The sequence below is a fragment of the Tachyglossus aculeatus genome, chromosome 6 (genome assembly GCF_015852505.1).
Source record: "Tachyglossus aculeatus isolate mTacAcu1 chromosome 6, mTacAcu1.pri, whole genome shotgun sequence".
Taxonomy (NCBI): Eukaryota; Metazoa; Chordata; class Mammalia; order Monotremata; family Tachyglossidae; genus Tachyglossus; species Tachyglossus aculeatus.
Window position 1 is genome coordinate 46746004 of NC_052071.1, and position 113401 is coordinate 46859404.

At 43.8% G+C, this 113401-nt stretch overlaps 2 protein-coding genes, 1 long non-coding RNA gene and 1 other non-coding gene across 6 annotated transcripts; 3 read left to right on the plus strand and 1 right to left on the minus strand.

The window, feature by feature from the left end:
* The first annotated feature begins 9437 nt into the window (after nt 1-9437).
* On the plus strand, nt 9438-59666 carry LOC119929902 (hepatocyte cell adhesion molecule-like). Of its 3 annotated transcripts, XM_038748251.1 has the most exons (13): nt 9438-9552; nt 14870-14953; nt 17551-17597; nt 27191-27278; nt 42139-42474; nt 45530-45799; nt 49608-49724; nt 54507-54605; nt 55608-55730; nt 55882-55977; nt 57348-57452; nt 57887-57939; nt 58919-59666. In XM_038748251.1, exons 4-13 carry the CDS (start codon nt 27200-27202, stop codon nt 58949-58951), a joined length of 1311 nt encoding a protein of 436 aa, XP_038604179.1. In that variant the 5' UTR covers nt 9438-9552; nt 14870-14953; nt 17551-17597; nt 27191-27199; the 3' UTR covers nt 58952-59666. The 3 variants fall into 3 exon arrangements, with proteins under 3 accessions (XP_038604179.1, XP_038604177.1, XP_038604178.1); XM_038748249.1 differs by lacking the exons at nt 9438-9552; nt 14870-14953; nt 17551-17597 and having other exon boundaries at nt 27072-27278; XM_038748250.1 differs by lacking the exons at nt 9438-9552; nt 14870-14953; nt 17551-17597; nt 45530-45799 and having other exon boundaries at nt 27072-27278.
* A 145-nt stretch (nt 59667-59811) lies between these two features.
* Nucleotides 59812-81966, plus strand: LOC119929904. Its single transcript, XR_005451599.1, has 3 exons — nt 59812-60080; nt 65675-65853; nt 81866-81966. It is a non-coding gene; the product is annotated as an uncharacterized LOC119929904 (long non-coding RNA).
* Nucleotides 81967-88482: 6516 nt separating this feature from the next.
* On the plus strand, nt 88483-102573 carry LOC119929903. The gene is made up of 5 exons (XM_038748253.1): nt 88483-88576; nt 91578-92042; nt 97472-97582; nt 99117-99154; nt 101227-102573. Exons 1-5 carry the CDS (start codon nt 88525-88527, stop codon nt 101362-101364), a joined length of 804 nt encoding a protein of 267 aa, XP_038604181.1. The 5' UTR covers nt 88483-88524; the 3' UTR covers nt 101365-102573.
* Nucleotides 102574-112241: 9668 nt separating this feature from the next.
* On the minus strand, nt 112242-112379 carry LOC119930233. Its single transcript, XR_005451720.1, has one exon. It is a non-coding gene; the product is annotated as a small nucleolar RNA SNORA7 (small nucleolar RNA).
* Between the last annotated feature and the right edge of the window lie 1022 nt (nt 112380-113401).

Consider the following 113401-nt stretch of genomic DNA (forward strand, 5'->3'; position numbering starts at 1 on the left):
GAGGGGGAGACAAACATTCATATAAATAAATACATTACAGATATGTACATACATTTTGTGGGTCTGAGGGTGAGGTGAATACCAAGTGCCCAAATGGTAAAGATCTGAGTCCAAAGATGATGCAGAAGAGAGAAGGAGATGGGGAGCAGAGGGCTTAGTCTGCTTAAAGTAGCTCTTTCTTTCCTTGAAAAATAATGTTTATTATGCCTATTGGGATCTTTTATTATTTTAGATTGTTATGCGGCGAGTCCTGTATGGGACAGGTATGGCGCCTAATTTGATTATTTCATATTGAACCCAGCACTTAGCTCAGTGCTTGGCACACAGTAAGCACTTAATAACTACCACAGCTAGTTAATTTATGGAACGTTATAGTCCTAACTTCATTCTGCTGCCTGGATTATTTCTCTAAATAAATTAAATTCACATCTCTCCACTCCTCAAAAACATTCAATCGTTGACCACCCACAGCCTCATCAAACAGAAACTCCTTACCATCAACTTTAAAGCACTCAGTTTTTCCTCTCCTATCTTACCTTATGAATTTCTTACTTCAACCCAGTCCAAACTCTGTGTTCCTCCAGCACCAAGTTACTCATTGTTTCTCAGTCTCATCTCTCACTATTGATCCCTTGCCCAAATTCATTCATTCATTCATTCATTCAATCGTATTTATTGAGCACTTACTGTGTGCAAAACACTGGACTAAGCATTTGGGAAGGACAAGTCGGCAACATATAGAGACGGTCCCTACCCAACAGTGGGCTCACAATCTAGAAGGGGGAGACAGACAACAAAACTAAACATGTAGACAGGTCTCAAAATCGTAAGAATAAATAGCATTATGGCTATATGCAAATCATTAACAAAATAAATAGAATAGTAAATATGTAATATGTACAAGTAGAATAAGTAGAGTAATAAATCTGTACAAATATATACAATTGCTGTGGGGAGGGGAAGGAGGAGAGGAAAAAAATCCTCCCACTGGCCTGAAACTCCTTCACCCTTCGTATATGACAGACCATGACTCTTGCCACCTTCTCCTGACTCCACCACTTGTCTGCTGTCTGACCTTGGGCAAGTCACTTAACTTATCTGTGCCTCAGTTTCTTCATCTGTAAAATGGGGATCAAGGCTGTGAGCCCAACATGGGACAGGAACTGTGTCCAACCCTATTTGCTTGATTCCATGTCAGCGCTTAGTGCAGTGCCTGGCACGAAGTAAGGACTTAACAAATACTACAATTTTCTTTTCAAAGCCTTATTAAAATCACATCACCTCTAAGAGGCCTTCCCGGACTAAACTTACATTTCCTTTACTCCCTCTCCCTTCTGCCTTACCTGTCCTTGGATCTGTTCTCTTTATGTACATGGACCTCACCCTCAGCCCCACAGCATTTATGTAAATCTCCATAATTTATTTAAATGTCTGTTTCTCCTTCTAGACTGTAAGCTCATAGTGAGCAGGGAATGTGGTCTACCAACTCAGTTGTATTGTACTATCTCAAGAGGTTAGTACAGTGCTCTGCACAGAAAGTCCTCATTAAATGCCATTATTGATTGATGGGGCAGGACTCAACTCTGTTGTATTGGACTTTCCCAAGTGGTTAGTATAGTATTCTGTGCACAGTAAGTGCTCAATAAATATCATTGATTGACTGGTGCAGAGGTCTTCCTAAATATACATCAGGGTGCTAGTTAATTTCCACAGCCCCCTGCTAAGGTGCTGTAATCATTTCACCAGCAGTGTCATTCTGTCAGGGTCCAGACTCTCTGGAACATACCGCCTGCTGATCATTCTATTTCCTTCCCAACAAGGGTCTCCACCCAATCAATCAATCGTATTTATTGAGCACTTACTGTGTGCAGAACACTGTATTAAGCACTTGGAAGAGTACAAGGTAACAATATAACAGACACATTCCCTGCCAATGAGTTTACAGTCTAGAGGCGGAAGTGCTGACATGGAAACTATGAGCAATTTATGGTGGAATATTTTAAGTAAATGAAAAAAAACCCAAATTTCCTCTTTTTTACCATCAATATTTTCCAAAATACAAACATATATTATAATTATTTTATTTTTCATTAATTTTGATTTTTCAATGCTCCATGTATCTCCATGCTACCTCAATCCCAATTTTCCATACATTTCTAACATAGCCTAAACCATTACTGAAGCTTTGAGGCTACCTCAAAACAGAATATGAGAGAACTCATCCTGACAGAAAAACAATTGTTACAGCATAAATATTATAGAGAATGTTAAAACTTTTTGATGTCTTCCATCAGGGAAGACCTCTGTTTTGGGAATTGAAAGTGGAGAACATTGGTTTTTGCTCCTGTTTCTAAAGTGGCCCCTGAAAGCATCCTAGAAAGTATCCAGGGTTTTTTTTTAAATTCTGTTTTTTCAGGCCTTACTATGTACTAGGCAGACACAATCTAATCATGTTGGACACAGTCCATGCTCCACATGGGGTTCACAGCCTTAATCCCCATTTTACAGATGAGATAACTGAGACACAGAAAAGTTAAGTAACTTTCCCAAGGTCATAGAACGGACAAGTGGTGGAGCCAAGATTAGAACCCAGGTCCTCTGTCTCCCAGGCCCATCCACTTTCTACTAGGCATTGCCTAGTGTCAGAGGTAGCTGTTGGATTTTCTCACAAGTTGCTCAGGAAAAAGGGACACAAACAATGTAAGTCCAAAATAAGCAGTCACCAGCAGTAAGTTGTTCAAGGGTCTCTGGTTAGCATTAATTTCCCCTGTAACTTGAACAGGAGGAGTGAATAGCCTTAAACAATAAGGATATATGTAAGAAATATACCTGCATATTGATATATAATTCCTTAATTTATATGTTCCTTCTAATAACATCTACATCCACTCTACTGCCCCTCCCATGGACTATTCCATCTATTTCTAAAAAAAAAAGTAGAGATTGAATTATCAATGTTACATTTTTAAATGAGAAGTATTACCAGGTGTACAATTTGAAGGTTGATGCCTCAGCATACAAACATGCTCAGAAGTACCATTCTCACTTTACAGGCCAGGAGGCCTATGTTAATCTTCATTTAATCATCAGGTACCAGGCTTCTTCTTCTTTTTTTTTTTTGGCTTGTCTGAAGTCTCATTTGATCTTGTACTTCCTCTTTCCATGTTTATATTATTCTCCAAACAAGGTGGCACCTTTGTTGGCTCTCTTTCTGACATGGCTTGTACTGGTGTAGATCCAGTATCTGAAGGGACTCAAGTGACAGTAAAAGGATATAACATCGGGGAGATTAGAGATTATTCTGCGAAGACCTCCTGGAGGTGATGTGACTAGAAGGACTTTGAAGCTGGGTAGAGTTGTGGTCTATCAGTGATTAAGGGGGAAGGAGTTTCAGCCAGGAGGAAGGGTATAGCAAGAGGTCAGGAGAGAGAATTGAAGATGAGGCACTCTGAGTAGGTAAACTTGAGGGAAATGGAGGGTGTGACCTGGGGTGTAGAGGGAGAGGAGAGTGGATAAGTAGGAGAGAAAAAGATGATTAATTGCTTTAATGCCCGTGGTTCCTTAGAACAACATAAACAAGTGACACATTTGCTTCCCACAAGAAGCTCACCTTCTAACAGGAGAGGCAAACATAAAACTATTTACAACTGGAGTATCAATCCATCAATCCGTGATATTGAATAAGTGCTTACTGTAGCAAAATTCCAGAAAATTGGGGTAATTAAAATAAGTATTGAATGCGCAACTGAGTAGAAAGCAACATGGTTAAGTGGATAAGAGGTTGGGCCTGGGAGTCAGAAAATGTGGGTTCTAACCCCGGCTCTGCCACATGTTTGATGTGTGACTTTGGGCAAGTCACTTCACTTCTCTGTGCCTCAGTTACCTCATCTGTAAAATGGGGATCAAGACTGTCAAACTGTAAAATGGTACAGGGACTGTGTACAACCTGATGATCTTATATCTACCCCAGCACTTAGAACAGTGCTTGACACGTGGTAAGCACTTAACAAATACCATCATTACTATTATGTAATAGTAATGCAGCATTGTTCAGTGGAAAGAGCGTGGGTTTGGGAGTCAGAGGTCATGCGTTCGAATCCCGACTCTGCCACTTGTCAGCTGTGTGACCTTGGGCAAGCCACTTAACTTATCTGTGCCTCAGTTCCCTCATCTGTAAAATGGGGATTAACACTGTAAGCCCCACGTGGGACAGCCTGATCACCTTGTATACCCCCAGTGCTTAGAACAGTGCTTTGCACAAAGTAAGTGCTTAACAAATACCATCATTATTATTATTATTATTATTAAACATATATACCAGATATAATAGCATTTTCAATTTAAACATAAAGACTCTTTCGACATTACCATAGACCTAGAGGTGCATGTAATTGGTCTCTCTATTCTGACCCATATTTTTGCCTGGGCACTGCTTCTGAAACAATTATGACCTTTATTAGCATCAAATACTCTAGGGTTGGCATTCTTTAAATCAACAATTTTATTCTGTAAAACTATTTTTGATGATATGTCTCACACCACCACTGCACAGTTTTCTTGGCAAAGATTTTAAGTGTCTGGTCTTTTAAGCCAAATTTGGAATTTACTTTCCAACAAAGTTAAGCATGACTAATATTTTCTTTAACTCATTCTTTGTTTTTTGGAATAGTCATGTTTGTAATCACTGGTATTCTGTTTTCATCTAAGCTTGTCCTTCTAGACTGTAAACTCACTGTGAGCAGAGAATGTGTCTCTTTATTGTTGTATTGCACTCATCCAAGCGCTTAGTATAGTACTGTGCCAACAATAAGTGTTCAGAAAATACGATTGAATTACGGAATCTATTTTTACATGATCTCTGAACAGCTTCCTTCCTGAATAGGTTTCGATCTAAACATACTGCCTACACAATCTGAATCTTTCAGTCATCTAATTGTCCTTTTGTTAACTCTGGAATTTCTAAATCTGCATTAACTTTCAGTCAGTTTCATGCCCACTTTACATATTTTAATCAGGGTCAGTTCAAGTTTTCTATCATATTCTTTTATGCCCTTCTAACCAACATGTCATAAACATATGTTAATGTACTGTCTACTTCCTCAAGTGTTTGTTGCACTTCTTTAAAACTTCCCCAAAGGTAACCTTCTAAAAAAAGACACCTTCCAATTGATATACTGACAGAATCTAACTAGATTTTGTTAATGGTACTTACCACAATGGGAAAAAAAAGTTGCCTCTGTCCATTAGATCAAAACTTTCATCTCTTCTAGTAATAGGAAAAAGTCTCCTTTTAATACACTTATTCAGTTTGGGTGTTTCCAAAACAATTTTAACAATGTATTTTTTTTTGCCATCACTAATAAATGTGCCAATTATGAGTGTAATTTATTATTCTGCATTATTCCTTACATTTTAAGTTTATTATGTTTCTCTTTGATTTTGCCTTTAAAGTTAAGCACATCCTTTAAAGCATATACTACTGAAATGTGCTTTTCCCTAATCTTAAATTTAAATCAGATGATCTTCTACAAGACACACTACCTTCCTGTGACAGCTATTCATTTTTATTTAACCAAAGTGTTAAACCCAACCAAAACCTCAAGTGGTCACACTATTCCCATTGTGCAATTTGTAAAAAAATTGTGCTGCTATATTACAAAAACCAAGAGTGGGAATGTTATCACAGTCAATCAATGTAATTAATCAAACATCTTCTGCAAGTGCAGTACTGTTTTGGAGAGTATAATAGAAGTAAAAGATACAGTCCTTCCTCTCAAGGAACTTAAAATCTAATGGGGAATCTACATATTCCCATAGTCAAATAATTCTGGTTTAATTTCTAATACTGTGAATTTTTGGTTTTCTAGGGTACTTCTGTTCAATAAAAACCCTGGCTTCATTTAGTACAAATTATTTACATTTGCTTTTACTTTACCCATCATGTTGGATTTTATCTTCAATGAATGAATGAGTCAATCAATCAATGGTATTTACTGAGCACTTACTGCATGCAGACCTCTGCACTGACTGCTTGGAAAAGTACAATATAGACATAAAACAGAGTTGGTAGACAAATTCGCTGGCCATTCTGAATCTTTTAATCATCTTATTGTCCTTTTGCTATTCCTGAAATTTCTTTCCAGATTTTGATAGATTAAAACTATTGAATAATTAAACAGCCTCCTTACCTGCTATGTTCAGTAATATTGCAACCTTTAAAATGTTATCTTTCAGAGATATGTAAGTAAAACTGTAAGAAATGGTTCCCAGTCATGAACACATTGACTGTTAATTTTAAACATTCTGTACTTTAAGAAGTGTCTTTCATCAATCAATAATCTGTATTTTCAATTCAATTCACACCTACTACCCAGTACCCACTACCATATTGTCGTCGTTATTTGGGAGGTAATATTGACTTTATATAACTCAGAACTAGTTTATTCATTCATTTAATCATATTTATTGAGCACTTACTGTATGTTCAGTGCTGCACTCAGCGCTTGGGAGAATACAGTACAACAATGAACAGACACATTCCCTGCCCACAACGAGATTACAGTCTGGGGTGGGGGTGGTTATTGATATATGTAGAACCATATATACACTTTAACTACTACTCTCTCTTCTCTGCTTGCTACTCCAGCTCTTCCTGCCTGCTGCTAAAATGATCCAAATCCTTAATAGTGTTCTGTACTTTTCCAACTCTCTTGCCCTCAGCTAGACTGCTGAAGCTAATCATTGTTCCAAATGGATTGCTATAAGTCACGTACAGTGTACAATGAATAGACAGATGAGTTAAAATTCATCCTCAAGGCTGCTCATCATCATCACCTTCCCCTATGGTATTTCTCTGCTGCAGCTCAATTTGAGTTCTTTGTTCTTCTAAAGCAAACCTCCTAGTATACTTCCCACCTCCAATCTCTGGCTAACCCCATTCCCTTTTCCTGAAACTTCTTCCTCCCTCTGCCACACCATGCCCATTCCCTTCATCAGTATCCTGAAAATCCACCTCTTCTGGGAAGCATTCTGATTTAATCCCATATATGTGGTTTGCCCTCCCTCCACACATCCGCCAAGCTAGCTCTCTTCCTTCCTTCAAAGCCCTACTGAGAGCTCACCTCCTCCAAGAGGCCTTCCCAAACTGAGCCCCCTTTTTCTTCTCCTCCTCCCCATCCCCCCCAACCTCCTTCCCCTCCCCACGGCACCTGCATATATGTTTGTACAGATTTATTACTCTGTTTATTTTACTTGTACATATTTAATATTCTATTTATTTTGTTAATGTTGTGCATGTAGCTTTAATTCTGGTTGTTCTGTCGACTTGACACCTGTCCAGATGTTTTGTTTTGTTGTCTGTCTCCCCCTTCTAGACTGTGAGCCCGTTGTTGGGTAGGGACCATCTCTATATATTGCCAACTTGTACTTCCCAAGCGCTTAGTACAGTGCTCTGCACACAGTAAACACTCAATAAATACAATTGGATGAATGAATGAATATATCCCTAGCCATACAACTGTATCAATAACATCATCTATCATACATTTATCTATTCATGATACTGATCAATTTATTCATTTGGGTCTAAAATTTATATGTATCCTCACTTTTCGCTAAGTTATGTTGATCAGTTTCTGTCTAGGTTCTCCCCTTTTAAATGGCAAGTTTCCTGAGGACAACAATCAAATCTTCCCTCTAGACTGGAAGCTCATTATTTGCAGGGAATTTGTCTACCAACTCTGTTATTACAATAAATTTTTACTCACGTAGAGAATGTGAACCATCCTCTGTAACAATGCACCGAATGTGGGATTTGCAGTACTTGAAGCGGGTGGGGACGAGACAAGATTCTGTCCTAACAATAATAATAACAATAATTGTAGTATTTGTTAAGCGCTTCCTATGTGCCAGTCACTGTAGTAAGTGATGGGGTGGATACAAGCATATCAGGTTGGACACAGTCCTTGACCTGTGTGGGCTCACAGTCTTAATCCCCATTTCACAAATGAGGTAACTGAGGCCCAGAGAAATGAAGTGACTTTCCCAAGGCCAAACAACAGAGAGGTGGTGGAGCTGGGATAAGAACCCATGACTTTCTGATTCCCAGGCGCGTGCTATATCCACTGCACCATACTGCTTCCTGCTACTTTTCAGGAGTCCCTAAAGCCATCCCTATCAAGTTTTAGTGGGAGATGAGGGAGAGGGGTTAAATTTGGGTCTATGGCTAAATCATCATACTTCCTTACTTCTCCAGTTGAAATAAACCACCTCAGTTCCTTTTTCCTTCCTTACTTCTCCAGTTGAAATAACCACCTCACTTTGTTTTTTTCTAATGTGAAGAGGTTGGAAGGAATTAAAGGTGTTTTTTTTCTCCTTTGAGTTCAAGAGGGCTCAGAGGAGAAAAAATCCTTTCACCAGGCCTCACTAAGCCATTTTTAAGTACATGAAAGGGAAAACTGGGCCCATTGAGCTCAAAGATGCTGAACCAGATCCATGCCCCACAACCCTGAATCCTGTTTGCCTACACAATTCTATAGCGTTGGTGCACCTCAGATTTGTGCCCTTTGCTCTGAGATTTGTGCAGTCCTGGGCTCAGTGAACTCTGGAAAGAACAGTAGAATTAGGCAACACTGGGAGTTGGTTTCCTCAGTTATACAACCAAAGCAACATTCGCCTTCCAGGCAACCTGTGGGATCTAAACAGTTAGTGTCTTTAAAATGCCTTGGAAATGCAAGGCACAAAACAAGTTATCAGGTCCTTATCAGTCTATATACCCCAAGCTTGTTGTGGTTAGGGACATGTCTACCAACTGTTGTATTGCACTGTCCCAAGAGCTTAATACAGTGTTCTGCACACAATAAGCATTCTATAAATACCACTGATGATGTTAGTGTAGGAGGGAGAACAGTCTGGAAGGAAAGTCAAGTAGAATTTCACCTCTCTAACCTGCTGGAATGCCAGGTTCAACGTAATATTATGCAAATCTTTGGACTCAAACATTTGTGAAATGTGCTGGAACATATAAGGGAAATGAGGATTTGTAAAATTTTGCCACGGGGAGAATGATTCATTCAGTGCACTGTTTCTTTATTGCAGGTTCCTTCCAGGTTTTTTTCATTGAAATCTCTTTGGTTTCGCTCAATGGCACCGTCGGTCAGTCTGTCCATCTGCCCCTTTCTTTAGAACTCAGGAAATTATTTCCTTCTTCTCTGACTATTAAATGGTATTTCAATAGGAATGAAACAGTTGCCTCCTTTACAGTTAAGAACTGTGTGATCAGTAATGCCTTGTGGTTTCCCAACCATTGTGCGAGGACAAATTTTATCAGTGGTCCCAAGTATCAAGGCCGAGTGAACTTTTCCATTGAGAACTCTTCTCTGCTCTTGTGGAACCTGACACTCAACGATAGTGGAATCTACAGTGTCTCAGCCAGTGGAGTGAACAGGACTGGAAAGATCATACTGTCCGTGACTGACTCTGCTTTCTTCAAGGAAAGTGAACCAACATCAGAACCTTCAATCCATACTACCAGTACAGAAATACGGAATACAGGTACGGAATGACTGGGGGGCAGGGGGCATGTTCTGAGGGGTGGAGAAGTCTCCAAAACCCTTAACAAGGGGGAATTTGCAATGTCTATTTGAATCCCGGCAGGGAAAATAGATGTTGTATGCATAGGACAGAACGGGTTCTGTCTTTCTTTGACCAATGCAAGCAATACCCTGCTCCTAAACAAATGTCACAATTATTATTATTTTCCGAAACTCAGTTAATTGGCAATCAATCAATCAATCATTGGTATTTACTGAATTCTTACTGTGTACAGAGCAGTTTCCTAAAAGTTGAACTGCAACTACAACTAGAGGGCCTCACTCAGTGAAACAAACCTCACTGGAAGAATTAGGACCATAGTGTCCAAACCTGTTGTGAACTATAAAAGTTCAGGCACAGTTGTAGGGAGGGAACATTGAGAAGCCTGAGAACTCACTGAGACCATAGAGCCAGGTATACGTGCATTCTAAGTTCATCTCCAGGGTAGTGAACAGTAGAAATAGGGGTTTTCACAAAGTTCAACGTAGACATCTCTTCACTATCAGAAAGCCCCTATTCATTCAATCGTATTTATTGAGCGCTTACTGTGTGCAGAGCACTGTACTAAGCTCTTGGAAAGTACAAGTTGGCAATATATAGAGACGGTCCCTACCCAACAGCGGGCTCACAGTCTAGAAGGGGGAGACAGACAACAAAACAAAACATATTAAAATAAAATAAATAGAATAAATATGTACAAGTAAAATAGAGTAATAAATATGTACAAACATATATACATATATACAGGTGCTGTGGGGAGGGGAAGGAGGTAAGGTGGGATGGTGGGGGGAAGAGGAGGAGAGGAAGTCTGGGAAGGCCTCCTGGAGGAGGTGAGCTCTCAGTAGGGCTTTGAAGGGAGGAAGAGAGCTAACTTGGTGGATGTGCGGAGGGAGGGCATTCCAGGCCAGGGGGAGGACATTGGCCGGGGGCCGTGCCCCTTCTTTCCTCTCCCCCTCCTTCCCCTCTCCATCCCCCTCGCCTTACCTCCTTCCCTTCCCCACAGCACCTGTATATATGTATATATGTTTGTACGTATTTATTACTCCATTTATTTATTTTACTTGTACATATCTATTCTATTTATTTTATTTTGTTAATATGTTTTGTTTTGTTCTCTGTCTCCCCCTTCTAGACTGTGAGCCCACTGTTGGGTAGGGACCGTCTCTATATGTTGCCAACTTGTACTTCCCAAGTGCTTAGTACAGTGCTCTGCACACAGTAAGCGCTCAATAAATATGATTGATTGATTGACTGCGGGACAGTGCCATTTCATTCTGCAGGTGCAGAGTGAGAAGCAGCACGAAAAGCATGAGAAGCAGTATGGCCTAGTGGAAAGAGCATGGGCTTAGGAGTCAAAAGGACCTAGGTTCTAGTCCCGGCACACCACTTTTCTGCTTGTCTGCTGTGTGACCTTAAGTCACTTTACTTCTCTGGGCCTCAGTAACTATTTTTGTAAAATGGGAATTTAAACTGAGTCGTATTTGGGATATGGACTGCGTCCAACCTGATTAGCTTGTATCTACCCTAGCATTTAGTATAGTGCCTGGCACATTGTAAGCACTTAACAAATACTATTTTTTTAAAAAAATGTTGGGATTGGGAATATGAAACAAGAGTTTTGTCCCAGATCATTAAAGAGAATTATGGCCTTAAAAAGCATAATCGTATTTGTTGATCCTTTTTTATATGCCAAGTGCTGAACTAAGCACTAAATACCTATAAGATAATCATGTCAGACACAGTCCCTTTCCCATATGGGGCTCATATTCGCAGGGAGAGTGAGAACAGGCACTTTAATCCCCATTTTGCAGCTGAGGAATTGTGGGAAAGAGAAATTAAGTGACTTGTTCAAGGTCCTACAGCAAGGAAATGGTAGATCTGGGTTTATAACCCAAGTCCTCTGACTATCAGGCCCATCCTGTGGAAAGAGTGGAAAGAGCACAGGCTTTGGAGTCAGAGGTCATGGGTTCAAATCCCGGCTCCACCAACTGTCAGCTGTATGACTTTGGGCAAGTCACTTAACTTCTCTGTGCCTCAGTTACCTCAACTGTAAAATGGGGATTAAAACTGTGAGCCCCCGGTGGGACAACCTGATCACCTTGTAACCTCCCCAGCACTTAGAACAGTGCCTTGCACACAGTAAGTGCTTAACAAATACCATCATTATTATTATTATTATTACCCTCTTTCCACCAGGCCACACTAAGGCATTTTGAAGTCCATGGAAAGAAAATTAACTTTTTTTGTGCGGTGAGAAGGCAGCTTTGTCAATTCTTCTATTCTCTAAATCTCTAAAACAGTGAGCTAGTTCCTAAAGACTAGGTTATTTCTTTGACTTTATTGTCTATTTAAGTTACTGTAACAGCTGCAACTTGCAACTGAAACCTGGTATAATCAGTGTTTCTTTCAACTTTAAATAATGATTACAATATGCTAAGAATTGTGTTGTAATTTTTCAGAGTGTAAAAGGGAAAATAGAGAGCTGCTCAGAGGTGGAAAAAAAGCAGCATGGCCTTAGTGGATAGAGCATGTGCCTGGGAAATCAGAAGGACCTGGGTTCTAATCCCAGCTTCACCACTTGTCTGCTCTGTGACCTTGGGCAAGTCATTTTACTACTCTGTGCCTCATCTGTAAAATGGGGATTAAGACTATGAGCCCCATGTGGCACATGGTCTACATCCAACCTGATTAGCTTGTATCTACCCCAGTGTTTAGTACAGTGCCCAGCACATAGTAAGCACTTAATACCATAAAAAACAACAGAGATAATTAGTCACTCTAGGCAGTTCATTAGTCCCTTTTCCCTTATTTCCAAATGATACAGATGCCTTTTAGACAGTATCAGATCTACCTCTTGAATAAGAGGAATCATCTGAAGTCTTCAATTACCTTAGACCAGGGTTTCCACAACCTTTTTCTGCAGAAGAGAGAAATGAAAAGGAAATTTTGAGCAGTTGTTGCATTAAGAGCCATGGAACTTCTACTACCTCCACATGACATGTGACTCCATCACATCACACTGAGAATGACCAGCATAGCTCAGTGGAAAGAGCATGGACTTTGGAGTCAGAGGTCGTGGGTTCGAATTCTGACTCCACCACATGTCTGCTGTGTGACCTTGGGCAAGTCACTTAACTTCTTGGAGCCACGTTTACCTCATCTGTAAAATGGGGATGATGACTGTGAGCCCCATGTGGGACAACCTGATTAACTTGTATCCCCCCAGTGCTTAGAACAGTGCTTTGCACATAGTAAGCACTTAACAAATGCCATTATTATTATTATTATTATTATTATTAATGACACAATGGGATGGTGTCATTATGCCATGTGGCTGCATTATAGCAACAGCTGTTGCTACTCATGTTAATGGGATAGTGAGGGGGGAAAGGAAGAGGAGAGGAAAAGAAGAGGAGGGGAAGGGAGAAGGGATGGGAAGGAAGAAGAAAGCAGAGAGGAGAAGAAAAGGGACAGGGATGGGAGGAAAGAGAAGAGGAAAGCTACATAGAACAGGGGAGGGGAGAAAAGGTGAGAAAAGAGGAGCAGTGGTAAGGTGAGGGGTCATGTGACAGGCCAGGACTAGTAGAAGCCCTCCCGGGAGGCCTCTTATGGGAAGGCCCAGATCTGTGTCCTTCTGGGAGTCCGTGCCCAACTACCTCACCCGAGAGAGGGCCATGGTTGAGCTGCTCCTGGCTGACTCCTCCTGCCCTCCCTCCATTCTGTGTCCCAGCAGTGATGGGCTAGATGGAGTCATCAGAACAGCCCCTTCTGCCATGGATTTTAGGTAGATAGTCGCTGCTGCTCGTGGTAGCAATACCATGCATTGTAGGAGATCCAGTGGGGGAATCCCTTAGCCTCAGGTCCTGCTTGAGAGCCACATTTAGCCCCAAGAAGAGCCAGATACAGGTCTGGATGCATAGGTTGCAGACCCCTGGCTTGGAATGATCCCACTGCACCCAGTGGAGGAACACTAGTATTCATTCGACCACATTTATTGAGTGCTTACTGTGTGTAGGGCACTGTACTAAGTGCTTGGGAAAGTAAAATACAGCAGTAAAGAGAGACAGTCCCCTCCACAACAAGCTCATTGTCTAGAGGGGAGAAGCAGACATCAATACAAATAAACAGACATTAATATAAATAAAGTAAATTACAGATATATAAATACATGCTGAGAGACAGGGAGGGGGGAAGAGAAAAGGGAGCAAGTCAGGGTGACGCAGAAGGGAGTGAGAGGTGAGGAAAAGTGGGGCTTAGTCTGGGAAGGCCTCTTGGAGGAGAGGTGCCTTCAGTAAGGCTTTTAATCAGGGGAGAGCAATTTTTTGGTAGATTTGAGGAGGGAGGGAATTCCAGGTCAGAGGTAGGATGTGGGCCAGGGTTTGGTAGTGAGAAAGGCAAGATCTAGGCACAGAGAGAAGGTTAGCGGCACCAGAGGAGCCAAGTGTGTGGGCTGGGTTGTAGAAGGAGAGAAGCGAGGTGACGTAGGAGGGGGCGAGGTGATGAAGTGCTTTAAAGCTAACAGTGAGGAGATTTTGTTTGATAGGGAGGTGAACAGGCAAACACTAGTAGCAGCCTCACCTTGTATTCAGAGATTACAGTGCAGGCTGGATGTTGGTTGGGCCAGTTGCCAGGACCATTTGGCTGGTTCAGTGTTTGGTCCTTAAGCAAAGCAACTTGAACGATGGGGAAAGGGAGCTGAAATGTTTGGCTACCATGGGTCCTTGGGGTGGGAGGTCTCCAGATGTTCCACCTACATTTTCTCTCTGAGGTCCCCAAGAGACTCAAAGTTACATCAGTGAAACAAGCCTCACTGCAGGAATTATGGCTAGAGGGTCCAAACATGTTGTAAACTATAAAAGTTAAGGCACAGAGTGTTAGGGAGGGATCACTGAGAACACTGAGCAGTCTCTAAGCCACAAAACCAGGAGCAACTGAATTCTGAGACTGTTCATTCTGGGGGGAAGAGAAATGCTCTCTCACAAATACAACCGTTGCCTTCACATTTTCTTCAGAGGTCTCTAAGGGGCTTAAAGTTGCCTGGCTGATAAGGGCGATGGAGAAGTCTCTGGCAGCTAGTTACAAATTTTTAAGTACAGAAAGTGCTCAATAAATACCATTGATTAAAAGTCATCGATTGATTTTAGGGCAGCTGCTTTGGTCACAGATCAACTACGATGTTTATTGTGAATCAACATCAACTTGTGGGGGGAACATTGGCATTTCTAAAATCAGATGATTTATTTGTAAATCATTCAAAACCTTTTTCTTCCATTTACAGAGCTGATAGTCTATATTTGTGGGAGCTGCTGTGTTTTCATCTTTCTCATCCTGCTCCTGCTTTTCTGTTACAACAGGCAAACGGGTGAGCCAATCTGGACCTTACACTTTTACTTAGAGAGAATGCAGATATTTGTATAGCATTTGACAAATAGGATGACTCGTCTCCAAGCTAAGGGATATTTATCTTGATCCTCCAATTGTATTTGGAAGGGACGAGCAACAGCTTTCTCAAAAGCTTGGATTGAGAGACATCTCTTTTTACTCTCCCTTCTAGGTGTGAGGGGACTATGAAGCAATTCCCTAGAATAAAACAGGAACTGTTGACAACTCCTAAACAGCATAGTTAAGAATTACTTTTCCCTGCCCAAAAAAAGGAATAAAGGAATGCATAGCCTAGTGCAAAGAGCACAGCCCAGGGTTTCAGAAGACCTGAGTTCTAATTCTGGCTCTGCCACGTGTCTGCTGGGTGACCCTTGGGCAAGTCACTTAATTTATCTGTGTTTCAGTTCCCCAGTCGGCAAAAATGGAGTTTCAATACCTGTTCTCTCTCATAATTAGAATGTGAGCCCCAGATAGGACCATATTACCTTGTATCAACCCCAGCACTTAGCATAGTCAGTGCTTAATAAATATTATTATTGTCATCATTATTATCTTATTTTGAGGTTGCTCTGTATCGCTGGGATTTTTTTAATGGTATTTATTAAACACTTTGTGCCAGGCACTGTACTAAGCGCTGGGGTACATACAAGCTGATCAGTTGGATATAATCCATGTCCCACATTGGGCTTGCAGTCCTAATCCCCATTTTACAGATGAAGTCACTGAGGCACAGAGAAGTGAAGTACTTGCCCAAGGTCACACAGTGGACAAGTGGCAGAGCCGTTATTGAGATTCTCAGCCATTCAAGGATGGAGTCAGGCCAGTTGTGGCTTTCTCACCCCATGCTGCAGCATTCTAGACTGTAAACTTCATATAGACAGGGAATGTGTCTGTTTATTATTGTATTGTAATAATAATAATAATGGCATTTGTTAAGCGCTTACTATGTGCAAAGCACTGTTCTAAGTGTTGGGAAGGGATACAAAGTGATCCGGTTGTCCTATGTGGGGCTCACAGTCTTAATCCCCATTTTACAGATGAGGTAACTGAGGTTCAGAGAAGTTAAGTGACTTGCCCAAGGTCACACAGCAGACACGTGGCAGAGCCAGGATTAGAACCCATGACCTCTGACTCCAAAGCCCAGGCTCTTTCCACTGAGCCACGCTGCTTCTCTCAGGCACTTAGTACAATGCTCTGCACACAGTAAGCATTCAATAAATACTATTGAATGAATTGCATGGGCAAGATGTGGATAGAGTGTAGCAGAGACATGGCATTTGTATATGTTTTCAACAACTGATTAGAGAAAAAACCATCCTGACCAATTCATGAGATTTGGTCAGCCTGACCATCTACTAAGCTAAGCAATAAATAAACCAGAGCAAGAGGGCTGTGAAGATTACCTTACCCACAAAAGGCTTATGCAGAGGTGGATACACTTGGCCAAGGTGAGAGCAGTGGAAGGTGCAAGGTGGCCCCATTTATCCTATCATCCTGCATCTGCTCCTCTTGAGAGTTTGTATTATGTATTATGAGGGAAATGGTAAAGAAATAAATTAGACGAGAGCTGGAGTGAGGCTGGGATTGATATTTGGGCCAGGTTGGAAAAGAAATGGCTGGAAAGGGTTGCTGGAATTCTGAAGAACATTCAGAAGTGGCAGGATACAGTTGCTGAACTGGTCAGGTAAATACACACTAGGCACCTAACCTCCATAAAAGGAGGATTTATTCTTTCAATCATATGTATTAAGGACTTACTGTGTGCAGAACTGTGTACTAAGTGCTTGGAAGAGTACAGTACAACAATAGACACATTTTCTGCCCAAAATGAGCTTACAGCTTTGGAGAAGCAGTGTGGTTGAGTGGAAAGAACCCGGGCTTTGGAGTCAGACGTCATGGGTTCAAATTCCGGCTCTGCAATTGTCAGCTGTGTGACTTTGGGCAAGTCACTTAACTTATCTGTGCCTCAGTTACCTCATCTGTAAAATGGGGATGAAGACTGTGAGCCTCGTGTGGGACAACCTGATCACCTTATAACCCCCCCAGCGCTTAGAACAGTGCTTTGCACATAGTAAGTGCTTAATAAATACCATTATTATTATTATTACTACTACAGCCTAGATGAGGGGAGATAGAAACTAATAGAAATAAATAAATTACAGATATGTACATAAATGCTGCGGATCTGGGAGGGGGATGAACTAAGGGAGCAAGTCAGTGTGAAGCAGAAGGGAGTAGAAGAAAAGGAAAGGGGGGATTAGTCAGGGAAGGCCTCTTGGAGGGGATGTGCCTTCAATAAGGCTTTGAAGGTGGGGGAGAGTAATTGTTTATGAGATTTGAGGGGGGAGGGCTTTCCAAGCTAGAGGCAACCATCGACAGTGAGATAGACAAGATCGATGCACAGGGAGAAGGTAATTCTGGGCAGGTGGTGACTTCAAAGTCTTCCCATTTTACCTTCTCTTCCCCATCCCCCTCCTGCCAACCCCACACTCTCCAATCTTTCCCAGAGAAGAGACTTTGTCGTGATCAGCCAAACACTGAACTTTTACAATCTCTTTTCTGTATACATTTACCCAGGATCTGTATTTCAACCTCAGAGGGGAAGAACCAATGAACAAGGAAGGGTAAGACAAAATGATGTTTGGGGCCTGGTATTATGTATCTGAATAAAGAACAAACCATCAGACTGATAGAATATAATAATACCAATAATGATAGTAATGATAATAATGGCATTTGTTAAGCACTTACTATAGATCAAGCACTGTACTAAACACTGGGATAGATCTACAAATTTAAATAGGTTGGATACAGACCCTGTTCCACATGGTGCTCAGAGTCTAAGTAGGAGGGAGCTTAGGTATTAGAAACCCATTTTATAGATGAGGGAACTGAGACACAGAGAAGTTAAGTGACTTGCCCAAGTTCATACAACAAGCAAATGGTAGAATCAGGATCAGAACCCTGGTTTTCTGAATCCTAGGCCTGTGTTCTTTCCACTAGGCAACACTGCTTCTCCTGCTCTTAAACCAGTCTCTCTGCCTTTACTGCTGCAGTTCCCTAGAAAATCAGGGATTAACAAGGAGATGAGGGAACTACCAAATTCCAAATCAATGCTTTTAAATCAATCAATCAATCAATCAATCCCATTTACTGAGCACCTATTGTGTGCATTGTGGCCTAGTGGAAAGAGCACGGGCCTGGGAGTCTGAAAGACTTCATCATCATCATCATCATCAATCGTATTTATTGAGCGCTTACTATGTGCAGAGCACTGTACTAAGCACTTGGGAAGTACAAAGACTCAAGTACTCAAAGACTTGAGTTCTAATCCCAGCTCCACCGCTTGTCTGCTATGTGACCTTGGGCAAGTCACTTAACTTCTCTGTGCCTCAGTTACCTCTTCTGTAAAATGGGGATTAAGACTGTGATCCCTATGTAGCACAGGGACTGTGTTCAACCAGATTAGCCTGTACCTACCCCAGCACTTAGAACAGTACCTGGCACATAGTAAGTGCTTAACAAATATCTCAATTATTATTATTATTATTAAGACAGTATCACAGAGTTAGGAGACATGATCCCTCAAGGAGTTTACAATCCTGCCGGAAGACAGGCACTTACTATTGCTGGGGAAATACAGAATGGAAAATATGTTCCCTGCTCACAAAGATTCATTCATTCATTCAGTTGTATTTATTGAGCACTTACTATATGCAGAGCACTGTACTAAGTGCTTGGGAAGTACAAGGTGGCAACATTTAGAGACAGTCCCTACCCAACAACGGGCTCACAGTCTAGAAGGGGGAGACAGACAACAAAACAAAACATGTAGACAGGTCTCAAAATCATCAGAACAAATAGAATAAATAAATAAATAAAATAAAATAAATAACAGATAAGTTAGGCTCAGTCTCTGTAGTTCAATGCAGCTCTTTAGGGGTTCTGCTGGGAAAGCCTTGACTCTGTGGCTTGAGACACATGCATCTTTTTTTAGCAGAATAGGCATTTGTGATAGCATCTTGCTTTCAAAAATGCCACCATATTCAAAGTATGTGCATATATTTGAACAAGATAGTGGGCCTCTCTGCCACCCACTTAGGGAAATATAGTTAGTCATTAAGGCCATTTTTCAAGAAATTTTGATGAACACTTGATAAAACAGATCCTGCACACATTTCTGTCTGCTTTAATCTGCTTTGTGGTCAAAACAGGAAAAGGCTGCATTGTGTTGCATAAATAAACCTAAAGGTAAGGTTGTGTTGGCCTAGCAGAAATGTTTCCCATGTTGAAAGATCAGAATTGGAAAACAAAGGAAGAATTCTGGATGAACCATCGCCCAAAGAGAGGCGCCTGTGATCTGTCAGCCTGAGTGGATGACATTCTCAGAGGAAGGATTGTCTGCAGCTCTTTCACTTTTAAAATATAATTTGATCACCACGGGAAAAAATTCATCCAAAAGTAATAGTAGTAGTTATAGCAAAATTTACTCATTGCCAGTGGTGTGGTGCACTGAACTAAGAGCTGGGGAAATACAGAATAGAAAATATGTTCCCTGCTCACAAAGATTCATTCATTCATTCAGTCGTATTTATTGAGCACTTACTGTGTGCAGAGCAGTGTACTGAGTGCTTGGGAAGTACAAGTCGGCAACATATAGAGATGGTCCCTACCCAACAATGGGCTCAGAGTCTAGAAGGGGGAGACAGACAACAAAACATGTAGACAGGTGTCAAAATCATCAGAACAAACAGAATTATAGCTATATGCACATTATTAACAAAATAAATAGAATAGTAAATATGTACAAGTAAAATAAATAGAGTAATAAATCTGCACAAATATATACAAGTGCTGTGGGGAGGGGAAGGAGGTAGGGTGGGGTGCGATGGGGAGGAGGAGAGGAAAAGGGCTCAGTCTGGGAAGGCCTACTGGAGGAGGTGAGCTCTCGGTAGGACTTTGAAAGGAGGAAGAGAGGTAGCTTGGCGGATGTGTGGAGGAAGGACATTCCAGGCCAGGGGAAGGACGTGGGCTGGGGGTCAATGGTGGGAAAGGCGAGAACGAGGTATAGTGAGGAGGTGAGCGGCCGAGGAGCGGAGGGTGTGGGCTGGGCTGTAGAAGGAGAGAAGGGAGGTGAGGTGAACACTAATGGCACTTTTTATGTTTTTATTTCCCTTTTACACGGGAGCCAGAGGAGCTTGATTCTCACTTGAATTCTTGTGTTTTAATCTAGGTTCTGAGTGTGGACCAACATAGTGTGGACCAACATAGTACACAAAGTCATCCACAAAGATACCTAGCCATCTATGCAGAAGTTGCAGAAGTAAGGAATAATGGACCATCAATAATAGAGCCCCCAAATACTTTTGCAGTCCTTCAATTGCAGGATGAGCAGGAAGGGCACTATCATTGTTTGGGTCATCCAATTATAACATCCTCACAGCATCTCTAAGAAGGACACAAAGTACTAGAGAGGTTCTTCCTGAATCTTGAATAATAATAATAACTGTGGTATTGGTTAAGCACTTATTATGTGGCCTGCACTGTACTAGGTGATCGGATTGGACACAGTCCCTGTCCCACGCAGGGCTCACAGTCCTCATCCCCATTTTACAGATGAGGTAACTGAGGCACAGAGCAGTGAAGTGACTTACCCAAGGTCACAGAAAAGACAAGTGACAGAGACAGGATTAGAACCCAGGTCCTCCTGACTCCCATGTCTGGGCTCTATCCACTGGGCCATGCCGCTTCAAAATGAGGAAAATGTATTTTATACATTCATACCAATTAATCTGTAAATACAGTCTAGATCATGGTTCCAGCCTCCCATTATTGTGTAAGCCCTTTGTGGGCAGGGATCATGTCACCTCTCTTTTTTGCACATGCCAAGCACTTTGATCAATGCATTGCACTCAGTAGGTAATAAATATGATTACTACTATTACAAGGTAGGGACATGTATCAGATTCTATTGGTAGCTAAATCCACTTCTTGGAGGACTCATTCATCTTCACTGGAGTACTGGATGCCTGCTTCATCCAGCCCAGTTTGGATTCCAAATTCCCATTTCCCCCCTCATTATATCACTGGGTCACAAATTATGGAATAAGGAAAATGATGAGGAATATTACATCACCTAAATAATTGAAGAGATGCAGACTCTACCATGATGCGGCTAATAATAAACAGCTGTATTTTCAAATAATTTCCTTATGTTTCATTTCTGATGGAGCTGCGTTTCCCTTCTCTGGTCTACCACACAAGATGTGGGGGGCTGTTGAATTTTTTTTGGCCGGGGAAGCTAGGGGGTATTTTTGATCTGACTGCTTCATGGTGTGTATTTAGACAAAGAAAATTACAAATAGTTGTCCCTTAAATTTTGATGACTTCTGGAAGTTAGATGGTAATCCATCATGATGTGGCTGTAATAATAATAATGATAACAATGATAATAAAAATTATTATCATTTTTTGTGGTATTTGATAAGAACCTTCCATGTGACAAAAACTATTCTTAAGCACTGGGATAGATACAGGACAACCAGACTGGAAACCTTTCCTGATCCATTAGAGGCTCACAGTCTAAGCAGGAGGGAGAAAAGTAATCTGTAATAACCATTTCACAGATGAGGAAACTGAGGCACAGAGAAGTATGTGACTCATCCAAGATCATAGAGCAGGAAAGTGGAGAAGTTGGGTTGAGAACCCAGGTATCCTGACTGCCAGTCCTGTGCATATTGCATATTGCATATTGGCTGCAAGAAAAGGTAGTACCTTGCCATGCTGTTGTGTTTGTCACTTATAGCTCCTGCCATTGGCTTTCTAGATTACCTCTTGGAATTTGACTCCATAGAGGCCTTTGCTTAAGAAGAGCAGCCTGTCTATTGAATGTTCTACCCCAGGATCGTCTAGGCGCCCCACCAGTCTGCTTTCTTCTCACACTATTTGAATCTAGGCTTGATTATTTTTGTAAAATGAACATCTTCTGCTCTTCTTGCCTTCTACTTCATCACAGAGCAGTTGCTGTACATTCTGTGGCCAACCAGTGAATCAGTCAATGGTATTTATTGGGTGCTTATTGGGTACTGAGTACTTTACTAAGTGTTTGGGAATGTAAAGTATGAGGTTTTTTATGGCATTTGTTAAGTACTTACTAAGTCCTGGGCACTGTACTAAGTGTTAGGGTATTTACAAGCTAATCAGGTTGGACACAGTCCCTGTCCTGCATAGGGGTCACAATTTTAATCCCCATTTTACAGATGAAGTAACTGAGGAACAGTGTCTTGCCCAAGGTTACACAGCAGATATGTGGCAAAGTAGGATTAGAATCCAGGTCCTTCTGACACACAAATTGGTGCTCTATCTGGTAGGCCACACTCTTCTCATAAACTATGAGTTGGTAGACTGTTTCCTACCCACAAGGAGTCTGATTTGTGCTGAACACTGCCTTGATGTTGATAGATGAATACATTCCAAGACTTAATTTTGGTGACCCTTCAGGCGGCTTCAATGGAGGTATGATGAAACAACCCAATAATTTGTGTGTGCTTCTTGAGGAAGATCTAGCACTCCTTTTCATTGTAAATGTTGGATACCACACAATCAATTGATGGTATTTATTGAGTGTTTACTGTACACTTAGTACAGCATTGTACTAAGTGATTAGGATACTATAATACAGTAGGTTTGGTAGATAGAATCCCTGCCCTCAGGGAGCTTACAGTCAACAGAGAGAAACAAACATTAAAATAAATTACTTATAAGGGAAATGACAGAGTGTAAGGCTATGTATATATAGGTGCTGTAGGGTTGAGGGTGCTTATAGGGTGGAGTGACTATCAAGTGTTTAGAGGGGGTGTGTGAATATCAAGTGCTTAGTGGATACAGATGCAAGCGCATATGTTGAGAAAGAAGGGAGAGTGTGAAAGGGAAATGAGACTTTGGTCAGGGAAGACTTCTATGAGAAGATGTAATTTTAGAAGCACTTTAAAAGTGGAAAAGCTTTAATCAATCAATCAATTATGTTTATTGTGCCGAGCACTGTAGTAAGTGGGTGGGAGAGTACAATTGAACAATAAAACAGACACATTCTCTGCCCGCACTGATCTTACAGCCTAGAGGAGACAGAAATTAGTACAAATAAGTAAAATTACAGATACATACATAAGCGCTGTGGAGCTGGGGTGGGGGATGATTATAAGGAGCAAGTCAGGGTGACACAGAAGGGAGTGGGAGAAGTTGGAAAGGAGTTCTTAGTCAAGGAAGGCCTCTAAGGCTTTAGAGGCGGGGAGAGTAATTGTCTGTTGGATGTAAAAAGGGAGAGAGTTCCAGGCCAGAGGCAGGACATGGGCAAGGGGTTGTGGGAGAGAGAGGCAAGATCAAGGTACGATGAGGAGGTTGGTGTTATAAGAGCAAAGTGTCTGGGCTGGGTTGTAGTTGGAGAGTAACTAGGTGAGGTTGGAGGGAGCAAGGTGATTGAGTGCTTTAAAGCTGATGGCAAGGAGACTCTATTTGATGCAGAGATGGATGGGCAAGCATGGGAGACCACCAAGGAGTGGGCAAACATGGAAGATGAGGAGTTCTGTTCTAGATATGTTTAGTTTGAGGCATTGGTGGAACATAGGGATGCCTTGAAGTCAGGAGGAGATGTGAGACTGCAGAGGAGAGAGGTCAGGGCTGGAGAGATAAATTGGGAATCATCTTTGTAGAGATGGTAGTTGAAGCCATGGGAGTAAATGAGTTCTCTAAGGGAGTAAGTGTAGATGGACAGTAAAATGGGACCCAGAACCGAACTTGGAGGAACTGCTACTGTCAGAAGGTGGGAGGCAGAGGAAGAGTCGGCGAGAGACACAGAGAAGGAATTTATGGAGGGCTAACTTTTTGCAGAGTTCATACTTCATGCTGCTGCCCGGATTATCTTTGTCCAGAAACGCTCTGCGCATATTACTCCCCTCCTCAAAAATCTCCAGTGGCTACCAATCAATCTGCGCATCAGGCAGAAACTCCTCACCCTGGGCTTCAAGGCTGTCCATCACCTCGCCCCCTCCTACCTCACCTCCCTTCTCTCCTTCTACTGCCCAGCCCGCAACCTCCGCTCCTCCGCCGCTAATCTCCTCACTGTACCTCGTTCTCGCCTGTCCTGCCGTCGACCCCCGGCCCACGTCATCCCCCGGGCCTGGAATGCCCTCCCTCTGCCCCTCCGCCAAGCTAGCTCTCTTCCTCCCTTCAAGGCCCTGCTGAGAGCTCACCCCCTCCAGGAGGCCTTCCCAGACTGAGCCCCTTCCTTCCTCTCCCCCTCGTCCCCCTCTCCATCCCCCCATCTTACCTCCTTCCCTTCCCCACAGCACCTGTATATATGTATATATGGTTGTACATATTTATTACTCTATTTATTTATTTATTTATTTATTTTACTTGTACATTTCTATCCTATTTATCTTATTTTGTTGGTATGTTTGGTTCTGTTCTCTGTCTCCCCCTTTTAGACTGTGAGCCCACTGTTGGGTAGGGACTGTCTCTATGTGTTGCCAATTTGTACTTCCCAAGCGCTTAGTACAGTGCTCTGCACATAGTAAGTGCTCAATAAATACGATTGATTGATTGATTGATTGCAGAGCACTGTACACAGAGGATGCTCCTTCCATCACCCCATTGCCCCCGTCCCACTCCCCTTACCCCCATCCCCTATTCTTGGTTTGGGGATGGGTGGTACCCCCAGTCTGCCCAGTCTACTCCAGCTTCAGCACTGGCCCGCACCGAGGCTCCATCATAATAACAATTATGGTATATGTTAAGCGCTTATTATATGCCAAGCACTGTTCTAAATGCTGGGGTAAATACAAGGTAATCAGAATATCCCACATGGGGCTCATAGTCTCAATCCCCATTTTACAGATGAGGTAACTGAGGCACAGAGAAGTTAAGTGATTTACCCAAGGTCACACAGCAGACACATAGCAGAACGGGATGAGAATCAATCAATCAATCGAATTTATTGAGCGCTTACTGTGTGCAGAGCACTGTACTAAGCGCTTGGGAAGTACAAGTCGGCAACACATAGAGACAGTCCCTACCCGACAGCGGGCTCACAGTCTAGAAGGGGGAGACAGAGAACAAAACCAAACATACTAACAAAATAAAATAAATAGAATAGATATGTACAAGTAAAATAAATAAATAAATAGAGCAATAAATATGTGCAAACATATATACATATATACAGGTGCTGTGGGGAAGGGAAGGAGGTAAGACGGGGGGTTGGAGAGGGGGACGAGGGGGAGAGGAAGGAAGATGCTCAGTCTGGGAAGGCCTCCTGGAGGAGGTGAGCTCTCAGTAGGGCCTTGAAGAGAGGAAGAGAGCTAGCTTGGCGGATGGGCAGAGGGAGGGCATTCCAGGCCCGGGAGATGACGTGGGCCGGGGGTCGACGGCGGGACAGGCGAGAACGAGGCCTAACGGTGAGGAGATTAGCGGCAGAGGAGCGGAGGGTGCGGGCTGGGCTGGAGAAGGAGAGAAGGGAGGTGAGGTAGGAGGGGGCGAGGGGATGGACAGCCTTGAAGCCGAGGGTGAGGAGTTTCTGCCTGATGTGCAGATTGATTGGTAGGCATTGGAGATTTTTGAGGAGGGGAGTAACATGCCCAGAGCGTTTCTGGACAAAGACAATCCGGGCAGCAGCATGAAGTATGGATTGAAGTGGAGAGAGACACGAGGATGGGAGATCAGAGTCTGGACTACTGCATCAGCAGTAGTCCATACGGGATAGGATGAGAGCTTGAACGAGCAGGGTAGCGGTTTGGATGGAGAGGAAAGGGCGGATCTTGGCAATGTTGCAGAGCTGAGACCGGCAGGTTTTGGCGACGGCTTGGATGTGAGGGGTGAATGAGAGAGCAGAGTCGAAGATGACACCAAGGTTGCGGGCTTGTGAGACGGGAAGGATGGGAGTGCCGTCAACAGAGATGGGAAAGTCAGGGAGAGGGCAGGGTTTGGGAGGGACCTCTGCTCTTGCCACTAGGCCATGCTGCTCCTCTTGGTAGTTATGGTATTCGTTAAGCACTTATTATGTGCCAAGCACTATGCGGTAACTGAGGCACAGGGAAATTAAGGTCACAGGTCACACAGCAGGCAAATCGCGGAGTCGGGATTAGAACCCACGTCCTCTGACTCTCAAGCCCATGCTCTTGCCACTAAACTATGCTGCTGCTGCTTCATCTTTCGGGGGTATTGTTGCCCCCCAGCCCCAGCCCTCCAGCTGCGGGAAGGACCTGCGTCCATCCCTTGCCTCTTTCTGATTCCCCGTCCCTGCAGCCAGAAATATTTTTTCCCGGAGCCCAGGAATAGTTCATTCAGAGGCCCGGAAATATTTAATTTCGGAGCCCAGAGATATTTCATTTCGAAGCTCGGGAATATTTAATTCCGGAGCCCAGGAATAGTTCATTCAGAGGCCCGGAAATATTTAATTCCGGAGCCCAGAGATATTTCATTCCGAAGTTTGAGAATATTTTATTCCGAGCCCAGGAATAGTTCATTCAGGGGACCAGAAATATTTAATTCCGGAGCCCAGAGATATTTCATTCCGAAGCTCGGGAATATTTTATTCCGGAGCCTAGGAATAGTTCATTCAGGGGACCAGAAATATTTAATTTCGGAGCCCAGGATAGTTCATTCGGAGGCCCAGAAATATTTAATTCCGGAGCCCAGCGATCTTTCATCCCGAAGCCAGGGAATATTTTATTCCAGAGCCCAGGAATAGTTCATTCCAGAGCCTAGAAATATTTAATCCCGGCGCCAAGAGATAGTTAATTCTGGAGCAGGAATATTTCCCTCTGACCCAGGAAATATTTCATTCCGGAGGCCGGGAATATTTCCCTGAGGGTCTCTCGCCTCTTTGAGCCTCCCCCATGTCCTAACCCTTCTCCTCTCCAGGAAACCTTCATCCCTAGCCCCTCTCTTTTAGACCCGCCCTAAATATCAACAATTCTATTTATACTGATGCTATTGCCGTCTACTTGTTTTGTTTCGCTGTCCGTCTCCCCCCTTCTAGACTGCGTGCCCGTTGTTGGGCAGGGATTGCCTCTTATTGCCGAACTGTACTTCCCAAGCGCTTAGTACAGTGGTCTGCACACAGTAAGCGCTCAATAAATACGATCGGATGAATGAGTGAATGAACGCATGAATGCCCCTCTTCCAACCCGAGGACATCTTTACGCCGTTTGATTTTCAGCTGCTCAAAATGACGGCCTCCGCCCGCTACCTGTCGCGATTGTCGCCGCTGCTGTTGCTCCTGTTGCAGACGAAGCTGCAGGGAACAGGTAAGGACACGATGCGGGCCCTGCGGGACCCGGAGGTGGAGCCTCTAATTGTCCTTTCCTAGCGCTTAGTACAGTGCTCTGCACGCCGTAAGCGCTCAATAAACACGATTGAATGAGTGAATGAATGCCTGGCTCAGACCGGTCAACCGCTAACCTCTACCACACCCAGGGCTGCCCCGAAAACCGCCCCCCTAAAAAATAATCCCTACTTTTCCCGGCCCTGCGATGATGGGGGGGTGGGCTTGGCAGGGAGGGACCCCTCACCCCCACCCCTTCCCCATCCTGACCTCATCAGTGGCCGAGACTACCCCGCATCCATCAGTGCTATTATTTATTAGGAACTCTCAGTGAGCTCCTACTGAGAGCTCACCTCCTCCAGGAGGCCTTCCCAGACTGAGCCCTCACTTTCCTCTCCCCCTCGTCCCCCTCTCCTTCCCCCCATCTTACCTCCTTCCCTTCCCCACAGCACCTGTATATATGTATATGTGTTTGTCCATATTTATCATTCTATTTATTTATTTTACTTGTACATATCTATTCTATTTATTTAATTTTGTTAGTACGTTTGGTTTTGTTCTCTGTCTCCCCCTTTTAGACTGTGAGCCCACTGTGAGCCCACTGTTGGGTAGGGACTGTCTCTATATGTTTCCAATTTGTACTTCCCAAGCGCTTAGTACAGTGCTCTGCACATAGTAAGCGCTCAATAAATACGATTGATGATGATGATGATGTTGGGTAGGGACTGTCTCTGTATGTTGCCAACTTGTACTTCCCAAGCGCTTAGTACAGTGCTCTGCACACAGTAAGCGCTCAATAAATACGATTGATTGATGGATTGATTTAGCCTCTACGCTGGGCAGAACACTGTACTGAGCGCTTGGCAGATTAAAAGTGCCTGGCATAGAGTAAGCACTTAAGGAATACCATTATTATCATCGTTATTGCTATTATTATTATTGTCACCCGTCACCTTGTTTTGTTGTCCGTCTCCCCCTTCTAGACTGTGAGCTCGTTGTTGGGTAGGGATTGTCTGTATCTGTTGCCGAATTGTACTTTCCAAGCGCTTAGTACAGTGCTCTGCACACAGTCAGCGCTTAATAAATACGATTGAAAGAGTGAATGAATGCTTGGCTCAGACAGGCCAGCCGCTAGCCTCTACCAAACCCACGATTTACCCGAAAACAGCCCCCCTAAAAAATAATCCCTACCTCTCCTGGCCCTGGGAGGATGGGGTGGGTGGGCGTGGCAGGGAGGAGCCCCTCACCCCCACCCTTTCCCCATCCTGACCTCATCAGTGGCCGGGACTAGACCCAATCAAACTGGTTACTTACCCCGCAGCCAGTCGATCCATCAGTGCTATTTATTTAGCCTCTACGCTGGGCAGAACACTGTACTGAGCGCTTGGCAGATTGACAGTGCTTGGCATAGAGTAAGCACTTAACAAATACCATTATTATCATCATTATTACTATTATTATTATTATTGTCACCTGTCAACTTGTTTTGTTTTGCTGTTTGTCTCCCCCTTCTAGACTATGAGCTAGTTGTTGGGTAGGGATTGTCTCTGTTGCCGAATTCTACTTTCCAAGCGCTTAGTACAGTGCTCTGCACACAGTAAGCATTCAATAAATATGATTGATTGAATGAATGTGCAAAGCACTGTACTAATTGCATGGGGAAGCATGATAAAATTGATCGACAAGATCCCTGTCCTCGTGAAATTTACAGGGAGATGGACATAAAAATAAATTTCAGATATGAGGAATTATTATTAATAATAATAATCATAATAACGGTATTTGTTAAGTGTTTACTATGTGCCAGGCACTGTACTAAACACTGGGATGGATACAAGCAAATTGGGTTGGACACAGTCCCTGTCCCCCATGGGGCTCCCAGTCTCAATCCCCATTTTACAGATGAGGCAAATGAGGCACAGAGAAGTGAAGTGACTTACCCAAGGTCACATAAAATTGAAACATTCCTGTGACAAAGATGGACAATTAAGAGCTACTGGAGGTGAGGAATTACATCTATTTGGTGGTCCAGGGGGAAAGAGCACTGCTCTGGGAATCAGGAGAACAGCTCAGGTAGAAGGGTGGGTAAAATGACAGCGCTTAGAACAGTGCTTGGCACATAGTAAGCGCTTAAAAATATAATAATTATTATTATTAGTGTTATAAAAAGAAGAAATAACGTTCTGGGGTGGAGTGGAGTTTGCAGGGCTGTCTATTTCATACATCTTTTTCTACTGATGTGGGCGCTACTCATGATACTTGTCCCTGGAACAAAAATCCTTAGTGTTACCTGTGTCGAATGCCAAAGATAGTATTAATTCATTAACTCTATCTATCCCAGCACATATCACAGGACTTGGTAAAGAGCAAGTACTTAATAATTGCCATAATTACAGTTCTAATCTATAATTATTAGTAGTAAAATTAGTATTAGTAGAATTTGAGCAGCTGCTCTATGCAGAGCTCTGTTCTAGCTGCTTGGGAAAGTACAATGAAAGTAATAATAATAATGATGGCATTTGTTAAGCTCTCACTATGTGCCAAGCACTGTTCTAAGCTCTGAGGCAGTGTGGTTTAGTGGAAAGAGCCCGGGTTTGGGAGTCAGAGGTCGAGGGTTGTAATCCCAGCTCTGCCACTTGTCAGCTCTGTGACCTTGGACAAGTCACTTAATTTCTCTGTGCCTCAGTTACCTCATCTGTAAAATGGGTATGAAGACTGTGAACCCCACGTGGGACAAACTGATTACCTTGTATCTACCCTAGTGCTCAGAACAGTATTTGGCACATAGTAAGCGCTTAACAAATACCAACATTATTATTATTATTATTATGCAAGGTAATTAGGTTGTCCCACGTGGGGCTCATGGTCTTGATCCCCATTTTATGGATGAGGTAACTGAGGCACAAAGAAGTTAAGTGACTTGCCCAAAGTGATAAGTGGCAGAACTGGGGTTTAGAACCCATGACCTCTGACTCACAAGCCTGTGCTCTTTCCTCTGAGCCACACTGTTGTCCTCGAGCAATCAACAGTCCGATAGGGAAGGTTCATTGCTCTATTATCATCTGGGAGGGTCTTTCTGAATCATCAAGATTAGTGCCAAAATATAGACATTGGAGTCAGAGGACATGGATTTTAACTCTGCCTCCACTACTTGCCTGCTGTGTGACCTTGGAAAGGTCACCCAAATTCTCTGTGATTCAATTTCATCATCTGTAAAAAGGGGATTAAATATTCATTTTCCCTCCTATTTACACTGTTCGCACCTCATGGAAAGGGGACTGTGTCTGGTCCTGATTATCTTGTATTTTACCAGTGCTTAGTACAGTGCTTGGCACATAGTAAACACTTAACAAATACAATTTTATTGCTACTGCATTTTCAGGGTGCAGAATGCCATACTAGGTATTTGGAATAAATCTCAATTTATTTCATTCTTTGCTTTTTTATCATTTCAATCTGGCTGCTTGTCTGTAACGTGTCATATATTTGACAATTACTGTCTTCTTATCTCCCTCATTAGATTGTTTATTTCTTGAGGGCAGGGCCCATAGTTTTAGTTTTATTGTATTTTCTCAACTGCCTAGAACTGTTCAGTGCACTTACATGCACATCTTTATCCTTGGTTACTTATGCTCCCTGTAATTTATTTTAATGCCTGCCTCTCCTGCTAGATTTTAAACACCCTGAAAGCTGGGATTGTGTCTACTGACACTATTGTACTCTCTCAAGTGCTTAGCACAATCTGTACAGAGAAGTGATCAATAAATATTATTGCTCTGCATGCAGTAAAAACGATAGATTCATTCATTCAGTCATATTTATTGAGCTCTTACTGTGTGCAGAGTACTGTAATAATCACTTGGGAGGGCACAATATAACAATAAACGGACACTTTCCACAATGTGTTTACAGTCTGCTGTAGACAATGGTTATGATGACTCACAGTGCATCCCACGAGAATTAAATGGAGAAAGGTAAGGAGTAGAAAGTAGAAACCGAGGAGAAAACTTGCTCCTAGAATATGTCCTTGAGGGAGATGCTAAGGAACTAAGGATATTGAAAAGACTGTAATACTGTAAGCTTGCTGTGACCAGGGAACATGTCTACCAACCCTGTTGTATTACACTCTCCCAAGTGCTTAGTACAATGCTCTGCAAACGGTAAGTGCTAAATAAATACGATTGACTGACTGATTGATTGATGAACTGGTTGGGAATTTGTGTTGCTACTTCTGAATTTAACCCTCCCTTCCCTTGAGCAGGGGAGACCATAAAGAAGCTTGTGAGCCCCTTGGGCTTTAGGGTCATATGCCGTGCATCTTGTAGAGAAAAGCCAGCCACTTATACTTTATAGTCACTTTTCACCAAGGCCCTGTGCTGCTTCACCAGCAGTTTCAGTGGCATCAGGCTGCAGTGGGCCGCTGCATCAGTGCTTTTGGTGATGAGTTGCAGTGTAGTCCTGCACCAGCGCTTTTGGCAGCAGGCTACGGTGTGCTGCTACACCAGCACCTTCGGCAGAGAACTTCGTTATGTTGCTGCATTGGTGGCTTTGGTGGCAGGCTGCAGTGTGGGCCTCATTGGAAGCAGTGTGGCTCACTGGAAAGAGCACGGGCTTGGGAGTCAGAGGTCGTGGGTTCTAATCCCGGATCTGCCACATGTCTGCTCTGTGATCTTGGACAAGTCACTTAGCTTCTCTGAGCTTCAGTTGCCTCATCTGTAAAATGGGGATTACGACTGTGAGCCCCACATGGGACAACCTGATCACCTTGTATCCCCCCCAGCGCCTAGAATAGTGCTTTGCACTTAGTTAGAACTTAACAAATGCCATTATTATTAGCGGTTTCGGTGATGGATGCAGGGCGCTGCTGCACCAGTGCTCTTGCTGTGGGGCTGCAGTGTGCCATTTCACCACCGCTTTTGGCAACAGACTGCAGTGTGCCATCGCACCAGTACTTTTGGCTGAAGCAGTGCCCCTGAGCATAGGTTGGGCAGGGATATAGGCCTTTTCCACTGCCCTCTCTGAAAGAGGAAAGGGGTAGGTTAACATTAGGAACTGAGAGTGCAGCAGAATGATTTAAATAGACAGAGCAGTGCGGGGAGGACTAGTAAGAGCAGCCCCACCCCACTTGCAGCCGGCCTCAGTAATTGGAGGAAGCCAGCCGGGCTTAGAGAGCCCTCCCAGGGCAGTGGGACAAGACGTTTCAGAGGTGTCGTTGCTGCCACGGCTACCATCATTTATAATAGTGGTATTTTAAATTGTGATTTACAATTTGTTAAGCATTATGTGCCAAGCACTATACTAAGCACTAGGGTAGATACAAGACAATCAAGTTGGATATGGTTCATTCATTAAGTTGTATTTATTGAGCGCTCACTGTCTGCAGAGCACTGTACTAAGCGTTTGGGAAGTACAAGTCGGCAACATATAGAGACGGTCCCTACCCAAAAACGGGCTCACAGTTTAGAAGGGGGAGACAGAAAACAAAACAAAACAAGTAGACAGGTGTCAAAACCATCAGAATAAATATAATTATAGCTATAGGCACATCATTAATAAAATAGAGTAGTAAATATGTACAAGTAAAATAAAGTAATAAATATGTACAAATATGCACAAGTGCTGTGGGGGGAGGAAGGAGGTAGGGCAGAGGGAGGGACGGGGGCGATGGGGAGGGGAGGACAAGGAGAGGAAAAAGGGGGGGTTCAGTGTGGGAAGGCCTCCTGGAGGAGGTGAGCTCTCAATAGGGCTTTGAAGGGAGGAAGAGAGCTAGCTTGGTGGATGTGAGGAGGGAGGGCATTCCAGGTCAGGGGAAGGACGTGGGCCAGGAGTCGATGGCAAGACAGGCAAGAATGAGGCACAGTGAGGAGGTGAGCGGTGGCAGAGGAGCAGAGGGTGCAGGCTGGGCTGTAGAAAGAGAGAAGGGAGGTGAGGTAGGAGGGGGCAAGGTGATGGAGAGCCTTGAAGCTGAGAGTGAGGAGTTTTTGCTGGATTTGAAGGTTGACAGGTAACCACTGGAGATTTTTGAGGATGGGAGTGACATGCCCAGAGTGCATTTCTGTACAGAGATAATCCGGGCAGCAGAGTGAAGTATAGACTGAAGCGGGAGAGACAGAAGGATGGGAGATCGGTAAAGAAGTACAAGTTCTGCTTGTACGGTTCTGCTCACATGGGGCCCACAGTCTGAGTAGTAGGGAGAATTGGTATTTCACCTCCATTTTACAGTTGAGGAAACTGAGGCACAGAGAAGTCAAGTGACTTGCCTCAGGTCACACAGCAGGCAGGTGGCAGGGCTGGGATTGGAACCCAGGTCCTCTGACTCTCAGGCCTGTGCTGTTTCCTCTAGGCCATGCTGCTTCTTCACTGCCTTTTCTTCATTTCACCGCCCATCTTTTCTGCCTCAGCACTTTGTTTTGAGTGACTTTGCCCGTCCATTAGGGGGGAACAGACCCTCACCCAGGCCTATTTGCCTCTGTGTCCCCTCAACCTCCTGGACAATAGCCTGGGCCCTGGGGAGTAAAAGGGTGATCTAGTGAATAGAGCACAGGCCTGGGAGTCAGAAGGACCTGGGTTCTAATCTCGGCTATGCCACATCTGCTGCATGACCTTGGATAAATCACTTCATTTCTCTCTGTCTCAAATTCCTCATCTGTATGACTGTGAGCCTCATGTGGGACAGGGACTGTGGCCAACCTGATTAGCTTGTATCCACTTTTGCTGGGAGCTGAGGAGGAGGTAGGAGGCTTTGATTTCTGTCCTGAGAAACCTAAGGTTTAATTCTCTGCATGTGGTAAATTATTTTCCCTCTCCAAGTTATACTTGGGAAAAGAAAGGTTAGTGTGGGTTAACTTGATTACTGGTGTCTTTGGTAGATGATTTTAACCTAAACTCAGATTTTCAGGTATGCCTCAAGCAGTTCAGGCCCAATTTCCCTGGAATTAAGGATGGTTTCCAGGTGGGTGGTTTATTGAATCAGTCCTAAAATCCTTCAGGAGTGGCATCTGATTATCTTGTGAATCTTTCCTTCAATATACTATGTTTGTGTGTTCTCTGGCTAGTTTGTAGGGGCAGCTCAGTCAAGGCTTCTGGAATTTATACAGCTGTCTTAATGGGATCTCATGAGGAATTTATAGATCCATACCACCATAGAGAAGGGAATGTACACTCTCTGAGCTCTGCCAACAGTTCTCTCTCCACCACCCCAAATGAGATTTTTTTCCTCACTCTTTTCAGAAAAAATAATATTTCTAAGAACTGTGGTTAACAAAGTGCAGAGTGATTTACTTTCAAGCACACTTCAAGAAGTTGGTGAAAAACAAAACCAATTCAGATCCCACTGGAAATTTCATGAGTCTCAATGCCAACTGAAAAATGGAACACCCTGAGTTTATCAGAACTCTTATCTTTTGATCTGAGCTTTCCCCATAATTAATCATGTCCACTATGGGTTGGATATGACACAAAAACATAAGACAACAACAAGACAACAATTCATTGAGCATTGTCATGTGCAGAGTACTGCATTAAGCGCTTGGGAGAGTACAATACAATAAAGAAGGTAGACACAAAGTTAAGTCAGTTGCCAGAGTTTATCCAGCTGGCACATGGCGGAGCTTAGATTAGAACCCAAGTATCCAGACTCCCAGTATTATGCTCTTTCCACTGGGCCACCCAGATAGTTGGACATTGAAGCATCACTCCCAAGTAACATTTTATCATTAGAAAAGGCTAGTGATATTAGAAAATGCTACAAATCTTTCCCCTTAATGCTGAATGAATTAGGTAAGTCAGGTTAAGGCATCTTTTCTCCTACTTTCATCCTACTTTCATCCTTCTGTGTCACCTTTGCATTTGGATCTGTACCCATTAAGCACTTGATATTGACCCCACAGCACTTACAAACATATCTATAATGCATTCATATATATATATATTTTAAAATCTATCTCCCCCTCTAGACTATGAGATCTCTGTGGGCAGAGAACATGTGACAGGCTGCTACTCCTAAATTGTTTTTTCAGAGAGCCTGTCCTACCTCCCTCACATCCTCCAGTTCACAGCTGTAGCGGCTATGGTGGGGTGATAGATTCTTTCTCTTCCTGTTTTTTTTTCTATGCTGTCTTCTTCCTAAAATAGTCTTTTTTAAATGTAGAGTGTATTCGAAGAGATGAAAAAAAATGAATCCTAGAAAAAAATGTTTATCATTGACACAATTGTAAAGGATTAGACACCAAAACTTCATGTATTACTTGGGTGTAACACACAGGAAACAGCAGCACCCAAACAAAGTCAAGCCCACAGTCGCAGGCACAAGCACATATTTAGAAATCAACAATCCCGTGCAGTGACTAGTATGGACATGCACACTGCACACACACACACACACACACACACACACACACACACACACACACAGACTCACACAACAAATTCCACACATATTCCATTCTGAATATGTCAAGAACAAAGACATCTCTTTTAAGTTTTGCAACATTTCCATTGGTACTGGAAAGGGAGCCAGAAAGGTCCATCAGGCAACCCCTTGAGCTTAATAAAGAAACTTATCTGAAAATAACATTGGGTAGAGGGCCTCTTGTGGAGAAGAGAGGGGAAGTAGAGAACCAAGACAGGGAAGAAGAGGAAGAGAAACAGATGGGAAGAGGAGAGAGAGGAAAATCGAAGTGGAAAAAGGAGAGGGAGGGGGAGAGAGTATTCCCCCTCTGTTACATCATCATCATCATCATAATAATGACAATAATGGCATTTATTAAGTGCTTACTATTTGTAAAGCACTGTTCTAAGCACTGGGGAGGTTAAAAGGCGATCACATTGTCCAACAGGGGGCTCACAGTCTTAATCCCCATTTTACAGATGAGGTAACTGAGGCACAGAGAAGTTAAGTGACTTGCCCAAAGTCACGCAGCTGACAATTGGTGAGGTCAGAATTTGAACCCATGACCTCCGACTCCAAAGCCCGGGCTCTTTCCACTTAGCCATGGCTCTGGTGAGGCAACTCCCACCTTTGCTAAGTGACAGTGGCTGCTTGAGTGGCAGAGGAAGATGACAAAGCTGTGTCCCTGGGAGATTTGAGGCAGCTCCTCTGGCTAGCATCTCAGGAAAGGAGCCCAAGCTGCTCCTTTTTTTTTCTTAGTTCATTCATTCATTCAATCGTATTTATTGAGCGTTTACTGCGTGCAGAGCACTGTACTAAGCGCTTGGGAAGTACAAATCGGCAACATATAGAGATGGTCCCTGCCCAACAACGGGCTTACAGTCTAGAAGGAGGAGACAGACAACAAAACAAAACAAGTAGACTGGTGTTAATACCATCAAAATAAATAGAATTATAGCTATATACACATTATTTATAAAATAGAGTAATACATTTTGCACATAGTAAGCGCTTAATAAATGCCATCATTATTATACATACAAATATACACAAGTGCTGTGGGGAGGGGAAGGAGGTAGGACGAAGGGAGGGGGCGATGGTTAGGGGAGGAGGAGGACAGGAAAAGAGGGGGCTCAGTCTGGGAAGTCCTCCTGGAGGAGGTGAGCTCTCAGTAGGGCTTTGATGGGAGGAAGAGAGCTAGTTTGGCAGATGTGAGGAGGGAGGGCATTCCAGGCCAGAGGTAGGATGTGGGCCAGGGGTGGACAGTGGGACAGGCGAAGACGAGGCACAGTGAGGAGGTTAGCAGCAGATGAGTGGAGTGTGTGGACTGGGCTGATGTGAATTCCCAGTGTCACACAGCAGACAAGTAATTGAGCCAGGATTAGACTTGGGAGGCAGGGTTATTATTCTGTAGTTCTTCAGAGAATTAGGGGGTGTGTATAGGGAGGAGGGGGAGATCCCTGATGCCATGAAGATGGTTCCCCCAAGTCCTGGGCCTCCTGCTGTATATGGGGGCCCGAGACACACAATCCCTGCATCTTCCATGTGATTTGGCCCTGCCTCTGAAGGCACATTCTTGGCCAGAAGCTCAGACCAGCACGAGGCAGGACCAGGCAGGGGAGTTTTCAGGGACCACTGAAAAACTGTTACATAATACTTATAGCATTTATTAAGCTCTTACTGTGTACTAAGCACTGGGGTAGATGCAAAATAATCAGATTGGATAGGATCCCTGTCCCACACAGCGATCATGATTTATCTTAATCCCTTAGTACAGTGCCCAAATGCGTAGTACAGTGCTTTGTACAAAGTAGCGCTCAATAAATATGATTGAATGAATGAATCAGTGGTATTTGTTGAATGCTTACTGTGTGCAGAACCCTGTACTAAATGTTAGACTGTATGTAAGCTCTGTGTGGGCAGGGACTGTGTCTACCAACTCTGTTATATGGTGCTTTACCAAGCACTTAGTACCGTGCTCTGCAAAAGTAAGTGCTCAGTAAATATCATTGAATGATTCGTTGATTGGGAGAGTAGAGTACAGTACACTGAAGTATAGACAAGATCCGTGCCCACAAAGATCTTACAGTCTAGAGGAGGAGGCAGACATTAAGATACATTATGGATAGGGGAAATGGGAAAGTATAAAGATATGGACCTAAGAAACTGAGGCACAGAGCAATTAAAAGACTCATCCAAGATTACACAGCAGGTAGCCAGTGACCACGCGGGGCCTAGAACCCAGATTCATTCATTCAATCATATTTATTGAGCGCTTACTGTGTACTAAGCTTAGTACTTAGTACACTGTACTAAGCGCTTGGGAAGTACAAGTTGGCAACATATAGAGATGGTCCCTACCCAACAGCAGGCTCACAGTCTAGAAGGGGGAGACAGACAACAAAACAAAACATATTAACAAAATAAAATTAATAGAATAAATATGTACAAATAAAATAGAGTAATAAATACGTACAAACATATATACATATATACAGGTGATGTGGGGAGGGGAAGGAAGTAAGGCAGGGGGATGGGGAGGGGAAGAAGGGGGAGAGGAAGGAGGGGCTCAGTCTGGGAAGGCCTCCTGGAGGAGGTGATCTCTCAGTAGGGCCTTGAAGGGAGGAAGAGAGCTAGTTTGGCGGATGTGCGGAGGGAGGGCATTCCAGGCCAGTGGGACGATGTGGGCCGGGGGTCGACGGCGGGACAGGCGAGAACAAGGCACAGTGAGGAGATTAGCGGCAGAGGAGCGGAGGGTGCAGGCTGGGCTGTAGAAGGAGAGAAGGGAGGTGATGTAGGAGGGGGAGAGGGGATGGACAGCCTTGAAGCCGAGGGTGAAGAGTTTTTGCCTGATGCATAGGTTGATTGATAGCCACTGGAGATTCTCCTGATTCCTAGTCAATCAATTAATCAATCAATGGTATTGAAGCAGCATGGTTTAGTAGAAAGAGTACAGGCTTGGGAGTCAGAGGTTGTGGGTTCTAATTCCTGCTCCGCCACTTATCAGCCGTGTGACTTTGGGCAAACCACTTAACATCTCTGTGCCTCAGTTGCGTCTTCTGTAAAATGGGGATAAAGACTGTGAACCCCACGTGGAACAACCTGATCACCTTGTGTCTACCCCAGTGCTTAGAACAGTGCTTGGCACAGAGTAAGCGCTTAACAAATGCCATCATCATCATTATTATTATTATTTGTTCAGCACTTATTGTGTGTAGAACACTGTACTAAGCACTAGAATTAGTAAACAAGTTCTCTACCCACAACGAGTTTCCAGTCCCATGCTCTTCCTACTAGGTCACTCTGAGACATATCTAACCCACAATTGTAATATCACGGTGATAGACTACGGTAAAGATAATGTTAAAGTCATCGAAGTAAACAACAAAAATGAAGTGCAAAAACTCCAATTAAAATCGTAGTGTTTCTTTTACCTGTTGTAGATTCAAATCTGGGGGAGTATGGCCCGAAACCCAATTGGTTTGCTCCATTTCTCAAGCCCGTGATAACGAGGTGGTAAGTCAGCTCCAGTTGGTTGGATCTGGACTGAGAGGGTTGAGAAGAGAAACGTGTGAACAGATGGACAATGAAAATATTTGCTACTTTAAATTGTTAATTTTAATTAATATCCATTATGTACTCTAAAAGGAAATAACAAGTAATACGGCAATGAACTGTGCTTACCGAGGCAACTCAATATGGCATGTAATGTGCTCTTTTTCTCTTTCTTGTCATTATTATTTGCAGCATAAATGGCCTTTGTAGGGGAGGGAATATTTGCTATTTTCTGTTCTCAGTCTTTGCTTGCCTCATGCTGACCTGGCAAAAGATCCCTGTTAACCCAGGGGAAATGAGACAGATAATCAGCTGCTCTGTGTAATCTGCCTGAGACCACCATTCAAAATTCACCCTCTTGCATTGAGAATGAGGTTGCTAGCCTTGTGCCATTAAGAACTTGAGATTTGGGGAATTTGACTTAAATGCTAATTGAGTCTGCCCTTTTCCAGGCGCAGCTGGTGAACCACTGGAAGAGTCAACCCTAAGTTTCCTAAACAATTCAGAGTGACTCACAAAGGAAAATTGCCATGACTTCCACAACACTTGGGTTATCACACTTGGCACATTAGGCTTCCCCAAACCTCCCAAGGGTTCTGTTATCACCCTTCCTGTCTGTCCCACTGCCGTCCTGCTCCACCACCCCCGATGCCCCACACGATTCCTGAACAAAGATTCAAAAACATACAAAGTGGAGGGAGAAAAAGACAGAAGTGGGGAAACACTGCTGGGAGACCCAGACTGAGAGACCCAGAGGCAGAGAAAGAGACAAGCTAAGACTTAAATCTTCTCAGCTCCTTGACCTCATTCTAACTCCCACCCTCCTCCTCAACCTTGGTCCTCCTTCTCCACCTTTACCTCATTCAGTGTTCTTCTTTCTCTTCCCTTGAGGCTGCTGGTTTGCATCCCAGGCAATACTGTAAAGCACTCCGGTGTCCTCATATAAACAGCAGTGAAGGTGGCCATCATGACCATGTTTTCTGGGAAATCTTGCCACTTGGGAAATAATCTCTTTCCATCCAACTGTCCAGAGGAAAAACCCAGGTTGTCTGCTTCAGAGAGTGCTAGCTGGGGTGTTGGAAGTGCGCAAGACACAGTTCTCACTGATACCAGATATAAATGCATATGACATGATTCGTAAGGTACCAATGATGCAAGACACTCAAAGTCTACGTTTTAATAAGTGGATTTAATAGGGAAGCATACTCACACCCTGATCAGTGCAGGAAAAAGCTGACTCAACTGCACAGGAGGATCTTAGGGAGAACAACAGACTGACGTCTTATTAGTCACAATGGCGTCTCAATGGACTAAGTACTGGGGCCTGGTTAAATAGGAATCGTTACAATAGTATGATCCACCGCAGTATGATAGGGCTATAGTTGGAATCAAAGATAGGGATCAGCCAACATATTAGCGGATAGAGCCCTTACACAAATATGGGTAAGTGGAGCCTGATGTTGGTATCCGGAGAGGAGTCTAGTGAACTTCAAATGCACCCTTTGTTCTCTGTAAGTCTATACGTGTCCTGGGGCAGGATGCTTCCATCCCCTCAAGGCTCAGTTCTAGGTCCCCTTCTATTCTCCATCTACAACCACTCCCTTGGAGAACTCATTCACTCCCTGGCTTCAGCTACTTACCTCTTTGCGAATGAAACCCAAATCTACATTTTCAGCCCTGATCTCTCTCCCTCTCTGCAGCCTGGCATTTCTTTATGCCTTCAAGGCATCTCTACTTGGATGTCCTTCTGTCACTTCAAGCTTAACATGCCCAAAACAGAGATTCTTATCTTCCCACCCAAACCCTATCCTCCCCTTGACTTTCCCATCGCCGTAGACGGCACCACCATTCTTCCTGTCTCACAAGCCTGTTACCTTGGCATTATCCTTGATTCGTTTCTCTCATTCAACCTATATATTAAATCCTTCACTAAATCTTGCCAGTTCCACCTTCACAACATCGCTAAAATCCACCTTTTCCTCTCCATCCAAACTGCTACCATGCTAACAGAATCACCTTATCCTGCCTCGATTACTGTATCAACCTCCTTGCTGACCTTCCAGCCTGCTGTCTCTCCCCATTCCAGTTCATACTTCACTCTGCTGCCAGGGTCATTTTTCTACAAAAACATTAGGGTCATGTTTCCTTTCTCCTCAACCTCCAGTGCCCATCCACTTCCACATGAATCAGAAACCCCTCACCATTGGCTTTAAACCACTCAACCTCCTTGCCTCCTCCTATCTCACCTCACTATTCTCCCACTACAACCCAGCCAACACACTTTGCTCCTCCATTGCTAACCTTCTCACTGTACCTCGATTTTGTCTATCTCACTGCCAACCTCTAACGCACATCCTGCTTCTGGCCTGGAATGCCCTCCATCCTCCTATCTGACAGACAATTACTCTCCCCTGACCCACTTCAATGACTTATTGAAAGCACGTCTCCTCCAAGAGGCCTTCCCTGACTAAGCCCCCCTTTCCTCTTTTCCCACTCCCTTCTGTGTCTCCCTGACTTGCTCCCTTTATTCATCCCCCTCCCAGCCCCACAGCACTTATGTACATATCTGTAATATATTTATACTAATGTCTGTCTTCCTCTCTAGACTCTAATCTTATTCTGGGCAGGGAATATGTCTGTTTATTGTTATATTGTACTCTACCAAGCTCTTAGTACAGTGCTCTGCACACAGTAAGTGCTCAATAAATATGATTAAATGAATGATGCTCCCAGGGCTACCTTCCTTACAGGATCAAGGATCTTTGAGGCCAGTCACAGGAGGGAGGGGGCCCCATATACTTCTAAGCCTCCTCATTTAACTCTTCTGTGACCGGTACCTACAGGTCTTACTCTATGGCACAGGGGAGAAGACTTCTTTCATGTTTTTCTTTCTGCTTAGTGTTGTTATCAGGTCCTCAGAAGTCTCTTAATGCAGAAGAAAGAAAAGTTGCAGCCGTGGGCTCCTCTGTGCTCTTTCTTGCCCCAGATATCCCAAGCAGCATAAAAATCATACAGTGGGAGTTTATCAACGATCTCCCTCTTCATGTCATTGTGGAATACAATTCCCAAGATAAAAGCATCACAGTCTACCCACCGTTTAATGACAGAATTCATTTCTCTCCATCCAATGGTTCCCTCCTGCTGAATGATGTGCAGAAAAATGACAGTGGAACTTATAAGGCTATCATCAACTTGGATGAACAGAAAGCCAGAAGAACTAAGCTGGAAGTGTTGGGTAAGTGGTGACTCTGATGGAAATGTAGTGTTTTTGTTCCTGGAACATGTGACCAGCAAGAAGGAAACAGGCAACAGGAGAAATGTGTTCTCCCTGAAATGATACTGCTGCTTTGCCAAAAAGCTGCTTCAGACTTGAATTGCTGAGTCAAATGGGGAGTAAGACTGTGAACCACATGTGAACATGTACTGTGTCCAATCCAATTAGCTTGTAACTACCCCAGCGCTTAGTACCTGGAACACAGTAAGCACTTGACAAATACTATAGCCCCCGCCCACCCCACTCCCCAGAAAACAGCTATAATTAATTTTGGGTGCTGGGGGATTACATGTGCATTATTGAGTGACTGGCTGTAATTACAATAATATTTATTCATTCATTCAATCGTATTTATTGAGCACTTACTGTGTGCAGAGCACTGTACTAAGCACTTGGGAAATACAAGTTGGCAACATATAGCGGTCCCTACCCAACAGCGGGCTCACAGTCTAGAATGGGGGAGACAGACAACGAAACAAAATATATTAACATAATAAAATAAATAGAAGAAATACATACAAGTAAAATAAATAGAGTAATAAATATGTACAAACATATATACATATATGTAGGTGCTGTGGGGAGGGGAAGGAGGTAGGGCGGGGGATATGGGGAGGAGGAGAGGAAAAGGGGGGTTCAGTCTGGGAAGGCTTCTTGGAGGAGGTGAGCTCTCAGTATGGCTGTGAAGGGATGAAGAGAGCTAGCTTGGTGGATGTGTGATGGGAGGGCATTCCAGGCCAGGGGTCCTAAGGTCACTGACCCAAGTGCATAGATGGTGCAGAAGGGAGAGTAATCTGGGGGAAAAGAGGGCTTAACCAGGAATGGCCTCTTGGAGAAGATATTATCTTAATAATGCTTTGAAGTTAGGGAGAATAGTGGTCTGGTGGATACGGAAGGGACAGAGGTCCAGGTTAGGGGGAGGAAACTGAAGAGAAGTCAGCGGTGAAATAGACGAGATCGGGGCCCAGTGAGGGAGCTCGTGCTAGAGGTGCGGAGTGTGCAGACTGGGCTCGAGTGGGAGATCAGTGAGGTGAGGTAGGAGGGGCCCAGCTGATCGAGTGATTCCCTGCCCATTTTGGTCAGGGAACATATCTGTGATATTGTACTCTCCCAAGCTCTTAGTACAGTGCTAAGGACATGATAAGTACCCAATACAACTGATTGATAGGAAGAAAATGAAAAATGATAATAATAATAATGGCGCTTGTTAAGTGCTTACTACTTGCCAAGCACTAAGTGCTGAGAAGCAGCGTGGCTCAGTGGAAAGAGCCCAGGCCTTGGAGTCAGAGGTCAGGGTTTCAAATCCCAGCTCCGCCAATTGTCTACCAACTCTATTATACTGTACTCTCCCAAACGTTTAGTACAGTGCTCAGCATACAGTAAGGACTCAATAAATACAATTTTTTTGACAATAAAAATTATGGCATTTGTTAAGTTCTCATTATGTGCCAACCACTGAACTAAGCACTGGGATAGATGCAATGTAAGCAGATTGGGCACAGTCCCAGCCTGGCTTAGTGGTGAGAGCACAGGTTTGGGAGTCAGAGGATGTGGGTTCTAATCCTGGTTCCTCCACTTGTCTGCCGTGTGACCTTGGGCAAGCCACTAAACTTCTCTGTACCTCATGTAAAATGGGGATTAAGACTGTGAGCCCCACGTGGGACAACTTGATTACCTTAGAACAGTGCTTGGCACATACTAAGTGCTTAACGAACAAATATCATAATTAATTAGGGCTTACAGTGTGAAAATAGAGCTTAGCATAATAAGCAATAAACAAGTATGAAATAGAGCTTAGCACTGTGAACAATAAACTTTGCAGAACAAGAGAGAAGGCCTTTATGTGCGCCTGGTGTGGCTAGTATTGCCAGATTGTTTTCACCTTTATAGCCATGCTGGCAACATTGGGAAAAATTTCACTCTCAATATCATCTTTGAATATGGAGGACTATTTCATCCATATAAATTGCTATAAAGGCAAACAGCTTTATTGCCTGGCCTGCTAGGGAAAGGGGAGAAGCCAATTAGTTAGAAATTATGGTTACTACTAAGACACTGGGCAGGCCAGAATGGAACTTTACGTATTCACACTGAGTAAATTCCCGCTGGAAATTCCAGGATTTTCTGGAAGGAGACAACTTAAAAAACCTAGCTGCAATGTAGGCTGCAAGCTCCTTGTGGACAGAGAACAGGTCTACCATCTCTGCAGTATTGTATTTCTCCAAGTGCTTAGTACAGTGCTCTGTACACTGTAAACACGCAATAAATATCATTGATCACACTGATTTTCAGAAAACTGTTATTCTCTAAGTTAGCTCGTCCTCTAGACTGTAAGCTTGCTGTGAGCAGGGAAAGTATCTGTTAATTGTTGTATAGTACACTCCCAAGCACTTAGCACAGTGTTCTGCACACAGTGAGTGCTCAATAAATACAACTGAATGAACTGAATTAATGAATAGGTTCTAGAAGTGGAGATTATTCCTTAGGGGTCATATTAGACATTTAGGGAGATACTTTAGATTGGACAAAGGAGGATGTTTTTTCTTAATTTTTTCATTATTATTAGGGTAATTGTTAGTATTATGGTATTCGTAAAGCACCTACTATATGTCAAGCACTATTGTAAGCACTGGGGTAGATACAAGCTAATCTGGTTGGACACATACAAGTCCCCCATGGGGCTCCTTGTGAGTCTGTGTTGACTATTTCTTTTAGGCCAGTGTTCTGCAATCTCTGGCTTGAGAGCCATGTCCAACTCTTCTTTTAATCAAATGTGGCTCTTGGGGCTGGGAGCGAAGGATTTAAAACCATTAGCATCAATGAAGAAGCTATATTACTGTGCATTTAAATTATGTGATCGGCACTTTGCATGCCAACTGCTCACAAGTTTCACTTCAGCTCTCCTGCATAAAAAGGCTGCTGACTTCTGCTGTGGGACTAAGAACTTTGTAGTCTTAAAATTTTTATGCTATTTGCCCAGATGATTTTCACTTTATTATTCTTTGTTGCATTTCAGAGCCTGTTTCCCTAATTCAGCTGAGGAGCAGCACAAGAAGGGCTGGTTCAGTCATTGAGTTGTCTTGTGGTGCAAAAGGAGACAGAATTAACAGCTTTGAATGGAAGAAAGATGGGCAGCCCCTCCCAGCAGAGAGATGTTATCAATTGCCAGGGAACCACAGTGTTTTGTTTATAATGGAAGGGAAGAAATTAGATTGTGGGTTTTTTTCTTGCAATGTGAGCAATGAGATCAGCTGGATGGAAAACTCTCTGAGTTTGATTATTGAAGGTAAGCCTTGAGCTAGTCCTTTGAACTTCAGTATGTTGTCAGGAACATCCTCTCCTGGGTTTCCTAGAAACACCTGGCATTGGCTGTGAGCTGCTCACAAACTTCCCCAGCTAGTGTACACACTGATATCAGGCTGTTGGTATTGCAATGATTTGCACTGTGTATTTACCTTTTTCCATCGATACTCATTGCTCTTTTTTCCATCAACACAGCTGAACAAAACTAGATGCTGAGATGTATTTCCCAGTTGGCCTTACAAGACCTAGCCTAGAGGAGATGATTTATTTATTTTTGCATGGTTGTTTGTTTTTGTTTTTTTGGTGTGAGAGACCATGGCAGAAGCCAGTTGGCCAAGTACAAAGAACCTGGGCCTGGAGCCAGGGGGCCTGGGTTCTAATCCTGGCTCTGCCAATTGCTTGTTGTATGACCCTGGGAAAGTCACTTAACTTCTCTAGGCTTCATTTTCCTCAAGTGGAACAGGGACCACATCCAAGCTGATTAATTTGTATCTACCCCAGGGCAAAGAACAGTGCTTGACACATAATAAGCATTTAAATTCAATGATCATAATAATAACAATAATTCATAACAGTAGTCAAAGGAGGAGGGACAGGCAGAAAGCAAACTAAGATTTTGGCCAGTCAGCCTGTTCTCCCTGCCCTCAAGGCTCTGGGGCCTGAGTGGGCAGCACCTTCCTCCTTCCCACACTCACTGGGGAGAAGCCACGCATAAGATGGGCAGAAGCCCCTGTCCACCACTCTTAGAGTTTCAGGAAGGCTGTTGAAGTGGAGAGGAGCCTGAGAACTAATCCCTCCAGCAGGAACGAATGGCTTTTCAAAGCAAACTCATAATACGATAAAATGCTTTTGCAATAAATTCTATAATCAGTTAAAATTAACCACACACACACACACACACACACACACACACAAACCTAAGGCCCCGTGATCGGCTTAGTGTCAGTGGCCAACAAAATGACAAGCCTCGGCTGGCTTGGACGAAGGCAGCGGGGGCACAGGAAGCAATTGGGTGGGCACACCCAAAGAGTGGCAGGATCTTGGTGATGTATGGGGAAGACTAATATTTAAAAGTGTGATCCTGAAATGATTTTTCAAGACTTAGAGGACTGGGGAGAGTTTGGGTGGAAGAGTGAGGAAGGCTCAAAGGGGAGGGCAACCAGAGGGAGGGGCTGACTCAGTGTTCAAGTGATCTGAGTTCCCTTTTCTCTACATCTTCCCTTGGGAATGTGAGTGTTTAGAGTAGAGCTATTTTTTAAAAAAATTCTATTTCCAGCCATTTTATTTCAGTTTTGATTTTACTCCGTCATGAATCTAGACGTCGCTGTGGAGACAACTAATCATTCTAAAAAGACTGCAAAATGTCGAAGGAGAGTCCATATAAGGTTTGGTGGGAAACTGGGATCAATCAATCAATCGTATTTATTGAGCACTTACTATGTGCAGAGCACTGTACTAAGCGCTTGGGAAGTACAAATTGGCAACACATAGAGACAGTCCCTACCCAGCAGTGGGCTCACAGTCTAAAAGGGGGAGACAGAGAACAGAACCAAACATACCAACAAAATAAAATAAATAGGATAGAAATATACAAGTAAAATAAATAAATAAATAAATAAATAGAGTAATAAATATGTACAACCATATATACATATATACAGGTGCTGTGGGGAAGGGAAGGAGGTAAGATGGGGGGATGGAGGGGGGACGAGGGGGAGAGGAAGGAAGGGGCTCAGTCTGGGAAGGCCTCCTGGAGGAGGTGAGCTCTCAGCAGGGCCTTGAAGGGAGGAAGAGAGCTTGCTTGGTGGAGGGGCAGAGGGAGGGCATTCCCGGGGGATGACGTGGGCCGGGGGTCGACGGCGGGACAGGCGAGAACGAGGTACAGTGAGGAGATTAGCGGTGGAGGAGCGGAGGTTGCGGGCTGGGCAGTAGAAGGAGAGAAGGGAGGTGAGGTAGGAGGGGGCGAGGTGATGGACAGCCTTGAAGCCCAGGGTGAGGAGTTTCTGCCTGATGCGCAGATTGATTGGTAGCCACTGGAGATTTTTGAGGAGGGGAGTAATATGCCCAGAGCGTTTCTGGACAAAGATAATCCGGGCAGCAGCATGAAGTATGGATTGAAGTGGAGAGAGACACGAGGATGGGAGATCAGAGAGAAGGCTGGTACAGTAGTCCAGACGGGATAGGATGAGAGCTTGAATGAGCAGGGTAGCAGTTTGGATGGAGAGGAAAGGGCGGATCTTGGCAATGTTGCGGAGCTGAGACTGGCAGGTTTTGGTGACGGCTTGGATGTGAGGGGTGAATGAGAGAGCGGAGTCGAGGATGACACCAAGGTTGCGGGCTTGTGAGACGGGAAGGATGGTAGTGCCGTCAACAGAGATGGGAAAATCAGGGAGAGGACAAGGTTTGGGAGGGAAGACAAGGAGCTCAGTCTTCGACATGTTGAGCTTTAGGTGGTGGGCGGACATCCAGGTGGAGATGTCCTGAAGGCAGGAGGAGATGCGAGCCAGGAGGGAGGGGGAGAGAGCAGGGGCAGAGATGTAGATCTGGGTGTCATCAGCGTAGAGATGATAGTTGAAGCCATGGGAGCGAATGAGGTCACCAAGGGAGTGAGTGTATATTGAGAACAGAAGGGGACCAAGCACTGAACCTTGGGGAACCCCCACAGTAAGAGGATGGGAGGGGGAGGAGGAGCCTGCAAAAGAGACTGAGAAAGAACGACCGGAGAGATAAGAGGAGAACCAGGAGAGGACGGAGTCTGTGAAGCCAAGGTCAGATAACGTGTTGAGGAGAAGGGGGTGGTCCACAGTGTCAAAGGCAGCTGAGAGGTCGAGGAGGATTAGGACAGAATATGAGCCGTTGGATTTGGCAAGCAGGAGGTCATTGGTGACCTTTGAGAGGGCAGTTTCCGTGGAATGAAGGGGACGGAAGCCAGACTGGAGAGGGTCGAGGAGAGAGTTGTTGTTGAGGAATTCTAGGCAGCACGTGTGGTTTCAGATCAGGGTCTGAAACCACCAGTATACATGATTTCTCTCTCAGGGCTGAATTCCGCAACACAAAACTCCTTAAGTCACTTAACTCCTCTGAGTCTCAGTTTCCTCATCTGTAAAATGAGGATAAAGAACCAGTTCTCTTCCTTTTTAGACTGTGAGTCCCACTTGAGACAGAAACTATGCCCAACTTGATTATCTTGTTTCTACCCCAGCCCTTGGTACAGTGTTAGGCATGAATAAAAGAGCTTAACACCACAATTATGATTATTATTATTAGTATTATTAGAGACTTTGTCCAACCTGAATGTCTTGTATCTACCCCAATGCTTAAGTCAGTGCTTGACACACGTAACCACTTAGCAAACTCCACAGTTATTATTATTGTTCTCCCCCTTCAAAAATAGAGAGGCAGCATGGTGTAGTGGATAGAGCATGGGCATGGGAGACAGAAGGTCATGTGTTCTAATTCCAGCTCCCTCTTGTCTGCTGTGTGGCCTTGGGCAAGTCACTTAAATTCTCTGTGCCTCAGTTCCCTCATCTGTAAAATGGGGATTGAGACTGTGAGCCCCATCTGGGATAGGTACTGTGTCCAACCCTATTTGCTTATATCCACCCCAGTGCTCAGTACAGTGCCTGGAACATAGTAAGTAGTTAACAAATACCACAATTATTATTATCATCATTATTATTATTATTATTTCCCTCCCTCTGCATTTCCCATCATAGTGCAGCTTGTCCTCCAGACTCTCCTTTCTGTCCTGTCCTTGGTGATTGGGAATATGTTCTCTGCCCCTGCTTTAGGTATCTCACCTTCATTGCATCTGGTCCAGAACTTGTCTGCTGCCACGTTGATTTTGGTTGTTGTAGTCGGGGCTGGCTTCATTTTCCATCACTACCAAGTCCAAACACACGGAAGTGGTGAGTCAAAGCACTGGGGTCCCTCCCAAGGCAATGCTTAATGGGCTTTCCAGAGAGTCCAAATCTCCTCTCTCTGTGTAGGGCGAGACCTTTGATCCCTATCCACCATTCTAGACTTAGAAAAGACATAGGCGAATGTCAGCGGCCTTCCCAGACTGAGCCCCCTCGTTCCTCTCCCCCTCCTCCCCCTCCTCATCTCCCCCGCCTTACCTCTTTCCCCTCCCCGCAGCACCTCTATATATGTATATATGCTTGTACATATTTATTACTCTATTTTACTTGTACATACTTATTCTATTTATTTTATTTTGTTAATATGTTTTGTTTTGTTGTCTGTCTCCCCCTTCTAGAGTGTGAGCCTGCTGTTGGGTAGGGACCGTCTCTATATGTTGCCAGCTTGTACTTCCCAAGTGCTTAGTACAGTGTTCTGCACACAGTAAGTGCTCAATAAATATGATTGAATGAGTGAATGAATGAAAGAGGGACATCTTTTCCTTGTCTCTGACACTGGCTAGTAGAAGTGTTATATCTCCTTCCCGATCATTATCCCCAACTTACCCTACCTGTTGATAACATCGTTTGCTTTTTACTCTTTTCTCCTTCCTTCCAACCTCCCCAGCTCCTGCCCCACTTACCCTACCTTTCCCAAGACTCTTCTAAGTTTCCATTTCTGCATCTTGTGGTGTTTTTGTGTCTCTTTCAAATGAGTCCTGCCCCAGTTTTAATACTGGCACATATGCAGAGTGAAAACAGATAATAAGAAGGAGATGGGGCAAGAACTGGAGAGTAATGTTGGGTCAAGGAAGGGTTTTTATAGGATAGGAGATACATGGCATGTTTGAAAGCAGTGGGGAAGGAGTCATCGGAGAGTCAGTTGTTGAAGTTGGTGGTCTGGGAGAAAAGAAGGTGGGGGAAAGTGTTTTAATAAGGTGTGAGGGGATGGGGTTGAGCGGTGGGGATGTAGATATTAAGAGGCAGTGGGTGATCTCCTCTTGAGATACTGCTGGGAAAATTGGGAAAGCCAATGAGGGGGCAGGAAGAGGGTGGGACTGGAGAGGTGCGGGGGAAGAATTTTAGGGAGACCATATCTGATGGTTTCAAATTTTTCAATTAAACAGGTTACAAGGTCATTTATGGGCAAGAGATGGGGAGGCGGGAAGGCAGAGGGTTTGAGGAGGGAGTTAAGCAACTGAAACAGCTGGCACAAGCACTGGGAATGGGAGTCAGTAGGAATGGAGAAATAATTTTGCCAGGCAGAGGAGAGGGCATCCTCTCCCCCTCCTCCCCCTCTCCATCCCCCCCCGCCTTACCTCCTTCCCCTCCCCACAGCACCTGTATATATGTATATATGTTTGGATGTATTTATTACTCTATTTATTTATTTTATTTGTACATATTTATTCTATTTATTTTATTTTGTTAATATGTTTTGTTTTGTTCTCTGTCTCCCCCTTCTAGACTGTGAGCCCACTGTTGGGTAGGGACCGTCTCTATATGTTGCCAACTTGTACTTCCCAAGCGCTTAGTACAGTGCTCTGCACACAGTAAGTGCTCAATAAATACGATTGAATGAATGAATGAATGAATAAAGCAGGTGAGGATGGGTTTGAGATGGACAAGGTTGGCCTGATGTTTGGATTTCTAGTAGTAGCACTCCACAGCTCTAGCTCAAGAGGGGAGGAAGAGTGCTGTGGAGGTGATCCAGGGCTGTAGGTTCGTGGAGCAATATTAGAGGAGTGACAGAGGAGTGAGATAGTTGAGTACAATACAGATGTGGAATTAAGGGCATGTTATGGAGGTCCCTTATAATCTGCCCATCTGGGACTGTAAGAATGCCGGGAACAGGACAGGACCAGGGTAGATGGTAGGCCCTACCCCATTCTTCTAGACTGTGAGCCAGCTGTTGGGTAGGGACCGTCTCTATATGTTGCCAACTTGTACTGCTCAAGGGCTTAGTACAGTGCTCTGCACACAGTAAACACTCAATAAATACGATTGAAAATTCTCTTTCCAGCCAGTCCCTGCCACCTGACAGCTTTGGAGACCCTGGGGGCTACAGGCCAACTACATGGCAAGAAGTGGGAAGGGGTGACTGTGACAGGTTAAAGTCCCAAGGGACATGTTTAATTGTGGTGGTTTGTGCCCCCCGGCCCCACCCCGCTTCAAAGCCTTATTAAAGACACATCTCCTCCAAGAGATCTTCCCCAACTAAGCCCCACTTTTCCTCATCTCCCCTGCCCTGCTGTCATGCTAACTTGCTCCCTTACGCTCTTCCACCTCACCTCCCTGCCCCACAGCACTTATGCATATATCTGTAATTTTATTTATTTGTATTGATGTCTGTCTCCCCTGCCAAGACTGTGAGCTTATTGTGGGCAGGGATTGTCACTGTTTATTGTGATATTGATCTTTCCCAAGCGCTTAGTACGGTGCTCTGCACCCAGTAAGTGCTTAATAAATACAACTGAATAAATGAATGAAAGAATCAGGAGATTTAGGGAGGGTTGAGGAAACCAGGAATAGAAGTTATTATTATGGTACTTCTTAAGTTCTTACTATGTGCCAAACATTCTGCTAAGCACTGTGTAGAAACAAGATAATCAGGTTGGACAAAGTTCCTTTCCCGTAACTGGCTCGGAGTCTGTGGAGGAGGGAGAACAGGCATTAAATTCCCATTTTACAGATGAGGAAACTGAGACACAGAGAAGTGATGTGATTTGCTTAAGGTCACCCGGCAGGCAGGCAGCTGGCAGAGGTGGGATTAGAACCCAGGTCCTCTGACCCCCAGGCCCATGCTCTTAACACTAGGCCACACTACTCCATGGAAGGGAGGTTGTGAGAGGAATCGCCAGAATGGAAGGTTAAAATCTCTGGGGGGAGAACAGAGGACAGGGTGTGTAAAGAAAAATAAATTATGTGGTTAAGAAAAGGGATGGGGAAGGGAAAGCTGTTCAAGTGGAATGGCCAAAATGCTTAGCCCTTGTTGCCAGGAAGCAGACGTCAGACAGGCTCAGGGCCACTGGCAAGTCAAAGCCAAGGCTTGAGGGACACCTGCAACACCCTGTGAGTTCTGGTGTAGCTTGTGGGAGAGCTGGCTGCAGCAGGGGAAACAGCTGAGGAGGAAGCTGTTCGGTCCCGGCCCCTTTCTGATTCATTCATTCATTCAGTGGTATTTATTGAGTGCTTACTGTGTGTAGAGCACTGTACCAAGCGCTTGGAAAGTACATTTCGGCGACAGAGACAATCTCTACCCAACAGCGGGCTCACCGTCTAGAAGGGGGAGGCAGACAACAAAACAAGTAGTCAGGGCTCAATACCATCAAAATAGATAAATAGAATTACGGATATATACACAGTGGCTTCTGATGGAGCCACTGCTTCTATTCTCTGGCTTTCCAGAACTTAAGGGGGAGAATTTCCATCTCCAATCCCCCGAGTGCCAGAAACTCCAGAAGGCAGCTGCCCTCATGGGTCCAGGAACCAGCGCCGCCCCTAAGCCTGGAGTGTGCGGGGAGAAACCCACCTCCCCCTGCTCTCCCCTCCCCTTTCTGCTGCAGCTGTTGCTGCTGTTGTCATGGAGAGGAAAATTTTCTCTCAGCATGAGAGGGTGTCTGCCTTTCAGCTGAACCACTCCTCCACTCCACTTCTTCAGCTCCACCACTTGTCTGCTTTGGTAAATTACTTAACTTCTCTGTGCCTCAGCTACCTCACCTGCAAAATGGGAGTTAAGACTGTGATCCCCATGTGGGACAGGGACAATGTCCAACTTGATTAGCTTATATCTACCCCAGCGCTTAGAACAGTGCCTGGCACATAACTGGAGCTTTAAAAATACCATAAAAAACCCACCAAGGGCTGGTAGCCCCTGCTGTGGACTTTCCCCCAAACAACTCAGCCTAATATCATGTACGGCAGAATGGAATGGAGGAGACAAAGTTGGGGAGAGTGTGACATAGGTCAAGGAAAGTCACAGTCTGGACAGATGTCTTATAGTCAAGTTTGCAGAGAATAGTGACTGGGTAAAATGTTTACTGCTTTTAGCAAAATAAGGTCATTTTGTTTGGATTTTGAGAATGTGAGAATTTTTCAATTCTGCTAGGCAGGGCTAATGCCAGAGGAGGGTGTTTGGTTCAAGTGTGGACCCCCCAAGGGGGCTGCACTGTGCCAGGAGACTGGTTCAATGTGAATGTTATGTTTTGAATATTCATATTTGTTATTGACAAGCTAGGAGAGAACTGCCCCAAAGCCTGTGGTGGAGGACCAGCCTTGCCCAGCTTTGGGGCCGAGGCCATTCACTATCGCATAATTATGGCACTATGGATTTAAATCAATCAATCAATGGTGTTTATTGAGCACTTACCGTTTGCAGAGCACTGTATTAAGTGCTTTAAAAAAACATTTGGAAGGCCCAGATCCCTTTGTGGTCAATACAGTATTATTATTCATTTCCTGTCTTCCCCTCAGACTCTGACCTGGTTGCTAAGGCTACTCTTGCCTCTGTGGCTGACTCCTTCTAGGGTACACATGCTAGCTGTGATTTTTTTGTTGAAATAAGAAAATATGCAGGTGACTTTTCAGAGTTGAACAACATATTGGGCCTAGGGAAAAAAAGCACATTGAAAAATGGGTGTTCTTTCCGATGCCCTCCCCAAACTCTACCCCACCCTGCCATCATAACTCTTGAGTGGGTTAAATGAGTCCCTTGACATATAGGATCCCCTGAGGGGTAAGCAGAAGACCATGCACATATATGAGGAAATGACCATGGTTGTGTTTTTCTAGATGGATGGGTGATAAGATATTTCATCAGTATTCATGGGCTCCTAGCTCTCTCCGCCATCCTGCTGTGCTCGGCTGCTGTCAAATGGATGGAAGAAAAAGGTGAATTTTGACTTCCCTCTTTTACAAACTGAACCAAGTGAGATTCAGCATGGCCTACTGGAAAGAGCATGGTACTGGGAATCAGAAGACCTGGGTTTTAATACCAGCTCTGCCACTTGTCTGCTATGTGACCTTGAGTATGTAACTTAACTTCTTTGTGCCTCAGTTATCTCACCTGGGAGTCAGAAGGGTCTGGATTCTAATACCAGCTCCACCACATGTCTGCTTTGTGACCTTGGGCAAATCACATCACTTTTTGTGCCTCAGTTCCATCATCTGTAAAATGGGGATTAAGAATGAGAGCCCTATTGTGGGACAGGGACTGTGCCCAACCCAATTATTGTGTATCTACCCCAGTGCTTAGAACAATGCTTGGCACAGAAGTGCTTAAAAACTACCATTACTATTATTAATGATAACAATTATTAAAATGATAATAATAATAAAATGTGGATTAAAACAGAGGCCAATTTGGGACATGGCCTGTGGTCAACTTGATTATCTTGTATCTACCCCAAAGCTAGGCAAAGTACCTAGCTTTGCACTTAACAAATATAATTTTTTTTAAAAAAATCAACTGTACCAGCATAGACAAGGTTAAGGGAAAGCTCTCAGGGAAAGTGCAGTGTGGATTGCAAGTGGTGGCCACAGACTGTGAACTGTCAAAGGGACTTGTGTTTCCCCTTTGAGGTCAGTGCAGAGTAGTTATTTATTCCTCGTCTTCTGCTCAGACTTTCTTTCTGTTTGGGTTTCCCACCCTTAAAAGTCGATTCCTCTATTTCTCCCTTCATAGCTTCGCAATGCGGAGACTGGGGATTTATTTCCCACAGATGCTCAGTAGTTCTCATCAACTTTTGCATGTCCTTATGGCTCATTGTCCATTACAGGATACAAGGTGCCAGAGTCACAGAGCGTGAACCTGATGTCCAAGGATCCTTGTTACCAGGAATGGGGGAGCTTTCCAGCAGAGTGTCTGAAGCTCTGTTTTCCTGTTTCTCTCAGGTCCTTCAGCAGTGTTCGTATTGCTCACCTTGGCTCTTATTGGTGTGGCGGTGGTAGCATTCACAATGTTCATAGTCGGAGCTTGCCATCCTGAAAAGTTTCCTGAGTTACAAACCAAGAAGTGTAAGTGTTTATTTCCATTTTTCTTCACCTTCATTCAGCTTTTGGCACCTCCCCCGTCCCCGAAGGGCTTTGCCAAGGGGATCCATATGTGTATTTGTGCATTTCATAGAGACTCAAAAATGTGAAATGCTTTTCCTGCTTCTTCTCTTAGCAACCCACATCATCCTGGACTTCATCACTAGGGGTGGCGTGATCCTGCTCCTGGTGTCTGCCTGTTTCCTAATAACGCATATCCAGGAACTCCAAGGTGAGCTCTGGGAAGGCATCTGGCAACTCTCCCAAGCGCTTGGTATAGTGCTCAGCAAACATTCAGCACTCAGTGAATATGACTGATTGGTCTTTTGCCACATGCAACATTGGGAGTGATGCCGCACAAACCACTGCACTATTATCAGTTAATTATAATAATAATAATGATAATAATTGTGGTACTTGTTGAGCACTTACTATGTGCCAAGCACTGTACTAAGTGCTGGGGTGGGTACAAGCAAATTGGGTTGGACATTGTTCCCATTCCATGTGGGGCTCACAGCCTCAATCCCCATTTTACAGATGGGGTAACTGAGGCACAGAAAAGTGGAGTGACTTGCCCAAGGTCACACAGCTGACAAGCAGCATGGTGTAGTGAGAAGCAGCGTGGCATAGTGGATAGAGCACGGGCTTGGGAATCAGAAGGTCATGGGTTCTAATCCCAGCTCTGCCATGTGTCTGCCGTGTGACCTTGGGCATGTCACTTCACCTCTCTGTGCCTCAGTTACCTCATCTGTAAAATGGGGATTGAGACTGTAAGCCCCAAGTGGGACAGGGACTGTGTCCAACCTAGTTTGCTTGTTTCCATCCCAGGGCTTAGTGCAATGCTTGGCACATAGTAAGTGCTTAACAAATACCATTATTATTATTAAGTGGCAGAGCCAGGACTTTCTATCTACGAGGCCCATTCCGTATCCACTGTGCCATGCTACTTCTTCACCCAGAGGGTCCCAAAGTCTTTATAACTGGGCCGTGGTGTCAGACGTCTGGTAGGGAATGCAGAGCGCGAAAAGATCCAGGCCCCACGATGGCTTGGAATATTTGGTGTCTTCCAGAGCAGGCAATGCTTCAGGGACCTGCCAGCCTGCAGGCATCCCTGGAGAATTCTGGGTATTCAAGGGACTTCTCCTTCCCCGGTGGGGGACTCAAACTCAGCAGTGTCCCCCTGAGGACCAGATAATCCTGAGGTGCCTGGATATCCCAAAGTCACCCCAAAGTCATATATCCAATGGAACCTATGTACCAGGGAAAGCCAAGCCAACAGAGGGATCCAGATGCATAGGTCAGGCACTCCCACCAATGCTGGAAGTACAACAAGAATTCTAACTGGGAACATTGGCAGTCCCTGCCATCCAACGTTGGCAGTCCCTGCCATCCAACATTGGCAGTCCCTACCATCCACGTTACTCCTCTGCCCTGGAGGTGAGCAGGTTTTGGGGGTTTGGGTTAGATAAGTACAAAAACCCCATTAGGTTGCAATTACTTTGACTCTATTTTATTTTGAAGGAACTGAAATGGTATTCATGTGGTATTATTTTTATTTACGATGATGAATTCCAAGCATTTTCTATCTGTTTTGCTTTGCAGAGGAAGGCTGTTCCCAGCATGGCAATTTGGCTACAGCTTTTGTAATAACCAGTGTTGTAATGCTGGTTGTAGCATGCCTGGTTCTTGTGATCTGCCTTCAGTGGAGTAAGTATTTTAATGAAGTTATTTTTGTTTCAATTAATCAATCAATGACATTTACAGAGTGCTTAATAATAATAATAATAATAATGATGGCATTTATTAAGCACTTACTGTGTGCAAAGCACTGTTCTAAGTGCTGGGGGTGGGGGGCTACAAGGTGATCAGTTTGTCCCACGTGGGGCTCACAGTCTTAATCCCCATTTTCCAGATGAGGTCACTGAGGCTCAGAGAAGTGAATTGACTTGACCAAGGTCACACACCTAACAAGTGGCAGAACCGGAATTAGAACCCACGACCTCTGACTCCCAAGCCCTTGCTCTTTTCCCCAAGCCACGCTGTTCCTAGTCTGCTCCTTATCTCCCAGCCAGTGTTTCCTACTTCATAATGAATGTGAACTATAATCCAAATTAGGTGACGATTAACATTTACTTTTACAGATCACAGAAAGATCAAGAACCCGAGAAGAGAAAGAAGGAGGGGGAGCCAAAGGGTATGAAGTCTTTAAAAAATTCTCCAGCATTTTTTGAACTGTGTTTGTTCTAAAAACATTTACTGGTCTGTACATTAGAATCGCACAATCGAATGTGAAGTGGGAGAAAGGCTGTTAGCCCTGAGCCTGTGGACTAGAGAAGCAAGCAACTCTGCCAGTAGACATTTTATACTTAGTTGTGTTCTCAATTGAAGGCAAGTGGCTAATTATATCTCTGACTCCCTGGCAGATCTGTGTCATCCTGAGGAAGTGGGTGTCTCTGTCCTGAGAAGTCCAGCAAAGTGGACTACACAGTATCCCTTGGTTACCTGTCCCAGAATTAGTAACCCTCTCTGTGAGGAATCTTTGTTTCATCTAACCTGAATCCCTCCAGCTTCTGCTTTCATTCTGCTCTCAGCCAGGATGGGAGTGGAGAAGTGGAACAGCTCCACTCCGTATCATGGTCCATCGCTGGGGAGCTCTGGGGGTTTGGGTCGTGGCTGGGACAGAGAAGGAAGAAGAAACAAGAGGTAACTCCCTGATAAGGCAGGTGGTCCAGGGCTAGGATGAAGCTGCACAATTGGGATCCCCAGATAATAATAATAATGATAATGGCATTTTATTCAGTGCTTACTATGTGCAAAGCACTGTTCTAAGCACTGGGGAGGATACAAGGTAATCAGGTTGTCCCACGTGGGGCTCACGGTCTTCATCCCCATTTTACAGATGCAGTAACTGAGGCACAGAGAAGTGAAGTGACTTGCCCAAAGTAGCACAGCTGACAATTGGTGGAGCAGGGATTTGAACCCATGACCTCTGACTCCAAAGCCCGTGCTGTTTCCATTGAGCCACGCTGCTTCCCCAGATCTTCAGTGGCAGCTGGAAATGCTGCTTCTCTTGGTCTACTCAATCCTGAATTCCTCATAACAGCCTGGTCCAAGAGACCCCTAGTCATCAAGGGATAATCACGGGCTTATTGTATATGTGTGTTCTGATGCAGGAGGTGGAGGAAGAAGAGGCAACGAGTTCCTGAAGAGTATCCCCTTACGTGGAAGGCCAGATGAAGGATTCTGTATCCTTTTCACCTTCTCTTTCACCTAAAACCTACAGAAATATCACTGAAGAGGACTGTTAAACCTGTTCAGATTGAAAATTATTTATTTTTTTATAGTATTTGTTAAGTGTTTACTATGTGTCAAACACTGCTCTAAGCATTTGGGTGGGTACAAATTAGATAGGACACAGTCCCTGTCCCACATGGGGCTCAAAGTCTAAATAGGATAGAGAACAGGTAATCCCCATTTTACAGTTGAGGAACCTGAGGCACTGACTTGCCCAAGCAAGAAGTTGGCCGAGCAATTGACAGAGCCGGGATTAGAACCTAGGTCCTCTGAGTCCCAGGCCTGTGCTTTTTCCATTAGTCTACACTCCTTCTGATCCATCTTCAGAACCATGCAGTCTGTGTTCAGGCTTAATTTGGGTCATAATCAGGATGTGGCCTAGTGGAAAGAACACTGGTTTGGGAATCAAAGGATCTGACTTCTAATCCCGCTCTGTCACTAGTCTGCTGTTTGACATTGGGCAAGTCACTTAACTTCTCTGTGCCTAAGTTTCCTCACCTGAAAAATGGGGATTCATTATCTGTTCTCCTTTGTACTTAGATGTACAAGGGTCTGTGCCTGACCTGATTACTTTATATCTACCCCTGTGCTTAGAACAGTGCTGGGCACATAGTAAGTGCTTAAAAATACCACAATTATTCCTTACTGTTATAAATGGTCATTCAGCATTTATGTACTTAACTGTAATTTATTTATATTAATGTCTGTCTCCCCACTTACAACTGAAAGCTCTCTGAGGGTAGGGAATGTGTCTGTTACATTGTTGTATTGTACTCTCCCAAGCCCTGCATACAGTGCTCTGCATACAGTAAGTGCTCAGTAAATATGATTGATTGATTGATTCAGGGACAGCAATCTCCAAGGAGCCATGATCCCTCCAGCAGATATCAGATCTTGGAAATGGAATATTTTGATGGAAAGAGGAAGTCTTTGCCTTTGACCTGGTGGAAAATTGAGTTTGAAGAGAGACTCCAAAGAGAAGAGCTGATTTAAGGGATTGAAGAGGAGGCTGGCACCTGGAAGGACTGAGTCAACTTTTCAGTACGTTCTGGGCCCATTATGGGTGTTCTGAACAAGTCACCGTTTATTTGGACCCAGGATGAATCATTCCTAGACACAATTTTCAGTTTCTCCTTTCCCAAGAGAAAATGCATACATATAATATATGTACATATATGAATACATATGTATAATACACATATACGTACATATAATAGCTAGATATTTGTATGTTGTATGTGTAAATGTATTTAAATCTTCCATTTTGCTCACTTTTCATTTTCAATTCGTTTTTAATGAGCATCACATAATTTCTCCCCTAATTTATTTTGAAGTCACATCCATTCACCTCATAAATATATCCAACTATAAAGCTTAGCAGTTTACTCTGTAATAAAGAAGTTTCCATGTAAAATACAGGCTTGTGTATAAGGAACGAAAAGATGGTAATTCACGTGTGTTGCCTAAATATATGTGAATGCATGTACATGTAAATAACTGCAGATCAGCAAATATCTTAGTTTGAGTAGCACATTTCCTGGTGATTTACTGAGCACCACAATAGAATTTTCCATTCTTAAAGGTTTCAAATACAAACTGCAGCATGTATCAAAAGGAAGCTACAAGGCCATAATGAATCTGAGCAAATATAGTCCTTTTCAACTAGTCTGTGTTCACTTATGTGGTGACACAGAATGGAAAGATGATTTACTTTTTTTTAGCAGCTTGGAATTTACCTGGTATGAAATGTAAAAATATGTACCTTAATATCAAGTGTTACATTGAGGGACACATTTTGAGCAAATAGCGTCCATAAAATGCAAAACATTTTAGTGATAACTATCCACATGATATGGAAAAGGAAAATCAGCATTGTTCCCACCTGACTGGTGACTCAGCCATTCAATTTTGGAACTATTTATCCATATCTATTTTCATTTTCTGAGTAGAACTAAATAAATTTTATTTTCAATCATGAAACAGTAAAAAGTTACAAATAGCTAGGAAATGGCCAGAGGTGTCCTTTTGTTAGATATGTAGTATTTATAGATTGTAGTTACAGAACTGTAAAAGCAATCATTCAGTTTCTACTAACTGAAGAAACTTAACTGTCCAGTTACACACAGACATGGAAATAATTCTCATTCTCAGGATCAAACATATTGTTTTCATTACAATGTTCATGAGGAAATTTGATTGATCATCCAGTTAAAGCTGTTAAGCACTTGCTATGTGTCTAGCATTGTGCTAAGTTGCTGGGGTAGATACAATATGGTCAGATTACACACAGTCCTTATCCCACATGGGGCTCCCAGTCTAATGCAGAGGGAGAACAGGAGGAAACACCTGTGAATGGCAGGGGGAGAATGAAAGACTGGCAGAATAGTTCTCACACAGTCATTGTTCTGCATACTATAAATAAAATGCTAACGAGGTCCCCATCTCCTTCTCCAAGTTGACCCGAATGGGGTTTATACTGGTTTTAGAAATAGTATTTATGAAGCATCTACTGTGTGATGGACATGGAGGGCAGGCACTCTATCAGGCCATAATGATGAGGTGAATCCTCTCACCAGCAAATAATAATCACTGTGGCATTTGTCAAGCACTTACTATCTGCTAAGCACTATACTAAGCACTGGGGTAGATACAAGATAATCAGGTCCCACATGGAGCTCACAGTCTAAGCAGGAGAAAGGAGAGGCACTGAATCCCCACTTTGCAGATGAGAGAACCGAGGCCCAGAGAAGTTAAATGACTTTCTGAGGGTCACGCTGCAGGTAAGTGGTGGAGCTGGGTTGAGAACCTAGGTCCTTTGACTCCCGGGCCTGTGCTCTAAGTATTAATTAAATATTTATTAGGGAAACAGTGCAGACTAGTGGGTAGAGCCTGGGCTTGGTGGTCAGAAGGACCTGAGTTCTAATCCTGGCTCTTCCACCTGTCTGCTGTGTGACCTTGGGCAAGTCACTTCACTTCTCTGGACCTGTTACCTCATCTGTAAAATGGGGAATGAGAGTGTGAGCCCCATGTGGGACAGGGACTGTGTCCAACCTGATTTGCTTGTATCCACCCCAATGGTTAGTACAATGCCTGGCACACAGTAAGTGCTTAACAAATACCATATGTTTTAGAAAGGCACTTATTGTGTGCAAAACACTGTACTAAGAGAATACACAGGTGGGAATTAGACATGGTCCCTGTCCCTCAGGGGACTTACACTCTGAAGGGTCACTGGTCCATTTGGGGAGGGACATGTCAGTCAGATTACTCCCTTTGTCCTGCTGAGAACTGGTAGTGAGGATGCTCCCATGGGGAAATCTACTGGTGATGGTAACACTTCTTTAGGTTGATCCATTAGATCCACTTTAGTGCTGCTCAGGTATCAGAAGAGCATCCAAGGGGGTGGGGGAATGGTAAGATTTTCTCTCTTCCAGACCGCCTCTCCATTGGAGCCTTATATTAACCACACTGCACTGATGTTGCTGACATGGCAGGAACATGAACAGCGTCGTGTGTCTTTGTCATGCATCTACCAACTCTGCTGCATTGTACTTTCCCAAGTGCTTAGTTCAGTGCTCTGCATACAGTAAGTGCTCAATAAATGCCACCAATTGATTGACACTGGGAAAGGGAAGTGGAGAATGGAGAGCCAAAGCCAGGTTTGCCTCAGCAGGGGAAATGGAGTAATGAAAAGACAGTTTCATGACTGCTCTTGTGGGATATTCAAAGGGACTTTCAAAGCTTCACTGTTCAAATCAATCAATCAATCAATCGTATTTATTGAGCGCTTACTATGTGCAGAGCACTGTACTAAGCGCTTGGGAAGTACAAATTGGCATCACATAGAGACAGTCCCTACCCAACAGTGGGCTCACAGTCTAAAAGGGGGAGACAGAGAACAGAACCAAACATACCAACAAAATAAAATAAGTAGGATAGAAATGTACAAGTAAAATAAATAAATAAATAGATAAATAGAGTAATAAATATGTAATAAATAATAAAGTAATAAATAAATATTTGAATAAAATTCAAAGCTAATATTCTTTGCAAAACAGTTTCTGGAAATGTATTACAGAGAGGAGCTAATCATTAACTATGAAAATTTGCAATGATTATAATGTTCAAGCAGACATAAAACAAAATAGTAGGTCTGAAAGTTTTCAGAAACATTCCATAATCACAAGAAGCAGCACGTCCTAGCAGAAAGAGCATGGATCTGGGAGTCAGAAGGTCATGTGTTCTAATCCCGACTCCACCACTTGTCTGCTGTGTCACCTTGGGCAAGCCACTTCACTTCTCTGTGCCTCATTTACCTCATCTGTAAAATGGGGATTGAGATTTTGATCCCCACAGGGGACAGGGGCTGTGTCCAGCTCTATATGCTTGTATCCTCCCCAGTGCTTAGTACAGTGCCTGGCACATAGTAAGTGCTTAACAAATACCATTATTATTATTATTAAAACAGAATAAACTCACAGTGACATTTACTGCACTCTTGGAGGAAAGGACTTACAGGTCCATAAACTGACAGAAATAAGGATAATACTGAGCTTGAATGCACAGTGAAAGTTAAAACTACAGCAAATCAGTGTATTTATATTCATAAGGCCTGGACAATGAGAAGACAGAGAGAGAGGGGGCGTTTTAAAGCTCTTTTTGGGCCTGGCCACAGCCAAATAGCTGTTCAGGGTCTTCCAGATCCACTCTTCAATACCCTTATTACTGAGAAACACAACTGTCCCCTTTACCCCTCCATCTCCCACTCTCCTGGCTCTGCTTAGATGTAGAAGTGGGAAAGGTTGAGACTTGTCTTATGGAAACAAGCATACTCATTTTTGAGCCAGTTATTTACTACAGCATTTAACACTGAGGTAGGGAAACAAGGAATAATAATACCAACCTCATTATAGTAGTAATTATAGCATTTGTTAAGCACGTATTATGTGTCAAGCACTGTTCTAAATGCTGGGGTAGAGCCAAGTTAGTTCGGTTGAATGCCATCCCTGTCCCCTATGGGACTCACAGTCTAAGGAGGAAGGAAAACTGGTATTGAATCCCTATTTTACAGAGGAGGAAAATGAGGCCAGAGAAGTGAAATAACTTGCCTAAGGTCACACAGCAGGCAAGTGGTAGAGCTGGGATAAGAACCCAGGTCCTCTAACTCCAAACCTCATGTTTTAGGTGAACTTTTTCAGGAACTCTGCTGCTGAAGCAGTGTAGCCTCGCAGAAAGTGCATAAACCTGAGAGTTAAAAGAGCTGGGTTCTAATCCCAGCTCTCCCACTTGCCTTCTGTGTGACCTTGGGCAAGTCCCTTTGTTGCTTCAGTTTCCCTTCTGTAAAATGGAGATTCAATCCTACTCCCTCCTATGTAGACTGTAAGTCCCATGTGAGACAGGGACTGTGTCCAACTTAATTATTTTATCCTTACCCCACCACTTAGTACAGTGCTTGGCACATAGTAAATGCTTAAGAAAAGCTAATATTATATGTATTATTGCTGAGCTCTGACTATTGAATTGTATTTATTTGGCTTTTACTAGGTCCTCAAATGTGAGGGTTTGAAACAATGATAGAACTTGCATTGTCTTCTCTCTCCCTGGGTCTAGAATTGCTTGAAGAGTCAGATTTCCATTGCAGAGTACTTTCTGCCTTTTGGCTACTTCACTCTAGTGCCCTGCTCTTAATCACTCCACACCTGCACGGCCAGATGAGACAGGAGGCTCCAGCATTGGGCTGCTGGAGAAAGCTGAGTCAGTCATGGACAGTGTGATCTTTTCAGCCTTGTTTGCTCCACTGGCTATTATACTATAAAATACCACTATCATTGTGTATCAGGTTACGCAGGAGTAGAGAAGAGTTCTCTATGGAAAAGTTCACTTGGCCTTGGTACTTGGGACCAGACAAAATTTGTCCTTGCATAATGGTTGAGAAGCCCCAAAGCAGCACAGATCAAACTGTTGTTACCTTTAAAGGAGCCAACTCCTTCACTCACATTGAAATGTCATTTAATAATAAGAGGGGAAGGTAGTGATTGCCCAAATTTTTTAAAAGGGGCAGATGGACTGACTGACCCACGGTTCCATGAAGTAAAATCAAAGAGATTTCCATAAAAAAGCCTGGAAGGAGCCTGAAATGAAGAAATGGAGTTATTGAATGGATCATTCTCCCTATTCATTCATTCATTCAATCATTTATTGAGCGCTTACTGTGTGCAGAGCACTGTACTAACTGCCTGGGAAGTACAAGTTTGCAACATATAGAGATGGTCCCTACAGTGCACAGACTGAACACTTTATACCATTGTTTTTTGAAAAAGAAAAAAGCTTAGAAATAATTTAATGATAAACTTTTAAAATAAATTGTCACAAAGAGGATGATGAGCAGCTTGATTTTCAGAGACAGCAGAGCATGAGGAATCCATTATCATTTGCCTTGTTTATGCTATTTCCAGAAGAAAATATGTACATAGAGGCATCACTGTTTCCATGAGCAAAAGTCCTTAATTAGATCAGCAAATGAATTTGGCAAATCCTCTGTCTGGGATGGTTGACATCAGCTCTGCTGATTAGATTAGTTGATGCTTAGGACTCCGGTTTCTGATTTTATGTTTTCAATTCCGCTCTCCCTACAGGGCCAGGACCTGGCCACTGTGAATGAATCTCTGCAGGCCTGGAAGAGGAGGAGATCTGCTTTTTAGAGGACATATGATCCAAGAAGGGGAAGACAACCATTGTCATCCTTAGGGGTGGCCAATCTCAGATACCCCCAACCCTCTTGCATACAGTGGGAGGAAAGGACTTGTAGGAAAAGGTACTTTGTTTATCTCTGCTTCCTTTTCCCCAGTGCACTTGGCACCTCAACCCTAAGATGGTCAGAACCAGAGTTATGGGGCAGGATGACTATAAATGATGAAGACTGTGGCATTTGTTAAGCTCTTACTATATGCCAAGCACTGATCTAAGTGCTGGGGTAGATATAAGATAATTATGTAGGACACAGTTCCTATCCCATAAGGGGCTCACAAAGTAGGAGGGAGAACAGGGACTGAATCCCAATTTTACAGATGAGGAAAAGGAGGCACAGAGAAGTTAGGTGACTTGCCCAAGGTCTTCTGACTTCCAGGCCCATGGTTTATCCACAAGACCATGCTGCTCCTCTATGAAAATAAGGGTAATAACCTTACTGCTTGTTCCCTACTCCCAAACCACGCTGGGTCTTCCAATTTCTAGGACAAGCAGGGCAATTATCCTGAACCCCATTAGTTAGGGACTTGCTTCCCCTACACAGAGTATGAGAGTTACTCAGTTCAGGAAAACTGACCAGTAAGGGACTCCAAGAATGAAGGTCTGAAGGGCTCGATCCAGAATGTGAGGAGGGTGGGTTAAGGTGTGGCATTCTTACACCAGGTAATTCCCTCCCCTAAACTGTGCTGGAAGGCAAAGGCTCCCACTGCTTTGCACATTCCCGAAGATGACCAGAGTCAGTCCTACAGGTAATCCTAAAAAAAAAGTGCTATTTGTTAAGTGCTTACTATATACCAGGCACTGTACTAACTGCTGGGGTGTATACAAGCAAATCGGGTAGGACATTGTGAGCCCCACGTGGGACACAGACTATCTCAATCCCCATTTTACAGATGAGGTAACAGACACACAGAAGCAAAGTGACTTGCCCAAGGTCACACAGCAGACAAGTGGCAGAGCTGGGCTTAGAACCCATGATCTTCCAATTCCTAGGCCCATGTTCTATCCACTATGCCATGCTGCTTCAATGCTCCAAGTTGAGATGCAGACAACACCCACTTGTGGCCAGATCCTTGGCTTGCTTTTGGAGCTTATATTACACCTGGAGCGAAGCCCTTGTTTAGTTGTGGGGGATTTTGCTTTCCTGGCTTTTTTCCTTCTTTTACTCCCTCTTTCATTCTTGGAGAGAAATAACTGCTGCGAAGAGATTTGGAAGGGAGTCAGAGGGGAAAGGAGAGGACAACAGAATGGGAAGAATGAAATGGCTAGTTGTGGCGAGGGTGAACATGTCCCCTCTACCTCAGAGACGGTTTTGGGGTGGAGGGGGTAACATTGTGAAAAGAGTATTTCTATAGACAAATAAGCAGAAGTGAATTATAACAGAAAACAGACTACAACATTTTCCTGTTCAATGTCAGTATAAATCATCAACTCCAGGTGAAAGTCTGTTAAACCAAGTAAGGCATTCAAGAAGAATCTCATTTTTTTTCCATGGTGTTTGTTAAACTCTTACAACATGCCAACTGTTCTAACCACTGGGGTAGAAACAAGCTTATCAGGTTGGACACAGCCCATGTCCCACATGGGGCTCATAATGGGGCCCATTTCACATTATCTCGTTCACTGTAATGAGACCATAAAGCCCCATTAAATAAAGGGGTAAAGCAGAGTTAGGAAGAGATCTGTTTTGTTTGCAACCTGAGATATGAGTAATATGAGCCTACTGAAGATTACCACTGAGGGAGATAAATACATTTTCACCAAAAGCAGAAACAAAGCAGCTATTCTCTTGTAAGTTCATTCACAGAGACCAACCATGTCAATGATAGCGCACGCATAACTTTATGAACATACAAAGACATCTCTGTTGTGCTGCTGTCTGAAAAATGGAGTCTATCTCAAAGAAGAAAATCCATTTCTATGAATTCAACTGAATTCTCCCCACCTTTCCATGTTGATTTGCTAGCATTAGTTCCAGTACCAGAAGCAAATTCTCCTTTTGTTAGACTGAAAAAAATGCTTGAGTAATAATGTTTTCACCATTAAGAAATATGGATTTTGTAGGCTTTTTTACTTCTTTCAAACAAAAGATGGCATTGTTCTTGGCAGATTCAATCAATATCAGAATTTCTTTTAAATATGAACTGAGGCAATCTTTCAGGCTTCATGGGTTTTCAGACATTTTTGCCTTGCAAACCCATTAAAGTTGTGGGGACCAAGACCAATGGAGACCACTAGATATTAAGCTCCTTGAGGACAGGGAATATGCTGCTGTTACACTCTTCCAAGTGCTTTTTTACAGCAGTTTGCACCTAGTAGGCGCTCAAATACTATTGATTCACAGTAAATAAGTAAGTCCACTCCAGCTATAGAAACACCCACTTCCCTGCAGGGCGAGAGTCTGAGCAATCCCTCTTCTGGGTCAGACTATCCCAGGTTCTGAGTTTGAAGGCTCACTGTGGTGGATTTATTTTCCCTTGAACTCTAGATGTGGGCCTGAATGTCTAGGGATACTGTGTCAATTCTTACGTCTTCCAGGGAGTTTAGCTTAGAACTTGATAAAACTATGGAATACTTTTTCTTCTTTTTAAATGGAATTTGCTAAATGGTATTTGTTACTATGTGCCAGACAACATAAGAAGCACTGGAGTAATAATAATAAATAATAATAATAATCCTGGTATTTGTTAAGCACTTACTATGTGTCAGGCACTGTACTAAATGCTGGGATGGGTACAAGCAAATTGGGTTGGACACAGTGCCTGTCCCATGTGGGGCTCACGGTCTCAATCTCCATTTTACAGACAAGGTAACTAAGGCACAGAGAAATGAGGTGACTTGCCTAAGGTCACACACCAGATAAGTGGCAGAGCTGGTATTAGAACCCATGACCTTCTGAATCCCAGGCCCATGCTCTATAATAATAATAATAATGGCATTTATTAAGTGCTTACTATGTGCAAAGCACTGTTCTAAGCACTGGGGAGGTTACAAGGTGATAAAGTAGTCCCACAGGGGGCTCACAGTCTTAATCCCCATTTTACGGATGAGGAAACTGAGGCCCAGAGAAGTTAAGTGACTTGCCCAAAGTCACACAGCTGACAATTGGCAGAGCTGGGTTACGAACCCACGACCTCTGACTCCAAAGCCCGGGCTCTTTCCACTGAGTCACACTGCTTCTCTATCCACTACGCCATGCTGCTTCTCTAAGCTAATCAAGTTGGACATATTCCATGTTCCACACAGGCTCACAGTCTTAATCCTCATTTTCCAGGTGAGGTTACTGAGTCAAAGAGAAGTTAAGTAACTTGCCCAAAGTCACACAATCACCAAGTGGCAGAGTCAGGATTGGAACCCAGGTCCTTCTGTCTCCAGGCTCGAACTACTAAGCCATGTTGCTTCTCCTAGTTCATTCATTCATTCATTCAATTGTATTTCTTGAGCGCTTACTGTTTGCAGAGCACTGTACTAAGTGCTTGGGAAGTACAGGCAGGCAACATATAGAGACAGTCCCTACCCAACAATGGTCTCACAGTCTAGAAGCAGGAGGCAGAGAACAAAACAAAACATGTAGATGGTTCCAGTATTCTGGAAACATCTAACCTCAAAGGGCCTAGAAGGACATTATTCAGCCGGAATCTCTTCAGGCAGAGCTCTACCTGTAAGTCAGTCAATCAGTGATATTTATCAAGCCCTTACTGTGTGAAGAGAACTGTTCTATGCATATGGAAGAATATGATAGAATTAGTGGACATGATCCCTGCTCTCAAGGGACTTACAGTAGAGTGGGAGAAAACAAACACTAGAATAAATTACTGGTAGAGGAAGCAATGATGTAGTGGATAGAGCATGGGCCTGAGTCAGAGGTCATGGGTTCTAATCCCAGCTCTGCCACTCGTCCGCTATGTGAGCTTGGACAAGTCACTTCACTTCTCTGTGCCTCAGTTATCTCATCTGTAAAATGGGGATTGAATCTGTGAGCTCTACATGGGACAGAGACTGTATCCAACCAACAGTTTGCTTGTAACCACCCCAGCTTTTGTACAGTTCCTGGCACACAGTAAGTGCTTAATAAATACAATTATTATTATTATTATTATAAAGATATTTATTTTTGGGCTACTCTGAGGTGTAGGTACCAAGTGCTGAGTAGTAAATAGGGGAGATATAGGATGGGAAGAAGAGAATTAGGGAAGGCTTCCCAGCTCTTAGCACACTTGCAGAAAATAAAAGACCCTATAGACAAATCTCTTTCCTCACTAATTTCACTAACATCGTATTTTTTTTACATTATTTTTTTTAATGGTGCGTTAAGCACTATGTATGTGCCAGACAGTGTACTTAGCACTGGGGTAGATACAAGCTAATCAGATTGGACACAGTCTAAGGGGCTCACAGTCATAATCCCCATTTAACAGGGGAGGTAACTGAGGCACAGAGAAGTTAAGTGATTTGCCCAAGGTCACACAGCAGACAAGCGGTGGAGCTAGGATTATTCATTCATTCATTCATTCAATCGTATTTATTGAGCTCTTACTGTGTGCAGAGCACTGTACTAAGCACTTGGGAAGTACAAGTCGGCAACATGTAGACACGGTCCCTACCCAACAACAGGCTCACAATCTAGAGGGAGACAGACAACAAAACAAAACATGTAGACAGGTGTCAAAACTGTCAGAAAGAATAGAATTATAGCTATATGCACATCATTAACAAAGTAAATTGAGAAGTAAATATGTACAAGTAAAATAAAAAGAGTAATAAATCTGTACAAATATATACAAGTGCTGTGGGGAGAAGAAGGAGGTAGGGCAGAGACGGGGATGGGGAGGAGGAGCAGAAAAAGGGAGATCAGTCTGGGAAGGCCTCCTGGAGGAGATGAGCTCTCAGTAGGGCTTTGAAGGGAGGAAGAGAGCTAGCTTGGCGGATGGGCAGAGGGAGGGCATTCCAGGCCAGGAGAAGGCCGTGGGCCAAGAGTCGATGGTGGGACAGGCAAGAATGAGGCAGTGAGGAGGTTAGCGGCAGAGGAGTGGAGGGTGCGGGCTGGGCTGGAGAAGGAGAGAAGAAAGGTGAGGTAGGAGGGGGTGAGGTGATGGACAGCCTTGAAGCCAAGAGTGAGGATTTTTTGCCTGATTCGTGGGTTGACAGGCAACCACTGGAGACTTTTGAGGAGGGGAGTTACATGCCCTGAGCGTTTCTGTACAAAGATAATCCAGTCAGAAGAGTGAAGTATAGACTAAAGCTGGGAGAGACAGGCGGATGGGAGATCAGAGAGGATTCTGATGCAGTAATCCAGTCGGGATAGGATGAGAGATTGAACCAGCAAGGTAGAGGTTTGGATGGAGAGGAAAGGGCAGATTTTGGCGATGTTGTGGAGGTGAGACTGGCAGGTTTTGGTGACGGATTGGTTGTGTGGGGTGAATGAGAGAGCGGAGAACCCAAGTCCTTCTGATGTGCAGGCCATACTCTATCCACTAGGCCATGCTGCTTAGCTATTTTGCAGAGCCAAGGTGGTTGGGTTTAGCAAGGCAAGCATGGATACTGGGTAATCCAGAGGTTCCTTTCAGTTCCTGAATTTAGCTCATTCAGTCCTTAGCACTATTAAAGCAGAAACATTTCTGTTGTTCATAAAACTTTCTGGATTATTAGGTTGGTAAAAACATGGGACACTTTACCAAAGGAGGTTGATTCTTAAGAAAAGAATAGGAAGCCATCTGTCCTAGATAGTTTAGTCTTGAATTGGTGTGGGGGCGCAGGGCTGAAACTCTTTCCCTTTTGCGATGCCTAGGTACTTGGATTCGTATCCTTTCAGCACTTGATATTCATCCCACAGCACTTATGTATGTATGTGTACTTTATTTAAATGTGTGTCTTCCCCTCCTTGTGGGCAAGGAATATGTCTACCAACTCTGTTGCATGGTACTCTCCCAAGTGCTCAGCACGTTGCTCTGCATTTAGTAAGCACTCAATAAATACTGCTGATTGCTTGACTGGTTTTGAGAGAATTTGGACTCTGGAAAACAGCTCTGGATGTGGAGGTATGTCTACTGAGGCTATTCCATCAGTGCTGAAGATTTCTAACCAAAAAAACACATACCCTGTTCTGCCAGGAGAATGGGCCCTGTTAGAAATTCTGAAAAGTAACTGCTAACACAGGTGACGTAGGATGCAGTGACCACCAAGTCAACTCACTGCTGGTGTATACAGCGAAAGCATGACATCGACACTATGCTATGGTAAGTGGTCACTTCAGCCATCGATGTGTCCTACCCATAAAAACCCCCACAAAACAGTTCTTCTGCCCACTTCTGGCACTTACTGTTTTTCATGCTCCAGCAGGAACCAAACTGGCATGCATGAGAGAGTATGAGGGGTGTTGAATAAACCACCAGCCCTGGGGACAGGAGAGACAAAAGGGAGCCCTTTTCTGCTCTCTAGATGTTTGCTCTCTTCTGAAATTAAAGGAGAAAATCAGGCTCGACTCTTTCTCTTCTCAACATGAAAGGTATCTGCCCAAACCTAACAAGAATGTAAGGAATGTTGCCTTGGCTTTACAAAGGCACAGAGCTCAGTTCCTGGCCCTGTAAGCTTGAGGACACAAGAAATGTTGCTCTGAAAAGAAACTATGGATTGCTGTTTTTGATCTCTGAGTTCTGCAAATGAGAAAGGAAGTGGGCTCTTGCCTTCAAAGTGACTTCTGAAAAACAATATGTGGTACCGCAAGTTTAACTGTAGCAAAACGAAGAGTAACAGGAAGACTATCACTATTAGAGCATGAATTTTGGACATGGAAATTTAAGCTTGGTTACGTTCTCAGCGCAGGACAATTTAATAATGATAAATGTGGTATATGTTAAGTGCTTACTACTAATAATAATAATGATGGTATTTGTTAAGTGCTTACTATGTGCCAAGCACTGTTCTAAGTGCTGGGGGGTACAAGGTGATCCAGTTGTCCCACATGGGGCTCACAGTCTTAACCCCCATTTTACAGATGACGTAACTGAGGCATAGAGAAGTTGTGACATGCCCAAAGTCACACAACTGACAAGTGGTGGAGCCGGGATTAGAACCCATGACCTCTGACTCCCAAGCCTGTGCTCTTTCCACTGAGCCACACTACATGCCAAGTGCTGAAGTACATGCAATACAATCATATCAGAAGCAGAATGAGAAGCAGCATGATCTCTTGGATAAAGTATAGGGCCTGGGAGCCACAGGGACCTGGATTCTAATTCTGACTGCCAATTCTCTGCTGTGTGACCTTTCACATGTCACTTAACTTCTCTTGCCTCATTTACTTCATCTGTCAAATGCAGATTAAGATGGACGGTGTCTAACCTGATTATCTTGTATTTATCACAGCGCTTAGGACAGTGCCTGACACATAGTAGGTGCTTAATAAATATCATTTTTTTAAAAGATATGACCCAGTTCCGGTCCCACAGGGGGCTCACAGCCCAAAGGGCAGGTAACTGAATGCCCATTTTACAAAAGATGAAACTGAGGCACAGAGAAGTTAAGTGACTTGCCCAAGGTCACAGCAGGCAAGTGGTGGGCCCAGGATTGGAACCCAGGTCTTCTGATCCTCAGCCCTGTGCTCATCCTCAAAGGCACGCTACTCCTCTAATTTCTTTCTGCACCACAACACTGTATGGAACTTCCACTGTCCTTTCTGTCTCATCATTCCCACTTCCCATTTTATCTTGCATTTCTATCTTCCAATTTCCCCCAATTCCCTAATTGGTGGGGGAGTTTCCTCAGGTTTCATAGAGAACTTCTGTGACTTCCAATCTGAAACTAAGAGGGGGTTCACGGGATGTGCTTTCACATCTCCTCTTCTACCTCCAATGACAGCTTCCTTAGCAGAAACAGACAATAATAAAATCAGTCTGTGTAAATGTCACTGAATACTAACACCTCCATAGCCCAGTGTCAATGGAGAGCAAATATGACTGCTATGAGCGGTAGTGCCTGCAAGATGCACAAAGCCCGACCTCAGAGGCGGGGGTGCCAAATCTATTCTGTTGCTTGCCATGCAGGTTTTTGCATCTCTTCTGCTTTCACTGAAATGTCAGCTTGTCTGCCTCTTGACTTTTTTCCCCACCCCTCGATTTCTTTCCTACTCAGACTCATTTCTTTTGGGTTCTGGGTTTGTAGGTTTGCCTAGTTGTTCTGGTCCATCCCATTGGGACCGAGGGCATCCTGACCTATTTTTCCTTGACAGTGTCTAAAGAGATAACATTCAATGGTAATAATAATAATAATAATAATGACATTTATTAAGCGCTTACTATGTGCAAAGCACTGTTCTAAGCGCTGGGGAGGTTACAAGGTGATCAAGTTGTCCCACGGGGGCTCAGAGTCTTAATCCCCATTTTACAAATGAGGGAACTGAGGCACAGAGAAGTTAAGTGACTTGTCCAAAGTCACACAGCTGACAATTGGCGGAGCGGGGATTTGAACCCATGACCTCTGACTCCAAAGCCTGTGCTGTTTCCACTGAAACACCCGATAGTATTTTAGAAGAAACTGCTTGAATCTTTTTTTCCTTGCAAAATAAAGAAATTTTGTCCAGGGTAAAGCCACTGGTAGTTCAGTGATTCTGTCCAGCAACCAGTAAGTCACACTTTCAAATTTATCTCCATAGCCCTACCCAGGTACTCCTGGGACAGATTCAACTGTGCCAACTCCCTGAGGAAGGAGCAATTGGAGAAGATTTTTCAGAAGGTGGTGAAGATACTTGGAGAATGATGGAGATGAAGGAAAGAGGGAGGAACTGAAGAGGCTGTAGCCACCCAGCTAAAGGACAAACAGCAGGGCATAAGAGTCCAGTGGCTGTATATGAGGGAAAAGTTACTAGCATTGTTTTGCTGTCAATTTGCACACTCAGGCAGCCTGAGTAGGATTTCACAATAGTGTTGCATATTTCAGTCCTGCCTTGATCAAGTTCTGGCATTGTGGACTGGCTCTCCCCTGTGGGATTTGAGTTGTGGGCAATGGAGAGGAAATTTCAAAATCAAAAGGAGCTCATTATGGGCCTGGAATCTGTCTGCTAATTCTGTTATGTTGTGTTCTCCAAAGCACTTAGAAGTATTAATAATGGTATTTATTAAGCACTTACTATGTGCCAAGCACTGTTCTGAGCACTGGAATATATACAAGGTAATCAGGTTGTCCCACGTGGTTCTCACAGCCTTAATCCCCATTTTATAGATGAAGTAACTGAGACTCAGGGAAGTTAAGTGACTCACCCAAAGTCACACAGCTGACAAGTGGCAGAGTCAGGATTAGAACACACGACCTCTGACTCCCGAACCTGTGCTCTTTCCACTAAGCCACACTTCTCGTGACCTAGCAGTCAGTCAGTCAATCTTACTGGGTGCAGAGCACTCTACTAAGTGCTTGGGAAGGTACAATATAACACTACAGTAGATACACTCCCTGCCCACAATGAACTGACAGTCTAGAGAGAGAGGCAGACATGAACATAAATAAATGACAGATATGTATATAAGTACTGTGGAGCTGGCTGGGGGTGGGTCTGTGTATAAAAGGGAAGTCAGGGTGACACATAAGGGAGTTGAAGAAAAGGAAAAGAGGGCTTAGTCAGGGAAGGCCTCTTGTCAGAAAGTACCTTCAGTTAGCCTTTTGAAGGAGAGGAGAGTATTATGTGTCAGATATGAGGAGGGAGGGTGTTCCAGGCCAGAGGCAGGACCTGGGTGAGAGGTTGGCAGTGAGATGGAGGTACAGTGAGAAGGGTAGCATTAGAGGAACAAAATGTGTGAGCTGGGTTGTAGCTGCACATAATAAGCACTCAATAAATAGCACTGATTGACTGAATCCTTACATTAGAGACCTCCTGTGAGATGGAGCCTGCCTGTATGGCTCTGCAATCCTGCATTTCCTCCTGCCTCCAGGACATCCCTGCATGTCTTTTTGCTGGCACCTCAAGTTCAGTGTCTAAATCCTCCTAAATTCACCCCTCTACCAAATTTACCCATCATAATTGATACCACCACCAATCTCTCTTCCATTGAAACCTATCACTTTGGTATTTCCCTTGATTATCCCTCTCTTTCAGCTCTCACATTCTGTCTGTCACCAAATTGCTAGTTTTACCTCCACAGTATTTTCTGGGTCCTCCCCTTCTCCACCCAGATGTCCACCACACAAGTCCAAGTGCTTGTCAAATCATTGCTAGACTACTTAATCAGCCTCCTCAGTGACCTTCCTGTCTCCAACCTTTCCCGTCTCAGGCCACATTTCACTTTGCTGACCAGATCATTTTTCTAAAAGGTCATTAAAAAAACTCTAATGGATAAACATTCTTTCCAAACAGAAACTCCTGATCATTTGTTTTAAGGCTCTCTTACTCATCTATCACACACTAAACCCCAGTTCATTTCTTCCAAGCTAATTATCTCATAGTGGCTTGTTCTCCACTCACCTGCTTCTGACTCCTTGTGAATTCACTTCCTCCTGTATGGAAGTTCCTCTTGCTTCAAATCTGCTAAACCAAAGCTCATCAAGGCCTGTGTGAACTCCCACTTCCTTCAGAAAGCATTCCTTCATGAATTTTCTCATTCCAGGTCTCATGCTCGCAACTCCCAGTTTGGCCCTTGGGCACTCACAGTCCTTCATATTGATTTTCATACCATACTTTTTAAGGACTCGTTTTTTTACGTAACTGTGAGAGGAGGCACCCCGGGCACACAGCCTTAGAAAATCCTGGTAACATAGTCACCCCTACTCTACTTCTAAGGAGTGGAAGCTTGGTCCTTATGAAAGTCAAATTGGATACTGGGCCCAGAGCCATGCATCCCACCCCTCCCCTCCACATGGATCCTTTCAGATTTGTTCAGATCAGTTGTGCCAATAAGGTCCACAGACCAGAGGTGATGGGCCAAGAAACGAATCACAGAGGAAGCAACTAGATATGCTAAGAATGGATAGTAGTATAAAAATAACTCATAACACCCAGAGTGAGCAATCTATCCTGAGAAGCAGCATGGCTCAGTGCTTGGGAGACAGAGGTCGTGGGTTCTCATCCCAGTTCTGCCACTTATCAGCTGTGTGACTTTGGGCAAGTCATTTAACTTCTCTGTGCCTCAGTTACCTCATCTGTAAAAGGGGGATTAAGACTGTGAGTGCCACGAGGGACAGCCTGATTACCTTGTATCTACCTCAGCGCTTAGAACAGTGCTTGTCACATAGTCAGCACTTAACAAATGCCATCATTTATTATTATTACCCCTGGCTCCAGGGTCTGACTCTTCACACAGGAAAGATTCCCCCAGGTGCACACAGCTGAGTTTGTGGTATTCTGGGAAGCTCCTCCTGGATTATCTTCTGCAGTTCCAACTGGACCTAGGGCAGCCAGTGTGACAAATCCTTAATTATATAAGATGTATAATGACAACTTAAGAGTCCTGTGATTCTCAGTAATTGGCCCAGGGAGCATGCTTGAGGACTCTAAAGGGAGAGGCGAGACAGACCCACAAGACAATGATTATCAGGGGCTGGATGATTGTTATTATCGTCATTATTATTGTATTTGTTAATTGCTTACTATGCGTCAAGCATCTAATACATAGATAAATATATAGATTAGATACATAGATACACACAATAGATACATGTGTATCTATAGCTATAATCCTATTTATTCTGATGGTATTGATGCCTGTCTACTTGTTTTGTTCCGTTGTCTGCCTCCCCCTTCTAGACTGTGAGCCTGTTGTTGGGTAGGGACCATCTCTATAAGTTGACTATTTGTATTTCCCAAGCGCTTAGTGCAGTGCTTTGCACACAGTAAGCACTCAATAAATACAATTGAATGAATGAATGAATGAATGAACCAGGTAGGACACAGTCCCTGTCCCAAATGGAGCTTACAGTCTAACTAGGAGGGAGAACAGGCACTGAATCCCCATTTTACACATGAGGAAATGGAGCCATGGAGAAATTAAGTGACTTTCCCAAGGTCACACAGCAGGCAACTGGAAGATCCGGGATTAGAACCCATGTTTTCTGACATCCGGGCTTATTCTCTTTCCACTACGTTACACTACAGGGTCTGGCTGGCCTTCCTACAACGGGTCTCTAGAGAGAGAGGTGATAATGTCTGGGTAGTTAGGTAGAAAAATGTCCCTACAACCCTAATACTTCATCTACCCACTCTTGTTTTCTTCTTAATGATAACCTACTAATCAGTCTCCTCCACTAGTTTGTGAGCTCTCAGAGGTAAAGACTGTGTCTTATTTTGATTTTATTCTCCTAGGACGTTAAGGGCCTGCACATGGTGGGTGTCCAAAATATTATTGAGTGATCCTGTGAAAAATTTGTACTTACACATTTCTGTTTACTCCAGCTCCTCACTGGAGCTGAAAGTCTTTCCTTTGGCTCCCTCTAACTCATAAACGGAAAGCATCAGTGAAGTTGCCAAGATAAATACTCAGCTCACTAATCATTCACTTCCCCCTCCTGCCTTCTCTGGTATACAAGAGGTTTATGTACTCTGACTAGCCCACGCAGAGGCAAACGGAGGGCCATGAGGTTGAACTGTGTTGCAGAGCTCTGGTATCATGCCTGGAATGAAAGCGCTTCAGGCTGCGGCTTCTCCACCTCATTACTTCCCAAAATGTTTACCCGGGACTTAAATAGTTTTTAATCACACTTCTGAGAAGGTTTTGATGTTTTTTTATGCATTCTGAAGACTCGACCATGTCATTTTCAGGTTATACACCAGGCATGTCTTGTTATTCATCCTACCACAGAGTTTGTAAGGCTTTAAAATGTTATAGCAACAGCACAGTGAAAAGCTAAGGCATGCTTTGCCCTTTTCACTTTCAATTTGTGGTGTTTATGGCTGTTCAGCCTGCCAAGTTTCTTTAGAAAAGTTTGTTTCAGTTTGTCTCATTTCTGAGCAAAATCTCAAAGTTGGTCTTCGGATACCTGAATTTTTAGTTCAGTTCCCATGCGTTATATGAGTCTGTGAGTGCAAACACACACATAGACCTATAATAGCCCATACAATTGTCTACATCTCCACTCTTCCACTCACTAATACACTAATACCCATATGGGGATGCTCTTGAGTAAAATTTACTCTCATTGGCACAGATCCACATGATAATAATAATAATTATTATGGTATCTATTAAGCACTTACTATGTGCCAGACACTGTACTAAGCACTGGTGGATACATGATAATCAGATTGGACACAATCCCTGTCCCACATAGAGCTCATAGTCTTAATCCCCATTTTACAGATGAGGTAACTGAGGCACAGAGAAGTGAAGTGACTTACCCAAGGTCACACAGCAGACATGTGACAGAGATGGGATTAGAACCCATGACCTTCCAGGCTCTTGACTCGTGCCATGCTGCTTCCCCTATATATTCTCACACATACACAAAAGCACTCTTACAGATATTTAAATATGCTCATATTCCCTCCCAATCTCTCTGTTCCAAAGGTTATTTTTTCCAGTCAACCCATGGCCTGAGGCAACAGAGTTCTTACAAGCCCTTAGATACCAGGAGAAGCAGCATGGCCTAGTGGATAAAGCATGGGCCTCAGAAGGACCTGTGTTCTATTTCTGGCTTTGCCACTTGTCTGCTGTGTGACCTTGGGCAAATCACTTAACTTCTCTGTGCCTCAGTTCTGTAATCTGTAAAATGGGGATTAAGACTGTGTGTCCTATGTGAGACAGGGACTGTGTCCAACTCGATTATCTTGTATCTACCCCAGTGTCTAGATCACTGCCTGGCACATATTGAGTGCTTAACAAATACCATCATTATTATACCACCATAGATATGCACTCCTATTGTCTATATAAATCAGTGTGACTAGGGTATAAAATTGCCACAACATTCCCTGACATGAACCCGTGAGACAAACCCTAATTGAATAAACTTACAATGGGGAGGTTTCTGAGCATTTAACACTGCCAAAATCCACCAGTACATGCAGCCCAACTCAGGGTTACAGGAGAGAAAAGGAAGAGAAACCTTCAAATTCGAAACATAGGGGTGGCCATCTTGGATTATTTTGAAGACGTTAAAGTTTCAAAACACACTTTGTCCTAATTGGCAGCAGGTGCAGCCAATAGAAGAGAGAAACAGCTGAGGGATGATGGTTGAATGGGTCTTAGGGAGATTTGGAGCAGTCAGGAGGAATGTGTCTTAAAAGGGACACAATGAGTGGAGATGGAGACATCGGAGATCTTGGTCAATTAGAGTTCAGTCTACTCTGAGGTAAATAATATGTTTACTACCTATTGTTAACCATGGAAACTGCCCTCTTTCCTCCCTTTAAGGTTGTCTCCCTCTTCCCCTTGAAGCAGCATGGTGTAACTGGCAGAGAATGGGTCCGGAGTCAGAAGGTTATGGGTTCTAATCCTGATTCTGCAATTTGTCTGCTCTGTGGCCTTGGGAAAGTCCCTCACTCTGTAAAATGGTGATTGAGACTGTGACTCCCATGTGGGACAGGGACTGTGTCCTTCCCCATATGCTTGTATCCACCCCAGCACTTAGTACAGTGTCTGGCATAAAGTAAGGGCTTAACGAATACCAAAATTATTATTACTTTTATGGAATTCACCTTGTTCTTGACAGAATAGTACTTCTCATGTAAGTCTGTACAAACCCTTAGATATCGCCCCCAGACATGCACAACCACTGCCTAAAGAAACCAGTTTGACTAACATGTAAAGTTGCCACAACATCCCCAGATAAACTCAATCAGTTGTATTTATTAAGTGCTTACTATGTGCAGAGCACTGTACTAAACTCTTCGGACAGTACAACACAATGTAACAGTCACATTCCCTGCCTGCAGTGAGTTTATGGTCTACAGAAGGAGACAGACAATATAAATAAATTATGGATAAATTAAGTGCTGTTGGGCTAGGGTAAGGGGTGAGTAAAAGGGTCAAGTCAGGGCAATGTAAAGGGGAGTGGGAGAAATGGAAATGAGGGCTTAATCAGGGACGGCCTCTTGGAGGAGATGTGCCTTCAATGAGGTTTTGAAGGTGGGGAGAGTAATTGTCTGTCAGATATGAAGAGGAAGGGTGTTCCAGGCCAGAGGCAGGACGTGGGTGTGAGTTTAACGATGAGATAGATGAAATTGAGGTGCAATGAGTATATTGGTTTTACTGGGTAGTAGGAAAGTAGTGAGGTGAGACAAACCCTAAAAAATGAAATAAGAAGGAGAAAAACAAGAGGTCATATTTGCCACCTTAACATCTCATAAGAGGATATGGGACTCAGAGCCCTTTAAGATGCCTTGACTTTTGATTCCAAGTCTCAGGACTTGGAATCAATTTTTACAATTTTTAACCCAGAGGCACTAGAGAGAGGGTGTTCTATAAGGACTAAAGGAGGAATCATCCGAAATAAGGTCATGATACTTGCAGATATTTCCCAAATATCCAGACATGGACAAAGATGTTTAGTTTCATGCAATGGGGGAGGAAGAGGAAAAGGTAAATCAAATTAAAAACAAGGAACATGAACTATTGTTAATAGTCAAACAAAGTCCCTTGGATATACAAAATTTTGAGCAGCTGTATACTCCCAGTCAGCAAAGATGTAAGAGAAAGAAGTTGGGGAAATGGTCTCTCTCCTGAAATTTCAAGTGTGTTCACCTGGCTTGATGAGCACACATTCCCACGTGACTCTGGGAAATAAGAGGCCTTTGACTGCTGAAAAATGTAGTGGCCAGGCAACAGGGTACTCTAAGAGAAGGTTTGTGACTTCCTTTTCACTCTTTGACTTCTCTGCCTTCAGTAGCAGCCTAAATAGTATCAAAAGCAGTTCTGTGAATATAGAGACATCCCCAGTCCCTGTCAAAAAGCTCACTTCTTGAAGTGATCTCAAAGTGTCTGCTTTAGCTGATTTGTCAAGGAACTAACTCCACCCTTTTCTGCCTGCGTCCTTCCCACCACATTCCTGCCTTCTCCCAGATACCTAGAACTAATCCCTCTGCCTCCCCTAATGCCCACTCCCAGATTCCCCCCCCCCTCGTATTCTATGTCGATTTTTTACCCTTGCTTTTTTCTCTACAGCTCCAACGTGATGGACATTGCTACTGCTGCTGCTTCAGCCAGTCTGAGCCCTTCCACTTCCAGAAGTCCCTAGACTGTGAGCTCAATGTGGATAGGGAATGTGCCTGTTTGTTACTTTATCATTCTCTCCCAAGCATCTTGTACAGTGCTTTGAGCACATTAAGTACTCCAAATGATTAAATGAATGAATGAATGCCTGAAGCTGGACTGTTGTAATAATAATAATAATAATAATGACGGCATTTAGTAAGTGCTTACAATGTGCAAAGCACTGTTCTAAGCATTGGGGAGGTTACAAGGTGATCAGGTTGTCCCATGTGGGGCTCACAGTCTTAATCCCCATTTTACAGATGAGGTCACTGCGGCACAGTGAAGTGACTTGCCCAAAGTCACACAGCTGGCAATTGGTGGAGCCAGGATTTGAACCCATGACCTCTGACTCCAAAGCCCGTGCTCTTTCCGCTGAGCCATTCTGTTGTATTGTTGGAGAAAGGTAGGGAGTGGTGGAAGAGATAGGGAAGAGTCTCTGACCTTTTTCCTTCCCTCTCTCCATGTAGCACCTCTTTCTTCAGCAGCTTGTCTTCCTCCCTTCCCCCTCCAGTTAGGTCCCAGACCCCCGACTTTGCAGCTCCACAAGCCCCGTACTTCTGCGCATGGAGAGGTCATTATGGCAGCAGCAGTAGTAAAGCTGGAACATTGGAGATGTAGGAAAAAAAGTTACCAATTTAGGTGTTGAAAGAGGAAAATGGAAGGGGACCAAGGGAACAGAGTGGGCAGAGGGGTCAGGAAAGCTCAAAGCCATGAAATTCCAGGAATGGAGAGTAGGAGGCAGGGCTGGGATGGCTTTGTGTAGTTGAACAATGAAAGAGGGAGAATACATAATTTCTGAGGGTTCCAGAGGGGCAAAACTCACTCCTATGATGGGTAATTCTTTAAAGGGCAAGAACCAGGAAGTCTGCATGCTCTGCCTAGGACTTAGCACAGTGTAGACAACTCGCTATGCCTGAAGCGAGGGGAAGACTGAAGACATCCAGATTCAGACAACAGCAAGATAATTGCTTCAGCCTGCCTCTTCATTCTGGCAAGGGAGATTTGGCTTGTGGAAATGTAAAAATATTGAAAAAATCAGTTGGGTAATGTGGAACCCAAGGTGTATTTATTTCTACTGTGAGTGAAAAATACTGAAGTAATTGAAGATATGTTAAGGCAGCAATATTTAAATGCAAATCAGAGGTTCCTCTATGATTCTTTTTTCTTTTTCTTCCTCTCCTGAATTTACAGTAATAACCCCAGCCGGGTTGCCTAATCACAACTGTGTGTATGTCACTGGTCTCCTAGAGACTAAACAGGGGCAAAAAAGCACATCACACCCATGTTACATGCAGCCAGTTGTGTGGGAGGGGAGATGAGGAGGGTTCACCTTCAACAGAACATGGAACCTGGCAGTGGAGCAGCAGTGAAAGGATTAGGTAAGCCCATTTGGTTTAAAGACAAGTCTTGGAAAATCCCTTAGAATTCATCTCTGCTCCTTTCCTACCTCTCTTAGATGGTTTAGATATCATGCTATCCAGAGAAAATGGAGATTGCTCTACCCTCCTCCCCACCCCACAGCACTTGTGTATATATGTACATATTTATTGTTCAATTTATTTTATTAATGATGTGTAAATATCTATAATTCTATTTATTTATATTGATGCTATTGATGCCTGTCTACTTGTTTTGTTTGTCTCCCCCCTTCTAGATTGTGAGCCCTTTGTGGGACGTGGACTTGTCCAACCTGATTAGCTTGTATCTACCCCAGTGCTTAGTACAGTGCCTGGCACATAGTAAGCACTTAACAAATACTATGAAAAAAACCTGGGAAAGCAGGGGAGACATTATTACCAATGGTATTTGAGTGCTTACTGTGTTCAGAGTATTGTGCTCTGTGTTTGGGAGAGTACAGTACAGACACATTCCCTGCCCACAACCTAGTTTACAATCTATGGCTGAGTAATCTAGCCATAAAGTGGGAAAAGAGTGGATAAAGTATGGAAACAGGGCATGAGAACATAAATCAATAGTAGAATTCCTCAATTGAAATACTTATCTACACATATGTTCATAAATCATCAGTCACTGATTGATCTTTCCTGTAGCAGCAAGGACTTGGAGTTTTCAGAAAGTGAGCTCATTCTTTTGGTTGACCTTTAGTCCTGGCCATCACCTATGCTTGAAACAGTGGAATTTTCCAAGAGAATCATGCTTGGGTGGCTGAACACTGCAAAGAACCCTGCTGGCACTGGAACAGTTTATTTTTTATGGTGAACAGGAAAAGGGATGAGAAATTCCCAACTCTCCAGCCCCTTCAAAGGCATCTCGGTGGCTCCTGGCAAACAGACAGTTAAGTTAACTGTTCTCACGGGATATTGAATAATAAGCCAACTAGAGTAACTTAGAGACCCTTCACACCATTCAATCAATCAATCAATCAATTGTATTTACTGAGTGCTTATTTTGTGCAATACACTCTACTAAACACTTGGAAGAGTACAATATAACAGAGTTAGTAACACCTCTCCCTGGGCTGAGTTCGCTGAGTTTCAAGCAGGCCCAGTAAAGCTCTGGAGGTCTCTAACCTTGACAGTGACCTACACAGGCAAGGCCTCTGGTTTGTTTTTTTTATGGTATTTGTTAAGCACTTACTACGTGCCAGGCACTTCACTAAGCACTTGGATATATACAGGGTTGTCAGACTGGACACAGTTCTTGTCCCACATGGGGATCACAGTCTTAATCCCCATTTTACAGGTGAAATAACAGAGGCACAGAGAAATGTAGTGACTTTCCCAAGGTCACACAGCAGTGGTGGAGCTGAGATTAGAACTCAGATCCTTCTGACTCCTGGGCCTGGGCTCTACCCACTAGGTAACACTGTTTCTCCAATTTGATCTTCTCAGGCTAAGCTCATGTCTACCAATTCTACTGCATTTTCTAACTGCTTCTTCCTGTGCTTTGTGCACAGCAAGCTCTCAATAAATACCATTGATTTATCCCCTCAAGGAAGCAGTTCAGGCACTAGAAATCAGAATCTCTGGGCCTCCTGCCCTTCCCTCAACTTCATAGACATTATCATTGTTATGATGGCTATTTCTAGTTTCCATTAGAGACCAATAAGGCAGGAAGCTGGGTTCAGCTAGGTTTCCTTTCTCATCATGTCACCTTGCTGCTGGCTGTCCTCTGACTGTAATAGAAGGTGGGCTGAAGGGGAGGAGACAAGGGAACAGGGAGTAGATAACTAGCCTCCTGAAAAGTGACAGGTTCTCTTCTACATGCTCATCACTTTACAATGTGGAACTCGGTGGAATGGGAGAAAAGAAAATTTGGAGCTAGAATGCAATCAATCAATCACTCGTATTTATTGAGCACCTACTGTGTGCAGAGCACTGTACTAAGCGCTTGGGAAGTACAAGTTGGCAACATATAGAGACGGTCCCTACCCAACAGTGGGCTCACAGTCTAGAAGGGGGAGACAAGAAGTTAAGTGACTTAAGTTAATAACACTTTATTATTGTTAGTGATAATAACAATAATAATAAAAAACAGCATTTGTTAAGGATTTACTATGTGCAAAGCACTGCTCTAAGCGCTGGGGAGGTTACATGGTGATTAGGTTGTCCCACAGAGGGCTCACAGTCTTAATCCCCATTGTACAAGGTGAGGTAACTGAGGCCCAATCAATCAATCAATCGTATTTATTGAGCGCTTACTGTGTGCAGAGCACTGTACTAAGTGTTTGGGAAGTACAGTTGGCAACTGCAAGATCCTTCCAGAAAGAAAAACTCAAACCAATATCCTGCAAAACAGTAAGTGATAAAATACTTTGGATAACCTCAAAGGTTATATCCTCAGGGCTAGTCCTCCAGGGCTCAGAGGCTATCTACCCAAGCCCCTCTTGGAATGGGACAATTTTGCCCACATCATTACTGGTCATTGGCTACTTTGTTACTGTTATGGGAAGATGTCTTGATCGGACACTAAAGATCTCCAGGTAAGTTCCTATTTTTCCATTATCAAAACGAATTTTGGATTTGTCATCTACAATTGGTATTTGTTAAGCACTTACTATGTCCCTGGCACTTTACTAAGCCCCAGGGTAGATATGAGCTAGTCAGGTTGGCCACAGTCCATGTCCCACATGGGACATAAAATCTTAATTCTCATTTTTCAAATAAGGTAACCAAAGCACAGAGAAGTTAAGTGACTTGTCCTATTTCACATAGCAGACAAGTGGTGGAGCTGGAATTAGAACCTGGGTCTTTTGGACTCCCAAGCCTGTGCTCTTTCCACTAGGCCATGCCCCTTCTCGTTTCACATCCATATCTCATGATTGCTTTCTAAATGCACAAATCATTTTGAGTTGCCTTGTTTTCTATATTATAGTTTGCTGTGAGTTTAGTTCTTTTTAAATAATGTTCATTGAATGTTTACTATGTATTAAGCACTGAGCTAAATGCTGGGGTAGATACAGAATAATCAGTTCTGGTACAGTCTCTATCCCACATATGGTTCATGGCAATCCTGTTAGGAGGAACTGGGATTTGACAGGAAACAGAAGCTGAGAAGCCAGATGCTTTTTCATGTTCCAACAAGAAATAGAGCTGAAGGTGGAATTTACCTGTAGTCTCTGTCCATTAGAATATAAGGTCATTTTGGATAGGAAACATTCTTGTGCATCCCCAAGCACTTAGTGCAGTGCAGTGCATTAAGTATATTCCCAATAAATACCATTTATACTAAGAAAAGGATGGTGGATAGTGGAGCAATTATCAGACTAATTTAGTTAATGAGGATAGCTAAGCTAGGTCATTTAGACCCCAGCTTCCTGTATTTCTCTCAAATTCCTTCTTTCTGCCACTGCCAAGATTGTATATGCTCACTGGTGCTTTCAACCCAGACTTTGTGCATTATTGATAAAAGCATTATGGTTGCCTCTGCCTTTTAGCCAACGAATCCACTGTATCCATGGAGGAAATTGCCTCACTCTACCTGGGTAGACACAGCTCCAGTCTCTGTGCTTGCAATCTGCTGGTTGAGAACCTACTGTGGATCTGGGCCGCTACCCATTTCAGGAAACAATTTTGCTCCTCTCTTTCATGATCTGAACATGTCTAATATCGCTTCCTGCTCTGACTTTTTATCGTACTTAAGGGGCTCTATTTCTTTTAAGATTCAGCCACCCTGTAGTGCTCTCTGAGGCCCGAAGTGTTACATGAAATGTCAAAGGTTATTTTCCGGTTGACAAGTCAAGTGCCTGGTGGGCAGAGAGGCAAAAAGAGAGAGTGTAGTTCATATAGGCATGCTTGAAGGACTGACATAGTAACAAGATAGTCTTTAGATATTGTCCTTGCAGACAAACTGATCTGAAGAATTGAGGTATGTCTTAATGATGCAGACAGAAATTTGCTCTTGGGCTAAAATGCTATTGTTGAGTTCCTCAAAAAACTCATTCTCACTTGGCTTGCATAAACACAGCCACCAGATCAAGGCAAGCAACACTGAATAGAAAGCATTGTGTTCTTACTGATTATAGATAATAAACTGAACTGTTAGGTTAAGAATAGCTAATGACAGATGCTTATCTTTGTGCCTAATGTATACTTTAATTTAGGCTGTGAGCCCCATATGGGTCAGGGACTGTGTCTGATCTGGTTTATCTTGTATTTACCATAGTACTTAGCAAAATGCTTGACATATAGTAGGTGCTTAATGGATTCCACAATTATTATAATTATTATTGTTATTACAAAATACTAGTAAAGATGCTAACGTCTGTATAGGTCACCTAAGAGACCAGGTCCCAACATCTGAAGGAAACAAGCCAGAAGATAAACACATTCTTTAATTTTTGTATTAAAGATACATCAATCAATCAGGGGTATTTACTGGGAGAGTATAATACAAGAGAGTTGGTAGACATATTCCCTGCCTACAGCGAGCTTACAGTCCAGAGGATAAGCTTGCAGTCTACAAGATGTGAAGGACTAATTTTCTTAAGACCTACTGCATCTGTAAAATATCTAGATAATTCAAGCTCCCTCAAAGTGCACTTTAGTCTAAATTTCTAGGCATTCCAGGTGCCAAATTCATTTGTGAGGCATGACTGGTTAATAGGGATTAAAGTATATTTTGGGAGGCGGAATTATATCAGTAAATTTCAAGGGAGGACACACCGTATGCGAGAAATGGGAGGATTTGTATTCTCTTGTCTTTTTATACATTGGTTTAAAGTAGCTCGGCTCTCTGAATGTATTTTACAGTTTTCATGTCCTATTAAGGACTGGATCTGTGCAGAGATCTCCCGGTAATACATTTCACACTCAAGTGTGCGACTTTCTAGACACTGGCATCTAAAAATTGCTCAGACGTGGAACTGCTCCATGTGAATGATAGAAGCTGACACTACATTCACCTTGGTCAAAATTGCCTAATAGTTTGGTCTCAGCTTCACACAAGGGCTGTGCTGTGACTATCAGGAGCGCAGACGTTGGGGTGGGGAGGTAGAAGGACGCTCAGACCATTCTTGGGTGAGAAGACGCTGTGCTGACACATCAGAGAGGCTCAGTGGAATGAAGAGGGAAGAGAGGCTCCTCATAGGGCCATAAACTTGGGGAGCCATGAAGCTTCTTCAACACAGCCAGAGTTTCTTCTCCCTCCTCCTAGTTCTCGGTAAGTCTGGGAAGGGATCTGGGGTGAGGAATCCCTGCATACACCTGAATTTAGCCAACAGGGAGGCAGCGTAGCCTAGTGGATCAGACCGGGTCCTGGGAGTCAGAAGGACCTAGGTTCTAATCCCGACTCTGCCACTTGTCTGTTGTGTGACCTTGGGGAAGTCATTTCACTTCCTCTGTGTCTCAGTAACCTTATCTGGAAAATGGGGATTAAGACTGTGAGCCCCATGTGGGAAAGGGACTGTGTCCAGCCCGATTAGCTTGTATCTACCCCAGCTCTTAGAACAGTGTCTGGCACATAGTAAGCACTTAACAAATAATACCATTAAAACAACAACAAAAAACAAAACAAGGATCTCAGCCATACTAGATTGTCTCCATTTCAGCCTAAACGTAAAATACCCTAAGGGCAGAGTTGTAAGGGCCACAACTCATGCACAGCCTCAGTCCTAAAATGTTTGCGTGCATGAGACTGGACCAAATGACTCTCATCACTTAATTCATTTTCCTTTAAAATTCCTCCTCCTCTAACAAGCCTTCCCCAATTAATTTCCCAGCACTGTTCATTCATTCATTCAGTTGTATTTATTGAGCGCTTACTGTGTGCAGAGCACTGTAGTAAGCGCTTGGGAAGTACAAGTTGGCAACATATAGAGACAGTCCCTACCCAACAGCGGGCTCACAGTCTAGAAGGGGGAGACAGACCACAAAACAACACATATTAACAAAATAAAATAAATAGAATAAGCCGTATAAACCCATCAGTCAACTCACAAATTTACGAACTTATTTGCACTCGTCCTCAGCAGGCTTATGTATATTCTTTTACCCCATTATACATTCAATTATTGATTTTGATGACTTGTAAGTATTTTTGTCTTCCTCCCCCATTACAGCGTAGGCTCCTTGAGGCCAGGAAGCATGTCACTTCTTTATTCAGTACTTCTCAAGTGCTTAATATAGTGTACTAAGTGTGAGCTCAATAAATACTACTATTAAACAACATTCTGGGCACCACACCAAATTTAATCCAACCCTAAGAGCAGAGTTTGTTGTGCTGGGCAATGCAGAACATTTGTCTGGTCAATTGGAGAGCTAGGTAATATTTTTTTTGGCGTGTTATAAGAGAATGACTGCAGTGTTCTATTACGGGGGTTCGATTTTCAGAAATTAGAATGCCACTTGTATCTTTTCTGTGAATCAATCTGAGAATGAGGAACCTTTATATTTATTCAGAACTTTTCTTCCGCAAACATTTTCTATATGGGTTGGATAAGTCCAATCATCATGCAAGCTTCTTGAGAGGAAAGTAGGAAAGGCACAGCAAGAGAAGCAGTTCCTGAGACATTTTAAGCTGTACATAAACCAGTTTAAGCACCAGAAATAGAATTGACTAAATTGCCCATGGTCTTAGTGGCAGATTCCTAAAAAAAATTATATTCCTAAACTAAAAAGAAGAAACCATAGATACTGGTTTCAGTTCAATAGATTCATTAAATTTCTAAACCTCATCCTAGAAACGTAGGTCACAGTTCGATTCATTAAATTTCTAAACCTCATCCTAGAAACATAGGTCATTTTCAGTATTATCCCTCTAGTAATTCAGAATTTGGATGCTTCCCAGGCTGCTGGGGATTTTGCATACCAATCAATCCTCAGTGGAGTTTATTGAGCACTTATGCTGTGTGCAGAGTACTGTACTAAGCACTTGGGAAAGTACCATACAACTGAGTTGGTAGGCACAATTTGCCCATGAGGAGCTACAGTGTACAGGAGGAGCTCCTATTAATTAACCATTCTGGGTGAGGAAGTTCTATGGCTCTTTCTACAAATGGTGGGGCAAATCAACCCTTATTCTGCCTTGATAGAGAGCCACTATTATTCAGTTTCCCTTCATTGTTCGAACACATAAGTATTGAAATAGCATGGTCTAGTGGATAGAGCACAGATCTGAGAGTCAGAAGACCTGGGTTCTAATCCTAGCTCTTCTACTTACCTGCTGTGTGACCTTGGGCATGTCACTGTCTCTGTGCCTCAGATCCCTAATCTGCAAAATGGGAATTCAATACCTGTTCTTCCTCCTACTTAGACTGTGAGCCCCATATGTGACCTGATTATCTGTTTCTACTCCAGCACTTAGTATAGTGTTTGACACATAGTGAGTGCTTTACAAATTAATCAATCAATTGCATTTATTGAGTTCTTACTGCATGCAGGGAGCTGTACTAAGCACTTGGGAGAGAACACCACAATGTAACAGACACATTCCCTTCCCAAAAGAGCTTACTGTCTAGAAAGGAGATTACTATTATTATTATTATAATCATCATTACCTCTCAGGGCCATTGAGGGAACCAGTGATTTTTGATTTCTCAAGTGGTTTTAAAATACACAGCCCAATTGTGATTGCAGTGAATAGTGTAGATTGGAATCTACACAGCCTCTCAGTGTCCACTGCCACTGTACTTGCTATAATAGTAGTGGAGCAGAGAATGGGACACAGGTAGCTCACTGAACAGTCATGTAAACAAGAGGTGAGGGTGTTGTGAGTACAGGAAAGAAGCTGGGAAAGGCTGAGGAATCTCCACAAGCTAGTCGCCTGGCAGCTGAGTGATTGTGGGGAAACAAGATTGAGTAAAAGACATTGCTGAATTGTTTTCCATGGATTCCTTCACCTACCTATACGCATAATCGAAGGTATTTATTGAGTCCTTACTGTGTGCAGAGCCCTGTACTAAGGGCTAAGGAGGGTACAGTACACTAGAGTTGATACACACATTCCCTGCTCATAATGAGGTTACAGTCTAGCGGTGAGCTTACAGTCTCAGAGCCCACAGTGAGACTCCTTTGCACAGTTTTAGACCCTCCTAGGCGATGTTGGGTCTGCCCATGAAAACCCTCCCTCTCTTCAGGGGTTGGGGTCACAAGGTCCTGAATAAAAAACATTTAAACATTTTTTGCAGATAGGTAATCCACTGATGCTATGGTCTCTATTTCAGGATTCTCTCAGGCTCTTCTCGCTGAAAATCCCCAAGTTTTGTTCCCTGAAAACTCTCAGATTTCAATCAATGGAACAGTTGGTCAGTCTGTTCATCTGCCTTTTCCCTTCAGATTCAGGACATCAGTTCCCAATCCTCTGACTGTTAAATGGTATTTCACTGGGAATGAAATACTTGGTGCCTTCACAGGCCAGAACTGCTCCGTCAGCACTGACTGGGGGAATCTCACTCACTGTGCAGAAAAGTCATTCACTCAAGGTCCGCACCATCAAGGTCGAGTGGAATTGTCTCTTGAAGTCCCTTCTCTGCTCCTCTGGAACCTGACACTCAACGACAGTGGAGTCTACGTTGCTGCAGTCAGTGGAGTGAATGGGTCTAGAGCAATAACGCTGTCAGTGACTGACAGTGCTCTCCCCAGGTCAAATGCTACAACATCGGAGCCCACCTCCCCCACTGCCACCACAGGTACAGGATGGTAGGGAGGGGGTCACCTGGAAGACCAAGGAGCCACAGATGCCCAGATACAGGGCTGTCTGCACCAGGAATCTGAATTCTGGGAGCAGTCAGAGCAGTCAGATCTCCTCCAGCAGCTGGTTGGACACTTTTCATTCATTCAATCATATTTATTGAACACTTACTGTATGCAGAGCTCTGTACTAAGTACTTAGTACAACAATTACTTAGTAATTGCAAAATTACTTAGTAAGTGCAAAAGATTGCACTTTCTCAACATGTCAGGGCATTGGGCAGAGATTCTGTTAGGGGAAACTCCCCATAAGGGGCTATTAAAGACAGGGGTATCTCTGAGTTGAGGAGTGGGCCCTGTAACCCCTGCAACCTCTCTCCTCCGGGAAGAGATGTGACTTAGAACAGTGCTTAGAACAGTGCTTAACACATAGCAAGTACCTAACAGGTACCATTTAAAAAAAGGCTTTGGAGGGGGAGGGAGTTGCAGGACAGAGGGAAAATGTGGGAAAAGGGTAGGTGGTGAGATAGATGAGATCAGTTCATGGTAAGCAAACTGGTGCTAGAAGAGGGAAGTGTGGGGCTAGGGCTGTAGTAGGATATCAGTGAAGTAAAATAGGAAGAGACGAGCTGATTGAGTGCTTGAAGCTGATGGTAGGGAGTTTCTGTTTGATGTAGAGGTGGATGGGCAACCACTGGATGTTCTTGAGGAGTGGGGAGGTTTGTACTGAATATCTTTTTAGAAAAACGATCCAGGCAACAGAGTGAACTATGAACTGAAGTGTGGAGAGAACAGGAGGCTGGGAGGTCAGCAAGAAGACAAATGCAGCAGTCAAGGAGGGATTGGGTAAGTGTTTGGAATGGAATAGTAGCAGTTTTGATTGAGAGGAAAGGATAGATTTTAGTGATGTGATGGTAGAACTGACAGAATTTGGTGATAGACTGAATATGCAGTTTGTATCAGAGAGGTGAGTCAAGCATAATGCTGAAGTTAGGGCTAGTGAGGAAGGGAGGATAGTGATATTATCAGTGATGGGAAAGGAAAAGGGAGGGATTTGGGTGGGAAGATAAGGAGTTCTGTTTTGGAAATGTTTAGCTTGAGATATCAATAGCACAACCAGGTAGAGAAGTCTTGAAGTCATGGGAAATGCGAGACCTGCAGAAAAGGAATGAGGGCAGAGTTGGAGAGGCAAATTTGGGAATCATCTGTGTAAAGGTGGTAGTTGAAGCCATGGGAGTGAATGAGTCCTCCAAGGGAATGGGTGTAGATGGAAAATAGAAGGGGACCCAGAACTGAGCCCTGAAGGACTCCCACAGTAAGGGGGTGGGAGGCAGATGAGCCCACAAAAGAGTCTGAGAATGAGAGGTCAGAGAGATAAGAGAACCGGAAGAGGACAGTATGCGTGAAGCCAAAGTTGGATAATGTTTTCAGGAGAAGGGGGTGGACCACAGTGTTGATGGCAACTGAGAGGTCTAGGAGGATTGAGATGGAATAGAGGCTGTGGAATGAAGGTGGTGGAAACCAGATTGGAGGCGATCAAGGAGTGATTTGGAGGAGAGTAAGTGGAGGCAATGAGTGTAAACAACTCACTTCAAGGAGTTTAGAGAGGAATTGCAAGATGGAGATGATATGATAAACTCAGGGAGCATGGGGGCAAGGGAGGGTTTTGTTAGGATAGAGGAGACATGTGCATGTTTGAAAGCAGTGGAGAAGAAGTCATTGGAGAGTGAAGGGTTGAAGATGGCCTTGAGATAGGGAAGAAGAGAGGGGGCAAGTGCTTTAATAAGGCATGAAGGAATGAAGCTAGATGTACAGAAGATGGAGGGGATAGATGGAGACATAGCTAAGAAAGTTCAGTTTATACTTGCAATTCTATCAGCAAAGATACCTCCAGAATGTAACCTCCATTGCACTGTACACATACGCATACATTCACACAACATTGGGATTTCTGATTGGGCAGAAAATCCTGCTTCTCCTTCTGTGCAGAGACTTTAGAACCAAGGTTTCTGAACTCTAATTCCGGCTTCTCTACTTGCCAGCTGTGTGAACTTGAGAAAACGGCCTAATTTCTCTGGGCCTCAGTTTCTTTGTCTGTAAAATGGGGATTAAATACCTGCTTCCTTTCCCTTAAACTGTAAACCCAGTGTAGGACAGGCACTGTAGTCGACCTGAATACTAAATCAGCCTCCTTGTTGACCTCCCAGTTTCCTGTCTCTCCCAACTCCAGTTCATACTTCACTCTGCTGCCTGGACCATTGTTCTACAGAAATGTTCAGGCCACGTTTCATCTCTCTTCAAGAACCTCCAGTGATTGTCCAGCCACCTCCACATGAAGCAGAAACTCCTTACCATTGGCTTTAAAGAACTTAAACATCTTGCCTCCTCCTACGTTACCTCACTACTCTTCTACTATAACACAACCCACACACTTGGTTCTGCTAAGGCTAACTTTCTCACTGTACCTCAGTCTTATCTATCTTGTCATTGATCTCTCACCCATGTCCTGCCTCTGTTCTGAACGCCCTTCCTCCTCATATCTGACAGTTACTCCCCGCCCCCTCTTCAAAGCCTTATTGAAAGCACATCTCCTCCAAGAGGCTTCCCTGACTAAGCCTTCCTTTCCTCTTCTCCCACTCCCTTCTGCTTCTCCCTGACTTGCTCCCTTTATTCATCCCCTCTCCCAACCCCACAGCACTTATGTACATATCTGTAATTTATTTATTTATATTAATGTCTGTCTCCCCCTGTAGACTCTAAGCTCACTGTGGGCAGGGAATGCCTCTGTTATATTGTTGTGCTGTATTCTCCCAAGCGCTTAGTGCAACCCTCTGCATACAGTAAGTGCTCAATAAATGGGATTGACTGATTGATTATTTCCTATCTACCCTACTGTTAATTCAAATGGTCTGGGCACAATAAAGACCGATATAACACTACAGTTTGTTGTGAGCAGGGACTATGTCTATGTCTACCAAGTCTGTCATATTGTACACTACCAAGAGCTTAGTCCAGTGCTCTGCACACAGTGAGAACTCAATAAATACAATTCAATCAATCAATCAATCATATTTATTGAGCTCTTACTGTGTGCAGAGCACTGTACTAAGCACTTGGGAAGTCCAAGTTGGCAACATATAGAGACAGTCGCTACCCAACAGTGGGCTCACAGTCTAGAAGGGGGAGACAGAGAACAAAACCAAACATATTAATAAAATAAATAGAATAGAAATGTACAAGTAAAAATAGAGTAATTAATATGTACAAACATATGTACATATATACAGGTGCTGTGGGGAAGGGAAGGAGGCAAGACGGGGGGATGGAGAGGGGGGCAAGGGGGAGAGGAAGGAGGAGGCTCAGTCTGGGAAGGCCTCCTGGAGGAGGTGAGCTCTCAGTAGGGCCTTGAAGGGAGGAAGAGAGCTAGCTTGGCGGATGTGCGGAGGGAGGGCATTCCAGGCCAGGGGGATGATGTGGGTGGGGGGCCGACGGCGGGACAGGCGAGAACGAGGCACGGTGAGGAGATTAGCAGCAGAGGAATGGAGGGTGCGGGCTGAGCTGTAGAAGTAGAGAAGGGAGGTGAGGTAGGAGGGGGCGAGGTGATGGAGAGCCTTGAAGCGGAGGGTGAGGAGTTTCTGCCTGATGCACAGATTGATTGGTAGCCACTGGAGATTTTTGAGGAGGGGAGTAACATGCCCAGTGCATTTCCGGACAAAGACAATGCAGGCAGCGGCGTGAAGTATGGAATGAAGTGGGGAGAGACACTAGGATGGGAGATCAGAGAGGAGGCTAATACAGTAGTCCAGGCGGGATAGGATGAGAGCTTGAACGAGCAGGGTAGCGGTTTGGATGGAGAGGAAAGGGCGGATCTTGGCAATGTTGTGGAGCTGCGACAGGCATGTATTACCAGTTTCTAAAGAGTTAACAGGGACCACAGCCCCTCTAGAGGAAGATGCTCTCTGGATGACGCTGTGAGACACTAAACCAATTTTCCATTACTATCTAGGTGATAGTATTATTTAGGTGAGGGACTGCGATTAGAGAAAGGGTGAGTTGGAAGGTAGCAGGGTCTATCTCCTTCACCAGAAAGTTCAAGTGAACTTAAAAGTTCAAGTGAACCTGAGAGAAGACATTTTGAGGAATCATATGCCCCCAAGAGCACAGAGAAAATGCAGTGCCATTGGAATCAAAAAGCTTCTCAGGGAGTTTGTTTAACTCTAGTTCTTGCTTTCGTCTTTGCAAGGAAAAGTAGTGCCTTGAAAATAGTTTGTATTTTATACCTTTACTGTGTTATTTCTATTTAGAACTGGGACAGCTATTCTTGATAAATGGTAATGGTTTGCTTTCAATGTTTATTCTTAGTAAAGTACTTTTAAATCTTTAAAACTGAAGCCTGCTGAGAGAGGAGGATAACTCATGTCTATTACATAGAACTGAAGAACTCAAACAATAGTGACAACTAAACTGAGGCTCAAACCATCTGGAGGAAATCTTTCAAGCCAAAAGAAGTTGACAGTTATAGTTTATAATTTGTGTTGCCCTAGTGGGATCATTTTGTGTCATTAAGGCAAATGGTAGGAATTATAATTTAAAAATAACCCTTGGCGTATTGGGTGGGTTGAGGAAAATTCTTGGGTGGGATATGGAGGTTTTGTACACACCAGTGTGAACATCACAGGGATTTTTAGCTTAGAATCCTGGGGCGGGGGCCCAAGATGCCACATTTGCTTCCTACAGTGTTTCTCTTTTTTTTATTATTTCTAAATTAATCTCTAGACTCAGATGCTACATCTGAATCCCTTGATTCATTTGTAGTTTATTGAGAAAGGAACTAGCATCATGGTCACTGTCCTGGGCATTTACAGATGCCACTGTAAACAGTGTCGACATGGCAATTGGAGTCACTCTTGCAAATGAATAGTGTTGAAAGCTCACTTCGCATCATCCACATTCTTTCATCCCTATCCTTATGACTTTCCTACAGGCAAAGCAAGGTTCCTGGCAGAGGTGCAAATTCCTGGATGAAAATAGATGCTTGTGCTTGTCTCAGATTTGATATGTTTATATAGTCCAATACTACGCATGACAAAAAGCTACTTTTTCTGGGTTTTGGTGTAATTTTTTGTATATGGCTTGTCAATTTCCTATTGGTTTTAGAAGCAAATGTATGCAGAAACAGATATATGGGTATTTACGGTTATATAGTACAAAGCTGGTTATCTGCATGTCCGTTGTTTGAAACATATACTGAGATAAACAAAACAAATTTTATTCAAATAGCTGAACTTTCAACTATGAAAAGCAAACTAGTCAAGTTCTTAATTAGATAGCTAGTTTTCTACTCTCCAAGCCCCCTAAACCCTGATGATGTATAGGTTTATATTTTTTAAGCAAATAAAATATTAAACATAACTTTTTTTTTCCAAAGGCAGCAGCCAAGACAAACGTACTCTGCTCTTGATCATCCTCATTTCTGTAGGCAGTTCAGTTTTCATTGTTTTACTTCTGCTGCTGCTGTTCTGCAACGTAAGGCACCAAGGTAAGTCAATTGGGGCTCTGAATAGTCTCCAATTATAATATAAATAACTGTAGAATATGATTCTCTCCTAAGAATCGATGGCTTATCATGGCAGCAGAGTTTGTGTATGCTGATGAAGCTTAGAGCTGTACCATATAGGGTTACCCACAATGGAAACATCTAAAACGAAGTGTCAAAGTCGATTCTAATGTGCTGGGCAGCAGTGGCATGGGAAAGAGTTAAAGGTGGATGATTGAGTGATCAAAACATTGATCAAATACAACAGCAGAGATTCAAGTTTTTACTAAGCAGAAAAAGGCACTGGTAAACCACTTCCGTATCTTTACCAAGAAAACTCCATGGATATGTATACCAGAATGACTTTATGGTAGAGGTGGAATGTTCTGGAGCAGGTGCGTTCATGGAGTCACTATGGATAGGAAATGATTTGATGACATTTGAAGAAGAAGAAAAGGATGTTTAATAATCTACAATAATTTGGGGCTAGGCCTGAAAGAAAAAGATGAGTACATTACCTTTCCAGAAATGGGGTTCTGCTTATTTCACATTTAATGAATTTGTTATTTTCAGACAGACTCCATAAACCAGGCCAGTGATTAACCTGAGTCTTTACTCTTTAAGCATTTGAGGATTCCCGCACCCTAACCCCAAACCACTTACATATATATCTTTATATCCAGTTAATTTCCTTTCCTCTAACTTATGTTACTGCCTGTCTCAGTCTTTAGGTTCTAAGCTGCTTGAGGGGAGGGATCGTGTCTAGCAACTGTATTGCATTGTGCTCTCCCAAATGTTTAGTATAGTGCTCTGCAGAGAAGGCCCTCACTAAATAGCATTGATTAATGTGCCACGGTATGTGTTGAACAAGTGCTACAATTAGGTTATTAATTTATAATTTATTTATGGTATTTATTAAGCATTTACTATATGTCAAGCACCCCAAACAGTAAATACAAGATAATCACTCCCTTTTGTGAGTGCCTTGATTCAATCTCTGCCTTGATTCAATAAGTAATAATTCCTTCTCTCAGCTCCAGATAGAAGACATGTTTTATTACCCTCCTTCATATTATCAGCCTCTTCTGACTGGAAGGCAATGAACCCCCTCTCTTAATTTTCTCCCTCATCTTTGGAGAGTTTCCCAACTGGGAACAGTGCAGTAGCACCATGGCCAGGTGGAAAGATGGTGGGCCTAGGAAACAAGGGCCTGGATTTCTAATCCTGGCTCAGCCACTTGCCACTTTTCTCCCTCTGTGAACCCCATGTGGGACAGGGACTGTATCCAACTTGATTTTCTTGTAACTACCCCTGAGCTTAGTACAATTGCTTGGTACATAGTGTTTAACAAATGCCAGTATTATTAACAGAAAGCCTTTAAGTTTCCATGACTGTCATTTCATCCTGCGGCCCATTGAAGATTTATAATTTTTTCCCTCTTCAAAATGGTCCCAGAGGGTGAGAGGAGCTCTGTATGCATGGCTGCTGTAACTCTCTGAAGGTTGTAACTGTAACTATCTGAACTGTTTCCATACAGGTGTAGTTCGGTCAAAGAAAATCATCAGGAAGCCAGAGGTAAGAAATGAGAACACTGTCTTCTCTTTTCACTTTTGCTCCTTTTGCTAGGATAGGGAAATATTCTGCATAGGAAAACTGGATTATAAAATGGTAATCCAAGTAGTTTAGTGAAATCAGGATTTCCATAGACTGTGTCAGCTCCTTGTGGTCAGGGATCACGTCTACCAACTCTATTGTATTGTACTTTCCCAAATGCTTAGTATACTGCTCTGCGATTGATTGATTGAATGACAGAGCCACCAAAGTGAAATTTGGGCCACCTTAACTCTGAGGTAGCTCACATCAACTGACTCAATCCACGTTGAGCTGGATTTATAAAGGTAGGCCCCGCAGCTATGAAAAGGAGTCAGAAAACATAGAAATAGCTGAACGTTCAGACCTCGGTAAGAATCACAAAACCGAGAGTGGTAAATGATTCGTTCCATTGCGACAGGGAGGGAAGAGGGAAGGGTTAGAGTGAAAGGAACGCAGCTTGTTGGTTGGTTGGTTGCTCAGGACACGTGCCAGGAGTTCTCCCAGTTGCCCTGGCTGGTTGCCTCTCTCCTTCCCTGCCTTTTCAGAGCCCTGTGAAAGTACCTCAGGCCTCAGCAGTGGTAGAACATTAGCAGAGGAATGGAGCCAGGTGGCAGATTGATTTGCTTATCATTCTGGTTTCACAGTTTGTTACCACAAAAAAGGTGGGGACAGAGTCACCACAAATGTATTGTACTCTCATGTGCTTAGAACATTGTTCTGCCTACATTGCGTGCTTAATAAAAACCATTGCTGATGATAATGGTTTGATCAACAAAGTTTAACTGTTCAACCCCATACCTGGCTCTCTGTTTGAAAAAAGAAAACATTTATCCCTTGGGACCTTGGGAGAAAGTGGTAAAAGATAGTTTGGCAGCTTTAGCTGAACTGTCAGCAAAATCCCCCAGGACGGAGTCCATCATCAAATCAATCAGTCAATCAATACTATTTATCAAACACTCACTGTGGGCAGAGCACTGTACTAAGGGCTTTGGAGAGTACACTTAGAATTGGTAGGGGTGTTCCCTGTCTACGAGGAGCCACAGTTGCAAATGATGCTGAGAGCCAAGGATACCCTTGTTGGTAACCTCTGAGGTCCAATTAGATCAAAAGCAGTCAAATGAGTCAGAATCTGGGTAATAGCTATTTATCAGTGTTACAGACCTGACCTGTAAAATCAAGTTATTCAAGGGCTCAAATAAAGTAGTTGGCCTGAGGGGAGTCACATGGTGAGAAAAAGGAAAGGTGGCAGGGGGGTGGGGAGGCAGGGTATGAGGGGCTTTTCACACTGATCTTCACATCCAACTTGAGAAGGTGAAGTTGTCAAGGCAGTGCTCACCTGTGAGGCCTGTTCTCCACAGGGGGATTGACACTCTCATAGGGTCTGAAAGGGGCAGTGACCTGTAGGGGATACAAGATAAACCACTATTTCTCCCCACAGGTCCAGCCAAGGTAGGGTTGGGGATTGAGGGCCCGCTTTTCTCACCCTTTTGAGGTGTAGCTGCTTACATCACAAGTTCTGCTACCTCCTCCTGCACAAACCCACAGACAGTTTGTTACTTGAAGTCAGAAAGAATTGGTGGCTGCCCCAGGAGCGCACGTACTAAACTGAGTTGACACCCAAATCCTGAGGTCCTTTGACAAGCAAAAATGCTGCAGTTCCTCCCAGGGAGGAGGAGGGAGGATCATTTAGGGGTTAGAAAGCAGCATGGCATGGGCCTGGAAGTCAGAAGGTCATGGGTCCTAATCCCAGCTTCGCCAACTTGTCTGCTGTGTGGCCTTGGACAAGTCACTTCGTTTCTCTGTGTCTCAGTTACCTCATCTGTAAAATGGGAATTGAAACTGTGAGCCCCACATGGGAAAAGGACTGTGTCCAACTGGATTAGTGTATCTACTCCAGCACTTAGAATAGTGTCTGGTACATAACAAATGCTTAACAGATACCATAATAGTAATTATTATCATTATCTGCTCACTGGCCTTGGCAGTTGGGGGTGGGAGGGAGCAAGACCCTTCTGTCTTTCCTTGTTCTAACTTCTGCCTTTGTTGGAATTCAGGTTCCCCCTGCTGATGAACGCACTGCAGATCTCCTTCCATTTGGGCACCAGGCAATGGCCCAGAGTCAAAACGTAACCTCCCTGGAGCTGCAGTCTATGTATGCAACCTTGAATTTCCCAGCTAGAACAAGTAGCTGAGGCAACACAGCTAATCTCAGGACAGAGCCCAGCCACCAGACCACCAACTTCACAGGCTGAGAATACAGCCTGGGGGGCAGATATTCACCTCTTTCTCTAGGGTCAAATTCATCCCGGTGGTTCTGGGGAGGAGCCACCATATCCAGATGTCCAGAGAGATTGAGAGGGATGAATTTTGTCCTTTGGGAAAAGACATCTCACTAGCCTGGGCCACCTGTTGCTTCAATCTCACCCTGTTTGGCAAAACCCCATGGACTCACACATGCCCCCATGGAGAGACCCTGAATGGCTTCTAGGTTGTTAATCTGAAACCCTGAAACCCTTAATCCAGCCCGAACACCAATCCTTCTTCCTGCAGGAAGCTGGAGGTGACCCCAAACCAGGTCGGATTTCTCCAAACAACTCCAGCACACAGAGGAGCCTATAGTTCAGCAGAACTGGACTATCTTCAACAAGCGCAGTGAAAGAAACCAGGAGAGTCACCTCATTAAGTTCACCTCATTGATATCTCTTCTAACACAACTCTGTACAGTGGCCAGAGGCCTGACTGGAGCCTTGTCAAAACTACGGGAACTAAGCCCATTTCACCTGTATCACTGACTCTTATTTATTCCCCTCTACCCTGTGTGCTTTGGTGAGTGTTTGAATGACCCACTTTGCTAAGTCTTCATTAGCATATAAAGCAATTAATTCAAGCAGAAAAATAACCTGCTTTTGCTGAACATTACCTAAATGATTGTCTGAAGGTTGTGGAGATTTGCCCCGTGGTCAGCCCTCCAAGAGACATTCGCATTTTCAACTCAGACATTGTGAAGTTTTTTCTAATCAACAAACCGGTCTTTGAAGGGAAAATAACTTTCAGATACAGGCACCATCAAAGGATGGGTCACAGAGAAGTTGCTTTCAAGTGCAAAAAAGGAGGTGTGTAACATATCTGCAGCTGGCAGCCTCTAACTTTTGATGTGAAATATTCAGCACCCATACACAGAGCAGCAGGTTTATTAATAGTTGTTCTGGGCATTGTTTAAAACGATTCTAAACAGTACCTGCCTTAGATTTTATTTTAACCTCCTCTTCAAGCTACTGAATTTGAAACTTTTGCTAAGTGTTTCGGTCAGGAAAGAGCTTTGTGAAAACTATTTAAGGAACTCAATGTACAGGTTTTCTGTATGAATTTGGTTTTATATTCTAATAAAGTATGGAAAGTTCTTTTTGAAAAGTGATCATTGTGAATTAAGCTCAGGGAAATTAATTAGTAACTAATGGAGCTAGTTCTTCAAATCACCATGGGTTTTTTCCACTGAGAGTAGACAGACTCTGGTAGTTCTGGTGTTCCAGGTGTTGCACTGGTGTTTTTTTTTTTCCTTCATATTTGAAGATAATGTGAACAATGGTGAAATTTTCCCGGGCATGCAGGTGTCTCTGAAATTATTTCTGTGGAAACAGCTGTTCTTGTTACGTCATGCAAACACAAAGAAGGGGCTCTTGTGTTTTCTCTTCATAGTACCTACCATTACTTTTGGTAGTTTCCTTCTTGTTTCATGACCTTCTCTAAGCTTCTATTCAAAACGAACCACTCCTTCCTTGATTCCAGCACCCCAGTCTCTTCCATCTGTTGCAATTATCGCCCAACTTTTTAATTTAAAAAGGTATTTGTTAAGCTCTTACTATGTGCCAGACACTGTACTAAGTGCTGGGGTGGATACAAGTTACTCAGGTTGGACACAGTCCATGTCCCACATGGGGCTCCCAGTTTCAATCTCCATTTTACAGATGAGGTAACTGAGGCACAGGGAAGTGAAGTGACTTGTTCAAGGTCACACAGCAGACAAAAGGCAGAGTGTAGATTAGAATTCAGGACTTTCTGACTCACAGGCCCGTGCTCTATTAACTGCTTGAGAGCCTAAGAATGTGTTCAGGATTGACTTAGAACATCTAGAGGTAATAGCTGACGCTGAATGCCTGCAAAGGTTTTCCGGTAACATGTTGTTCAGTTTGCCACTTGTAATGCTTTTGGTTGACAGCTTCATGCCAAGCTGCTGTCCATTGCTGTCCTGTCAGTACTTCCCCCAATCAACAGTATTTATTGAGTGCTTAATGTGGGCAGAGTACCCTACCAATGCTTGGGAAAGTACAGTACAACAGAGCCGTGGACACGTTCCCTGCCCACACTGAGCTTGACCCTCTCTTGACCCCACCTCACCTTCTAGTTATCGCCCTATCTCCCTCCAACCATTCCTTTCCAAACTCCTTGAACGAGTTGTCTACATGCGCTGCCTCTAATTCCTCAACGCCAACTCTCTTCTCGACCCCCTCCAATCTGGCTTCCATCCCCTACATTCCACGGAAACTGCCCTCTCAAAGGTCAGCAATGACCTCCTGCTTGCCAAATCCAACGGCTCATACTCTATCCTAATCCTCCTCGACCTCTCAGCTGCCTTCGACACTGTGGACCACCCCCTTCTCCTCAACATGCTATCCAACCTTGGGTTCACAGACTCTGTCTTTTCCTGGTTCTCCTCTTATCTCTTCAGTCGTTCATTCTCAGTCTCTTTTGTGGGCTCCTCCTCCCCCTCCCATCCCCTTACTGTAAGGGTTCCTCAAGGTTTTTTGAGATCTACACTCACTCCCTTGGTGACCTCATTCACTTCCACAGCTTCAACTATCATCTCTACGCTGATCAATCAATCAATCAATCATATTTATTGAGCACTTACTGTGTACAGAGCACTGTACTAAGCGCTTGGAAAGTACAAGTTGGCAACATATAGAAACGGTCCCTACCCAACAGTGGGCTGACGACATCCAAATCTACATCTCTGCCCCTGCTCTCTCTCCCTCCCTCCAGGCTCACATCTCCTCCTGCCTTCAGGACATCTCCATTTGGATGTCTGCCCGCCACCTAAAACTCAACATGTCCAAGACTGAACTCCTTGTCTTCCCTCCCAAACCCTGCCCTCTCCCTGACTTTCCCATCACTGTTAACGGCACTACCATCCTTCCCGTCTCACAAGCCCACAACCTTGGTGTCATCCCTGACTCCACTCTCTTGTTCACCCTTCACATCCAATCTATCACCAAAACCTGCCTGTCTCACTTCCACAACATCGCCAAGATTTGCCCTTACCTCTCCATCCCAACCGCTACCCTGCTCGTTCAATCTCTCATCCTATCCCGACTGGATTACTGCATCAGCCTCCTCTCTGATCTCCCATCCTCCTGTCTCTCCCCACTTCAATCTATACTTCATGTCATGACAAGGCTTATGGTTGATTATCTCCCAGATGGACCCTCTGTGCAAGTACACCAGTATCCCCCACCTGAGGACACCGAGGTCCCCGCTCCCACAGGGCCCATGGCCGGTCAGAAGTTCATCTGGGACACTTGAGAGCCCATGCCTCTGCTGACCATTCAGTACACCCAGTACAACCGGACTGGGGTCCCGTCCCATGATCACTAGAATCGCCCCTCAAAGCGACCTCTAGCCTGATGAGGTTGCCAGCCAGGACCGTGGGACATTGTCCACTCCCATGTCCCCTACAACAGTTTTAGCCATCTCCAGAACTGCTATCCACAGGACTCCTTCTTCCCTCTGCCACCTCAGAGACAGTTCAGCTAGAGCCTCTGGGCTCTCCTAACCATTAGCCTTTTTGAACTGAATGACCCATGGACATTTCAACCTTCTTCTCAGGGCACCACCCGATTATGTTGCTGTTGCTATAGTAAGTATGTCAATTGGTAACTGCTCTACGTGCTGTTCTTTACCTCACTGACCTCACCATAAACTTTCAATTCCCCCCATCCTGTCTGCCCATCCCAGTCCTCACCTCCCCCATCCCCTCTCCCACCGAGCTCCTCCCCTCCCATTGCACCACCCACACTCCTCCTGAATCCCTCTCTAACTGTCCCAATCCTTGTCCCTCTCTCCCTATGCAGATCCCCACCAAACCCCTCCCATCCATCCCTTTCCCACTTTGATGTCCTCTTGCCACCTAAAACTCAACATGTCCAAGACTGAGCTCCTTATCTTCCCTCCCAAACCTGTCCTCTCCCTGACTTTCCCGTCACTGTGTGTGGCGCTACCATCCTTCCCATCTCACAGGCCCACAACCTTTGTGTCATCCTTGACTCCACTCTCTCATTCACCCCATATATCCAAACTGCCACCAAAACCTGCCAGTCTCACCTTCACAACATCGCCAAGATCCACCCTCTTCTCTCCAACCAAACCGCTACCATGTTAGTACAATCACTCATTATATCCCAACTGGATTACTGCATCAGCATCCTTTCTAATCTCCCAACCTGTCTCTCCCCACTTCAGTCTATACTTCACTCTGCTGCACAGTTTATCTTTCTACAGAACCGTTCTGGGCGTGTCACCACCCCTCCTCAAAAATCTCCAGTGGTCACCTATCAACCTCCATATCAAGCAAAAACTCCTTACTATTGGCTTCAAAGCTCTCCATCACTTTGCCCATTCTTACCTCACCTCCCTTCTCTCCTACTTCCCAGCCCATGCACTCTGCTCCTCTGGTGCTAACCTTCTCACTGTGCCTCATACTCGCCTGTCCCACCATTGACCTCTGGTCCATGTCCTACCTCTGGCCTGGAATGCCCTCTCTCCTCAAATTTGACAAACAATCACAGTTCCCCTCTTCAAAGCCCTACTGAAGTCTAACCTTTTCCAGGAGGTCTTCCCAGACTAAGCCCCCCTTTTCCTCTGCTCTCCTTCTCCTTCCCATCTTCCCAACTTGCTCCCTTTGCTCTACCCTCCTCTCCCCACCCCACAGCACTTTTGTATATATATACATATCCATAATTCTATTTCTATTTATGTTTACTTGTTTTGATGTATATATATCTATAATTCTATTTATTTAGATTGATGCTATTGATTTCTGTTTACTTGTTTTGATGTCTGTCTCCCCTCTTCTAGACTGTGAGCCCATTGTGGGCAGGAATTGTCTCTGTTGCTGAATTGTACTCTTCAAGTGCTTAGTACAGTGCTCTGCACACAGTAAACACTCATTAAATATGATTGAATGAATGAACAAACAATATTTATTGAGCCCTTGCTGCTTGCAGAGCACTGTACTAATTGCTTGTGAGAATGCAATACAGTGGAGTTGGTAGATATGTTCCCTGCCCACATTGAGTTTATATCATGTAGTGTGTGCTGGGTAATAGGTAAAAAGAACAGATATGTAGGTTGGGATGAGTTGGAGAGCCTTGAAGTCAATGGAAGGAGTGTTTCTTTCAAGGAAAGAAACATGAAAAGTCAGGGGAGAGTTAAATACATTTTCCTAGAATTTAAGTTTAATAGGAAACTTCTTGGATAATTCTGACCAAACTAATTTGTGCTGGAATAAATTCAAATTACTGTATAGGCCAACACCAATTTGCCACATAATCATAGAACCCTCTGTTTTGGCTATTTAGACCTAGGGCAAGTCAGAACAAACTTAAAGCTCAACAGGAAAGAAACATCCTAATATTAAATTAGCTGCAGTCATGGGCATAGAGCACAGTGGAGAAACCGAGTGCATAGAGCAGCAAATGGTACAATCTGGGTTTTCCTCTCATCCTCTAGATTGTAAGCTCATAGTGGACATGGATCATGTCTACAACTCTGTGTATTGAATTCTCCCGAACAGTAAAGTGCTCTGCACACAGTAAGCACTCAAAAAATCCACTGATGATGATGATCATTTATTGAGCACTTTCTAGGGGCAGAGCACTGAACTAAGCACTTGGAAGAGTACAATACAAGAGAGTGGGTAGACACATTCCCTGCCCAAAATGAATTTACAGTCTAGAGAGGGAGACATTGTTCATATGAATAAATTATTTTCAGTATATACTTTAAAGATAAGTACCTAAATGATGTGGTGTTGTGGATGGGGTGAATATCACATGTCCAAAGGTCACAGATCCAAGTGCATAGGCGATGCGGAAGGGAGAGGGAGCAGGGAAAAAGAGGGCTTAATCAGAGAAGGCCTCTTGGAGGAGATGTAACCTTAATAATGCTATGAAGGTGGAGAGACTGGTGATCTGGTGCATGTGGTGAGGGAGGGAGTTCCAGGCTAGGGGAGTGGATGTGAGAAATGGTGGTGAGAAAGATGAGATTGGGGCACAGTAAGTAAGTAAGCTGATGCTAGAGGAGTGAAGCCTGAAGGCTGGGCTGGAGTAGGAGATCAGTAGGAGGTGGGTAGGAGGGGGTGAGCTGATTGAGTGTTTTAGAACTTATAGTAAGGAGTTTCTGTTTGATGTGGAGGTGAGTGGACAGCCATTGGAGGTGATTGAGGAGTGGGGAGACATGGACTGAACTTTTTTTTTTTAGACAAATGATCCATGAAGCAGAATGAAGTATGGACTGGAGTGGGGAGAGACAGTGGGGCGTGCCCTCCCACTCTTCACTAACAGAAAAGACATGCAGCAGTGAGGAGCACAAGAGTTTAGCAATACAAATTCAACCATTTGTCTGGCTGGCTGGTCTGTCCAGGAAGGACTGCATAATACTAATAATAATTGTGGTATTTGTAAAGCTGTTACTATGAGCCCAACACTGTACTATGCACTGGGACAGTTACAATGTGCTGCACCCTTCCCTGACTACTCTCTTGTTGTGCAGGAACGTGACTGGAAAGGTAAGGGAGTGTGAGTGTCACTGTCAGCCTCTTGAGAGACAGGGACTGTGTCTAATTCCTACATGTGTATGCTCTCACAGCGCTTAGTACAGTGTCCTGCATTTAGTAAGTCTTGAGTGCTTAAGTGCTTAGAAATACTATCACTGCTTAAGAAATACTACTACTACTACAAGCACTATAGTTAATATCATCACATAGTGTTCTCAGTCTGCCTGAGTTGACCATGGTTTGTCTGATATTTATGATAGGATAATTCCTCCCCTGAAAGACTACTGATCATCTCACTTTGCCTCCATCTCGCCTATCTCGCTGCCGACCCCTAGCCCACATCCTGCCCCTTGGCTGGAACACCCTCCCCCCTCGGACAACCCAACAGAAAATTACTCTCCCCTCCCTTCAAGGACCTATTGAGGGCATATCTCCTCCAAGAGGCCTTCACAGACTAAGCCCTTCCTTTCCTTTTCTCCCACACTCTTCTGTGTCACCCTGACTTACTCACTTTGTTCTTCCCTCCCTTCCTCAGCCCCAAAGCACTTACATACATATATGTAATGTATTTATTTGTATTGGTGTCTGACTCCCCGCCGCTGGACTTTAAGCTTGTTGTGGACAGTGAACGTGTCTGCTCATTGTTGTATTGTGCTCTCCCAAGCACTTAGTACAGTGCTCTCTGCCCAGTAAGCACTCAGTAAATATGATTGAATGAATTGAATGAATGAATCATCAGAATTGTTTTCAATTCTGGATTTTTCATTTCTATTTTAACTGTTAAGCTTATCTGTTTAGTTTTGGAGATCTGAACATTTTCCCGTGGGTGTTCACTTCCCCTTTTTAGACTATGAGCCTTGGAGGGCAGAGACCATGTCTACAGATGTTCACTGTATTTTCCTCAAAAGCCAACATTATATTAAAAGGCACAGGCAAATGTTTAATGTTTCCTTAGCGTGGAAGGACAAAATCTTAGGAGAAACCACAGAAGGAGAACTCATGGCCCCAAAGCATGCCTGAAATTCATTGTGATGTTTTGTTAGCAACAGAGGAGAAGCAGCATGGCGTACTGGATAGATCTAGCACCTGGGAGTCAGACGGTTATGAGTTCTAATCTTGGCTCCGCCACTTGTGTGCTGTGTGACCTCTGGATGCCAGTTATCTCATCTGTAAAATAGGAATGTGAGCCCAATGTGAGACAGGGCCTGTGTCCAACCCAATTTACTTGCATCCATCCCAACACTTCATACAGTGCCTGGCACAAGTAAGCACTTAACAAATACCACAATTATTAACATTATTATAACCCAAGACCAGCCTACGGGTTCCAGAAAAATGAACTGACACCTAATTGTTAGTTCCAGAAAAACGTCAGCTCCAAATCAGTTGGGAAAATCTGATCATCTGACAGGAGTGGGAGAAGAGGACACTGTAACGACCAGAAAGTGATCTTTGTAGCTTAGAAAAAAGGGAGGAGGAGGAAGGGGAAAGATTTTATATGCAGAAGTAGGCATTATAATGGGGATATGGAGCCAAATGGAAGAGGATGGAATTAGGCTGGGTTTTTTTTTTTAAAAAAAAAAGCAGAAGTGGGGTGGTTATTCATTAATCAATGGAGAAGACAAAAATTGGGAGTGCTTTCCAGGTTGCTCTGAGATGGTTTGGGGACATTTACTAAGAAGTAAAATAATCAATCAATCAATCAATCGTATTTATTGAGCGCTTACTGTGTGCAGAGCACTGTACTAAGCGCTTGGGAAGTACAAGTTGGCAACATATAGAAACAGTCCCGACCCAACAGTGGGCTCACAGTCTAGAAGGGGGAGACAGAGAACAAAACCAAACATATAAACAAAATAAAATAAATAGAAATGGAGAGAGAAAAACAGAGAGGGGGCAGAGAAACAGAGAGAGAAAGAGAAGAAGAAATAGAGAAATGGAGAGAGAGAGAGAGAGAGAAACAGAGAGGGGGCAGAGAAACAGAGGCAGAGAAAGAGAGGAAGAAATAGAGAAATGGAGAGAGAGAGGGCAGAGAAGCAGAGAGAGACAAACAGGCAGAGACAGAAAGAGAAACAGAGACAAACAGGGAAACAGAGACAGAGAAACAGAGAGAGAGAGGCAGAGACAGAGAGAGAGAGAGTTAATACAAGTTAATCAGGTTGGACACAGTCCCATAATCCCCATTTTACAGATGAGGTAACCGGGTCACGGAGAAGTTAAGGGATTTGCCCAAGGTCACATAACAGAGACAGGATCTGTTCAGGCTCAGATCCTTCTGATTTCCAGGCCCATGCTCTTTCCAGTAATTCAATCAATCGTATTTATTGAGTGCTTACTGTGTGCAGAGCACTGTACTGAGTTTAGTAATTCTAATTTATAGATCATCTGTAGATCGTCACTTGTCTCCCTCTTCCAGATTTACCCTCCCTCCGGCAGTTAGCACCTCTTCATCTGTTAAATTGCCCACAGTTAGCTCCTTGGCCTCAGGGATCCAACAGCAGGGGATTTATCGACTGCATAATGAAACTTTGGTGGAATCTTCGGGTTCAATTGTTCTGAAGGCAGTTACTTTCGGGGTCACCAGATTACCATCAGATCAGCCACAGAGAAGGTATTGGGTAACGAGCCTTTCTCCCCCAGAGTTCTGGTTTCAATTCAGCAAGAAAATGCACTTTTGGAGAGATTTCCATGGCACTGATTCATTCGCAGGCTGTAGCTTTCCCAGTCTAAACCGAATCCATCTCCAGATGGCTGTGCAGCAGCCCACTGTGACCCATTGCCTCCTTCCACGCAGTAAACTCGAGTGTCCGTCCTTGATCCTCTCCCAGGCCGCTGCTCCCACCTCCTCCATCAAATAAATATGGTACTTTTTGTGATTACGTTAGTTATGGTACTTGTTAAGGGCTTACTATATGCCAAACAGTGTCCTAAGCACTGGGGCAGGTACAAGCTCATCAGGTCTGACACGGTGTCCGTCCCACATGGGGCTCAGGTCTGACACGGTCCCCGTCCCTTGTGGGGCTCACAGTCTTAGTAGGAGGGAGAACAGCTATCCAATTTCCATTTTAGAGATGAGGAAACGCTGATGTACTCGCCCAAGGTCACGCAGCAGAGAAGTGACAGACTGGGGATTCGAACTCAGGTCCTTTGTCTCCCGGGTCCGTGCTCTTTCCACTAGGTCATGCTGCTTCATAGCCTGCTGTGTGACCTTGGGCAAGTCACTTCACTTTTCTGGGCCTCAGGTTCCTCATCTGTAATCTTAATCAATCTGTGAGCCCCTGTGGGACATGGGCTGTGTCCAGCCTGATTAGCTTTATCTAACCCAGTGCTTAGAACAGTACTTGGCACGTAGTAGGCACTTGATAAATACCGTAAGACAAAAAGAAAACAGAGAAGATGAGAAGTCTCCTGAGTCATTTCTGAAGCTTGACCTCAGCATCAGCTATTCTCTCCCATCATCTGCCCGGAGGAGGATCTCCAGGAAAGTTCTTCAGACAGAACCGGGCACTATAGTATAGAGAAGCAGTGTGGTTCAGTGGCAAGAGCCCGGGCTTTGGAGTCAGACGTCAGGGGCTCGAATCCCGCTCCACCACTTGTCAGCTGTGTGACCTTGGGCAAGTCACTTCACTTCTCTGGGCCTCAGTTCCATTGTGTGCAGAGCACTGTACTAAGCGCTTGGGAAGTAGGGAAGCAGCGTGGCTCAGCGGAAGGAGCCCGGGCTTTGAAGTCAGAGGTCATTGGTTTCAAATCCCGGCTCTGCCACTTGTCAGCTGTGTGACTTTGGGCAAGTCACTTCACTTCTCTGGGCCTCAGTTACCTCCTCTGTAAAATGGGGAATAAGACCGTGAGCCCCACGTGGGGAAACCTGATCACCTTGCAAATTCCCCAGCGCTTAGAACAGTGCTTTGCACATAGTAAGCACAATAAATGCCATTATTATTATTATTATTACAAGTTGGCAACATAATAAGCTTCGTACATAGTGAGAAAATAATCTCTTGCCTCTCTCATGTCTTGTCTTATGTTACAGAGTTGCCACCGACCCATAGCGATACCATGGACACATCTCTCCCAGAGTGCCCCACCTCCATCTGCAATCATTCTGGTAGTGTTTCCAAAGAGTTTTCTTGGTAAAAATACGGAAGTGATTTACCATTGCTTGCTTCCTTCCTTGCAGTAAAATGAGTCCTTACCTTTGACTCTCTCCCATGCCGTTGTTGCAAGCTCAGGTGAGTTTTGACTCGTAACAGATTACCTTCTACTCACTAGCCACTGCCCAAGGTAGGAATTGAATGGATATGCCTCTGCTTGACTCTCCCTCCCATAGTCGAAACTGGTAGAGTACTGGAAACTCTCCAGGTGCAAACCGGGGAGGGGATGCCTCTTTCTGCCCCACTTTAAATATGGAATTTAAGAGTCTGAGTGAGATGAAGAGAAGGCATTTCCCTGCTGCTATGACAGTCTTGCCATACCTGGCTCCTATATTCTTCACACACCCCATCAAAGCAGAGTCTCCTCACTATCATCAGTCAAATAAATTAATGATATTTATTGAGTTCTTACTTTATGCAGAACACTGTACTAAGGACTTGGCAGAGTTAAATAGAATAAGTAGATTTGATACCTCCTGTCAAGGCATTTACAGCCTAGAGGGGGAGGCAGACTTTAAAATAAATTACAGGCAGGAGGAAGCAGCTCGATATAAAGGCAAGCTCGTTTTAGGAGGGGAACATGCCTACCAAGTCTGTTAATAATAATTGTATTTGTGAAGTGCTCACTATGTGCCAAGCACTGTTCTTCTTCTCCCACTCCACCAGATTCACCAGGAAAGGAGGAGCCGTTGGCTTCCTTCTTGTGCCCCAATGCTGCTTTCGCACCCACTTTCCCCTTCTCTTTTTTTCCTTCTTTTGGAGTCCATACCAATCACCTCTACTACCCCTCACCCCCCGGTAGCTGTCATCTACCAACCCCACCGGGTCCCACCTCCAACTTCTTTAACATTTTTGATCCCTTTCTCACATTCCTTCTTGCTTTCTCCAAGCCTGCTTTGATCCTTGGAGACTTCAATATCCACATAGATGTTCCTGATGACCCATCTGCCGCCCGCCTTCTATCACTCCTCAACTCCACAGACCTCCTTCTCCATCCCATCTCCCCCACTCACCAACTTGGACACACATTCAATTTCATCATTTCTAACCACTGCACAATCTCTACTCTCACCAACTCTGAAATCCCTTTCTCTGACCACAGCCTTCTCACTTGCCTCCTGTCCCACACTCCTTCTCCCCCCAAATCTATACTGGTCTCCCACAGAGATCTCCGATCTCTCAACCCCATGCATCTCTCTCAATGCATCGCACTCCACCTAGCCTCCATACCCAAACTACTGTGATGAC

What these genes read in the sequence shown, in the direction of transcription:
- LOC119929902 (XM_038748249.1), top strand. Translation starts at nt 27,143, where the DNA reads ATGCCCCTCTTCCAACCCGAGGACATCTTTACGCCGTTTGATTTTCAG. An exon ending in AACTAAGCTGGAAGTGTTGG is followed by an intron (nt 42,475 to 45,529) that starts GTAAGTGGTGAC and finishes GTTGCATTTCAG; the next exon opens with AGCCTGTTTCCCTAATTCAG. An exon ending in AGTCCAAACACACGGAAGTG is followed by an intron (nt 49,725 to 54,506) that starts GTGAGTCAAAGC and finishes GTGTTTTTCTAG; the next exon opens with ATGGATGGGTGATAAGATAT.
- LOC119929903 (XM_038748253.1), top strand. Translation starts at nt 88,525, where the DNA reads ATGAAGCTTCTTCAACACAGCCAGAGTTTCTTCTCCCTCCTCCTAGTT. An exon ending in CTCCCTCCTCCTAGTTCTCG is followed by an intron (nt 88,577 to 91,577) that starts GTAAGTCTGGGA and finishes TCTCTATTTCAG; the next exon opens with GATTCTCTCAGGCTCTTCTC. An exon ending in CTGCAACGTAAGGCACCAAG is followed by an intron (nt 97,583 to 99,116) that starts GTAAGTCAATTG and finishes GTTTCCATACAG; the next exon opens with GTGTAGTTCGGTCAAAGAAA.